Genomic DNA, 144,179 nt, shown 5'->3' with positions numbered 1-144,179 from the left:
CTTCCCTGTCTCGCCTGAAGACCCTATATCCTGGAATATTGAGCTGCCAATCCTGCCCCTCTCTCAACCATGCCTCTGGACAGCAATGACATCATACTTCCATGTGTTAATTTGTGCCCTCAACTCATCTGCCTTATTCATCAGGCTCCTTCCATTAAAATAAATACCATCCAACCTTGCCAAACTCCCTTTTGCCTTAACTGGCCTATAATTTCTATGCCTTCCAGACTCACTTGCTCTCTCTTCTAATTTTGGCTGTGCATCTGCCCCTGCTGAACCTCTTCTCAGGATCCCATCCCCCTGCCAAGTTAATTTAAACCCTCCCCAACACCACTAGCAAACCTCCCCGCAAGAATGCTGGTCCCATTCCAGTTCTGGTGCAACCCTTCCGCCTTGTACAGGTCCCACCACCCCCAGAAACGGTCCCAATGTTCCAGGAATCTAAAGCCCTCCCTCCTGCACCATCTCTCCAGCCACGCATTCATCTGGACTAACCTCCTATTTCTATACTCACTCGCGTGGCACCAGAAATAATCCAGAGATTACTACCTTTGAGGTCCTGTTTTTTAATCTGCTTCCTAGCTCCCTAAATTCTGCTTGCAGGACCTCATCCCTCTTTCTACCTATGTCGTTGGTACCAATATATACCACGATCTCTGTTTGCTTTCCCCCTTTAGAATGCCCTGCAGCCGTTCAGTGACATCCTTGATCCTGGCACCAGGGAGGCAACATACCATCCTGGAGTCACGTCTACGGCCGCAGAAATGCCTGTCTGTTCCCCTTACTATCGAGTTTCCTACCACTATTGCTCTTCCCCTCTTTTTCCTCTCCCCCGTGCAGCTGAGCCACTCACAGTGCCATGAGCGTGACTGCACTCCCCAGGGGAACCATCACCCTCACTGTTTTCCAACACAGGGAAATGGTTCTCGAGCGAGATGCACCCTGGGGATTTCCTGACTACCTGCCTGACACCTTTCTTCTGAACGATGGCCACCCATTCCCTCTCTGTCTGCACTTCTGTAAGCTGTGAGTGACCACATCTAAAAACATGCTATCCACAAAACTCTCAGCCTCGCGGATGCACCTCAGTGCCTCCAGCTGCCGGTCAAGCTCCAAAACTCGGAGCTCAAGTAGCTGCAGCTGGTGGAAATTCCTGCACACGTGGTGTGCAAGCAGCGTCTAGGACTTCCCACATATTGCAGGCGGTACATAACATGGGACTGAGCTGCCATGCCATGCTCTAGTTGAAAAAAAAACCCCTACTCTATGTTAAGTACAGTAAAAAAAAGTTGAACTATTTATGTACTTTAAATAAAAACTAGAACCCTTACCTTTCCTTAGCTTGATCTATTTTAAACCGGAGAAAAAAAATGGAGAAAAACACTTACCCACTACTCACCAATCAGCTCACACCTTTTACTGATATCACTTTTTGAAGCTTCCCCGCACTCCCGCTGGTTCTGATCTCTCTGCCGCTCTCTTGAGCTGGTTTATGATGTCACCCTTATTATTTTCAACAAGAACTGACTGCAGGACATTCTTCCCAGACTGCTTCACCGCAATGCTGACTGCAGGACACTCTTCCCAGACTGCTTTACCACGATGCTGGCTGCAGGACACTCTTCCCAGGCTGCTTCACAGCAATGCTGACTGCTGGATACTCTTCAGATACTGCTCATTTCAGTAACCTCATCACTAATCTAACAGCAATCTCTATGCATCAGGATGCATACCTGACATTCATATGGTACACTGCATAATCACACACTAAGCACTGCTGGAAGCCCCACTCACGCCTGAGCTTGTGCACTCTGTCAGCTATTCAACCATGACAGTCAAACATCTTGCACCACACTCATGCAGGACAAAGTGAAGCATTATCAGAGACAGAAGGAGCTAACTGGAGAGGAGGAGCACCTGCTTGTGCTAACCTCCAAAAGGGGTTCACAGTGGCCATCGTTGGAGTGACCATGTTTCAGGCCAGGGTCAGCAGTGGGCCTGAAACCATCAAAGATGATGGTACCCTCATAACTGACCCCCATTTTCAAATCCTAATTCTCCCTCATCCTACACTCATTCCAATGTCCAAGCTGCAGGCGGTGTAAGCATGCACCCCTTACCCTCCCTTCTCTCCCCACTCTCATGTCGCAACCTTACCCTTATGCATTTTCTATTCAGATAGCCAAGAAATGCAGCCTGGCCTGGCAGTGGAGGAATGGTGCCACTTGATTTTGCACTCGCAGCCATTATCTCAGACGCTGACGCTGGGCAGAACTTTGCCCTTGACGGGCGGGCTCGGCGGGGGCGGGCGGGGATGGTCAGGAAGCCAACCTCCGCCTGCGATCGAGGCCGGACCAACTAAGGCCCACCTAGCGTGAAACGCGAGCGGCAGGGGGGGAGGAGGGCGAACGGGGCAAGTACAAACTTCGCACATGCGTGCAAATGTGCGCTTCAGAATCTCCCTGAAGCACAGAAGCTGCCTCATGGAAATGAAGAGTTGTAAACAAAAATAAAGAATTGAAAAATGTAATCAAACATGTTCCCTCATGTGACTCACATGAGCAGGGACATGTTATTAATTATATTTTAAAACTTATATTTTAATTTTTATTTGCTTGAGGGAACCTCATCCCGCCCTTGGGTAAAGTTTCCTAAAAAATGAAAAGGCCGCTTGGTCTTTTTGCCTGCCCGCCAACCGTAAGGCTGGACGGGCAGTGAAAAATTTATTTTAATAACTTTGTTATTGGCCTTAACAGGCCTTTCAATTGTCGGCGGGCGCGCTGCTGACTCCAGCACGTGCCCGCTGACCAAAATATCGCACAACTGTGCATTGACATCGGGACGCTCGCCTGACGTCAACGCGCATCATCTTACGCTCGAGCGGGTCATGTGTGCGCCCGCCCGCCAAGCTAAAAGTTTTGCCCACTGTGTGTAATTTAGAAAATAGCATAAAGAAAGGGCCAGCTCATGGTGAGACCCCAGGCACGAGTGGCCTGCAGCCAGAATAAGGGCAGACCTAGTGTGGGTGCCAGCTCACCAGAGATCAAGGTCACACACCAGTTCTGTTGCCGAGGACTCAGATGGTCATTTCAATGGGGCAGTGCGGAGATGCTTACGCACAGTGAAATGCATGGGGCACTGGGAAACCTGCCAGAAAACCTGCTGTCAATTTCAAAGAGCATGGAGAAGTCTGACATCAACTGGGCAAGGACTTTACGCAGAGCTTGGAGCCAAAACTTTCAAACATGGAAATGGTGGCCGACTCCATCAGCACATTTCTGCACCCAACCATGTTGCAGTATCTGATGGTTGAAGTTCAGCTTTTATTGCAGCACAAGCAGCCTGCATCAGAAGTCTGGGTTCTGCAATGGAAGTTCAGCTTGCTGGCATGCAGGCTCTGGTGGCTGCCATCATGGCTGTGGATACCAGTGTTCAAAGGGGCCCGCTGGACCTCAGAACAATCCAGCAATCTGTTCTTTTACAGATTACAAGGATTGTGGAGATGTTGCCCCAGGGGACTGGCAGTGGCCCCATGGCATACAAACATTCTGTCCTTGCTCAGGAAGACAACCACTCACAGGAGCTTTTGCTGATGTCTCTCAGTCAGCCAGCCCAGATGACTGCCACCCATGGCAAGATGGTGCAATGCGCAGTGGGGCCTTCTAAGCCCAGAGCTGCTGAAGGTTGTCCAGGAAGTCCATCTGCAGTCTCCTTCACATTTAAAAGAGTGCTTAAAGAGCGCAGGGAAAGTAGATTCTACTAAAAGGAAAGAACAACTAAACACTAATGAAACTCCATTGATGAATAAATACCTAAGGGAACAATTGAGAGTTGAGAAAAAGGCATTCATTAAGTGCATAGACAGCAGAGGAGTGCAAGATGAGAGAGTATATGAAGACATGAGGAGAGAAATCAAAACAAAATTAGGAAGGCAAAGGGGAACTCTGAAATTAAATTATTAAGGAATCTGAAACAAAATAGCAAAATATTTTACAGGCACATTAATAAAGAAAGGAAGGCTATGATGGGAATAAATTTATTAAGGGATAGACAGGATAATACTGCAGCGACCCATAGAGTTGGCAACAATATTAAATAATTTTGCTTCCAATCTCCACCCCTCCATCATTTTCACATGGTCCATCTCTGACACTTCCCTTCCCTTCCTTGACCTCTCTGTCTCAATTTCTGGTGATAGACTGTCCACCAATATCCATTACAAGCCTACTGACTCCCACAGCTACCTCGACTTCAGCTCCTCACACCCCGCTTCCAGTAAGGACTCCATCCCATTCTCTCAGTTCTGATGATGCTACCTTCAAAAACAGTTCCGCTGACATGTCCTCCTTCTTCCTTAACCAAGGCTTTCCACTCATGGTCGTTGACAGGGCCCTCAACCGTGTCCGGCCCATCTCCCGCGCATCCACCCTCACACCTTCCTCTCCCTCCCAGAAACATGATAGGGTCCCCCTTGTCCTCACTTATCACCCCACCAGCCTCCGCATTCAAAGGATCATCCTCCGCCATTTCCGCCAACTCCAGCATGATGCCACCACCAAACACATCTTCCCTTCACCCCCCCGGTGGCATTCCGTAGGGATCGTTCCCTCCAGGACACCCTGGTCCACTCCTCCATCACCCCCTACTCCTCAACCCCCACCTATGGCACCTCCCCATGCCCACACAGAAGATGCAACAACTGCCCCTTCACTTCCTCTCTCCTCACCGTCCAAGGGCCCAAACACTCCTTTAAAGTGAAGCAGCATTTCACTTGCATTTCCCCTAACTTAGTCTACTGCATTCGTTGCTCCCAATGCGGTCTCCTCTACATTGGAGAGACCAAACATAAACTGGGCGACTGCTTTGCAGAACACCTGCGGTCTGTCCGCAAGTAAGACCCAAACCTCCCTGTCGCTTGCCATTTTAACACTCCACCCTGCTCTCTTGTCCACATGTCTGTCCTTGGCTTGCTGCATTGTTCCAGTGAAGCCCATCGCAAACCGGAGGAACAGCACCTCATCTTCCGACTAGGCACTTTACAGCCTTCTGGACTGAATATTGAATTCAACAACTTCAATCTTGAACTCCCTCCTCCATCCCCACCCCCTTTCCGTTACTTCCCCCTCCCTTTTGTTTTTTCCAATAATTTATATAGATTTCTCTTTTCCCACCTATTTCCATTATTTTTAAATCTATACCTGTAATGCCCTGTCACTCTTTCCACCCCACCCCCACTAGAGCTGTACCTTGAGTGTCCTGCCATCCATTCTTAATTAGCACATTCGTTTAGATAATATCACCACCTTCAACACCTCTTTGTTCCTTTGTCTGTGACATCTTTTGATTATCTGCTCCTATCACTGCTTGCTTGTCCCTACAACCACCACCCCCCCCAACTTATCTCCCCCCACCTTAAACCAGCTTATATTTCACCCCTCTCCTAATATCACTCAGTTCTGTTGAAGGGTCATGAGGACTCGAAATGTCAACTCTTTTCTTCTCCACCGATGCTGCCAGACCTGCTGAGTTTTTCCAGGTAATTCTGTTTTTGTTTTGGATTTCCAGCATCCGCAGTAGTTTTTTGTTAATATTAAATAATTATTTGGCTTTGGAGTACACCAGGGAGACAGAATAAGGAACACGACATTGAATGTTGAAATGAGAAGTGAGATTAGTGTTTTTAAAATAAAAGAGGCAATGTATTAGTGGCTTTCAGCTTCATTTACAGGCTTTGCCAGTCCTCCACCTGCATCCCCACCACACATCAGCCCCCCAACCCCTCCCTTCCCCCCCCCCACCCAACCGGGCCACTAGCAGTTCAGCTGCACACAGCTGGACCACGAGTGATTCTGGAAGGAGAAGTGTGTGTGTGCGGAGCCTTTCGGAACCTCGCATGTGGCACCTTCCTCAATCGCGCTCATCTCTATCCTGAACAATTTGAATGCTGCCTTCTGGAGTTCGCTTTCAGTCGTCCATCTGAGCTGACCTGCGTCTCCGCCCACCCACTGATCACACTCACATGCAGCATCTATGCCTGTCCAATGTGAGGCTCCTCTCACTTTCGATTTGAAAAACATGGTTGTAGTCCAGTTTCTTCTCATCTCCCCCATGCTTTCCCTTCCCTCAGTCACCCATGTCCATTCCCCCATCACTGTTGACCCCTCCCCCACTGGCATCACCTTCCAACTCCCCACTGTCACCTACCAACCAGGACCCTTTTCCTTCCAGGATGTTCTGGTAAATGTGCACGTTCCCTACCTTCCCAAGAATCCCACACCCATCCACACTGACCTCCCCAACCTCCTTCTTCCCACCCCCAGGGACCATGTCTGCCTCCGAGTCCCCACCAACCTCACCGTCCCTTCTATTGCTACCGTCAAACCCTCACCCTCCCACCCTACTGCCTCACTCTGCCCTCAGTCTTTGTCACCATTCCCTCCTACCACATGCACCCTCAATTTTCTCCCAAGGAGGCAGTCATTGACTCCACAGACTCCTCACTTGCATATTCACCTGGACATCATTTAGCCCCACCACCCCCACCCCATTTTACTCCCTCATCCACCCTTACTCGCTCTTCCACCCTTACCCCTTCCTCCCTCCAGACTCCTTCCTTCCTCTGATCTCCTCCCTGCCCCAGACTCCTTCCCCACTCCAAATTCCTTCCTCCTTCTCGACTCCCTCCTCCTTCCGGACTCCTTCCCTTACACCTTCCTCTCCCATTGCACCTACCTCCTTAGTTGCAGCATTCTACACTGTTACATTCTGCTCCCCCGTACTCCATCCCCCACCCCCAACCTCAACCCCCCCACCAACACCTTTGTTTCCCTCCCCAACCTCACCCCTCATGACACCTTCGACCCCTCCAACCCAACCTCACTAACGCCCCTCCCCGGTACGGCTTCCTCGCCCAGTTAAATCTAGACCACCCTCTCCCGCTCCTCCCCTCAGTGATCCTTCCTCTCCTGCTCACAGCTGGACCTTCTTCTCCCCCCCACTCGACGATCATCCATAGCAGCCCATGGCCAAGACCCTGGTGTCCCGAAGCAGACCCCAGACATCAACGGAGACTTCCCACCTCTGTGAGCTGCTTTGCGCACAGCCATGTCCATGACAATCCACCCAGCATGTGATACACGTCTTCCTTCAGGGTCCAGTAGCTGTAGGGCTCCAGCATCTTATGTCCGCTATCTGATCAAGGCCTTGACGGTAAGTCCCAATTTTGGCACATCACACTTGTTGAGACATGTTCTGGGCTGGCATATTTTCCCGCTGACATGGGTGGTGAATTTGACATGCAGGGATGATTCCAGCGGGCAGGCAAGATGGTGAGATGCAAATGCATTGAAATTAGGGGAAGAATGTTCTGCCCGATGGGGGGAAGTGCAGGAGTGGGCGCGGGCAGGTGCGCCTCTGATCAGCACACCCAATTGGGAGTGCACCGCCATTTTACGTAGGCATGCCAATTAAGGCCTGCCCAGCATGACGTCCGCCAGGAAGCACTATGCGTTCCCTGTGTGGGCGGGGGGCGGAGGGGGGTTTCCCTCAGCCGAGAGTGCGCTCTTTCAAGCATGTGCGTGAAAGTGCGCACTCATCTCTCTGAGGCTAAGTGCTGCCTCAGGGAGATCGTCTCCAAATTTAAAAATGTTAAAGAGACAAAAACAAAATTTGCCTGACATGTCCCCTCAAGTGACACTGTCGCATGAGTTGGGACATGTCTATCACTTTTAGTGAAATCTTTATTAAATATTTTAAAACCCTCATGAAGCCTCATCCTGCCCGTGGATGAGGTTTCATGCTTTTTCCAATGCCCGCCAGGGCTCCCGGCCTGCCCGCCAACCTTAAGGTTGGACAGGCAGGTCCATTAATTATGTTAAGTACTTTTTAAATGGCCTCAATAGGCCATTGACAGGTCAGCGGGCACACAGCTGATTCACCTGCGCCCCCGCCAACCTGAAAATGGAAATGACGTGCGGTGATGTCGGGAGTTCCACCCGACATCATCCTGCGTCATTTTACACGTCGGCGAGCGGGCCCCGCCCCCTGCTCGCCAACCTAAAGATCCTGCCCTAGGTTTCTGACGTTGGATGGCGGCAAAGGCGTGCCACCATTGACGGGTGGAGCGGATGATCACAAACTAGTTTCACAACGGCGTAAAACCGATTTTTGGCCTTCTTGCCATATGGTCTACTCATGTCAGCCATGATGCCCGAGGCCAGCAGGGGTGGAAAATTCTGGCCAATACTGTAGATTTTTAATAATTTGTTAGGAAAAGAGTTCATGCTGGAGGCTTGGAGGATAGCTAATGTAATTCCTATGTTTAAGAAAGGCAGGCAGAACATGCCCAGGGAATTATGGATCAGTCACTTAACTTTGGTGATAGGAAAAATAATGGAATCCTTACTAAAGGAGAGAGTAGAAGAACAGCTATAAATGAAAAATATAACGAGTAGTCAGAATGGGTTTCAAAAGGAAAAATCTGGCTCAACCAACCTTATTGATTTTTTTGTGGGGGTGACAGAGAGACAATGGTAATGCAGTAAATGTAATTTATCAAAAAGCCTTTGACAGGGTGCCCCATAATAGACCAATGAATAGATCAGGGAACGTGGAGTTAGGGGACAAGTGGAAGAATGGGTTGCTAGCTGGCTTCAAGACAGAAAGCTGAGAGTGGGAGTAAAGGGCAGTAATTCAGAATGGCAGAAGGTGGGAAGTGGTGTTCCACAAGAATGCTGGAACCACTGCTGTTCACAATTTACATGAATGATTTGGACTTTGGAATCAATAGCACAATTTCTAAATTTGAGAATGACACCAAATTGGGATGGGGGGAGGGGATCGTCAATTCTGAGGAAGACTGCAACAAATTATAGGAGGACATTAATAACTGTGCAGAATGGGCAAATAATGGGTGAATGAAATTCAATACAGTTATGTGAGAGGCAGTACATTTTTGGAGGAAAAATAGGGAGGTCACTTATTACATGAAAGTTATAAGTCTCAGTAGGGTAGCGGAACAAAGGGTTCTTGGAGCACATACACCATTCACTCAAAGTTGTGCCACAGGTTAGCAAGGCCATAGAAAAAACCAAGACAAGCACTAGGCTTTATTTCTAGAGGGATGGAATTGAAAAGTAGAGAAGTTATGCAAAACCTGTATCAAGCCTTGTTTGACTGTATATAGTTCTGGGTGCCATATTATAAAAAGGATATAGAGGTATAGGAGAAGATGCAGGGAAGATTTGATGCCAGACATATGTGGATAACAGGGAAGGTCTGACAGGCTGGATCTTTTTCTCATGAAATATGAAGGAGGAAGAATGACCAAAAAGAGGTCTTTAAAATTATGAGACGTTTCAATAGAGTGAATACAGATAGAATTCTCCCACTTGTGGGGAAGAACATAACTGGCGGCCATCAATATAAGACAGTCACCACGAAATTCAGTAGGGAATTGAGAAGGAACTGCTTTACCGGAAAGAGTAAACCACAGGGAATGGTTAAAGCGACATGTATAGATGCACTTAAAGGGAAGTGAGGCAAGCATATGAGGGAAAAGGGAATAGAGGGTTAAGGTGGGAGATTTAGGAAAGTTGTCGGAGGCTCAAGCAGAGCATAAATGCTAGCATGGGCAGCTTGGGCTAAATAACTTGTTTCTGTGCTGTATATCCTATGTAAGCCCATGAAAGTTAGCAGCCATGATAACTTTCATTGATGTCGCACTGTATAGGAGAAGGCACTAAGGGTGGAATTTTCCCAGAATTGTACAAAGTGCGGTAGCTGGCAGGTAAAATGGATGCCTACCTGCCGATGAAAATGGCTGTTTCCATGGCATGTGGGCTGTCATTCGCCCACTCGCCATCACCCCGCTGTTGCATCACGTCAGCCACTATCTTTAAAAGGCAGCCACCAGCAAAGCACTCATCGACACCAGCTCACCACCCCTGCCTTGGAGACTTGGCCAACAAAGGCAAAAAGAGTGCAGCCTCCCGCTTCAACGACGGGCCCCTCGAGTGACTGCTGGATGCCGCGTAGGCCCGCCGGGATGTGTTCTACCCCCCGGTCTGGCCACAGGATGGGTAGCAATATCACCGACCTGGTTTGGAAGGTGGTAGCAGCGGTGGTCAGCGCGAACGCCCTGCAGAGGAGGACAGCCACCCAGTGACGCAAAACGACAAATAATCTCCTCCGTTCCGCCAGGGTAAGTCACTCTTTTCATCACTCCCAACTCACGCACTCACAAACACATCACACATCCACAGGGCCCTCACTCACTGTCATTGCAAGGGACATCACCATTCACTCATTCACACACACACCATCATTTTCCTCATTCTGTCAATGAGACCACTCACCACCCACACAGGCCACACATACTTATCATCTGACCCGGCAGGCGTCCTGATACACTCTCCCCATCTCTATCCATGCGGGACAAACTGGCTCACAACAGGAGGGAAAGGTCGCAGACAGGTGGAGGGATGCCGGAAATCAAAGTTCTGACAGAATTCAAAAACAGAGCCATCCAGCTGGCCGGCGATGACCGGGACCGGTCCTGTGCTGACGGTGAGGTCAGCGCTGCTCTACCAAGTGAAGATCCAGCAGTGCAACATCCATCAGACAACCGTGCCATGAGTGATGTGTCCTCTTTCACAGGCCACTGCCATGCACTAATTATCTCCCCTTGCTTTCACAGGCACATCTACCAAACAGCCGACAGAGTCCATGACCCAGGGCCTCCAATCAAGCTCCGAAGAAACGTCCGAAGAAGAATCTGAAGGTACCCTCCTTGAAGTCCCGTCACAGCGCTCACCCACACCCTCCACCAGTGCAGAGACACAGACCTCGGTGGGATGTAGCTTTAGAGTGGCCTCAGGACCACAATCTGGTGAGCACATCGCACATTCTGATCCACAGCAGGCGGAGACAGGGGCATCCCAGGTCCCTGGCACTCGGAGGACTGCTGGAGGCCAGTACGGTGCTGAGTCCAAGTCAGATGACGAGTCTCTGGACCCGGTCATGTCACAGTTTCTGGAGCTGCAAAGGCAAACTAGGGAACAGCAGGAAGGGATGTCCGTTGCACTCCTCAAATTGCAAGGTATGATGGAGGAGTCCTTCCGTCTTCAGGCTAAGGTGATAGTGCTGGCACTGCAACGCACCGAGGTCAACATTGGCAGGATAGCGGCCGCCATGGAGACCCTGGTCCAGGACGTCACTCCTGCACTGCTGTGTGGGCTTAACTCCATCGCTGATGCCATAGTTGTGCTCCAACAGTGTGTACATGAGAGGGGTGCTGAGCAGCTCGATCTCAGTCCAGCTATCCCTTCCACTCACGGAGTCAGCCAGGGGCCCTCGGGCACCCATAGGGAGGAGGATCAGTTTGTGTACACTCTGGGGCCATCCACCCAGGTGACTCTGGGAGTGACCGGCCCACCTGACTCCCCTCTTCCAGTGACCTCCGCAGCTCCAGCTTCACAGGCCGAGGAGGGTGCCAATGCCACACAGCAGGACCCTGAAAGCCTACGGGGCCCTCCAAGTCTCAGCCCTCCAGAGGACGCCTGCCAAAGTCATCACAGACAGGGCGTCACAGTCAGCAGGCTGCCTCCACCTCTACTGTGGATGTCCGGGGAGCACCAAGACGTAGCAGCAGGGTTAGGAAAGTTAGGTAAAGGTAGTTGCACAGCCTGGCCACAGGTCTTGATCACTTGTACATACTGTTCACTATTGTCAATAAACTCCTAAGAATGTCATCCTGCCTGTGGTTCCTTGTTCTGATAAGCAGTGTTCTTGTCGCTCAGATGTGAAACTTTTCTGCACAAGATAAAAAGCAGGTGTCTCAATCCAGGCCTCTTCCCTGTGCTCTGTGTGGCCTTCAGACCACAGTGATGGTCCAGCCTCACAATCCCTGGAAACATTACTGATGCCTGCACCTTGGCGGTGCTTGTCATTGCTGCTAGAATGTAGTGGGCAGGCACCACAGAGTTCCCTCATTCTCTGTGTGCTCTCAGCAACTTTAAGGTGGGGCTGGCCCCCATCACACCAGCATCTGCGACCAGTGATGCTGTGCACCAGCTCCTGAAGGGCTGAGGTGCTGAAGGCAGACACAGCATCAGACACGTCTAAAGTTTCATGGCTGCGTCTCTGAGATGGCCCTGATTATGGAGCGCAAGTGAGCTACCTTTGGCCAGACAGGAGTCAGACATTCTCAGAGGCCATGTGAAGATCAATGGAGAGTCCTCACTGCATGTTGTCATCATCCTCCTGCGAACAAGTGACTATTAGGGCCTCCATTACATCTCCATGACAGGAGCATTCTCACAATCAAACGTTCACAATTGCGATGTGAGGATCTACAGGGACACCTCACTGCATGTCGTCATCAACCTCCAGATTTCAAATCTGGCAGCTATGAGGGCCTCCCAAGTGCGCCTGCCTCGTCTAGCCAGTGAGAGAGCATCCTCCCCATCATCGTCACCACAGAGGACCCATCACCCTCATCCCTGTCAGCGTCTTCCTCAATAGAGGAGATGTGCAGCTCCTCCAACTCCTCCTCAGCCTGCCCCTCACCCCATTGCAGCGCCAGGTTGTAAAGGGAACAGCAGGCGATGGCAATGCGTGACACCCTCTGCGGACTGTATCGCAAGTCTCCACCAGACTGGTCCAGGCACTGTAACCTCATCTTCAGCATCCCGATGGTCTGCTCCACCAAGTTGTGAGCTGCTGATGAGCCTCATTACACTGTCACTCTGCTGCAGTCTGAGGCCACCGCATGGGTGTCATCGGCCACGGACTCTGCGTGTATCCCTTGCCCCCAAGGAGTCAACCCTGCAGACTCTGTGGACCCTGGAAGACTGCAGGGATCTATGAGCGACTCAGGATGTAGGTGTCGTGCACACTCCCTGAAAACCGTGCGCAGACCTGCAGGATGCGTTTCTGATGGTCGCATACCAGCTGGACGTTCACTGAGTGGAAGCCTTTGCAGTTGATGAAGTCCACCTAGTGTAGCGATGGAGACTTGAGTGTCAAATGAGTGCAGTCAATCGCACCCTGTACCTGTGGGAATCCCGAGATCAGGGCGAATCCAATGGCCCTTGCATCCTGACTGTCCCGGTTCGGGTGAAATGCACAAAGTTGTGTGCCATGGAGAAGGTACCATCCGTGACCTCATGGATGCATTTGTGGGTGGCAGATTGTGAAATCCCACAGAGGTCACCTGTGGAGCCCTGAAAGGAGCCACTGGCGTAGAAATTGAGAGCCCTGGTTACTTTCACAGCCACTGGCAGTGGATGCCCTCCGTGTCCCCTTGGTGCCAAGTCCTGCAGTAAGTGGCGGATGTGAACCACCAGGTCCCTAGACATGCGTAGTCATCAGCGACACTGGTTCTCAGTCATCTGCAGGAATGGTAGGCAGCGTCTATAGACCCTGGGTGTCGCTAGTCGCCGATCAGCCACGGCTCATTGTCGCTCCTGGGCAGTGTGTGCAGGAGCCCCTGCAGCTCCTGCCTTTGTGCGGCCAGGTGCCTCAGTCACTTTCTCCTCCATTTTCTACGGTCTCTTTAGGCCATCAGGCATACAGCTAGGTCACCAGGTTTCATGATCCTGATGTGGTCCTCCTGCAGCATGAAAGAGAGAGAGGCATGGTTATCATGGCTGTACTTAGCACCTTTCCTCGTCCTGTGTGACTGCCCCTTAATGCTTCCTGGAAAGTGCTGGTCACCCTGCGGATGGCCAGAGTTGAGTGCGCTGCATGGCTGCCCTGTCAACCTGTGACATGGGGGACACTGGTCCAAACCAGGATGCTGAGATTGCAAGGGGCTGTGAGCACCTCCAGCAGTGACTGCTACATGGCCAGCGTTGGCAAGGAGATTGTACAATGTGTGCAGCCCAACTGCTCCACGGTCCAATAAAGTGTGGCGGACTCGAAGTTTGTGCTGGGGGGTGGGGCTCAGTTCCGGGGCAAGGTGGTGTTTTGGAGGGGCGGGTAAGGTATAGAGCATTTGGTGGCCCTTTGCTGCCTCCGTGATGCTTGCATGGTGGGCAGGCTAGGAGCCTGACAACAATCATATCACTGTAGCTGCGCCTGATCTGTCTCAGTTGCAGAGGCATGGTCAGTTTATACAGGTGTCCCTAATGCGTGGCCACTTCCCTCACTTACCCTGCCCCCCACCTCATGATTTCATTGGTAAATTTGGTTAGAAATTTTTATTTGTGGTGGCTTTTATTTTTTCCTTGTGACCAAGTGAACACTGTGATGGTCTTTCAGAGGGGGAAGATAAGGTGTGGAGCCATTGCTGAATAGGCAATTGGGATTGTTCCTACACCTGGCACACTCAAATGAGTCCTTCACAGGATTTGGGTAGAACGGGACTGTCTAGGTTGCCTACTCCGCTTACTCCTGTGCCTTGTGCTCCTGCTCCTCAGCTACTCACCATCTAGCTGATGACAAGAGTTGTTCCCTCATGATGGTAAGGCTATGCAACATGCAGCAGAAAATGTTGAAGGTTTTCACCAGTTCTGTTGGGTAGTGCAGGGCACCTCCCGAGTGGTCCAGGCAGTGGAAGGGTTTCAGCACACCACTGGTCCGTTCTATCTGTTATGAGGCTGTGTCCCTTTATTTTTGAAAATGATTTTTTTCAATTTTCAACTGACTGGAAATTTTGCAATTTGAATTGAGACAGAACAAACTGCTTAAAAATGCAAGGCTACATTCTAAGGTAGAGATGAGAAACAAGCAAATCGCCCTCAGGGGCGTGTGAAGAGAGAATCATTTCCTATAATCCAGACACCCGTTGGAACTTGTAGCTGTCTAAGGAAGAGACATTAAACATGCAAAGTACTGGATATTGAAACAATAGCTGCCACAGACACAATGAAATACACAATGTGTGAAGTATGTCAAGGCAAGGCTGCCAGCCACTACAGAGAGATTGCAAATGACACAGTGGGTGTTAAGAAAGTCTTCAGCAGGGGAAACAAGCTGAGGGATTCTCTCCCCCTCTCTCTCTTTTGGGGTAAGCATGTTGACTGGTTCGAGAAGCCAACTTTACCAGAAACCAGCAAACTGAGATCTTGTAATAATTGCAACATCTTCTACATCTGACCGCTTCCAAGAAACCAACCAACCTAAATCAGCTGCAACGTTTACAACCGACGCCTCAAAGGCAAATCGAAGGACACTTAACAGTGTATTATTTTACCTTTCTTTATTTGGACTCTAACTCCCCTTCTTTCTGATACCTGTATGCATGGGCCCTAATGACTGCATGAGGGCCAAATGCTTGATGTCACATTTTTATTATTTTTATGAGTTTAATGGTCAATAAATTTGCTCTTTCTTTGACTCAAGAAAACCTTGTTTGATTGGCTCCTTATTGCTCACAGCTTAAATAGTTAAATACACTCTGATTTGGAAAATGATTATCCTCATAAAAATGAAACTTAAACATTTGTTGTGACCAACTGAGGAGGTTGAATAGAGGGGAGCCAGTTCACCCCTTCTCACCTGGTTGTAACATATCACACTTTGTGTGGCAGAATGACTTTCATTGTATATATGCTGCCCACAGGAGTTATTGGCCATGGGCCCAGGGGAGAGCCCTTGTCACCCAGTGGTCATCTTTTGGTTCACTATTGTGGCTTAAATGCAGCTGGCATAGTGGCCTGCTGCAGAATGAAGACAACATGACTGCTGTGAAGATACTGGACACTGACCTGCATAAAGTGCTGCCCGTGGTCACACACCAAACTGCGCGTTGAAAATTGAATCCCTTTCACCCTTTCAGGTACATGACAGAGCCGACATCTGCACCTTTAAAACAATGTTTGCACAGTCAACAGCACCCTGGATCATGGAAATCTTGCAATCACAGGGAAGGAGATGCTGTCAATGAATAGAGACCAACAGTAAACTTGCTCACACAGCAGGGATGGCAAACTGTGAGGTATTGCAAATATCTCCAGCTCCTGCCTGGAAGGAGCCAGTCGCATAAAACTTCATTGCTGCAGTCACCTTCACAGCCACTGACAATGCAGTCCTTCCCCTGTTCCGAGGTTACAGTTGTGGCTGCATTAGGTGTCAGATATCAGTGAAGATGTCCTTACTGAAGCACAGACTTTGTGTTACATGCATTACTGAGGCTGAGGTAGGAGAATTGCTCCCTGGACACCCTGTGTTTGGAGAAATATCTTTGTGCATGGTTGCCTGTTGTGTACTGTGGCTTTCATAGTCATGTAACCTCTACATCATGTGACTCTTGATGTCATTTCTTTGTGAATAAAGGATTGAGGGAGAAGCCATTTTACCTGTCATATGAAACACCAATATAGCCTCCTTTTGAGAGCACTCTCCTCCTCCTCCTTTATTCCTGTCTTGTTCTGCATGCCCTTTGTTCATTCGGTCATGGGAGCAACTGATTTGTGCAGAAAAGTTTTGAAGTCAGCAAAACTTCCTCGAGCACTTGTCACATCACTCTCTGTAGTCTTTTGCAACTTTAAACAACTATAGAAAACATCGAACAATTGTAGAATTGAAACAGCCAGTAAGTAGGTGATGGTCCCTTTAAATAGCACTGGCGGGAGGTCCTTCCTGCTGCTGATTGTATATTCAGCTTTGCAAGGTTAATAGCGGGCACCGAGTGGGTATTGAGCTTCAAAATGGCAGTATTGCTTTCAAATCAGGATTACACGACCTGTTTGCTTTGCACACTTCTGGCAGCCATTCACTGCACCCGTGATAAAGCTCTCACCAATGTGGCATCCAGTGTGGCTCACCTCAAAAATGTGTACAGTGTAGGCACCATTTTGGAGCTCTACGAGCACTGATAGCACCCAAAAATGGGCACTAACAACGCAATTTCCAACACATTCATTTCATTTTATTATTCATATGTATCAGTAAGCATTTATTTTTTATTCATATATAGCAGGCTCTTTTTTACCCCAAAACATGTACTCTGTATTAGTTTACTACTAAAAAAATGAGTGATTTTACCAGTGCCTTACCCATTTTTATTGTTCTCTTCTCAACTCATAAATGTGGCCCAACATGCAATTAGTTTAAAACACTTTTGGGAAGGAACAGATTTACTGGCATATCATTTTCTAATTGTTTTTCACTCCACACATCTGTAGCTAAGTGTAATTTGATACCTCCATTTTCTTTGCAGTGCAAGTTATTTCTTATCAACAGGGTTAAAATGCTTTTTGTGGTGAGTTCTGTTTGCAATAAAAATGCTTTCACAAGATGTGAACTGAATTTTAAACCTTACATTACTATGTGTGAAAAATTTTCTGGTACTCATCAAATGCATGAACCTTCCACACAAACCACATTAGGAAATGGAAAGAAAATCAAATGTCATTGCTTTAATGGTTACGTTTATTTTTCTATGCTCCCTGTCTTCCAGTTATTGCATTATTTTACAGGGCATTTTGCAAAATAGGGAAAAAAAGCAATTTTGAGTAATGAGTATTATTAAACAAGCTGAAGAAAATGTTATATAGGAGAGAGTATTTGATGCTAAATAACATTGCCTAATATCAATGGAACATTGAAGTAAACAACATTACATTTGTGTAACTCAAAGGTCTCATGTATTCTCGTTACAAATAGAACAATTTCCCAAAAGTTGTACCAACAAATGATAGTGATATGTTTTTTAAAGAAAATCAATCAGTGTTTGGGTGAGACAAGTGTAATATAGTTGAAGAAATTGTTCCAAATGCTGTTTTGCACCTGGATTTTCACCAGTTTTTATTTTATGCTATTTTACATGAGCTGCTATCTGAGCCTCCTTGTTGTCTCTTGTGCCATATTAGGCATCAGGAACATTATTACCAGCAAAAACCCTGCTTTTCCAATTATTGACCACTACAACAGATGAATAATAATTCAAATATATATTTCCCACCTGCATTTTACATTTTTAATCCAACACACTTTCTTTGCAAGTAGAGTTACCAGAAAGCTCATTCCAGCTAGAAGCCTCAATTAACCTCCATTTACAATACTGAAACATTCAAGAAGACAAATGTTTTTCAGCCTCGGCACTATTTATCAATTTATTTTTTTGTAACACAACATTTTATAATGGTTTCTGCCAATCAGAGATAACAGTAACATTTGGCTGAAGGTCATGGGCAGGATTTTGCCCTTGGCAGGGGTGCTCGGCGGGGGCAGGTGGGGATGGTTGGGAAGCCGACTGCCGCCCGCGATCGGCATCGCACTGTGATTTTACGCGGGTGGGCAAACTAAGGCCTGCCCAGCGTGGAACGTGAGTGGCAGCGCTAAGTGCTGCCTGTGCAGGCGGCGGGAGGAAGGCGAGTGGTCCTAGCGCAAACTTCGCACAAGCGTGCGAAAGAGTGCTTCAATCTCCCTGAGGCAAGGCACTACCTCAGGGAGATGAAGCGCTTGTTTAAAAAAACTTAATGAACAAAATAAAAATGTCATAAAACATGTCCCCTCATGTGACTCAGTGGCATGTTTCTAATTCAAGTGTAAAATTTTTATTTTATTTTTATTTGCTTGAGGAAACCTCATCCCGCCCGTGGATGAAGTTTCCTAAAAAGTACTAAGGCCGCTTGGCGTTTTTGCCTGCCCACCGTAAGGTTGGACGGGCAGCAAAAGTTTCAATTTAATTACCTTTTAAATGGCCTTAATAGGCCTTTTAATTATCGGCAAGCGTGCTACCGACTCTGGTGCGTGCCCACTGAACAAAATATCACAGTACTGTGCGATGATGTCGGGATGCTCACCCGATGTCATCGTGCATTATTTTACGCTTGGCTGGGTCGGGCTCGTGGCCGCCCACCGAGCTCAATATTCTGCCCCAGGAGTTCACAAGCACCTTAGACACTTCTGAAAAATATATTAAAAAATTTCCTGCACAAAACAATTATTTTCCTTTATTCCTGCTTGCACTCCAATGGGAAAACAACTCAGCCCCTATTTGTTACATCTTTCTGATGACACAACCAAAATCAGAAATCAAGATTTGGAGCAACATAAGCATGAAATTGTCTCATACCATTGCATTGCAGAATACAAATACACCACAGCATTGCAATCATATTTTAATATCTATTAAATACTGTTTTATTAAAAGTAGTGCTATGTTGCAGCAAGTTTTGGAAATCAAAAATAACCTGAAATCTTTGTATCATTGTTCAGTATTGTTACCTACAGTCGAGGTTTTATTTTGCTCTGTTATGTTTTTAGAACAGGGATGTAGAAAGAATACATCCTAGGTGACCTGTCCATCTCGAAACTATTCACTGGCAAAGACGTCAGACATAAGGTTGCAGTTACAGGAAACCTTACAATATAACTCTTAAATTGTCCTCTGAAAGGCACAAAGCATTACTGCTTGACTTATTGTCTGACCTTTGCTCTGAAGAAGTACTTTGACATTGCTGTGTGCCTAACTCAGGACAGTCCAGTTGAAAGCAGGAAGTCATGGTAAGTGTGAATCTCTGTTGCCAGCCCGTGGTGCTGCATGTTTCTTTAAAATGGGAAGCAAAATTGAAACAGTTCAAACTGAGAACTACTCAACGAAGAGATACAGAATTACTTCTCTCAGGCTGGTAGAACTGAGAGACAGCAGCTGAATGCTTCTTCCCGTCACAAAGGTATTTCAGGTATTTCCTACAGATATATCAATTCATTAAAAAAAGAACAGACTGAATATCAAGCTAACAACATAAGTTTCCATAGATGAATCACTTATTACAATGGAAACTCATCTAATTCACTGTTCAAGAGCTATGAGTGCTTACATAGAAAGCTGACATTTCATTCATTTCTTAATGTGAATAGGGATAGCATAATCAAAAATATTTTGCTTGCTTGTTTAAGTTCTGAATCTAAATTAATCTGAGCATTCTTAACCCAGTTCTGGCATTGTAAGTCACAAGACAAGCTTCCTTTATAAATCATAGATGCATGTTTAATAATAATCAATTAATCATGATTTTATTAAGTCCCTTGCTAATAAGAGTCAATCTCAAATGCAAAATGTCCCCAGAGTTATTGCGGCTCTTCAGTTTCTCACAGATATACAATATATGTATTTCTCTAACACTCCCAATCTAGATCATGTGAAACTTGAACCACCGGTCACTAAATCAGAGACTGCGTGAAGTTACTTTTACACTGGTGTTTTTTCAATGGAAAATCCATAAGAGATGTGTCTGTGAGCTGGACCCCAGCTTCCCAAACCCGATGGCAGAACCATAGACCTACAAAAATAAGTCTACATTGGGAAAAGGGAGCTGAATTTACTAATGTAAAAGACTCACAGACATTGGTCTCCCAGAATCCAACCTAAACACAGTATAAAAGGATCATAAGTCTGACAGCACTGGTAATTTTTTTTTTCTCATATGCAATGTGATACTCAAACTTGCAACTTAGCTTTTTCTCATGAAAAATTGTTCCAAGTGATTAATGTTATTCACAATACTGAGCTGTACAATACTGACCATGTCAATAAATCAGCCAAATGTGTAGCTATTGTTTATTTAAGCAGTATATTGTAAGAATATATGGCATCCTGTTCTGAATGCAGCATAAGGACAAGTTTTTGTTTGGTCTTCTAAGCAAAAAAAGGTAATGCCCTGAAAATTGGAGGGATAAACTGTTTTGCCCTGTTCCTTCTCCCATTCCTTTTATCTGTGTGGGAAGGTTGGATAGCCTGGGATTTTTTCTTTAGAACAGAGGGAGGTAGAGGGGAGATTTCATAGAGGTATACAACATTATGAGGAGCCTAGATAGAATTGATAGGAAGGACCTATTTCCCTTATCAGAGAGAGAAACTACCAGGGGGTATGCTCTACTCCTGATAGTTGGTGAAGGAAGAATCCAGAACCAATCTTCATTTGGAATAGATTTATTCAGAAAGTGAAACGTTACAGGTACAGACATCTGACTCCAGTCCTATGTAAGTAAGTATCTCTTTATCTGTGCTCAAGTAACTATCCAATCAATGCCCTCTACCTGTATGTACGGAACTTCAATTGATACAACTAAAATGGTATATATTTTAAAGTAATTGGTAGAAGGATTAGAGGGTGCTGAGAATATTTTTATTCACCAAGAGAGCTCTGGGAATTTATAACACACTGCCTGAAAGGGTAGTAGAGGCAAATGCCTTCACCACCTTTAAAATGTATCTGGATATACACTTGAAGTGTAGTAACCTCCAGGGCTACAGAGCAGGAGTTAGGAAGTGTGATTAGGGTGGATAGCTCTTTTTCATTCGGCACTGGCCTCCTTCTGCGTTGTAAATTTCTATGATTCTGAAAGAGGCCTACCTCTGGTCAGCCAGAATGATGGACCCTATTAATATGTCAATCAGAGTCATATGATGCACTTCAGATTGAGATTGTCATTTTGGGAAACAGCATACAGTACTTTTATAAAAGCAAAAAACTGCAGATGCTGGAAATCCAAAACAAAAACAAAAATACCTGGAAAAACTCAGCAGGTCTGACAGCATCTGCGGAGAGGAATACAGTTAGCGTTTCGAGTCCATATAACTCTTCACCAGAACTAAGGAAAAATAGAAAAGAGGTGAAATATAAGCTGGTTTAAGGAGGGGGGTGAGACAGGTAGAGCTGGATGGAGGGTCAGTGATAGGTGGAGACTGCCAAAAGATGTCATAGACAAAGGGACAAAGAGGTGTTGACGGCGGTGATATTGGCTAAGAAATGTGCTAATGGTGACATTAACGGTGGAAAGCAGGACGAGCAAGGTACAGATAGCCCTAGTGGGGGTGGGGTGGGGGGGAAGGGATCGAAATAGGCTAAAAGGTAGAGATAAAACAATGGATGTAAATACTTTTAAAAATAATGGAAATAGGTGGGAAAAGAAAAATCTATATAAATTATTGGAAAAAGGGGAATCGGAAAGGGGGTGGGGATGGAGGAGAGAGTTTATGATCTGAAATTGTTGAAATCAATATTCAGTCCGGAAAGCTGTAAAGTGCCTAGTCAGAAGATGAGGTGTTGTTCCTCCAGTACTTTTACCTCACAGTGCAGAAGAAACAGATAAATAATTGAAGACTTATTTCTTTCTCCTCTGGACTTCACAAGAAAAATGTGAGCTGCCGCCACCTTGAGCTCCCCGCCTTCCCAATATGGATCTACATTGCGGTCGGCTGGGTTGGTTTCAGGCCACCCTGTATTGCATTAGCCCAGAGCTGACCAGGGTGCAGCAGTATTGGTAAATCTTGTTGAGATACAGGATTTAATGATCTGAATAGAGTTAATAATGACACATTGCCTAGGGTATTAGAGATTTTTATACTGGACTCTGTTACTGATGTATGCAAAACCTCGTAGGAAATAAAATAACAATGTTCACACTGGTGACATAACAATAGGCTGCTCATACATCGCTATCTACCCAGGAGAGTATACCCAAATGTGGTTGCTGAATGTCTGGAGGTGGCCATCAAATTCCTTTTCTTAGCTTACAGAAGTTACATTTACTTTAGCTGTGCATTTCAAGCACTGCGTAAATAAATTTTGGGAGAAATTCTTGAAATTGAGCAGTATGACAATAGAGAATGAAGGAAAATGTGTACAGCGAGGTCTCCTGGAGCCTTTACCATCTGATCTTGATTGTGGGAAAAGTGTCAAGACTTTAATGGGCTGTAAAGGCAGGCTGATAAACGTCTTAAAAACGTGGTGAAGATCAAGCGTATTTAAATAGCAGTTTAATTAAAAGCAATCTACTAATCAAAAATATTTGGGTAAAAAATGAAATGATTTCGTATTTGAGTTGAAGCACTTGGACCCTAAGCCACACACCTGAGACAAGATGTCTTAATTGTTGAAATAATGATATCTACTGATGCTGGGACATGATTTCTGTGAGTGAAGTTGGCTTTTAAATCCCTTATGCACCATCGCATAATGAAGGAAGCCAATACCAAACTAAATCCTAGACAAAGTTCTTCATTTTTCTCATTCCAGTATCACCTTAATGAAAAGCTGTTTTACAACCTCTTGTTGTTTTGTTCACACACAAACAACACAATGATACAAATTGTTTCATTGTATTAACTGAGCAGCATAATTATGCCAAAGAGAATGCATGGCTCTTTCCTGCCAATCAAAGAAACACGGGCAAGATCTAATTATCAACAATACTAACGAAGTGTTTTAACAAGATAATGCATAACACATTGTAAATGTCTAATTTTTATTAAATAACTACTATTTTTAACGTGTTTAGGCAATATTGAAGGCTGACGCTCAGTCTTATGGAGTCGAGGGGAATATTAAGACAAATAACCATCCCCAGGAATTAAGGAAAAAATGTTGCCTTAATGCAGTAGCAATACTTAAAGACATCCATAACTTTTATTTCAGAAATAACTTTGTTTTCTGGGTTAAATATGCAGAAAAGATATCCTACAATCATTTTGATTTGGGTGACTAATACTCACTATATGTTGTTACGAGATACTGTTTGGTGGTGTGGTTATGTTTTTAATGTACAGCAGTGTAACGAAATTATTTAACCTGCCACGTGACCTCTACCCTCTGTGCCTCAGTCTGAGGACAGCGCATGTCCAGAAAAGACCTGTAGCTGCATATATGTAGCCAGCCCTCAACAAAAAAAAAACCCATGTTGAAGCATTAACTGATTCCTTATACATGGTCAGTACTCTGTGTGTATTTAATACTAAAACAAGGGTGAAGCAAACACACCATATGCTATACTCTTAAATTTAAATTGTTGGCAATTAAGTGCTATTTGACTTTGGTTAATATTATCACTATGACTACCTGGTTGTGCTGCAGTGTACTTGGTACTGTATATTCAAAAGAATTTTTGATGCTAGCATTTACATATTAAAGTGAGTATTCTCTGTGAATAACTTTAACCTGTGTCATACCAACTTTTGCTTCCTTACTGTGAATGGCATGTCCACCCATGGAAGTAGAATCATTGTTGTTTTTGAAAAACTGTCTAGCTGGACATGTTCCATCGTGTCATGTCATTTTCTTACCTTGAAAGAAATGAAGAGAATTCTCAAACTATTTTTCCAGGGTTTCTGGGGCACTTCCATCAAAATGAGTGACAGAAACCCTACAGAATTGAAGCCTAGAATCATCTGTTAGTGTATTGAAATGATGTTCCATTAAAATTTTTAATGAGTGGACTAGCACACCTCAAGTAAAACTATCAAAAGGGTCTAAAGCCTCTATCGACGACTGATCACATGATTTTCTGATAACCCTTTCTTAATTGAAGTTGAACTTACCATCTAAATGATACAGAGCGCACTGACAACTACTGTCAAAAGTAATCAAAATCTTAATCAAACTAATGTAATTCACAGGAAGAATTATTAAAAATAACATGTTTTAACATCTCACAGTAGTATGGTGGAATTGTACATTGGCATTTCAATAAATGGCTCATGAAGTGATACAACATAAGCTTCACTTACAATTTGATACATGCCATTCACTTGGTCTCAAATATTTCATTGTGTAAAGGGCTGATCAGAAGCTATATGATTTGCCACAAGAAGGGTGCACCTCCTTGTAGTTTGTAGCAAAGTTATGTTGGTGAAAACCAAGTGCAGGGGACTTTCTCTTGATGGACAAGGATTTACAAAAGGAAAAAGAAAGAAAATCAAATAAATAACCTTGTTCCCCTCTCAAATAAAGGCTCTGAACTAATTTGGGATCCAAATGACATTTGTGAATTACCAAAGCTTCACTCGTATTGTATTATATAATTTTAACTTCCTGATAAGCATGTGCTGTTCACTAAAGGAAATCATCATTCTCTCTCAAGGCACTATGCCAAACAGCTTGGGGCAGAGGGATTATGGTTCAGGAAGAAACCCCCTTCCGCCCCCCCACCCCCCCACCCCCCCACCCCCCAAGCCCCACAACAAGATGAATTGCTTATAAGTTCTGGATCAGCTTAACACTCAGGCTTCATTTGAATTCGACAGAACTGTTCCCTGCCCAAAACCTGTGGAAGAGATGTCTGAGCTGGCGGGCCAGAGTAGGAATTCACCGAGAGCTCCGATGTAACTGTAAGCACTTTTGCTACACCTGATCCATGAGCAATCGGCAGCAAATGTTTAAGGAAATTATTTACTTTGGTGTTTTCTAACATTTCTGCTGCCTATACTTCCAGTTTCCATTTGGCACAGTGTGGGCTTCCCATTTTCTAAGTCAGAAAGGAATTGCAATGCCAATGGCATAACCAGGCAATCACTTTATCCTGTTAAGTAGGCCCCCGTCTGTTTTAGATGGATGACCCTCCTGTGCCTGTAATGCCTCTGGTGAAAATGGTGTCAGGTGGCAACATGTCAGGAATGCATGTCGGACTGCCATGTCAATACCCAGGCCGTCTTGTTCTTAACCGCAACCTGGGTTAAAATCTGTGCTATAGTATCTACAAATTTAATTTAATAACCTAATGCTAAGAAATAAATAGGTAGAAGTTGAATGATTGCACATTCCCAAAGAGGAGCAGCACTCCAAATTGACACAAAACTGCCAATTTTCGGAACAATCCTCCCATCAAGCTCAGCTTCCCAACTGGAGAACAGGATTGTCAAATGTATGATCTGGTTCTATCTGATGAAAGAAAAAGGCCTAAAGCAGCATTGAGGTGAAATTCAACTTCAGCGAGGTGCAAAACGAACAATAACAGATTGGCTGCCCATTATTTTTTTAACTAGTAATACCTTCCACTAGTAATGCATCCACTGCCACCCAATTAAAGTGCCCACCAAAGTTGAGATTCTACATCTATGCATTTGATTAACGGGAAAGGTATTTGAAAGCCCTGATGCTGATTTTGTGACATAGGCAGGGCTGTTAAGTGAATCTGATTGTATCACCTCTGAAATAGCAAACAACTGAGTTGCCATGGCTTTAAACTCATTTCAACCCAGTGTGGAACAAAGCAAAGATACTGATCACAAGGATCAAAAACATTAACCACAAACTAAATCAAAGGGCAGTTGGAGGTTCAATAGCCCGAGTGAACTTTGAAACTACAGTATTAGGTAAAAAGTAAATTTCTCATATTTAGTACTGGATTCATGTAGGAGGTACACTTCGTTACAATTTCCTTGCAGCAACCAGACACATTCTGAATACCCACATGCACAGAGACATAACCACCCTATTCACATGCACTTATGGGCATATTGACCTTGGTGTTCTTCTCTGATGTGCCAGTGAATATAAACAATGAGCCAAAGGCAATTTGTGTATGCAGTACAAGGAGCAATTGCCCTTTTGTTTGCTTACCACAGATTTTTGTCATTTGCCTGTGGGCAAACGTTCAGTTCAAATAGATCTCCTCTATCCTCAAAGCATTTACCTTTGTAAAACCTCAATTTCCAGCTGCTAACTCCTGTTTAATTAGCTGAAGAAGTACAGAAAGTGACTGCCATTTTATCTAATAATAAAATTATCACCTATATGATAAGAATTTAAAAAATAGCCAAGCAGCTAAACCCTCAGTCAAGCATCCCTCTGGTGTGCATTACCTATAATAAACCCCATACAGTCAATGCATTCTTAAACACTTATCATGTTAATTAGCTTGTTAATTTCCAGCACCTGACTACCAAACCTTGTTTGGGCAATTGGTTTGTGTAGTATGGGGAGGTGGTGGTGTAGTGGTATTGTCACTGGACTGGTAATCCAGCCACCCAGAGTGATGCTCTGGGGACCCAGGTTTGAATCCAGATGGTGGAGTTTGAATTCAATGAAAATCTTGAATTAGAAGTTTAACGCTGACCATGAAACGATTGTTGTAAAAACCCATCTGGTTTACTAATGCCCTTTAGGGAAGGAAATCTGTTATCCTTATCTGGTCTGGCCTACGTGTGACTCCAGACCCACAGCAATGTGGTTGACTCTGAAATGGCCCTAGCAAGGCACTCAGTTGTGACAAACCACTGTGAAGTCACAAAAAAAGGTGCCATCATTTTTCAATGATCAATGGGGACTCCAGGTTTGAGGCTCCCACCAATAAAGAGACGACACTAGAATGGTTGCACAATCTGAAACTGTCACCTCTGTGCACTGCACTCTTACCTTTGTCTGGCATCCTCACCTCTCCATGCCCGGTTGCATGGGGAGTGTGCCAGCTCTCCAGCTCAAGGGCGTCCTGCTCAAACCTAGTCAGCAGCAGGAGGTTGGGCGGGCCGCTGCCGATATGTGACCTCCCTGATTGTTTATGGCTCATCTTCTCCTGAAAGTCCATTCTCTATTGATTAGTCTATTCTCTATCTGCTGCGCTATTACAGCCTGGCCAACCCCAGCTGAGGAACACCTCACAGGGCACATCCGAGTCGTGGCCCTCAAGCCGCAAGGCACTCGGTCCACCCCCTTGGCCAGCTCCGGCATCATTGACAGTTGGCACTCAGACTTTAACAACCCTGAGGCCCATGGCGGGGGGACAGCCACACCTTAATGCTTCTGCACGCTGACCCATGCCAACACGGTACTCACCTTTCCTGAGTGCGGCAGGTTATTGAATCTCTTCTAGCACTGCACCCATGTGCGCCACACACCACGTCATGACTGCTAACCAGCGCTGCAACCTTCTCCCATGCCCTCCTTGTGAGGTGCAGTGGCCTCCTCCCACCTCTGGCGGCAAGGGTGTCCCTCCTGGCAGCCACCTCCTCCAGGAGGACCGGGAGGCACTCATCCGAAAAGCTGGGGGCCAAGCGCCCTCCCACCTGCCATCTCCAGCCGCACTCAACCCCATCACTTCAGTTTGCTAACACAGAACAGACATTGTTCCATGGCAGCCTTCCAGGTTACCATTGGACCTGGTGGCCAACAGGCCCCTGTCCCCGCTTGGTCCTTCACGACCAGCGAGGAGCCGTGTTTCACGTTGGGCAGGCCTTAATTGGCCCGCCAGGTGAAATTGCGTTCCGAGGCCGATCGCGGATGGCAGCCCGTTTCCCGGCCGATCCTGGGCTGTCAACAGCGCCCCCCTGCTGAACTCAAAATTCTGCCCAATGGACTTTTGAACAGCTCGTCACATTTTACGGCTCTTCGGCTATAAGGTGGATTTATTTACCTTTGGTAAATTGGATGCCCAGGTGTATCCCAACTAATGTTATATAATCACAGTTAAATAGTAATAGCATCCTTCACTTAAAGAAAGAAAGACTTTCATGATAACTGGGCAACCCAAAATGAAGTCCTTTTGAACAGTAGTCATCGTTATAATGTAGGAAACGTGGCAGTTAATTAGCACACAACAAACTCTCACAAACAGCAATGTGAAAGTGATTGGGTAACCCATTCTTGTGAGGTTAATTTAGGAATAAGTATTAGCCAGGAGTCCGAGGATAACTCCGCTGCTTTTCTTTGAGACCTTTAAAATCCACTTGAGAGGGAAGACAGGGCCTTGTTTTAACGTCTCACTAAAGGGCAGTACATCTGACAGTGAAACATTTCCTCAGTACTAAAGTACCGTGTCATTGTGGATTTTTATGCTCAAGTGCGACTTGAACCCACAATCTTCTAACTCAGCTCTGAGAGTGTTAACAACTGAGCCAAAGCTCTCACATCAGTCAATTTTGTGGACTATGGAGATGCTGACCATGGCCAGCATAGCCTGAATCTAGAACAATTATAGAATCATATCATAGAATGGTTAAACCACAGAAGAAGGCCAGTTAGCTCATCATGTTCATTCTGGCTCTTTAAAAGTGCAACTCACCTAATCCCACACCCCTTGGAGCCCTGCAATTTTTTTCATTTCAGATAATTAACCAGTGCTCTGTTCAAGGCCTCGATTGAATCTGCATCCAGTGCACTCTCAGGCAGAATGTTCTGATCTGAGTCACTCAATGCATAAAAAAGCTTTTCCTCATGTCACTGTTGCCTCTTCTATCAATCACCTTCAATCAATATCCATCGGTTCGCAACCCTTCTGCCAAGAGGAAGAGTTTCTCCTCATCAAGACTGTTCAGACCCTTCATAACTTTGAACACCTCTATCAAATCTCCTCTTAATCTTCTTTTCTCTGAGGGGAACAGCCCCAGCTTCTCCAATCTATCCACATAGCTGAAGATCCTCAGCCTTGGAACCATTCTCGTGAATTTTTACTGGCCCTCTCTAATGTCTTCATATCCTTTCTAAAGTGTGATGCCCAGAATTGGACACGATAATCCAGTTGAGGTCATACTAGTGTTTTACATAGGTTCATTAACTTCCTTGCTTTTGTACTCTATGCCCTTATTTATAAAGCCCAAGATCCCTTATACTTTATTAACCTACCCTGTCGCCTTCAATGATTTTTACACATATACCCCCAGGTCCCTTTGGCCCTGTACTCCCTTTACAATTGTACCCTTATTTTATATTGCCTCTCTTTGTTCTTCCCACCATTTGATGCACTTCTCTGCATCAAATTTCACCTGTCACTTGTCTGCCCATGAAACCAGCCTGTCTAAGTCTTCTTAAGTTTAACGCTATCTTCCTCATAATTCACAATGCTCCACAATGTTTGAAATTTTGCCCTGTACACCAAAGTCTAGGGCATTCATTTAGATCAAGAAAAGCAATAGTCCCAACACTGGGTCCTGGGGAACCCCACTAAATGCCTTCCTCCAGTCTGAAACCAACCTTTCAACACTACTCAACCTTTTCAAGTAAAAGTTGATTGCCTGATAACATTGAATTTCTCTTTCCTCCACTTTATTTTAATTCAATCTTATTTTGTCAATGCTATTATGGTCAGTGCTCTTTTGAGCTTTTCTTACTCCTTCGAATCTCCAAGAATGCAATCATCCACATCCTGTCCGCGCTCTACATTCTCGCTGTATTGAAATCAAGAGCAGCGTTTTACCCCAGAGCGTGGGCTGGAGGACAGGGGGCCAGTAAAATATCAGGGAGCCATGTCAGGATGGCTCCAGGATGCAGCCCAGGAAATTTTCCCAGCAGCAGTACCGGATGTGGAGCAGCTGCTTCTCCATTTGCACACAAAGTCATGTGAAGGGCCATTTTACCGGGCATTTTCCTGATGGTAGGATGACTGCCTGCTGTGCGGGGAGGACCCCCAGTTTAATGGAAACGATCTCCCTGTGACATCCTGGGATCCATCAGTGCTGGTGGCTCCATAGCCAAGGAAGGGAGCTGCATAGATAGCAGCTATCCACGTCCCCAGTGATTCCTATGAAGGGGATTAACCTTGACCATCTGAATTTGTCATTTTTTTTCTACTTAACAGTCAGAGGCTGGAGGTCTCCTGCCTGCGTCAGCAACGTCCACCACTCTGGGGGGCACTGCTGAGGCTTCAGAGCTGCTGGCCCTCTGATTGGGCCAATCCAACTGCCAGTAAGTGCGGGCTCTGGACTTACACTTCACCCTGGCGTCAGGGTCTGAAAGCCCATGGTAAAACTCTGTCCCAAAATCTCATTGTTTAGCCTCCTCATTGAACTAATACTTTCACCAGGCCTCAAAACAAGGGAACCCCTTATGTTCCTTTGTCTTTCCTTCTTTTACAGTCACATCGCTTCCGCAGGTAACCCTTACACCACCTAAACATAATTAATAACAAAAACAGAATTACCTGGAGAAACTCAGCAGGTCTGGCAGCATCGGTGGAGAAGAAAAGAGTCGACATTTCGAGTCCTCACGACCCTTCAACAGAACTGAGTAAAGTTAGGAGAGGGGTGAAATATAAGCTGGTTTAAGGTGGGGGGTGCGGGAGAGAGAAGTTGATGGGGGAGGTGGTTGTAGGGACAAGCAAGCAGTGATAGGAGCAGATAGTCAAAAGATGTCACAGACACAATTGCCTGGTTTACCCAGTCTACTTTTTTCAACCTTGTTTGTGTCCTTTAATATGGACTGCTTTGTTTTCTCCATAAAAGAAGGCACTCACCACTGAAAAGTTTTTCTCTGACATCAGCTGCAGGTCTATAAAAGCTGTTCATAAAAACCTGCAAGTCTACACCAGTCATCTTTTTCCATTTGAAACCCCAAAATTAATATTTATGGATTACCAAATATTGTATTGTGAACATTATCTACTGTCAGCATTTTTTGAATGCCTTATGGCAGACATTAAATCTGTAAGTATGTAGTTTATATACAAATCATACTAAACTCCTCTCTTTTTCCCTAATTCTTGGCTCTGCTATTGGCAGGAACTGGCCTTGAACAATGGAAGACAGTGACAACTATATACAAAATCTACAAGTGAAATTTAACCGTCTTAAGTTAAATGTATTAGAAGTGTAACTTCATACTAGATTGCAAGCTTTAACACTGAACTTTCCAACTTGAAAAGCACACTGTGGGGTTTGTTTTATAAATCATTTCTCTGACTGGGGTATCCATGTAATATTTTATTAAAAGGGAAGTGTTGTTCTATGATGTTCATGTACAAGCTTAATTCCAAAATGGTGCTTCAACACTTCACTCTGTTATGACCAGGTAAGATGGGGTGAACTGGCTCCCCTCTATTCAACCTCCTCGGCTGGTCACAACAAAGGTTTAAATTTCTTTTTCATGAGGATATACCTTTTCCAAATCCAAATATATTTACCTATTTAAGCTGTGAACAATAAGGAGCCAATCAAACAAAAGGTTTTCTTGAGTTAAAGAAACAGCAAATTTATTCACCGCTAAAAGCGAGAAAAATAATAAAAATGCGACATCACGCACTCAGATATCAGAAATAAGGGAAGCTAGAGTCCAATAAAAAAGAGTTAAAAGAATATATATGGTAAAGTCCTTTGAGTGTCCTTGAGGCATAAGTTTTTAAATGTTACAGCCAATTTGGATTAGCTGCTTTTGTGGATGTAGTCAGCTGTAGCAGATGGGGAGATGGTGGTGTAATGGTAATATCACTGAACCAGTAATCCTGAGGCCCAGGCTAATGCCTGGGAACATGGGCTCCACTATGACAGCTGGTGGGATTTAAAGTTCAATTAATAGAAAGTCTGGAATATAAAACTAGTCTTATAAAAATATCATTGATTGTTAGGAAAAACTCATCTGGTTTACTAATGCCCTTTATGTAAGGAAATCCTAGTCTGGTCTACATGTGACTCCAGACCAACAGCAATGTGGCTAACTCTTAACTGCCTTCTGAAATGGCCCAGCAAGCCACTCAGTTCAAGGGCAATTAGGGGATGTGCAATAAATGCTGGCCTTGCCAATGATGCCTCCATCCATGAAAGAATAAAGAAAAAATGCTGCAATTATTACGAGATCTCGGTTCACTGGTAGATTTCTAGTAATGTTGGCTTCTGACCCAGGTAATACATTTGCTCCAAAAGAGAGGGAGAGGAGGTTCCAGCCCGTTTCTTCTGCTGAAGACGTTATTTTAATCTTGCTGCGGTCTTGCCTGAAATACTTACCCATTGCATATTTCAAGGGGTTGTAGGTGGATCTATCTGTGGCAGCCATTGTTTCAATATCCAGCACTTTGTATTTTAATGCCTCTTCCTTAAAGAGTTATGAGTTTCAATGGGTGCCTGGATTATAGGAAATGTCTCTCTCTTCACACTCCCCTGAGGGTGATTTGTTTGTTTCTCACCTCTATTGGAGTGGCCTACCTTGGAATGTGGCCTTGTATTTTTAAGCAGTTTGCTCTGTCTCAGTTCAAATTGCAAAATTTGAATTGTAAGTCCATATCAGAACCTTCCAAAAACTAGTCACTGGCGATACCAGACATCAGGTGACTTGTGGGAGTCACCTATAGTCAGTGTCTTTTCTTGTCTTTAAAAAGTCTCTTTTAAACAGTTCAGCGTATGTTTGGCCAGCTGTTGAAATTACAGATTGATAGACTCATGTACAAGTCACATCATCATGACAATTGTCAGAGCTGAAAATGGCTCTGTTGTGTCCAGTTACTCAATTGTTTGATTTTTAAAAAATATTATTTCAGGGACATAAGCATCGCTGGTTAGGCTAGCATTTTTTTTGCACATCCCTAATTGCCCTTGAGAAGGTGGTGGTGAGCCACCTCTCGAACCACTGTAGCCCACGTGGCGTAGGTATACCCGCAATGCTGTTAGGGAGGGAGTTCCAGGATTTTGACCCACTGACAGTGAAGGAAAGGTAATATAATTCCACGTCAGGATGGTGTATGACTTGGAGGGGAGCTTGGAGGGGTAGTGTTCCCATGCATCTGCTGCCCTTGTACCTCTAGGTGGTTGAGGTTGATGATTTGGAACTGGCTGTTGAAGGAGCCTTGGTGATTTGCTGCAATGCAACTTGTAGATGGTACACACTGCTGCCACAGTGGTGGAGGGAGTTGGAAGTGTTGATGGGTGCCAATCAAGCAGTGTGCTTTGCCCTGGATGGTGTCAAACTTCTTGAGTGTTAATAGAGCTGTACTCATTCAGGCAAGTGGAGAGTATGCCATCACACTCCTGACTTGTGCCTTGTAGATAGTGGACACGCTTTAGGGAGTCAGGAGGTGACTTACTCTCTGCAGAATTCCCAGCCTATGACCTGCTCTTGTAGCCCCTATGCCAATGGAGTGCCAAACTCATGCCAACCCATGACCCCCACCCACCACCCTTTTTCCCATTCACCTTCCATGCCAACTCATCCAGTATCCACCATTGGTAGACATCAGGGCCCATGCTGAGAGGAAATAAAATAAAGTTCTGAGTGCTTATTCATGAATTCAGTATAACAAAAACACTCTCATTGGTAAAATAAAATCCATTCATTACATTTAAATTTCTTTAACCACCTAATCCCATATAACAAGAAGCATTTGTAGTCCCACATCAAAGACTTTATAACCATTTGAATGGTCAATCAAACTGTGAACTGACAGGCATCCTATTGTGATAATGATAGATTATGAAATCAGTCATGCAGCACAAATCCTATAATGACAACCCTCAGATTTATCTATCATATTACAGAGTATGCAATAAGCTCATATTGTTTGATGACACTACATCACATGCAGAACTTGAGCAGTCATCCTGAAAGCACTATAGCAATGTGTATTGCATTTTACCCATGAGGGAGATCCAGGTGTCATTAAGATGAAACAATGATCCTGTGAAGCAGTCTGGTGGCCAGTAATTGATCACTGCATAGAAGGTTTCATCAGAAACTGCATAGAGAAAAATCTGTTAAACCTCATGGCCAAAAAAGTCTCATGGGGCAACATTCCCCCCCACCGTCAGGGGGGGGATGTGCAGGAGCAGGCGCAAGCGAGCGGGTTCCCAATCAGCGCCCCCATTTGGGGGCGCACCACCATTTTACCTGGGCGGGCCAATTAAGCAAAGTGGTGTCTCAGGGAGATTGGCTCAGATTTGAAACTTCAAATAAAGATGAGAAAAAAATTTTGCTGCCATGTCCCCTCATGTGACACTGTCACATGAGTTGGGACATGTCTATAACTTTTATTTTGAAATATTCTGAGAATTTTAAATCACTCATGAAACCTCATCTCACCCGTGGATGAGCTTTGTGCTTTTTCAGAAGCCTGCCAGGACTCCCAGCCTGTCCGCCAACCTTAAGGTTGGACAGGCAGGCCCATTAATGATTAGTTTTTTTAATGGCCTTAATAGGCCGTTGACAGGTCAGCGGGCTCACAGCCAACTCGGCTGCGCGCCCACCGACCTGAAAATCTAAATGACGCGGGGCGACGTCGGGACGCTCACCCGATATCACCCCACGTCATTTTATGCGTCAGCAAGCGGGCCCCACCTCCGCTTACCGAACAGAAGATTCGGCCCATGGATACAACATCAAGTAGTTATTTTTGGGGTAGCACAAACAGCCACTAGCAATTAACATTTTTGCTTCTTGTTCATGAACTACCAGCAAATGGCCAGAAATCACTACAACAAATTCCAAAACCACCACTTTGGTCATTGACATTTTAGACAAGTTGTTTATAAAGTGGGATTTGCCAGAGTTTATCATTACAAACAATGGATTGCAGTTTGTTTCAAGTCAGTTCACGGAGCTCCTTGCAAGCTATAGAATTCATCATCATCTGACATCATGATACGACTTGCAATGGAATGGTGGTGTCAAACGATTATCAGTGTGATAATGAACAGTCTGAAAGCTAGCTTGTTGGAGGGGTAAACATTTGAACAATACATTCATATCCTACTTTGCACATATTGATCCCACAGCCTAACCTGAAAGATATCAGCCAAGCTTATGACAGGCTATAACTTTTGAATGCTGCTGACAATGCTTAAACCAACACTGCCATCCAATGAGATTGTCAGAGCTTAAGCAGAAGAAATAGCCGAGTGACAAGGTAAAGCAAAAGCATACTTTGAGAAATGAACGTGTGCAAGAAAACCACAATTTGACAATGACCACAAGTTGCATTATCTCTTTCAGGACAAAACCACATCAAGTAGTCCCTTGGTACCAACGCTTATCTGTTGGATGACAACACAAAGTAGAATGCGAGATGCTTGATAGCGAGCAGGCCAGGATGTTTTGAGGACAGTGATTATCAGGATACATTTTCTTTCTTGGAAATGCGACCAAAATGTTGATCATCTACTTCAGTGAGGTGACAACATGGAACCACAACCTCAAGTTCATTGATTTCAGCGCTGTCATCAGAGACCTTCATATTTCAAAGCCTATTTCTGTATTTAGAGCGCACAGACACTCTGGACTCCTAGAAATGACTGAATGTGCTTTTTAAAAAAAATTATGATGGTTTAATTTAAAATAAGGTCTTTTAGTTTTAAAGGAAGAAAGGATGTTATGTTCAAATGTTTAATTGTTTAGAGTTTGATTTTATGTATCTGTTGACTGCTCACTGCACTGAGTGCTATGAGTCAAGCTTGTGGGGGTGGTTACAGAGAAACTGAAACTAAGCACTAAGCATGAGGATGCAGACATTTTACCAGCATTGTAGCATTCACATATAGAATCCAGTGTCATCTCTGCGTATCTCCGAGGCACAAAACACAATAAACATAATTTTTGCAGCGGACTGAATGCCACATGCCTTGCAGTTGAACTTAAATGATGTGGTTTTCATATTCATATCCTAGTTTCTCTTGACTGCCTGCAGATTTTCTCTCTATTGTGTAAAACATGGTAGGAGTGTTAGAAAATCTCAGGGACCCCAACCCACCTACATGATAAGATTAATTATTTAATCTGAGGTATGGATATAATTTTTAGTCATGTTTTGTTGTTATCTTTAATTATCTTTAGAATTAAAATGTTGCTCTGCAGTTTTTCTTAAAATTGGACAATCTAAATAAATTCATAATTTAAATACAATTCAGTTTTTAAGGTTCTAAAATTGAAACTTTGCTGAATTTGTTTTCTATTTCAGCTTACTGTTCACATTTGTTTACAGGCTTGTCATTGGTGAGCTTTATAGATCAAACTGGACACTCAATTGGAAAAGATGAGAACACAGGTTAAATCCTACATTTCTTTGTGATTACCCTTGTTGTGACTGCTGCCTCGGCAAAATTTGAAGGAACACTCTTAGCTTAGATTCGACAACATCCTTATCCTTGACTATTTGTGTTAGCAATATGCTGTAGCTTAAAGATAAGTTTTACCCTGGATAATGAATAAAATGAGTGATTTTGGCTGTTTTTATTATTCCATGGGTTATAATGTTAAATTAAGATACTGGGTTAAAATTGGGCTGTATAGCACCCATTTTTCAAGTGTTACATGGCCTTGTAAGGACCCTAATTGGCAGGCAGCCAGCACATGCATACTTCTAACTGCAATGCATTGCCTGTCATTTTGGGTAAGAACAAACAAGAAGTATCCTTTTCCCATGTCTAAAGCAGATAGGATGACCAACTCTTATGAAATGAAATAAGGGCTACTTGAACAGTGGGGCTGGGGCAATGGGTGGGGGATGTGGGATGGTGGCGGCTGAGGGGGGTTTATTTGTTATCATTGTTGTGGGTTGTAGATGAGGTTGTCCTTATTCTGGATTGATAGGTACTGCTGGAGGCTAGACTGTTGGTAAACGTTACCTTTTATTGACCACTCTACTAACAATATACATTACAAGACTTAGCATGAGGCTTCACATAGAACTATCTCTCAGCATACTGTTGTCATGTGGCCTCCTCCTGTAGTACCATATTCAGTATCATGAGGTCTGAGACTCAATATCTGGTACTTTTTAGACCTCAAAATTTGTGATGGAGAGGCTCCCAAAAACCAGGCCTCCCCAGTTTCTGCCCCATAGTGTTCCCTTTCCCATTGACAAACACACCACAGATCAAAAGCCTAACCTGGGACCTCCGTGGTCTATTTGGCTCAGTGCCAAATTATGTGTTGCATTTGCCCACTGAGCCAAGTTCACTGCAAGAATTCACACCGCTAGGCAAAGACTACCTCTGTGAAACAAAGTATGATGTTTTTTTTTTAAATCATTTACATGATGTGGGTGTCACTGGCTAGGCCAGCATTTATTGCCCACCCCTAATTGCCCTTGAGAAGGTGCTGGTGAGCTGCCTTCTTGAACCATTGCAGTCCACGTGGTGGAGGTATTGATGAATATTTAATTGCGTTAGCAGGCAATGGCAAAAACAGTAAACCATTTCTTGCCATTAAGATACACATTGCAAATGGCAGGAGTAATTCCTGATCATTCTGATGAACAAGCAATACTTTAAGAGATAGTACAGTTCAAGTTACAAATGCAAATGAAGTTTATTTATATGAAGAAACAGAAGCTAGGGCAAACACAGAATCTCTCTCTAGACTGCAGAAATTTACTTAACTCACAGGCTGTTTCAAAATGATAAGGATCTCAATGTGTTCATAATCTTGAAAATAACATTCAGTTAAAACATGTCTGTGATGTGAAGTTAATACATGAAATCAGATATGCAAGTAGTGATGTACTAATCCCTTGGTCATTAGTTGAAGGCAAAGCGAGGCTCAACCCTGAATAAGGTTTGCTGCAGCACAGCAATTATTCATCCTCTTTACTTTGAAGTCCAAGCTGGGACAAAGGACATTAGCACAGAGATAACCTTGCTAATTGTGCAAGCATGCCAATAAAAGCAGCATTCAAGCGAATTGAGACAGCCCGACAGGTTTTCCTGATTTAATATTTAGAGAACAGCATCCCTTATGCAACAGAAAGCAGCCTTCCCCCTCACTTATTGACCAGCACAAGTCAGGCGGTCATCTGTGATACTTGTCAATCAATCCATCTCATCAAGGTCAGGCTATCCTCTTTGAAGCAACAGTAATATAACATCAGTTGAGACCAGTACAGAGGAATGGACAGCCTTCAGAAAATGAGGGAAACATTTTAAACACAATCACTATGCAACCAATCTACAAATCTTCTCAAAGAAATATTTAAAATTTGATAGCTTTTATAATTCAAAGTAAGGCATGTCTGTGGTCTGTTAAATTCATATCATCACACAACTATCCTTCCTCCATCGATATAATGGAGGTACTTAAAAAGTCACAACATCATATGGCAGCTATTGTTAGTACATTTTAGTACCAAAGAAAAAGTACTCAACCTCAAAAGTAATGAGTTATTTACTGATCAGAAATTTGAAATTAAGTTCTGGAATTATTTATGCAAGGCTACTCCCACTGGAACCAAATCTAATGTGCATTTACTCAGCAATAATAAGGCAGGGCTGCTGTTCTAGTTTTTAATCAAGGTATTTGGGGTAATGTTCTTCATTGTTTTTGGCATATTTCTGGTGCATATTGGGGAAATTATATTTTTGTGGTAAAAAATTCAGGCAGACCCCATTTCTGCCAGTTTTCCTCCTCTGAGCTCCCTTGCATTTTTGTGATCCTGTGACTTACCCATCAAGTCCTGAGTGCCTTCATTTACATATATTATAATATGCATACATATTATAAGTACACAAATTATTGAAGGCAGATTGAGCAGCAGGTTAAAAAGGCGTAAGAGGAGATTTAATATAGAAGTGTCCAAAATCCTGAGGGGTCTGGATAGAGTAGAGAGACAGAAACTGTTCCCAGTGGTGGAAGAGTCGAGAACCAGAAGACGCTGGCCAGAATTCTTCCATGGGCGAGTTGGGGGCGGGGCCCGCTCGCCAATGTGAAAATGATGTGGGATGACGTCGGTGGAAACCTCCGACATCATCCCGCCCTATTTAAATATTTAGGAAGGTGGGCAGACAGCGAAATCAGCTGTCCGCCCGCCGACCTGTCAATGGCCAATTGAGGCCATTGACAGGATAGTTAAATCAATTAAAGGCCCTGCCCATCCAACCTTAAGGTTGGCGGGCAGGCCAGGAGCCCCAGCAGGCTTCTGAAAAAACATGAAACCTCATCCACTGACGGGATGAGGTTTCATGCCTGTTTTTAAAAAGCTTAATAAAGTTTCTGTGCTTTTTATTAACATGTCCCATCTCATGTGACATTGTCACTTGAGGGGGACATGTTGTTAATGTTTTTATTTTTCTATTTTTGATGTTTATAAAGCTTTCAGCGATCTCCCTGAGACAGCACTTAGTCTCAGGGAGCAGTGTGGTCTTTCGTGCACATGTGTGAAAGAGCGCACTCTAACAGTTGGGGAATCCCTCCACCCCCCCGCACAGGAAGCGCATAGCGCTTCCCATCAGGTGGCCTGCTGGGCGGGCCTTAATTGGCCCACCCACTCAAAATGGCAGCGGGGCCCGTTTCGGCGGCAGCGATCAGCTGCCTGCCCGCCGCTGAGCTGGTGGGAACCGCCCGCCCATCAAGGGCAAAATTCTGCTCACTGATTTAAGGCAATTGTCAAAAGAACCAATACAATGTATTGCTGAGACTGTGGCGGAGACAAGTAAAAGCGGGGCTTTCAAAAGGGAATTGGATAAATACCTAAAAACAGAAAATTTGCAGGTCTGTTGGGAAAGGGCCGGGAGTGGGACTGGCTGAGTTGCTTTTGCAAAGAACTAACATGGACATGATGGGCTGAATATCCTTCTTCTGTGCTGCAACCAATGTATGATTCTATGATTCTAATGATGTTACAGCACCAAATTTCCTGCTCTTACACTTGCAGTATGTAAGTAATTAGCCATAATCCACAAAGTGCGCTCAAGGTAGTTTAGAGTAGGAATTATAAGCCACAGTGGTGGCCAGTATCAGTGGAGACAGGCAGAAGTAAGAGTCTGCAGAGCTGTATTAGTTATTTCTGCCACTGAGAAAATTGTCTGAAGTGATTACTATTTCCACGCTCTCATACAAATTAAGACTGTGACATGTCAAAGCATATGGGATGATGGGATGAAATATTCTATTCTATTATTCTTTTATCCTTGATTAATTTCTTGCTTCCTAGCAAACATATTATACTCTAAACTAGCAATTCTATAATATTGTGTGTCTATTGTCATTATATATTTTTGGAGAAAGATACCAATTCAGGTAAGACAGGATTTCACTTACAGTTTTGCAGCAAGATATCAAAGTTCTTGCCTCAATTGTCATTATTGAAAAGCATAGGCAGAGCCTCACCATTTACATGGAGCCCATTTAGCCCAACAAGTGTCCATGCATATGTTTATGCTCCACACAATCCCCCTCCAATTCTTTTCTCCCTCATATGCTTATGTAGCTTCACCTTAAATGCATCAATTCACCTCAAGTTGCACATTCTAACCATTCTTTGGTTAAAGAAGTTTTTCCTGAATTCATTACTTGATTTATTAGTGACTATCTTATATTTATGCCTCTAGCTCTGGTCTTGCACATAAAGGGAAACATCTCCTGAGTCCACAGTATGAAACCGTTTCACAATCTTAAAAATATCTATCCATCCCCTCAGTCTTTCCTTTTCTGGAGGTAAGGGCTCTAGCCTCTCCAATCGTTACTAATCAGCATAATCTCTCAGTTCTGGTAATCTGGTAACATTCTAGTAACTCTTTTTTGTACCTTAGTCAATGCTTCCTTATTTTATATAATATGGAGACCAGCAGGAGGATTTTAAGGCCTTGTTGTGGTTCAGAATGGAGGTGGTTGGGCGTGGAATTTTGAGCCACTGGCTGGTTTTGCCGGTTCCTCAGCTTCATCCCACTACCGGACCAAATTCTGAGGGGCAGGATGCGGCAGTGGTTGTGTGTGGAGGGGGGGTGTGGGGTAGGGGGGGGGGGGGGGGGGGCTGCTGTTGGTTGAGTAGGGTGGGGGTGATGAAAGGGTGTGGTGCCAAGACTACCATAAGAACCAATGCAGCTAATTAATGGCCAATTAAGGTCAATTCTTGGCTGTCAGTTGGGATTTTCCAGTTAGCCTCAAGGTTTCCACAGTAGGCAGTAGGGAGGCAGTCTCCCAGCATGGCCAGAACTCCAGGCAGGTCTGGAAGCCCTCTCTCCTAGACTGCCTGGATGCAGGGGCATCAACAGGCTGCCCTGTGGAAAAGCTTCCCCCCTCACAATGGTGGCCTGGCTGGAAAAGGTAGTTTTATTTTAAATTTAATAAAGTTAGAGAGTTTGCCTCCATTTTGAAGTGCCTTATCCCTTCTTTCCATCACAGCCTGCTACTCCTTTCAAGCTGAAGGCCTCTGATTGGCCGTCCAGATTCTAGTGCCTGCCTGCCATCCTGAATTGGCTGATGACCCCGCTCTCTGAACATTAATTGGCTGCTCTGAGGAAAATCACATTGAGTGACTGTTTCCTGGGGTGGAATTTTCCCCTCCAGCCTGTGGCGGGTTTTGTGGCTGACGGGAGAGGGAAATTTAGAGAGAGGCCAAATACCAGAATCTTGCCGGCAAGAAATCAGTTTGGAATTTTCCTCTCACCACTTTCCTGGCGGGCTGATGGCGGGCCGGGTTTCCCGCTGATCCATGTTGGGAATACCATTTGCATGCATTTCCATGTCATGAATACCCATTAAAAATGGTACTTGCCGGAATCACATTCCCCCTCCCAACTACGTGCTACGCAATGGTAAACTAGGCTGGTCTAAATCACATTTGGATATAAGTGAGGTGCAGCTGTGCACCTTCACTTTGCTCGTGACTTCGAGGTAAGTGCAACATTCAAAGCCTACCTGTTCCAGTTTCTCAGCAATGCCAGTGTTACGCCACACTGATGGGTGTGGAGGGTTGGTCTGCTCACTGGGTGCCTCTGTACTCTGGGAGAGTGTGTTTTGTGGGTCTCAGGCAGGGCTGCCACAGGGACCAGCATTGGGGCCAGGGCAGGGAAGTATCACAGATACATGGGCGTCAATGGGCTACAATGGAGTTAGAGGGGGAAGAATGACAGAGATATGGGGGTCAAAATGGGTTATGCTGAGATTGGAGCGGGGGACGATGGCAGAGACATGGGGGCTCAATGGGCTATGGTGGGGGGGGAAGGGTGACAGATACATGGGGGACAAAGGCTATGGTAGGGTTGGAGGTGCAGAGGAGGAGACGATAGAAGGTAGAGGGGAGACCAAGGGTGAGGAAGTTTGAGCCCAACATAGAAGACTAGAATGCAGGCACAGAAGCGAGTGGATGGGAATTGAACTGTATGAATGGGAGGGGATGCACCCAGGCTCTGGAATAGTGTGGGGGGGTGGGTGGGGGAGTGGGGGTGTTGTGTTCGTGTGGCACAAGAGGGATGGATTGCATAAAGACTCATTGTGGTGGGGGAGAAGGGAGACCGTGTTGTGATTTTTAAAATTCATTTTACGGGTTGTGGGTTTTGCTGGCTAGGCCAGCATTTATTGCCCATCCGTAATTGCCCTTGAGAAGGTGGTGGTGAGCTGCCTTCTTGAACTGCTGCAGTCCACGTGGTATAGGTACACCCACAATGCTGTTAGGGAGGGAGTTCCAGGATTTTGACACAGCCACTGTGAAGGAACGGTGATATATTTCCAAGTCAGAATGGTGTCTTAGAGGAGAACTCCCAGGTGGTGTTCCCAAGTATCTGCTGCCCTTGCCCTTCCAGGTAGTAGCAGTTGTGTGTTTAAAAGGTGCTGTCTAAGGAGCCTTGGTGAGTTCCTGCAGTGCATCTTGTAGATGATACACACTGCTGCCACTGTTCGTCAGTGGTGGAGGGAATGAATGCTTTTGGAAAGGGTGCCAATCAAGCAGACTACTTTTTTCTTGGTGGTGTTAAGCTTCTTGAGTGTTGTTGGAGCTGCACTCATCCAGGCAAGTGGAGAGCATTCCATCACATTCCTGACTTGTGTCTTGTAGATGGTGGACAGGTTTTGGGGAGTCAGGGGATGAGTTACTTGCTGCAGGATTTCTAGCCTCTGCCTGCTCTTGTAGCCACAGTATTCATATGGCTCGTCCAGTTTAGTTTCTGGTCAATGGTAAGCCTCAGGGTGTTGATAGTGGGGGATTCAGCAATGGTAATGCCATTGAATGTCAAGGGGCGATGGCTAAATTCTCTCTTGTTGGGTATGGTCATTGTCTCGCACTTATGTGGCACAAATATGACTTGCCACTTGTCAGCCCAAGCCTGGATATTGTCCAGTCTTGCTGCATTTGGACGTGGGCTGCTTCAGTATCTGAGAAGTTGCGAATGGTGTTGAACATTGTGCAATCATCAGCGAACATCCCCACTTCTGACCTTATGATGGAAGGAAGGTCATTGATGAAGCAGCTGAAGATGGTTGGGCCGAGGACTCTACCCTGAGGAAATTCTGCAGTGATGTCATGAAACAGAGAAGATTGACCTCCAACAACCACAACCATCTTCCTTTGTGCTAGGTATGACTCCAGCCAGTGGAATGTTTTCCCCCGATTCCCATTGACTCCAGTTTTGCTAGGGTTCCTTGATGCCACACTCGGCCAAATGCTGCCTTGATGTCGAGGGCAGTCACTCTCACCTCACCTCTGGACTTCAGCTCTTTTGTCCATGTTTGAACCAAGGCTGCAATGAGGTCAGGAGCTGAGTGGCCTGGTGGAACCCAAACTGAATGTCAGTGAGTAGGTTATTGCTAAGCAAGTGCCACTTGATAGCACTGTTGATGACCCCTTCCATTACTTTACTGATGATAGAGAGTAGGTTGATGGGGCGGTAATTGGCCGGTAGGATTTGTCCTGTTTTTTGTGGATGGTACATACTTGAGCAATTTTCCACATTGCCGAGTAGATGCCAGTGTTGTAGCTGTACTGGAACAGCTTGGCTAGGGGCACGGCAAGTTTTGGGGCACAAGTATTCAATACCATTGCCAGAATATTGTCAGGACCCTAGCCTTTGCAATATTTAGTGCGTTCAGCCATTTGCTGATATCATGTGGAGTGAATTAAATTGACTGAAGACTGATATGTGATGCTGGGACCTCTGGAGGAGGCTGAGATGGATCATCCACTCAGCACTTCTGGCTGAAGATTCTTGTGAACGCTTCAGTCTTATTTTTTGCACTGATGTTGTGGGCTTCTCAGTCATTGAGGATGGCAATATTTGTGGAGTCTTCTTCTCCAGTGAGTTGTTTAATTGTCCATCACCGTTCATGACTGGATGTGACAGGGCTGCAGATCTTAGATCTAATCCATTGGTTGCGGAATCGCTTAGCTCAGTCTATTATTTGCTGCTTATGCTGTTTGGCATGCAAGTAGTCCTGTGTTATAGCTTCACCAGGCTAACACCTCATTTAGGTATGTCTGGTGCTGCTTTTGGCATGCCCTCCTGCACTCTTTATTGAACCAAGGTTGATCCCCTGTCTTGGTGGTAACGATAGAGAGGGGGATATGCCAGGCCATGAGGTTACAGATTGTGGCTGAGTACAATTCTGTTGCTGCTGATGGCCCACAGCTCTTCATGGTTGCCCAATCTTGGGTTTCTAAATCTGTTCGAAATTTACCCAATTAGCACGGTTGTAGTGCCACACAACACATTGGAGGATATCCTCCATTGTGGAGATGGGACTTCGTCTCCACAAGGACTGTGCAGTGGTCACTCCTACTGATACTGTCATGGACAGATGCATCTGCAGCAGGCAGGCTGGCAAGGATGAGGTCAAGTATGTTTTTCCCTCTTGTTGGCTCCCTCACCACCTGCTGCAGACCCAGTCTAGCAGCTATGTGCTTTAGGACTCAACTAGCTCAATCTGTGGTGGTGCTACTGAGCTATTCTTGGATGGAATGGCCTCAGATTTGCACCAACTGTGGTAGCGGGCGGATAAAACGTTTTACCCGCCAGCTGCGATGGCAGCTTTTCACACCGTATCGCCCCAAACCCGCCACATTATTTATTTCTGCATTCCCGGGAAACCCACCGTTTCCATGGCGGGCGGGCTCTCATTCGCCCGCCCGCCATCACCCCACTATTGCATCACGCCGGGCGCCATGTTTAAAGTCCAGCCGCAAGCACACATCTCAGTGCTTCCAGACCACCATTGCTGCATGGAAGACATGGCCCTGAAACTGAAGAAGACTGCAGCCTCCAGGTTCAGCGATGCAACTCTCAAGCACCTTTTGGAAGCTGTGGAGGTCCGCCGGGCTGTCCTCCAACCCTGCTTTGGCTTCAGGATGGCAGCAACATCACTAATCCAGCTTTGGAGGTGCTGGCAGTGGTGGTCAGTGCCAACGCCCTTCAAAAGAGGACAGCCACCCTGTGCCACAAGAGCATGAATGATCTCCTCCGTTCCACCAGGGGAAGTCGCTCTTCTCATCACTCTCAACTCACACACTCACAAACTCATCACACATCCACAGGACCCTCACTCACTGCCAGTTCAAGAGACATCACCATTCACTCTCTCACACACACCGTCATTGTTCTCATCACGTCCATGGGACCACTCACCACCCACACAGGTCAGGCACGTTTATCATCTGGCCCAGCAGGTGTCCCACTTACACTTTCTCCATCTCTTTTCATGCAGGACAAGCTGGCACACAAGAGGGAGAGGTTGCAGACTGGTGGAGGAATGTCCAAAATCAAGGTCCTCACGGACTTTGAAAACAGAGCCATCCAGTTGGTTGGCAATGACTGGGACCGGTCCTGTGCTGATGGTGAGGTCGGTGCTGCTCTACCAAGTGAGGATCCAGCAGTGCAACATTCATCAGATGACCATGCTGTGAGTGATGTGTCCTCTTTCACAGGCCACTGCCATGTACTAATTACCTCCCCTTACTTTCGCGGGCACGTCTGCCAAACAGCCAATAGAGTCCATGACCCAGGGCCTCCAATCAAGCCCTGAAGAAACCTCTGAAGAGGAATCTGAAGGCACCCTCCCTGAAGACCCATCACAGCGCTCACCCACACCCTCCACCATCACAGAGACACACACCTTGGTGGGACCTAGCTTTAGAATAGCCCCTGTATCACAATCTGGTAAGCACATCACACTGTCTGATCCACAGCAGGCGGAGGCAGGGACTTCCCAGGTTTCTGGCACTTGGAGGACTGCTGGAGGCCAGAACTTTGCTGTGTTGGAGTCAGATGACGAGCCCCTGGATTTGGTCATGGCACAGTTGCGGGAGCTGCAAAGGCAAGATAGGGAACAACAGGAAGGGATGTCTGCTGCACTCCTTAGATTACAAGGCACAATAGAGGAGTCTGTCTGCCTTCACTCTGAGGTGATAGCACCAGCATGCTAACACACCGAGGTCAACACTGGTAGGATGGTGGTCACCATGGAGACCTTGGTCCAGGACTTCACTCCCGCACGGCTGCGTGGGCTTAACTCCATCGCCGATGCCATAATTGGACTCCAACAGTGTGTACGCGAGAGGGATGCTGAGAAGCTCACTCTCACTCCAGCTACTCCTGCTCCTCAAGGAGTCAGCCAGGGGCCCTCAGGCATGCATAGGGAGGAGGATCAGCAGGTGCACACATCGGGGCCATCCATCCAGGTGATTCCGAGAGTTTCAGGCCCATCCGACTTCCCTCTTCCTGTGATCTCAACAGCTCCAGCTCCACAGGCCAAGGAGTGTGCTACTGCCACACAGCAAGACTCCAAAGGTAGGCCGGGGCCCTCCAAGTCTTGGGCCTCCAGAGGATGCCTGCCAAGGTCATCACAGACAGGGTGACGCAGTCAGCAGGCTGCCTCCACCTCCGCTGTGGATGTCCGGGTAGCACCAAGACATAGTGGCAGGGTTAGGAAAGTTAAGGAGAATTAGTTGCACGGCCTGGGCATGGGTGATAATCATTTGTTCATACTGATCGCTATTGTAAATAAACTTCCAAGAATGTCTCCCTGCCTATGGCTCTTTGTTCTGATGAGCAATGTTCTTGTCATTCAGATGTGAAACCTTTCTGCACAAGATAAAGGCAGGTGTCTCAGTCCAGGGCCTCTTCCCTGTGCTCTGTGCAGCCTGCAGACCACAGTGATGGTCCAGCCTCACACTCCCTGGAAACATTACTGATGCTGCACCACGGCGGTGCTTGTCATTGCTGCCAGAATGTAGTGGGCAGGCACCACAGTGTTCCCTCATTCTCTCTATGTGCTTTCAGCACCTTTAAGGTGGGGCCGGCTCCCATTTCTTCAGCACCTGTGGCCACTGATGCTGTGCTCCTGAAAGGCTCAGGTGCTGAAGGCAGACAAAGGATCAGATGCTTCTAATGTTTCATGGCTGCGACTCTATGATATGACCCTGATCACAGAGCGAAAGCGAGCTGCCCCCGGCCAGACAGGAGTCAGACATTCTCAGAGGCGATGTGACAATCTATGGCGTGTCCTCACTGCATGTTGTCATCTCCTTCTGCAATCAAGGGTGTCCACTGCGTATCCATGACAGGAGCCTCACAATACAGTCACTCCATTTGAGCTTTAACAGAGAAGTATGAGACAATGGGAAATGCAAGCAACTGTTAAGGAAGCACAGCTGCTGCTTAGATGCCAGATCATCAATGAAAGCCTCTAATGGGCTTTCTCCAGTTGAACAACCTACGAAGGGCATCCAGTCATTGCTGAAGTGCAAGATGAGCTTGATCAGCATGCCACATCAGAGATTGCAAGAGTGCCTTTGGTAAGCTGGCACATTTCATGAATGTGTCCAAACCTCTTCCAACTTCTGTGGGTTTGAGATGTCAAGTATCAGGGTTGCACTGTAATCAGTGATAAGCTAGTAGCACAGATGCAGCTCTAGAGCATGACCTTGATTTTCTGTTTGCAAGTGGGATGTCTACTATATTTGCTCAATATTCATTAATCCGTTGTATCTTTCAGTTCACAGGGAGAAGGAGGGTTGAATAATGGAGCCTGCGCTCAATGCTGTCTTCTTGATGGCAGTGATGCAATTGAGGAGGAAGAGAAGGGTCTGGCGATGTTGCACAGCTTCAAGAGGAGGCCCAGCCTGAAGTCCATGGCCCAGGGGAGCCCCAGCAGGAACAAGAGGATGAGGAGCTTAGACCCGCCCCACGGCAAGACTTGCTTGACCAAAGGTCTACCGAAGAAGACTTTTCTATCCAGAGATGAGTGAAAGATAATGATGTGCAGACCTGCACTTGTCAAGATCTGGTGAATTATATCTGCCGCATTCTGCGGGAGGATGTAACGTCCTATGGACTGGGAGGACATCCCCTGCCTGTGCGCTTGAAGGTCACCTCAATGTTTTTTGCCTGCAGATCATTCCAGGGATCCACAGGGGACCTATGCGGCATCTCACAGTGTTCAGCACATAAATGTATCAAGGAGGTGACAGATGCCCTCTACAGTAAGGCACTGTTTTAAAATTAGGGGTTGCCCTTTTAGAACAGAGATGAGGAGAATTTTTTTCTCTTAGAGGTTTCTGCGACATTGGTCTTTTGGACTTTCGAAGGTGGTGGAGTTGGGGTCATTGAATATTTTTAAGGCAGAGGTAGATAGATTCTTGTTAGGCAAGGGAATCAAAGGTTTTTGGGGGTAGATGGGAATGTGGAATTCGACACACAGAAAGCAGAAAGATCAGCTATGATCTTACTGAATGGCAGAGCAGGCTCGAGGGGCCAATGGCCTATTTTAGCTCCTATTTCATATGTTCGTATGTTCATCATTATATGAAGTCCACACTCGATGAAACTTGTCAGGTTGCTAGATTTCTGGGGTTTGCAGCTATCTCAGGCTTCCCTTGAGTACAGGGTGCAATCAATGGCACACATGTGGCCTTGAGAACCTCATGACAGCAGCTCCTGATGTTCATCAACAGGGAAGGGTTCCACTCCCTGAACATTCAACTGGTGTGCGGTCAGCAGAAGCACATCATGCATGTTTGTGCCGTGTGCCCTGGAAGTTCCCATGACTGATACATCCTGAGTCACTCCCAGGTGCCTCACATTTTAAAGGGCCTCAGCGATTACAGAGATGGCTGCTTGGGGATAAGGGGTACCCGCTCAAACAATGGCTCATGACACACATGCATCGTCCTCAGATTGCCTCAGAGGAGAGGTACAATGCAGCACATAGCTCCACTCAATCTATCATTGGCATCCTGAAGATGCACTAAATCTGCAGTATTCTCCACAGAGGGTGCCCCGCATAGTTGTGGACTATTGTGCCCTTCACAACCTGATGCTTCAAAGGGGGTATCCCATGCCAGAGAGAGACATTGAGGAGGCTGAGTGCTCCTCAGAAGATGGACAGCAGGAAGGGCAGGAACCTGAAGAAGGAGATTATGGTCAGCTACCACATAAGGATGCCCTGAAAGAAGCATGGTGTGGAAGATGCACCCATGCTGATAGCCACAAGATTCCAGGAGGAATAAGGTGCAGCCAATGGGACATGGCCACATACCTTCTTTCACTTAGTGCCATGCCAGTGAGCTGAAAGGTCTTTGAAACCCGTAGCATGCATCAAGAGCAGGTTCAACATTTGAACTTGCACCATCAACTCTCATGAATCACCAGGATTGGAAGGTCAGCGGCGAACCCTTGATCCGATCGCTCTGGGAAGTGAAAGTCGGCATAACAGCGCAAAAGCTGCATCAAAGGACTTGACGAAGTCATCATAGCAGACACTGAGATGAGCAGGTGGTTGGAGAAACCATCATGGCTGCAGGTCTTGTGCTTTGGTGCCCCTATGAAGACAGCCTTCTCATTTGAAGAGACAATGACAGTTACCCCTCCAAGGCCACTGAGCACGCCTAACTCCACAATGTCTTGTGAAGAGGAAAGGTTACTAACACATTTCGCAGACACTTCCAGTAAAGAGTTTGACACATCTCTCTCACATAACACAAGGGTCGAGTAACTATCATGACTCAGCTACACACCACATGAATGTGAGGCTCACAAAGAGAGGCAATCACTGAGTGGGAACATGGCTTACCTTCGCAATAAGAAGGCACATTGGTGCATATATATGAATGACACTTTCAAATGATGAGACCATTCTCATGAGCAGCAAATATATTTTAAATGTGCATAATATAAACATTGATTGAATACCCATGACCCAAAAGTGATGTCAAACTTTCCTACTTATTACTAATTATTCTAACCCTACCGCTACATCTAAGTACATCCCCAACATCTGCAGCAGAGGGTGAAGGCAACCTGCTGACTGCTACGCCCTGTTGTCTTTCATGGTTTTGGCGGGCATCCTCTAGATGGCCAAGACCTGGAGGGTCCCAGCCTGCTTTGGGTCTCCTGCTGTGTGGCAGGTGCATCCTCCTTGGCCTGTGCAGCTGGAGGTGATGTGGTCACAGGCAGAGGGGTTTGGGATCAGCTGAACGCTCTCTGAGTCACCTGGGTGGATGGCCCTAGGGTGTTCAGCTGCTGGTCCTCCTCTCTGTGGGTGGCCAAGGGTTCCTGCCTGGCTCCCTGCCTGAGGAAAAGGACTCCTGGGGGGAGGTCAAGCTGTCACGCCACCCCCACCCCCCCCACCACCCCTCCCCCGCTTACCTAGCCACTGATGGATCCTACCAATGCCTATAGTGATGAATTGTAGGCCTTAGCACAAATCCGACAGGATCTGCTAGGCCAAGGTCTTCAAGGCAGCTGCCACCCTTTCCATGGAGACCTCGAGGTGCTCACATGTTGGAGCCATGACATCAAACAGAACGTGGATGGACTCCTCCACCCTTCACTCTAGTCTGTTGGCTGCCTCTTGCAACTCTACTTGATTTTCCACCACATGTCGTTCCATCGCCAGCGTGTGTGAGACAGCCGCTTGCAGAAGTTCATCATCAGACTCGAACTCAGCAGATGCCTGATCTCCGAGTGCCAGAGACTTGGGATGTCACTGCCTCTGACTGTTGCAGAGACCTGTCAGTGAGGTGTTCCCCAGAATGTGACCCCGAGCCTAATCTTGGTCTATGACTCACCGGAGTGTGTGTCTCTGAGCTGGTGGAGGGTGCAAGTGAATACAGTGACAGCTCTTCCTCTGATGCATCCTCAGCATTCTCTTCTGAGATGGCCTGGGAGCTAGGGCTTTTGTTAGCTCTGGAGGTCTGTCTGGGCCTGTGGTGCCTGTAAGAGAGAAGATAGATTCAGTTCATAAGCAGACAGAAAACACATTGCAAGTCACTCACTGTGATTTTCAGGATGTGATCAACTCATGGAGGCCTTATCCGTACTGGCTTACTGGGAGAGGCCAAGCCCACCAGCTTAGCAGCATCCTCCTCAAACTGTGACAGCTCCTGGATATCTGCCATCCCTCCTTCCGTCTGGGATGTGACCCTCCAGTTGCGGGTGAACATGGCCTGCATGAAGATAAATGGAATGGAATGTGATGAGAAGAGATGGAGCAGATGTTGGGAAGCATGGGGAAGCATGCATGCCTCTGTGTGTGCTGAACCTTCCCCAGTAAGGGCTGAAGATGGAGTTCTTACAGCATGATAGGCGAGATGCTGGTGATGTTAAAGTGTCTGTGGGACAATCAATGCTGATGTCTTCCCCGCTAACATTGTGTGAGATCCCTGAGCAGTGTAACCCTTTGTGTACATGATGCCATTACAAGCGCGTGAGATTGGAAGGAGCTGAACGTTGATTTACACTGGTGGAGCGGATGATATCATTCGTCTTCTTCCTGCACTGGAATGCGTTTCCTGGGTAGTGCCCGACAAGCTGACCTCCCTTGCAACCGCCTCCCAAGCTGTCGACTTGAGGCTGGAGGGTCTCCTAGAGCCATCCGTCGGGTAGAGGACATCCCGATGCTGGCGGACTCTATGTATGAGGGCCTCATGTGAGTCATTGCTGAACCTGGGAGCAGCTTTTTACCTCGGTGCAGCCATCCCAAGATGTTTCCTGACAAACAGCTGGCCTGCTGAGAGTAATGTGTGTGTTTGGGTGGCATTTAAATATGGCGCCTGGACCTTCGACCCCGTTAGTTAATGGTGGGGCAGATGAATCAGTGTCAACCCCGCCATGTGACTTGGGGAGCTACTTACTGATGCATAATTAATGAGCTTTTGAGGATTTCCCGCCCCACCGCCCAATGGGAAACACGTCGCGAAACCAGTCCACCACCGTACTTGGGGCAGGATTTTACCATCGGCGAGTGGGGACGGGGCCCGCTCACCGACATGTAAAATAGCGCGCGGTGACGTCAGGGGGAACTCCCGACATCACCGCGCCCGATTTAAATTTTCAGGAAGGCGGGAGCGCAGCAAAATCAGCTGCGCGCCCACCGACCTGTCAATGGCCAATTGATGCCATTGACAGGATCAGTTAAGCAATTAAAGGACCTGCCCGTCCAACCTTAAGGTTGGTGGGCAGGCCAGGAGCCCCAGTGGCAACTAGAAAAAACATGAAACCTTATCCACTGGCGGGATGAGGTTTCATGTCGGGTTTTAAAATTTTTAATAAAGTTGTTATGGAAATTATGAACATGTCTCATCTCATGTGGAAATTTTTTTTTCTATTTTTAATATTGTTGAAAGTAGAGGCGATCTCCCTGATGCAGCACCTAGCCTCAGGGATATGAGTGCGCTCTTTCGTGCGCTTGCATGAAAGAGTCCACTCTTGATTCCCCCCGCCCGCAGAGGGAGTGCATAGTGCTTCCCTGTGTACGTCACGCTGGGCGGGCCTTAATTGGCCTGCCCACGTAAAATGGCACCGCACCTCCGATCGGGGGCGCCGATCGGAAGTACGCCCGCACGCGCCCGCCCATCAACTTCCCCCCCACCCCCCTAATGGGGGGAAATTTCTACCCTTAGTCTTCAGAAGGGAAAATTCCACCCATAGATGCATTTGGGGAGGTCAAATAAGGCAAAGGAAAACACAATTAATGGGAGAATACTAAGATGTAAGACAATATGGGCCAAGTGGCCTCTTTCTCTGCCGTAAACTTTCTTTAATTAAGTGATTCTATGATTCTCTCAAATTCACACACAAGTTCCAAATCTCATTCACAAGCCGCAAAATGGAGGCAAGACTCATTCATCAGTTATAAGGAGATTATAAATACTGCATTACTTGTCAATCTGATGAGTGCTTGTTGGAGTTCCAAATGGGAAGATGATACATTTTATACATTTGAAATGTTTGTTAGTTTAGAGATCATGATCCAATGTAGCAAGCATTGTCTAAGCATAACGAGACCTGCAGCAGACCACAGCAAATTGCTTTGCCAGCCTCATTATTATAGTGCTGCTCAATTGCAGGAGCCCTTTGCTGGCTGCAGGGAGGTACCAAAGTCAGTCAATTACAATATGAACCTAAGGTGAATCTGTTGGAGAGGGAGGGAAGGCAGTCAAGAGGCACAAGAGAGCAGTGGTCAACACAGTTTTAATGCTAAATCAGGAGGGGCAAACCTGCTGTATTCCTTTTCAATGTACCTTTTTAGTGTCAATCTCTAGAGTTCTCTTTAAGAACTGTTGGTTGGGCTGCATGTCGACTATGCAATCCTGGTCTCAGCAGGCTTGGTCTGGAAACACAAGTTAGGCCTCTTATTAACATATTCAAAGACCTAACATTATTCTAGGTGGTGGCTTGGGACACCACTACAGCACCTAAACCAATATGACAACAGGCATGTTTCCGATGCTGATCATGGTTCACTAAATTGGACCACTTTGCTCTTGTTTTCTATCCAGCAAATGACTCAGTCAGATTCAGTGTCACCCCTTAAATATATTGTTTTGAGTTTATCATATGAACTATGTTTCAAGCTAAGTCAATGCAGGAAAAGAATATGGGCAGAATTTTATGGCCCTGTCACACCAGGGGGCAGGGCCATAAAATGCAGTGAGCCATTCAAAAGCCCATTGAATTCGGCAGGATGAGAAAATCCCGATGGTTGGAGGGGCATAAAATTCCGCCTAATGTAATTTTTGGAGGATGCTAAGATTTGAAAGATTTTGCCAAAAGGCATAATATGGAACATATGAAAAAATACAGATGTTCTAATATTTGACATTTAATCACACAGCACTTGGCTTTACTCGGATATATTATAAATATTTATCAAATTATTGGTAGCCAATAGAAAATTCATTGTTTGTAAACTAAAATAATCCTTTAACTTTAGGGCAATTCATTTGGAATTTCTGTTATATTGGGCAAACCAATGTTGTCAGATACAAGGCTATAATTGAAAGATTGCTTAAAGTAGCATAACTTCAGGCAACAGGTTGATATTTTACCATTTCCATGGACTGCAGCAAAGAAGAGAAGATTTTCCATTTACGAAATATTCCATAATATCCTTACATAAAATTACATAGGATCTACAGCGTAAGAACAGGCCATTCGGCCCAGTAGGTCTATGCCTGTGTTTATGCTTTGCGCAAGAATCATTCTATGCTTTTCATTCAAAGAATAAGCTATTGTAAAGTAATTTGCCACATGGGTTGGAGATGTGAAGCTTCGGCAACAGCTGTTTGTTTTGCTGGAATCCAAGCTGAAGAGTTAATGGAATTTAATCTAAGTGATTCTTCCATATAAAATGCATTTCTTGACAATTTCCCAACCCTGATTCCCCAATGTAAAGGAAAATTGGGTTAAAAGCGCTGTTGATTTTGTCTGCACTAGTTTTCTGCTCCCATCCAAATCAAACATCTATACTACTGTTTTTAAAATTGCTGATATATATTAGGTTGCTTACTGTGATTGAGAGGATGGGGGTGAACAATTTTCTCCAGCAACTGAGCCCTGCTCTATCCTCCTACTTTTAGGCTTTTCAACTGGAGATGTGTAAACCACTTGATTATAGGTCTGTAGACATGTGTAATACATATCCAATGTGTTTTATGTTGCTTGTAGCATAGTTACCCCGGACATAAGGAATACCAGGGCTACAGGGTTGTTATGGTACCGGTAATGGGGAATTTAAATTTTAGTGAGACATACTGTAGAGTGATTGCATACACTGTGGCATTTAAAAAAAGCATATTCACATCTTTTATCTTCCACTCAGCACCCCCTCCACACCTGTCCACACTCCCCGCACCTCCACCACCACCTCCCTCAAGGCCACACTATATTGTAGCAGGTAACCTAGCTCAGCTGTAGCCATTTTCCAGTAATTTTTACAGGCTGATTTCCTGGAAGAGGCCAGCGACCTTGCTTTGATTATGAACAGACTCAGTTCAAGAAATAGACTGAACTCAAGGATGCATCCTTATGTTGGGTGGAACTCACAAGACGAATAAGATGTGCCAGGATTTTGTCAAAGCAAAAACTTCCCGACAATGAGTCAGCGCACTTAGTTACTGCTGAACAATGATGCTTCTCTTCTGGCATGGACAAGTACATTCTGATTCGCTAAATTCCTTCACTAAATAACAAGCAAATGTCAAATGAGTTGAGGTTATTTCAATAAACAATCAGTAATTGTGGGCTTAAAGGCAATAGGTTTTCAACTTGCCATCTGGACATAAAACTGGCATTGCCAGTTAGCTGCTCAAATCAATGGAATGGGCAAGCAATCTGTGGCATGAGTATTACACCTGGGCAGCATATTGAAAATGTATTCCATAATTTCACTGTACCAGCAGCATAATATTTTACACAACATAACATAGCCTTTGTCCTTGTAAAATAGCCTGTCATCTGCTTTATCATGAGAAACGTCACAGATCTGCTAGTAGTGTATGAAAAGTGTATGTCAGTATACACTTCCTGCCTGTCACACCTTGAGTTATCAGATTTCAGTTATCCTGCTCATGTGTTTGTATATTTCTTGCCATTAGATGGCTCTAATCTGCTAGCAATATATATGTTTAATATGATCTACTTTTGGTCTATTAAACTTCAAGCATTGTACAGCTCATGTCATACTTCACTGTCAGACTAGTATTATGCAAATTTATGTGTCAAGTATTCAGTTGATTGGCTTAACTTTCTTATACATAAAGCACAAACTGGAATGCGTAGCTGGAAGCAATGATAGAAATCCAATAAAAAAGCAAAAGAGAAACCGAACCAATTAACTCAAGAAAAACTAGAATGCAAAAAAGGTCAGAAAATATACCAAAGAAAATGCAAATTCCTAGGACTCAAGCTGATGACATCAGGTGGAATTGACACTCACCCCATGCTCCCAAAATGACAACCCTCCAGTATATTCTCAAAGTCGCCAATAATCAATGCCACGGGAATGCTATTAAATAGTAATCCTGTTGATCTACACATTTATAATCACTATACCCTTTCATGATGTAGACTAAGTCTTGACTGGCTCATTTAGCGTATAAATTGTTGAATAAAATTACAAGCTGTCTCAACAGAATTCTCTCAGTTTAGGTCGACTAACTTGTGGGGAGTCATGACCTTACAGCTGCACTAGAGCACAATGATTAATTAGAGCAAAAGTGTTTCCTCCACATGTTACAAAAGCTTGCTGGTTTTCAGCAGACCCATGGCAGCTCCTTTGACCAACAGCCCGCAAATGATTGTTAAACTCAGTTGGAAATCCTCCCCATTATTACTCAGGCCTACGGCAATTTGTTTGGTTGCTAACAACCCATGTTAATCAGGTTGATCATTCATTCCCTGAGCTGCTTAATTTAAATGGTTCATATGCTTTGTAATCACAGCATGTTGTAAAAGCAAAAGCATATTACTGGGGGTGTTTTTTTTTAAATGCCTTTTCATGACTTGGCAGGTACTGTCACACAAAAGAAAGTTGACATTCCTTGCAGATCTGTTTAGTAGCAGCGTGCCTGTAGGTTCAGAAGAGAACATATATATCTTTCCACTATTTTTGTGCAAGGTTATTTTGCATATAAATAGATGAGCCTTGTCTGTGATGGGTGGGGGTGTGGATGTGTGGGGGTGGTGGGGCGGGGCTAAGGCATCTTTTCCAATTGTGCATGGATTTGCTAAAAGCTAATATGTCTATGTGTCCATCATTTGTACGTAGAAGCTCCAGCCAATTTTCCTGGTCTTCTGTGCATCTGTACAGCTAGATAATATAAGCTTTAGAGTATGTGAAGAATTCAGGTGCCTGCAGCCATTCTGCTCAGTCATCGGTTCAAGCCCCAAATCAGAGCCTTGAGTATCTAGGCTGACACTTCAGTACAATATTGAGTTGCACTGTCAGAGGTGACAGGTGTATTTTGAACAGCTGGTCATCAGTTCCTTGCTTGAAAACGGATGACTTTGATGGGGGCCTTGCACGCCCAGTTCCCCATGTGATTCAATTTTCAGGCAGGCCATTAAATGGGTGCCCAGTACTCCCACCCAAAGCAGACAGATGCCTGTTTGAATATGCAAATCAGGCTCCTGCATTGGTTGCAATTGTCACATCGAACTTGTGCAGCCCATGCTAGTTCTGCTTTTACCAGGCATTGAGTGGCCTAACCAACTGTTGAAGGCTGGAGGCTGCTGAAAAAAGCTGTATTTTTCTTTTTGTTTTAAGATTTTATGTAGCTAGTAGGAGCATTCAGAAGTCTTCCAACTTGCTATTGCCACAATCTCCTTTCATGGAAATGATTCCCCCAACAGACCCCACTTGCTGGCCACCTTTGTGCATTTTTTCCCAAGATACCAAACTGGCGAAGTGCCAAACAGCTTATGGAAGGAACAGTTTGGCACCACAGCTTAATATGAAAAACTTAAATTAGGCACAGGACAGAAAATGGTCCTGGCCTCCTATGGCCTTGTGCAGCTGCATCACAAATATCGTAGCAACCAAAAAACTCCTCTACTGTCTTTCAGATGGGACATTAAAGCAAGGCCCCATCCATGATCCCATGGCACTAGGTGAAGAGAAGCAGAGTCCTGACCAATATTTATCCTCAACCAACACCACTAATAACAGATTACCAGGTCATTTATTGCAAAGCGATTGGTAGAATCTTGATACTGTCAAGTAGGTTGCTGCAACATGATACTGTTTCAAAAAGTATTTTATTAATTGAGAAATGCTTTGGGTTGTCCTGAGGATGAAAGGCACTATATAAGTACCAGCTCTCCCTTTCTTTCACCCTTGCTATCTACTAGTATTCACTACAACATAGGCTTTGCGGACACATAGCTACACTGTGATGAGGTAACATTTGTTGTTAGAGTTTTTGTAAAGTGAAAGCGGTTTTGTTTGTATTAAGACTGGGCTCCTCAATCCTAGATCCCAGTGGAAATTGTTTCTTTTAATTGTACAGTTGAATGGTGAACTTTTGCACGTTGGAGAATTTTTTGCATTGCACAAATGCCTACATTTCCAGTTAAACAGTACACAAATTGTTTTTATATTTTAAAACTAAGTACTAATCAGTTGCAACTTGTACAAGGCAAAAAACTATATATTTCTTGTATAGTTGCATTTTGTTTAGTTAAGTGGACATCCCTTTCATCTAGAAAGTGAAAGGAAAAGTCCTAGAGGAAAACTACCAATCATCAAGGCAATACCGTCTTTAATTTGTCCTTTAACTAAATGTTATCAATTAATCATAAAAATGAATATAATTTCCTTTAATATATTCCATGTAACTTGAGTACACGTTTTACTTTTCAATATTTTATGATGCAAATAATATTTTTTAAGAGGTAAGAGACTGTTCTAAATTACAAAATGCTATATTTTCATACAGTAAGTAGAGGTCATTTTCATATATCTCTCATTTCCTATTACAAAAACAGTACCTTGAAATCAGAACCACAGGCAGGTTATGATTTGTATTTGTAAGGAACTGATCCAAAATAATCAGCACTGTACTTCATTTTGGTGTATGCTAATTGCATAATAAATGTGGCAGTGCGTCTCAGCTGCTTGCTGTTCCATACAACTTGAGACATTATATATCTATGGACTGCATACAGAGTAAATCAATGTTATTACAAATATTTTTTTTTAAACAATCGTACATTTGCTTTTCATATGCTGCCAGTGTTTTCTTAGTTCCAGCAGTTGTGTGAATTCTGGCAAATGTTGGATAAAACATGGAATATGGCTGAAATTTTCAACAGATCAGATGGTGGAAATGGAGCAGAAAAATAACCGGTTGTTAATTATGATATTTGTTTGAATAGCAGCAAGAATATTAGAGACATACGTACAGCAAAATTCATCAGTTTTCAAAGGTGAAGGAAGCTCAGCATTATATCCTCTAAGGATTACATTTCAAAAGAAATGTATCAATATTCCCAGCAGTCCTGAAGGGGTTAAACCCAAAGATCTGTTACAATTGCTTGCCAGCATTTGGCAATGTTGTATGGAGATGTATCATACATATTCCAGTAATGTGAAAATGTCCACATTTTTCTAACATTAATTTTTGAGTAAAATACTGCACAGCTAACACATTTGTACAGTAATGCCAGTCAGTTCCATCACATTAAGCTATTACTGTTGTACTGTTGTAACAATTGGTGATAGCTGTAATGGCTGAATGTGCTGTGACTGAGTTATACCTTATTATAATGCATTGCTGCTCACATATCCTAAAGCACTCACCATACTCTGTCCTAGCTTAGATGTTTGTGATCAAATAAAAACTATGAATATTTCATTTCAAAACTGCATGGCAGCAAACCATAGAAGAGTCCTCCAGAATTCTTAATCTGTGCAGCTTTCCCACCCAGCTGAGTACGAGAGCAAACAGATGAGTGGCCTCAAAGGGGCACAAAAAAGAGATATATTTAAAAATGTCTAAAGACAATAAGATTGGAATTTCATTCTACAAAATAATGTTGATGGTACATAGTTGTTCATGAGTGCAGTGAAACATGGATTTCCAGTATTCGCTCTCTTTCTAGCACCATTCCAAAGCCAGTATAGTCTTGACACGGGACACCAGTCTTCATATAGTAACTGGCTGGAAAATGACTGGCCCAGATTTCCAGCATGACAGAGAACTTCTCTGCCAATCAGAAAAATAGCCAAAGTGGCCAAAAATCACAAGTCCTGCCTTCCGAGCATGGCGCTTCCCATTTTCGCAGGGACAGGAATGGGTGTAGGGTGCATTTCGCGCATGCACAGTTTACAGAGATAACTGGCCAGTTAAATCATCAGCTACCTCCACTGAAGTGGGATTTTGGTAGGCTAAGAGTGTGAACCCCGAAGAATGCAGATTAGACCAGGGAAGAGTAGGCCTGGGCTTTGTGAATTCACTTGGAAAGCCACGGTACATAAACTCATTCCTGTAAAGCTCATTGGAACTATCAAAATCAATCTTCAAAACTATCAGAAGCACCTGTCAAAGGGACTTGTCAAGTTGTTAAGGCATTTAAAAGCCTTACCCTTTAAATTCTGAAAAAAACTGTCTGGAATGTTTAAAAAAAACATGCACTTGCTATTTCACTCTGTCTGTTGACATAAACATAAGGATTTTCATTGCTGGATCAGTGATGCATGACAGCCACCCATTATCACAGTAGGGTGCCTGTCATTTCACATTTTGACTGACAGCTACAAGTGGTTATAGACCCTTTGATGTGGGACAATGAATTCCAATGCATGTTGTTTTCAGAGATTAAGCACTTGAATGAAATGTCTGTTGTTATATGGTTTTATTTAATTGAAGGAATGTAAATTTAGGACATTTTTTTCTGAATGTGTGCTATTTTCAATCTGCAATAGACACTTAGAACTTTATTCTATAGAGCTTTATTTTATCTCATCTCTGCATGGGTCCTGAGATTTGCCCATGATGGATGCTAGATGAGTTGGCAAGGTAGGTGTAAGTGCAAATAGTGGTGGGTGGGGGCATGGGTTGGCATGCATTGGCAGCAAGTTGGCATAGGGGCTATCAAGGGCTATGGAGTTTGGTGGGGGGCATAGGTTGGCATGGGGGTATGAGGGGTTATAGAATAGGTGGGGGCAATGAGTGGGTATGTGTTGGTATGGATGGGGCTTGAGGATGAGGGATGAGGACTGGAGGGATGCTTCATATTTTAATCTTTATTTTTAAAATTTGGACAGTGCTGGAGCCCTGAGGCAGGCCTTCCGCTCCGCCCGTCTCTGCAGATGGCATCTCCTCAGTTCTTTCCTGGTCGTCTGCCCAGGCTTCTAATCCAGCCAGCCCCCCAGACCAAAACTCTGACATCCAGGCAGTCAAAAGGTCGGGTTCGTGGAGTCAGGAATTTTCCTGCCCCTGCACACCCAACCTGAGAGCAAAAATCTAGGCCTATAGGTACCTTGTCTCCAACTGAGTAAGAATTCTCAGTGCGGTTTGCAAGTTCTCTGATATAAGTATCTAATTTATGAGTGAGAGATTATGAACATTCGAATATTTGAACATATGAATTAGGAGCAGGAATATGCTATTCCACTGCCGAATACGCCTGCCCTGCATGGGAAAGATCTACTCATGCTAAGAAGATGGATGCCGTTCTGAATGCAAGCTGCCGACTTATCACAGGTTGTTTAAAACCAACAAACACCAACAGCCTATATATCCTGGCGGGTGTAGCTCTCCCTGATATAAGAAGAACGGTAGCCAGCAAGAAAGACTGACTTCGTCAAACATCAACTGAGAGGCACCCTCTACCATCACGGTCATACACCTACACCCAGCCGTCTAAAGTCAAGGAAGAGCTTCATGAACAATGTTGTTCCATTACAATCAACCCCATCTGAAGCCCGCATCGCCTTGTGGAAAGACTGGCTCGCCAGTCTCGAACAACCCTCAGCGATGGAAATTCTACCGGATGAAAGCCTTCCCCCAGGAGTTAATTGCAACTGAGCAACCTGGAAGTGCCTTAACAGACTTAGGACTGGTGTAGGTCGTTCAAAGGTGTCACTAAGCAAATGGGGATATACAACCTGCCCGAGAACTTGTGAATGTGGAACTGAGCCACAGACTATGCAACATCTCCTGCAATGTCTTTCGCTAGAGGAACCCTGCATTGTTGCAGATCTTGCCGAATTCAACAACAAGGCAATAAGCACCAGCAGTGAACATAAATTATTACAGTAAATCCTGTGGCCCAATTTCTGGTGAGTTTTGAGCCTCTCTTTTAGGCCTTTCAGGTCTGAAATCAGGAGCACTCCTTCACATTAAATGTAGTGAAAATCTGGAACTTGTTTCGCCGAAATTCTGTGAATGCTGGATCAATTGATTGTTTTAAAAATTGAAATGGATAAGTTTTTGCTAGGTAAGGGTATAAAGCAATATGAAAGAAATGTGGGTAAATGAAATTGAGATACAGATCAACCATGATCAAACTGAATAGTGGAACAGGTTTAAGGTGCTGAATGACCTAATTTTGTTCTTATGTTCCTATATCATGTGTGAGAAGAGTTTTAGGCACAAAGCGATGTTTGGAAATATTATTAGAATATAATGAAGAAACAAGAAATAAATATCAAAATATTTAGTAGACTGGCGTGTTTGTGGATTATCTTTATGAAGGGGATTTGCTCCTGTGCTACCTCCTCTTGGTGACCTTGGCATGATCAGGGAATTGATAGCCTCCAGTATCATCTTCTTCATTTCCTGGGAATGGAAGATCCAATCTCTTTCTAACAGCACAATTATGAAACACAAAGCATGCCACCAAACTTCTTGACACTCTTTCTGAACTGTACTGTATACTCCCTCTGAACTATCAAGGCAATGCGAGAAGGACATTAGAAATTTGATAGTCTGTTCAATAACAATGAAGGTTTCACTGAATCTGTTGTCACTCTTGACCTTGGATAACAAGATGGTGCCCACAATCATGGTTGATGTAGGTAACCCTGATCTCAAAGCAATCATCCTGACACATTGCTCTGGCTGAACAATTCAGATATCATTGATTGGAGGAGAACAAAAGGATCATGGCCCCTTCCAGAGTTGTACACATCAACATACAATTCGATGTGGCTGCCATCAGCCAGATGATCAAACGATGTACATTCCAACAGAGAGCCCATTACATTCAGCTATCTTCAGCAATGTGCCCAAATTGTGGAGATACCCATCCATTCACGACACCATGTCCAGCTTGAGGGAAAAAGCATAACTCATGCTCAAAAATGAATCAATTTGCAAAGGCGTGCAGGTCATCGAGGAAGCATATTTCATCAGTTCGATATGTGGGCGAATCTCTTCCTGAATGTGAGGTATGGCATTTGTATACCATCACGGATGGCAGAGAACCATTAACAATTGCTCAGTCGAGATCAGGGGCATCCCAGTGTCACCCCTCATTGATGTTGGTGCATAAGTATATTGAGCAACCAACTCTACCATCACTATTTTCTTACAACTTTCCCTCACTCCTGAGAAAAACACTCTTCAAGCTTACGATGACAAGGCCATTGCAGTTTTGGGAACGATGACAGTTCCAGTGCCCTACAAAAATGTCAGCCTAGACAGGTTCACATTCAATGTAGCCAAAGGCAGAAGACTTATGGAGGTAAAACTGTTCGATAAGCTTGGCCTCAAACTTGAAGACCCCACCAGAGCACACTTTAGCATGATTGAAGACATAGACTATACACAATGGTAAGTTTCCTATTTACATGATTTGGGGAGATTAGGGGATATTATCATGCTCCTCATGTCAATACGTCAATTCTGCCAGCTTCGTAAAGTTTGAGACAGTTGCAATTTACAATCCATGAGAAGTATCACAGGAGCTGTAATGACTTGAAACAGACAGCATTGTTCAGTGAATCACTTCATCCCCCTGGATTTCGAACCTAGTCAATGTGCGATGCAAAAAAAGTGACGCTAAACAATGAATCAACCTTAAGGCAGTCAACAAAGCAATAACTCCAGACAAGTATTCACTTCCTATAATCCTAAAATTATCGACATAATTTCGCGACTCCACAGTCTTTATGAAGCTTGGCCTGCAATGAAGCTATCTTCAGATACCACTAGCAGAGTGTGTTTCGGTACCACAGAATGCCCTGTGGACTAAGTTCAGCACCTAGTGCATTCTTCAGTCTTATTAGATGTTGAGGGGATCGCTCAGCCTCCTTGACGACATTATTGTCCATGGAAGGGATAAAGCAGAACATGACCAGTGGTTATTAACGGTACTCATCAGACTTGCACTACACAATTTGACACTCAGTATGGACAAATGCACATTTGTGCCATTGGAGGTTTACTTTCTAGAGTACAGAGTGAAAGAAACTGGAATCAAGCCTACACATGACAACATCAAAGCCATTCATGTGCTTCTGGCCCCATCTAACATGAATGAGATGGCATTGTTACTCAGCGCTACCAACTTTTATCACAAATCTGTTCCTAAGTACACAGAGATCATGGAGCCTCTTTGAAAGCTATTGCTCAATGATGCACGATAGCAATTGACAATCACGGAGCAAACAGTGTTTGACACGTTAAAGATGAAGATAACATCTCCGTCAGTCCTTGCACATTTCAACTCACATGAGAAAATGTGTGTCACGACAGGAAATGCAACAAGAACTGTACTCTTTTAATATGTTGAAGGAAGTGAACAACCAATCGCTTGCGTGTCACACCTATTGCCGGAAACTGAATGCAAACACTCAATTGGAGTTTGGGAAGTGCTAGCCTGCATCCAAGCTTGTGAACCTTGGCACATGTATCTCTATGGTAGAAAGTTCACTCTCCACACCGACCACCATGCAAAAATTGCCACGTCAGGATTTGGTCATTGGCCTCTACACATCTAGAGATGGTCAGATCGGCTTCATCAGTACAACTTCAAGGTCAAGCATCTCACAGGTTCATGCAACTGAACAGCTGACATGCTTAGCCATACTACTAGCACAGGCAGCATTAGCGTTAGCGAAGTCACTTGCGACATTGAAGACTATGTGATCGAGGTGATTTCACAAGTGGCAGCGAATCTTGTTACGTGAGAGGATTGAAGACAGAATCGATGACAGACATCACACTGAAGAAAGTAAGCTAGTGCCTAAAAAGTGAGTGACCTCATGAAGTAGAGGAAGAACTGGTCCTATTCTACAGAGTATGCAATGAACTCACATTGTTTGTTGACAATTGTGTTGCATGTGGATCTTGAGTGGTTATCCTGAAAACGTTGCAGCAGCGTGTATTGCATCTTTCCCACAAAAGACACAAAAGGGTGTTGTTGAGATGAAACAACAATCCCGGTAAGCAGTGTGATGGCCTTCAATAGATCGCCACAAATAAGAGTTCATTAGAAACTGAGTAGCACGTACACTCAGTGAAAAATCTGTTAAAACGTGTTCTGCACCTCTATAACTGATGCCATGGCCAACATAACCATGGTAACAACTCCAAGAAAATATTTTTGGAGAATGCAACCAGCCCTATTAATTTTTTACATGTTGTTTATGATCGATACAGCAAATGTTCAGAAATCACTACAACAAATTCTATAATCATCACTTCAATCATTGACGTTCTAGACAAGTTGTTTACTAAACGGGGTGTGCCGGAAAATATCATTATGGATAATGGACCGCAGTTTATTTCCTGTCAGTTCACAAAGTTCCTAGAAAACTACAGAATTCACCACCATCTGATATTGTGATACAACACACAGTTGAATGGTGGCATTGAATGATTCAAAAGGGTGATTAAGAATAGTGTGAGAGCCAGTATGTCAGAGGGGGCAACATTGAATAATTCATTCATATCCTACTTCACACATATCGAACCATCCCACACTCTCTGACCTGAAAGATATCGGATGAGTTTATGATTAGTCATAACTTTCGCATGCCACTGACCATTCTTAAGCTGTCACAACCATCCAATGAGAATGTTAGAGTGAAAGCAGATGAAGTCACTAAGTGACAAGGTAAAGCAAGAGCGAACTTCGAAAAGTGGACACATGCGAGGAAACCGAGATTTGAAGTTGGAGACTGGGTTTGTATCAAATGCCTAAATCGTGACCACAAACTCGCATCACCTCTATCTGGACCAAAGCAGATCAAGAGATTGCTTGGTACCGACGTTTATCTGTTGGATAACAAAACAACGTAGGATGCAAGACACATGATAGTGATCAGACCAGGATATTTCAAGGGCAGTGATTGTGAGAATATATTTCCTTTTCCAATATGTGACCACAATGTTGATCATCCGCCTCATTGAGCTGATCATGCAGAACCCCAACCTCAAGTTCATAGATTTCAGCGCTGTCATCAACGACTTTCGCATCTCAAAGACTATTTCTGTACTTAGAGAAAATGAACACACTGAACTCTAACAACTGACTCAATGTACATTTGTTTGTTGTTTAGGGTAGTTTAATTTAAAATAAGGTCCTTTAGTTTTACAAGTGGGAAAAGATCCGTTCAATTGTCTGCTGATGCTTCTCTGTCCCTTGAACTGTTAATCAAGGCTGGATGTGGTTACAGAGAAAGAGAAATGAAACTGAAAGCAAGCAGTAAGCATGAGAGCAGACATTTTAATAGTGCTGTAAATAAAACTGTTACACACATAGAAACTGGTGTGTCATCTATGTATATCTCTAAGGCACGAAAAACAACAATGTGCAGAAAAAATAGTACGCAATACATTCTTGGGCAACAATTACTTCTGCATGAATTATGCCTGAAAGACTGGCAGCTGTGGAAGCTGGGGGTAAATTTCCTTCTTTGTATCTTTCTCTAGATTAAAGAGAGTAGGGAATTTTAAATTCATTCAGGCAGTTTTTTATTTCCAACTTTTTCAATGTAATAAATTCATTATATGCTCAATGAAATAATTTCATTATTTGCTCTTGGTTACACAATCAAATATGTCTATTTGATCAGTGCAAACTATATCAATTTGAGCAAAAGCTGATTTATTTCTTCCATGAAGTCCACCGCACATTTGCGACTCCTTCTGATTCTGGTTAGATGCCATTGCCATCCTGCTATATTTTCCCTCCAATAATTGCTTAAAATATAATAAATTGGAGCAGGATTACATTGTATGTCCCCTTGAACCTGGTCCACCATACAATAAGATCAAGGCTGATGTTGCACCTCGAGTCCACTTTCCTGCCTTATCTCCATATCCCTCAATTCCCTCAGTTTCTCAGTCTTAAGTATACAATGTAGTGTTTCTGGGTTGTCAGGACAGGAGATTCATTCTGTTGGATCCAAATAATATTAAATCAGTAACACACCCCTCCCTATACTTTGTTTTATACTGATCCAAACATGCCATCATTCTTTTTTGACATAAATGAATATGGTTAATGGTGACCATTTGATCTCAAAACCTTGACATTCAATAAATATCTGAAAATTTTTCCATAGCTATATATTGGCAAGAAATCTCATTAAACCTGAGAATCCCTTTATGGATGGAAAGAACTGTGGGCATTTATGGAAACCAACTGAGTGAATATTAGATCCATGAATGCATGAATGGCTGCATTCATTTTGAATGATTGTGTCTGGGATAAGAGGCAGCTACTAAGCCACAATGCTATGGGTAAGTGATTAAAAACAATGCTCCTTAAATTTTAACATACAGTGACCTCTTTGCAACATATCCATCACCCAAACAGATTTACTGATTAACCAGATCAGTGTTTTAACACTAAATATTGGTTTGCACTATGTGCTGTATATGTGCTCACATATGTGAGTATAATATGCTGAATTCTTGGAAGGCACTAAAGTGTTAGAATGGGAATTGGTTATTTTGTCATACCAATTCTATTACTATTTAAGTATGTCATTTGCATTCTGATCCAGTCAGACACAAGTAATGAAAAAATAAAGAAAGAAGAAAAGAAGGGAGTAGAGGTTTTAGGTCTCTTAGGGCATCACTAAGTCCTTCATATACAATGAGCTTTTTTGGGTTGTAGTCACTTTTGTTAGGTAAGTAAAATAGCAATGAAATGAATGAACAGTGAATCAGTTATGTGGTGATGTTGGTTGAGACAGAAATGTATGCCGTGGCATTGGGAGAGCTCCTTGCATATCATCAAATAGCAACATGAGCTTTACTAAATGGATCAGAACAGGTGGGCCTTGGTTCAAAGATAACATTTCCAACAAGTGAAGTGTGGGCAAAATTTGCTGCAGTTACCATTACGAGGTTTGATATTATCCATCCAGAAGATGTTTTATTTATATTGGATGTTCTTTTCTGAGATGAGTCAATTTGTCAAATTATTTTCACTGAAATGTCAGGTTGGTGGTGGCACCATAAATGTAATCTGTCCACTATGTTGTCATTTCTCAGTGATTCTTTAAAAAATGAGTTCAAAACTGGAACTCTTTGCTGTGACTGGTTAAAGAAAGACTTACAATGGTTATAGCGACTTTCTTGGCCTCAAGATAATGCAAAGAACTTTAAAACAAATAAATAACCAATTGCTTTTGAAGTATAGTCATTGTTATAACATAGGAAATGTGGCAGTCAACTTGTGTACAGCAAGCTCCCATAAGCAACAAAGAAATAAATTACCAAATCATCTTTTCTTAGATGTTGGCTGAGGGATAAATGTTGGCCAGGAAACATGGAGAAACTGCCCTGCCTGTCTTTGAATAGTGCCACTGTGGTGGATTGTAATCCTAGCCCCATTTTGGGACCATCTGGATCAGGCGTACTTCTCAGGTTAAGGTTGAGAAAGGCAGAGCCTAAAGACACTGAAAGCGTCAGAAGGAATGACCTAACTCTTGCCATGACTCCTTTATCCTCTGACAATCCAGCCTGCCTCAGCTCTTCACTCTGAAGTGCATGGATTGATGCTGTAGGACAAGAGAGATGCCTTGAAGAGATGGCTACCGACCCCTCTACCGGAGCCCCAGACAAACTCATCCAATGCCACGTGCTCAGTAGGACGAATATTGAGGAGGCCATTGGCCTTCTAAAGATGCGATTCCAATGCCTGGACCTGTAAGGTATTGCCGTCCAATTCTCTCCTGCATGGGTCATGATCATTGTGGTAGTCTGCTGTGCTCTCCATAACATGGCCCTCCAGTGTGGTGGACCTTGATGATGGTGAGACCCTGGAAGGAAGCAGCTTATCATAAGAGGAGCAGGAGCAGGAGTTGAGGAGGGGGAATCGGAGGCAGAGGAAGATGATGCTGAACAGAGAGGTGCCACTGCTGTACAACAAGGTGACTTCTTCTTGTCACCCTCCAGGAAGAGGACTTCCCTCCTCTCCCTCGTTGTCTCCAGCCTTAGACCCAGGTCGGCATCATTGAAGTGAGGGACCAGCTCCCCTGTGACATTTCACTTCCCTTGGTAAAGTAGAAGACGTTGGCATAATCAGCAGATTTTTTCCTTAGGACAGCCAGTAGCCTCAGTGATAGCTGCCAGGGGAGCTTGAGTCCCACGCTTCATCCGACCCACCTCCATTCCCAACCCCACTCATCCTAAGTGACACAAGAAACCCTTCTTCACATCAATTAAGGGCTCACCTCTGTGATATTCTGAATTTTAATCAGTTTCCCACTGGAGGGAGTTTTCTGACTCAGAAACAGATCTGTTTTCTGTTTCCTCTGTTTGTGGTGAAAATTGAGCCCCCACTTTATCACGGATTCTCCTGAGCTGCAACCAGTACTACAGCATGGTCATTGACTTTATAACTTAAGCTGGTTTGATGCTACAACATGCTGACATCAAAAGCACTATAATACCAGCATGCTGACACACTGGATTGATGACTGCCAGATTTCCGTGCAATTTGCATGTTCAGTGAAGGACATATCACAATGTATAAAACAAAGGTAGCACTGCTGCGTAATAGTCAGTTTTCACTTCTATTATTTAGTTCTGCATGAACATTGCATACATGTGAAAGTGCAACACACCCTTGGGAACCTAGTCCACAACACCAACACAAGTTAAAACCTCTTTAGTGTGCCTTGTCCATGACCTGGAAGCAATTATTACTAGATAAAACCATGCAGAGTATAACTTACTGTTCACATGAAAACATTTTCCATAGGTAGCTAGTAATTTTTTACAACACAAATCCTTTAATCACATAATGACTTGTCTTCAGAATAACTTCAAACTGTAGTATTATCTTGTTTTTAAAATGTCCAATTTTAATTAACTTGGCCTTTGAGACCCATTTTCCTTTGAATCCCTTAGAACAATTACTTTAACAACATCAAATTGCTTATAGTGTTTTTAAATGAAGACCTGCCTAAATTAATGGTCATTATTTATTCTTAGTTTCAATATCAACATTATGAAACTTTATAGTTTTATATCATTTTATTGTGTGCCTGTCTCTTGCTTTGCACTATATATTGGCCTGGATTTTGCTGTCAACAGTGAAGGTAAGTGCTTACAATTTTCTACACTAGCAGTTGCCAGCAGAGTTTTTGAGAAGAAACTTACTTCAATCTGGTGCCTTGTCCAACACGGCACATTCTACTGGGCATTGGTGGCACCTGTGGGCAACACAAACAACAGTGAGGCATGTCAGCCAATCATACCGAAGAAACCCCACTGAGGCACATTGGGAACCAAATCGGATAGTACCCAAAAAGGAATTATGATGCTACCTTGGTGCTGCCCAGTCACGAGAATAATTTCTGCACGCAAACTGTGCTAAACACAATGTTCATTAGCTGCACACATCAACAGGGCAACAAAAATCACAATTTTCTCGCACTTCTTAAAGCTAGCCTATCTTGGTTAAAGTTAACCTGCACCTCTTATAAGGGAGGTTCTTTGTGGATGGAACAGGAGCCGGTGGTTGTACAGGAATCTGCGTTGGGAAGCAATGAAGAATGACGCAACATGGGAAAGATTTGGCTCCATGGTTTTCTGCCACTTCACTAGAGGTCTTGGTGGAAGAGGTGAAGAGGAAGAGAAATATCCTGTATCCTCGGAGGCTAGGGGGCTCCTCTAGACACATAGGCCAGGGTTTTTAGGATAGCAGGCTTTCACTTCTTGCCATCTGAGGTGTTGGCAGAGAACACATCCCCGCCGATGCTGCCTGCTCTGCAGCCATTTAACACCCCAACATGGATTAATTGGTTGGAGACTTGCCTCCCACCCCTCACTCGGAAGGAAGCTCCACCTTAGAGGGCTACCAGCCAATCAGATTGGCCAGCAGCTCTCTAGCTCCCACAGTGCCAGAAGCGGTAATGGAAGGACTAGGACTGAAACCAGTCCCCACAGTCTTAAGTCCCATGAGTCCAGGACCAGGTAGGTGTGACAGTCTCGGGGTGGCGGGGGGAAGGGTGGATGGTGAGGGCTTGATGCCCAGGGGGATGGGCAGAGGGCAGACCAATTTGGGGAGGGGGGGGTGCCCAATGTTAAAAGGAGGCTGCTGAGGGAGGCGCTCCTCCCCTTCCTGCATGAGGCCTGAAAACTGAGTCTTGGCAGGAAACAGACCCTAACTGGTCAATAATTGGCCACTCAGTGGCCTCAATTGGGGAAAGGGCGGGCGGGCCAGCCTAGACCTCACCCGTCCAAGTGTAAGATCACAGGGATGTCGGGGTGGGAGGGAGCCCGGTGGGAAGGCTGTCTGAGAAATTTTACGGTCTCCCACCTGCCTACAAACCTGCTGGCAAGGGAATGTAAAATTCTACCTATAATGGCAAGGCACCAGGAGCAGGTAGCCATGGGGGTCAATGCCAGGAATCAAAACCTATGGGTCTGGATGCAGTGCTGCAAATTGTCAGTCGTTAAGGTCAGTGAATGCATCTTCAAATGTCATATCCTATCAATTGCACCACTAGCCTCAACCATTCCCCAATTCACCGCATTCCATCTGTCACTGACCAACAATCTATATCAACCAGGACTCATATTGAACAGTCATATGAACCACTGCACCCTCATACAAATAGCACGTGCTGCAGCAAGTTTCACACCCGCATCTTACAGCTTGCACACACCTCCTGCAATATATTAATGACATAGATGAAGAGACTGAGAGTAAGTTATTCAATAATACTTTATGATGAAACATCATTGCTGATAAGACAAAGCTTGGTGGGAATGTACGCTGTGAGAGGGACAGAAAGAGGTTGCAAATAGATATATATAGATTAAATGAATGGGAAACATGAATGGCAGATGGAGTATCATGTGAGGAAGTGTAAAATTATTTACTTTGGCAGTAAGAATAGAAAAGCGGTGCAGAGTTTTACAGCCCCTCCTGCTGGTGGGATTTTCCAGTCCCACCAAAGTCAATGGACTTTTGAACGGCTCACCACATTTTACAGCCCCACCCCCACCACGATGGAGCTGTGAAATTCTGCTCGTAGAATATTTTTAACAGACTTTAAACTTTTAAATGTTGATGTTCAGAGGGCTTGATCCTTTTTCTTGTGTTCTTATAAAAGCAAAATAATTGGATGTTAGAAATCTGAAATAAAAACCGAAAATGGTGGAAGTGCTGAGAAGCTCTGGCAACATCTGTGGAGGGAAAAAAAGAGTTAATGTTTCAGGTAAATGACCTCTCAATAGAGCTTTCGCTGTTAGTGATAACAGATTTTCTCTCAGAGGCCTTCAAACTCCATTGAATTCCTTTCAAATGTCCAGCACTATTCCCATCTGATTTTTTGGAACTCCTCCAACATAGTACTTCCACAAACTCTGTAAAAGGAAAAGGAAGTCAAAAGCTCATGTTCATCTGTGAATGTTTACAAGAGAGCATTGAGGGACCTGCAAGATCCAGGTGCCAAATCAACATTAGACATTGACTGACCACAATTTGTCCATTCTCCATGCCTCTGGTACCCCACACTAATCACCTTGCAAACATGGCAATCCTTAGGTCATCTCAGAAGTGGCTGAAAGCGGATCCTCTGTCATTTTCCTCCTTTTGCATATGTGACCATGTCAGGTTGTTGCTTGATGTTAAAAACAAAAAGCTAAAAGCTACTGCGGACGCTGGAAATCCAAAACAAAAACAGAATTACCTGGAAAAACTCAGCAGGTCTGGCAGCATCGATGGAGAAGAAATCAGTTGACGTTTCGAGTCCGCACGACCCTTCGGCAGAACTCAATGCTTGATGTTGTTTGAGTCTTATGTTTGTTCTGAAACACAATCATTACCGCATGTCCTATCTAACTTGCCGTAGAGTGTGGCATCTGCTATGAGGCACAGGGCTGGGGGGAGCCATTTTATATTCAGTTCAATAAAGACATTACACTATAAACACAATAGTCTTTGAATTTGCAACATGGGGGCAGGATCTTCCGGTCCTGCCTGCCGCAGGAATTGTTGCGGGAGGGACAGAAAATTTGACAGATCTGCAAAAGGTCCATTGATTTTGGTCAGGAAATTCCAGCCCTATAATGTGTGGTAAAGGAAAATCTCACCAATGCTATCAGAAGTGGAACTGCGATTGAGCTTTAAAAGCTGGAAAAGTTGCAGCGAAACCACAGTTACTAAAAAAAAAAACGCAGAAATGTTCAGAGCTGCTAAGACCTGCTGAAAAAAACCACTATCAAGGAAAAGCAAACACAAGGTGAAGGCTGCAAGAAAATCACTGGGTGAGTTCAAAAAAGGCTGTAAATTTTCCTCTCCCTGTTCCTGTTGAAATGAAGGGAGATATGCGCCTGAACTGGCAGTTTTTCCACTTGCAATGGTAAAACTGTGAGTTTGCAACAGATTTAATTAACAAGCTGACCTGATATGGGGAGCAATACTTTTAACACTGCTGGGAGAGACAGCTACGGATTGTATTCCACCCTAAATCTCTCCGAAGAACAGAAAAAAAAGACGACAGAGATGTTGAAAGTCTTGAAGAAATGCATTGAACACCAAGTGAACCTAACTTATGAACGCTATGTATTTAATGCTAGGAGCAGAATTTTGCCCAATTTAGGCCCACCCAGTGTGAATCACATGCTGCAGCGCTCAGCGCTGCTTGTGTGTGGGGGGGGGAGGAGGGCGAGCGGAACTTCACACATTCGCGTGGGTGCGCGCTGGCACAGAGCTGCCTCAGGGAGAAGATCAGTTTTCAATATAAAACATAAAGAGCTTTAACATGTAAAAGAAAATGTCTGCTCATGAGCAAGGACATGTTAGAAATTAGGATTATATATTTTTTTTATTTCTTAGTGACGGATTGAAACCACATCCCGCTCGTGGGTGAGGTTTCGCAAAAAATGCAAGGGCTGTCTGGCCTTTTTGCCTGCCCACCAACAATAAGGTTGGATGGGCAGTGAAAAATTTAAATCAATTGGATTGTTAGTGACTTTAATAGGCCTCTTGATTGTCGGTGGGAGCGCTGCCAACTCCCACGCGCACCAGCCAACCGAAATATCGCACGAGTGCGCGATGACATCGGGACGCTCGCCCGACATTATCGTGCATCATTTTACACTCGAGCGGGCTGGGCGCGCACCTACTCACTCAGCAAAAAATCCTGGCCTAGGGCTCAAGGTGAGAGAGTCCATTGATCAGTTTGTGACTGCAGTAACACAGCTCGCAGTCATATGAATTTGGCCAACTAAAACATGATCTCATTAAAAGAGAGTATTGTCTTAGGCATGAGATCCTGCAGTGAGCAAGTCTACTGAGAGGAGAAACTTACTCTCAAGAAAGCGATAGACATCTGCAGAAGTGCGGAGGTTGTAAAAGATCAGCTAGAGCCCATGTGTAGCAGAACAAGCCAGGAGTTACATTATGCTGATAAACGTTCTAGGCCAAAAGAGAAGAACAATCATGGATAAAGGGCAGAATGCAAATACTGCACAGGAACATCATACAAGGGAAAAGAAGGATTGTTTACTGTGGGGAAAGCAGTGTTTTAACTGCAAGAAGCTGAATCATTTCGCACACAAGTGTTTGACTAGAAAGAAGCATAACAAGCCTATACAGGTGGCCACTGGAGGGATATCAGCCGAAAATTCTAAAGAATCACTATGCACCTTTCAACCGGTTTGCTCTGTCAAGTCTATAAGTGACAAGTGGCTGTTACAATGATGACCACAGAAGGAGAGTATCAAGTGAACAAGAAGTGTCAGATAGACACTGCAGCATCATTCAACGTCATGACCTTGACAGACTTGTGCGAAGTGGCTCAACATGCCGATTCAAAAATGTAGTCCTCGAAAGCAGGGTTGAGGCTACATGATGGCATAATATTCATACCAAGAGGACAAATTAATCTGAGAGCCTAATGCAATGGAAAGAATGAAGATCTGGAGTTCCAAATCATAGACGGTACACAACAACCACTCATCGCAGCTAGAGCAAGTGCAGAGCTTGGACTGGTAACTTAAACATGCCAAAAGAGATTCACAATTTGTCACAGCATACTAAACCAGTGACCACTGAACAGATCCTAGAGGAATGCAAAGATATGTTTACAAAGTTTGAATGTCTACCTGGTGAATATCATCTCGAAATAGATCAGAGTGTAAGACCAGTTCAGCATCTGCCAAGAAGAGTTCCAGCTGCCCTCAAGTCAAGCCTAAAAAACAAGATAGTAGGGCTGGAAAAGAAGGGAGTAATCAAGAAAGTGACAATTCCTACAGACAAGATTAGCGGCATGGTAGCAGTGAAACAACCTGGAAAGCTGTGAGTATACTTAGACCCAGAGGATCCAAATAAAGTACTGAAGTGATCTCACTATCCCATGTCAACCATCAAAGGAATTTTGCCACAACTTGCCAAGGCAAAGATCTTTACTACCCTAGATGTGAAGGATGGCTATTGGCAAGTGAAGCTGAATGAAAGCAGCAGTTTTCTAACTACATACTGGGCACCATTTGGGAGGTACAGATAGTTGGCATTTCCACAGCTCCAGAAGAGTATCAACATAGACAGCATGAGATAGTCAGTCAGTGATCTTCCTGCCTTCGTGGATGATATGCTGGTCTACGGATGTGGAGATATGATGGAAGAAACCACAGCCGACCACAATCAGAATCTAGTGTGAATTCTAGAGAGCCCACCAAATAAACCTGAAGCTGAAAGAGAAAAAATTGCAACTGAAAATTTCTGAAGTGCATTAGTCATGTACTGATAGCAAAAGGTCTTTGCCCAGATCCTAACAAAGTGAGAGATGTAACAGTGATGCTGTGACCAATAGATGTGAAAGAAATGCAATGCTTTGTAGAATTCATGAACTACCTAGTAAAATTTTGCTTTGTTTGTCTTCGGAGTGTGAACCATTATGTAAGCTCATTGCCAAGGATGTGCAGTGGTATTAGGGCACAGAACAAGAAGCAGCATTCACCAAAATCAAACAACTAGCGACAACAACACCAGTGCTGAAGTGTGATGTTAATGATGAGTTCATCTTGCCATGTGACACCAGTGAGACAGGTCTCAGGGCAACCATAATACAGCAAGGACAACCAGTCATATTTGCATTTAGGCTGTTAATGCAAACTGAATGAAGCTACGCTCAGATCAAGAAAGAGTGCCTGGCTATTGTATTTGCTTGTGAGCATTTTCATCATACTTGCTTGGGAGAGACAATGTACCAGTGAAGTCTGCCCACAAGCCACTGCAAAGCATTTTTCTCAAACCATGACTCCGCTCCAAGGTGACAGCAAAGAATGTTATTTTGTTTACAGAGATATCATCTGGTTGTGACATACAAGCAAGGGAAACAGATGCACATTGCTGACATGCTGTTGAGAGCAGCACTCCCCATGAAGAAAGTTGAGGATGCTACAACAGAATGTGAAATCTTCCAGATTCAGTGTGAAGCAGCAGTTCAACATGCTCTGGAAGTCATCAGCCCAGCAGAGACATCGGCCAGAATTTTCCAGCCTCACACCAGAGGGATCTTCCAATCCCACCGATGTGAATGGAGATTTCAATGGCTCGCCAGCCCTGCCATGGGGGAACCCACCACGGCAATGCTGGAAAATTCCAGCCATTGAACCTGACAGACAAACGTCTTGCTAAAATCAAGTGGATTAACCAACAAGATGCAACTCTCCAAGTGTTGCAGGAAGTAGTGATGAAAGGATGGCCTGAGAGCCATCTTGTGGTTACAAGAGCATATCGGGCATACCAAGATAGATTGTCAGCCCAAGGTGGCAACTTGTACAAAGGAAATAGAGTGATTATCCCAAAGGAGATGAGAGGAGAGTTGCTGAAGTGCATCTTTGCAAGCCATTAAGGAATTGAATCAAGCCTAAGGAAGGTAAGAGAAGTGCTCTACTAGCCAAACATGAGCAATGACATTAAAGACCACATCAGCCAGTGCGGTACTTGCAATGAGTTCCAAGCTAAACAAATTAGAGAGCTGCTGATGACGCATGACATCCCAGACAGACCATGGATGAAGTTGGGAGTAGACCTCTTCACTATAGCAGGAAATGATTATCTTGTCACTGTAAACTGCTATTCTGACTACTGGGAATTAGACCAGTTGACTTCAATGACGAATGGTGAGAAAGTAGAATGCCTGAAAGCACACCTGAATTGTGACAGCATTCCAAACATTGTAATGAGTGACAATGGCCCTCAGTTCATGAGTGAAGAATTCAGCTGCTTCACAAAGGATTGGGAAATTCAACACTATACGAACATCCCCTTTTCCTAATGGACATCTCATAATATGTTAACTTTGGCACAGGTTCCCAGATGTTCGTGAGGAGAACTTTGCCGGGTTAACTGATCTGGGTGTGCCTTTGTTGTGTCTGCTGGCTAGGAGTCTCCCAACAGTTGGCCCAAGAAGTAAAAATTGAGATTAGAGGCCACTATTGGGGAACCCTGTCCTGATCTCACCTGAAGTTCATTTAGGTGTAAGCTACTGAACAGTGGTCAGGATATAATCTTTTGGCATATTTTCATATTCCTCACTTGGGTGTGCTAAGGCCAGTTTTAGTAATTCAATTTTGGAGGTCTGTCCAATTTTATTTCCTTTAGACTTCTTTATAACAGTTAACTGGCAAATGGAATTCAACCCAGAGAAGTGTGAGGTGATGTATTTGAGGAGGTCAAACAAAGCAAGGGAATACACAATAAATGGGAGGAAACTGAGAGGTGAAGAAGAAGTGAGGGACCGTGGAATGAATGTCCAAAGATCCCTGAAGATAGCAGGACAGGTCAACAAGGTGGTTAAGAAGACACATGGAATACTTTCCTTTATTAACTTATGCATAGAATATAAGAGCATGGCGGTTATGCTGGAACTATATAAAACATTAGTTAGGCCACAACTTGTGCACTGTGTGCAGTTCCAGTCACCTCATTACAGAAAGGATGTAATTGCACTAGAGAGGGTACTGAGGAGACTTACGAAGTTGTTGCCAGGACTGGAAAATTGCAGCTATGAGTAAAGATTGGATCGGCTGGGGTTGTTCTCCTTGGAACAGAGGAGGCTGAGGGGAAATTTGATTGAAATGTACAAAATTGTGAGAGGCCTGGATAGAGTGGATGGAAAGGGCCTATTTACTTTAGTAGAGAGGTCAGTGACTAGGAGGGCATAGATTTAAAATGATTGGTAGAGGATTAGAGGGGAGACGAGGAAACATTTTTTTCACCCAGAGGGTTGTAAGGGTCTGGAACTCACTGCCTGAAAACGTAGTCGAGGCAGAAACCTTCAACTCATTTAAAAGGTGTCTGGATATGCACCTCAAGTGCCATAACCTGCATGGCTATGGTCTAAATGCTGGAAAGTGGGATTAAACTGGGTAGTTTGTTTCTCAGTCGGCCCACACACAATGAACCAAGCGGCCTCTTTCTGTACCGTAAACTTTCTATGATTCTATGATTCTAAATACAACTGAGTGACTTACAAGAGCATTATAGAAGGCAGTTAAGAGTCACCTACAGTGTTGCATAGCCCAGACCAGGTCAGAATGACAGATTCCATTCCTTAAAGTACATTCGTGAAACAGATGGTGTTTTGTGAAAATCTGGCAGATTCACGGTCACCATTATTGATGGTAGCTTTTTATTTCAGATTTATTTAATTAACTTGAGTTTAAATTCCCAGTGGCATAACCACTATACTACCGCTCCCATGCTAGTATTATCACTCATACGCTCTGTTTCAGTTTGTAACAGTATGGTGGCCAGACCAAAGCCCTGAGGAATAAATAACAAGATTGTTCTCATTAGTTTTGGGAGTTCCATATATTTAATGTATGAGGTATGCTTATCAGATATAGGAAACAAAAAACATCCACATTTCTACACAGAAAAAAGTAAGAATCTTGTTCAAGAGTGAACCACCACCATCTCCAGAACCAATATTCTTTAAATTTTATTAGAAAGTCTTCTTCATATATTCTTTAAGGAGCAGATGGCATGCTGCAAAAAACCTGGACTCTGTTGTCCTGATTACTCAATAAAAGATAAAAGAGAATTCTCAATAAAAGTAACATGATATATTGAGCTCAGGTTAATTTCAGTTACTATTACTTTTCTTCAGGGGCATCCAATTGGTCAGGGGACTTGTCAAATAGCAATTACCTTGTAAAGCTGCTGGAATCTTTTGGTGTTGACTGGTATAGACTTTGCAATAAAGCAAGTTTGAAGCAATCATTGCCCGAGAATGTAATTCTTCACAAAACCAAACATACAATGCAGTCATTTAAAAATGAATTTTATTGATTTTTTCTCACTGAGATAAATGATTCTGGTAAAATATTGATACTAACTTACAAGCTCAATTTTCAAAGGACATTGGTATAAATAATAACTTTTGTATGGACCTATCTTGAGCCCTGCACTTTTCAAAAATATCAAATCTCTGGAAATAAAAAGGATCAAGATATTATGTTAACCTTTCCATAATTACACATTATAAGGATGGATGACAGTGCAGAGAGCTTTATTAATTCCAGGTCTGCTCAAATATACACTATTTTAACCAGTCAATGTGGTGTAAATTGTTTTGGCTTATTCATTAAATACTCATAATGTAGATACCACACATAACTTTATCACTAATATTCTTAATATTGTTCACTACTATAATAATCAATGATCCTAATAGATAGAAAATTAGAAGGGAGAAAGAATTTGCATCTATATAGCACTTTTCAGGACTGAGAATCCTAAATGCTTTACAGCCAATGATGTACTTTTGAATTGTGATTACTGTAGTAATGTAAGGCAGTTAATTTACAGACCGCCAAGTTCCAATAAAAATATTGAGAAAAATTACTAGATAATCTATTTAGGCGAAATTAGTTGAGTGATAAATAGATTAAGAAAGAAAACACAAATATTTCAACAAGATATGTAACAGTCACAGGGTTAACTCCTGTTGGACAATGGTAAGTGTATTTTACAGTGTTCATGGGTTGTAAGAGGAGATGGAAAAAGATTCGCAGAATGAAAATTACATTGTGGACATTTCAAAGTAAGTGTACCTTGGCAAATAAACCTAAGCTTAAATGTCAGAAATGTTGGCATTTGTGGGACTTCGTAACCTGTACCTGCTTCCCTCAAGGCATTCTGTCAAGATAATTTTGATTAATTCAAAAGCTTTGAAGAAGTATCACACGGGGATATAAATCAGACATTGGTATTCTGATGGGGCCACAAGTTGTGTCTAGGTTGTGTTAAGGAGCAACTGTGTAAACATCTGTTGGAATTCTGGCAATTGGCTAACAATAAACTGATAACCAGACAAAATCTTGCATCTTAATGTAAGATGCAGAAACACAATTCACAAAATTTGTAGTGTAGTGAAGCAACATTATTAAGTTTTGCACTATATCTACCTTATTTCGTGAAGTGTCTTTATCTGCAGCACCAGTTTGCATACTGCAGAGATCTCTGTTAATTAGAAAGTATCTTATTTGTACTATGGTGTCAAAGTATCCACAGGGGCAAGACTGCATAGAATTCAACTGAAAGCCTTTACTTTATGGGATTGATTTGGTTTTCGGTCAGTTGCCTGGCGGAGTGCACTGGTTCACCACCAATTTCAACAGCGAAGAGGTTGCTATGATTTTAAGGTCCCAGCCATGTTTGAATTTGGCAAGGGAGCTGTGGAAGCCAAACAAATGTTCTGATGCAACTGTATCTTTGTGGAACTGGGATCAACACTCCTGCTCCTTCTAAGAAATCAGGGCCCTAACCATGTCATTAGGCGCCTATTTGTTTCGGAAAGAGGCCACTGCTTGTTTCAGATAGGTTTTTAAGCTGTCCAATGGTATGCCTCTGTAAAACCTGTCAAGGTTAACAGGCCAAATTTTGGTTCTTCCTGACCTATTAACACTGATTTTCCCAAGTGAAAATCACCCTGTATGAATGAGATTTAGGCCAGCCTTAAAGGTAGAGTAGGCCCATACAGTGTATTGTTATTTATAGATTTCTTCTTAAAATTCAAGTTGTAAATTCTGATCAGTTATTAATGACAATGTTTTAAAATTTCTAATGATTTTGTGAAAGGCAATTACATTAGGGGTGTCTGGTGAATTAATATCCCAAAGTTCTGATGCTGCCATTGCGATGGTTTATAGCTGAAGCTTAAAGTGTTAGTTCAGTAGTTCCAACTGACAATCTTTTGATACTTGCATCAACAATTGGTGGTTAGTAATGGGTGAATGTGTGCCTGACGTTGTGTGGGCCAGTGGTGGACATTCTTTTTTAACTCATCTAACAGGGCAGTTTATTGATTTTGTTTAAGAGGCTAAATTGTGTCAGGTAGTACAACCAATGCAGAACATGACTTATCAGAAACAAGCAGGTATGGAGTTTATTCATTCTAATCCGTATTGTGTGAGACTCTTTGCTGGCAGCACAACCTTTGTTCCTTATTTGTCTGGAATAGCACCAGAGATGTTTTTGTAAAATATTTAATAATAATAAATGGGTGAAAACATGTGTATAATATCAGGCTATGAATATTTAATATACTTGTTAGAAAAGTTTATTTCTGAAATTCTAACTGGCTTGTTCAGATCTGTTTATATTAAATAGCTTTACGCCTCTGTTAAACTGAAAAACAAAGGAATTTCATTAAATGTTTTCCTTTTTCATTGCACTTATGATTTTTATTTAGTAAACTGATGGAAGTGTTTTCTGAATTTTTGGAAAAGGAGATGGAATACATCCTTAATAATATTAGCTTAGTGCAGTAAAACTGATCTCACCTTTCTGTTAGGCACTTTACAGCCTTCTAGACTCAACATCAAGTTCAATAATTTCAGGTCTATGGAACCAAGGAATACCTAACTCCTTCAGTCTTTCTTTCCTTTAACAGTCTTCAGGGTTTTAAATTTCAAGCTCCACACTAACTAAAAAGACTTTCTGTTATATACCAACTTTCATGGCTATCAGCCATTCCAAAGTGCTTTACAGCCGCCAAGAAATTTTGACGTGAAGTCACTGTTGTAATGTAGGAAACCATTTTACCCAGTTTTTTTTTTACTTTCTTCAGTGGTATTGTGCACTCTTGGCCTTATACCTTAATTTTTCAATTTAAAACTATCTTTACATGGCAGCATTTTGGCATTACTGACTGTAATTATTGGAAATCCTATTATTCAGTGCATGCAGATGGGTGAAATCTGACTCCACATTTTTCATATGATAAAATCCAGAAGTCAAATCATTAAACATGAAACAATTCTAAAAGGTTCTTACTATTTTAAGGTAATGGAATTTAAAGTACACAGTTCCTCAGTAAGGGCGTTTGTTGCACAAGTATGCACACTGTAAGATAGGATTTCTATTAGACATTGTGTTAATGGTAGATACAGGAATAGGTTAAGATCACATACTATTGAGTGTAATAACATGGATGGCAACAAAAAAACAATTGTTTACTGTCAAATCAATTCTGGAGCATTTGCTGGTGCAATTTAATTAGAGGCTAACATATATATAAAATTCTAACTTCTGCAACATTTCCTGTTTGTCCCGCTTAATTTCCTATTGTCACATTTTCAGTCATACTTTTGTGTTAGCATTTTCAATTATTAACTTCTGTGTTCACATTAACAATGGAAATCACGTATCTAAACTTGCCAGGATTATTTTGTACTGATATTGATGTGAAGCTTTCAGCACTTTTTTCCCACCTTTGTTGCTATTCTTTTCACAATGATTTTTCTGTTTAGATCTTTATACATTTGTGTGGAACTTTTAAATGTAAGGCTTTAACATTTTTTGTTTTAATTTCCTCTAAGTTAATATTTAACTTTGTCCCTGAAGGGTTTCTTCCACTGAAACCGTGTTCAATGTCAGTACTGTGACTGCCAAATAGATAAGAACATAAAAGTAGGATTAGGCCTTGTAGCTCCTCGAACCTGCTCCCCCATTCAATAAGATCATGGCTGATCGTGGATTCCACTTTCCCACCTGATTCCCCATAACCCTTGGTTCCTATGGTATCCAAAGATTTATTGATCTCAGTCATGAGCATAACCAATAATCGAGCATCCACCGACACCTGGGATAGAGAATTCCAAAGATTAACATCCATCTGTGTGAAGCAAATTCCTCCTCAACTCAGTCCTAAGTGGCCAACCCTTTATCCTGAGATGATGATTCCTAGTTCGGGAGTTGCCAGTCAGGAGAAACAGCAGCTCCACATCTACCCTACAAGCTAAGGATTTTATATGTTTCAATGAGGTTACCTCTCATTCTGCTAAAAGACAGAAAATATAAGTCTCTTCTACTGAATCTCTCCTCATAGGATGGCCCTCTCATTCCAGGATTTAATCTAGTGAGTCATCTTCGCATTGCTTCTGGAGGGCCAAGGCCTGGAGGGCCCCGGCTTATGTTGGCTGTACTGCTGTGGAGCAGCTCTCTGTTATCGCCACAACATCATATTTCCACATGACAATCTGCGCCTGTAACTCCCCAATCTTATTTACTATGCTCCATGCATTCACATACAAGCATAGTAACCCGGATTTAGATTTTGTTACTTTCTCCCTTGCCCTGATTTTACCTATTAGCTTACTATTCCCTATACTTGTGCTATCTGTCCCTCCAAGTATTTTGTGCACCCTGATATTCCTTGCTAGTATTCTCTCTTGGTTCCCACACCCCTGCCGAGTTAGTTTAAAGCCCTCCCAACAGCACTAGCAAAACGCCTCTCAAGGAATTTAGTCCCAGTTCTGTTCAGGTGCAACCCGTCCGGCTTGTACAGGTGCCATCTTCCCCAGAGCCAGTCCCAGTGTCCCAGGAATCTAAAGCCATCCCTCCTGCACCATCTTTCCAGCCACGCATTCATCTGCCTTATCTTCCTATTTCTGTACTCACTGGCATGTGGCACTGGGAGATTATTACATTTGAGGTCTTGCTTGCTAATTTTCTACTTAGCTTCCTTAATTCTGATTGCAGGACTACATCCCCCTTTCTACCTAAGTCATTGGTACCAATGTGGACCACGACCTCTGGCTGATTGCCCTCCCTCAGAAGAATGTCCAGCAGCCGCTCTGTGACATCCTTGACCCTGGCACCAGGGAGGCAATATACCATCCTGGAGTCACGTCTACAGCCACAGAAACACCTGTCTGTTGCCCTAGCCAATGAATCCCCTATCACTATAGTGCTTCCGTTCCCCTCCTGTATAGCCGAGCCACTCGTAATGCCACAAACTTGGCTCTGATGGCGCTCCTCTGAGGAACCAGCACCCTCACCCACTTCCAAAATGGAAAACTGATTTGTGAGCAGGACCCCAGAGGACTCCTGCACTACCTGCCTACTTATCTTGGACTGCCTGGTGGTCACCCATTCCCTCTCTGTCTCCAGGCCTTTAAGCTGCGGTGTAACCACCTCTCTTAACGTGCTATCCACATAGCTCTCAGTCTCGCGGATGTGCCACTGTGGCTCCAGTGCTGCTCAGGCTCTGAAACCCAGAGTTCAAGTTTCTGCAGCTGACAGCACTTCCTGCATATGTGGTCAGCTAGGATACTGGTAGTATCCATGACTTCGCACATTTACAGGACACGCATTCCACTCGACTGAGCTGCCCTGCCATGTCATAACTCTACTTCCGTTATGTTAACTTTATTCTACTTTGGATTATTTATATTACTTTATTGTATTGGCCCTAAATATTGGCCCTAAATTTCCCTTATTCCTGGCGCTTCACAGTTAAATCCAAGTATAGCAGCTTGCTTAAAAATATTACACTTTTCTAATTTACTCACCAGTTCCTACTTACCAATGTCACCACTTTTCTTTCTGAGGAAAGGTAGGAAAAGAAAGAAGCACCTCCTCCCTTCTCACCGAACTCCCTCAGTCACCAAACTCCAACTGAAGCACTTGACTGCAGCCAAAAACAGCACTCCAGTGCAGACTCTCTCTCCTGTTGTGCATCAACTTTTCCTGCTCAAAGAGGGAAGATAGGGTTGAGAGAAATTAGGTTTCATGCATCTTTCTCATTCTTCCACTCTTACGAATAACCCACTGGGTTGTATTGGATTGATGCATTGCAGGTTGTCCACAAGGGTTCTGGGGCAGTACCTTCCATAGCGGTGAGCCCATGTAGATAGAAGGATGAGGTTCACAGAGGCATGGAATTAGCGATGCTTGCTGGTGCCCTCAATGCCTAACCACCTCCCAGTCAACACCTGAGCTCTTTGTGTAGAAAGGTCAGGAATTCACAGTGGTCTCCCCACCTGCAGACTAGGTTGACTGCAGTGGGCTATGAGGCATCACCTTATCACATTGAGTAGCCCTTTATGCATGGGCCACGCAGATGGTGCCCATGCTACTGAAGCTCATGTCTCCATTACCATTCATTGAAGTGAGTGTGAGTAGTTTTGGATTCACTTACCCTGGCAGTGTGGGTGAGGTTATTTATCCATTTCCGACACTGCAGGGCAGTCCTCCGGTGGAGGTTGTGGGCACTGACCACTCTACAGGCTTCCTCCCACGCAGAGTTGGTCACACAGCTCGGCATCCTCCTTTCATCCTTGGGGCACAGAATGCCCCCCCTGGCCTCCATTGCATTGAGCAGAATGTCGAGGGAAGTGTCAGTGAATCTGAAGGCCGGGGCTCCCTGGGATCGGTGGGCCAACTTCTCCTTCAACAATGGGTAAATTGACAATGGGGCACCTTTTAAATATGGCGCCCGGATATGATGGCGGGGTGTGCACCATCCAGCTGGCCTTGCTGCAGGAAACGTCGGGAAACCCCCGACTGCAGAATTAATTAGGCCAGCATCACAGGATGCAGCAGGAAACATTCCCAGTTCCCGCCCCCGCCACATGACTTAGGCCTAGAATAGAAAATTCTGATCTCTGTTTTCTATCCATTAACCAATCCTCAACCCATGCCAATATATTATCCAAATCCCCGCAGGCCCCGCTCCCGCTCGCCGAGTCAAAAATTCTCCCCCTTTTTGAACCTGAAGATGCAGGTCATCAGGATCAGGGAATTCGTTGATTTTTAGCCCCATTAATTTCTACAGTACGCTTTCTTTACTAATATTAATTACAATCAGTTCCTCACTCATCCTGAACCCTCATCTCCCCACAATTTTGAAATGTTCTTTGTGTTTTCCACCATGAAGAATGATACAAAATGTCTCTTTAATATCTCTGCCACTTCCTTATTCCCCATTAGAGTTTCTCCTGTCTCTAAAGCATGTTTACTTTCAATAATCTCTTCCTTTTTATACTTGTAGAAGCTCTTACAATATGATTTTAGCCTTTTAAATCTGGCTCCCAGATATGATGGTGGGGTGTGCACCATCCAGCCACCCCTGCTGCACGAAATGTCGGGAAACCCCCGATTGCATAATTAATTAGGCTAGCATCGCGTGATGTGACTCCTGTGGAGGGGTTTCTGAATATTCTTAAAGTTAAGTGCTATAGCTTCTACCAGAGGCCCATTCTGCCCGCTCTGTCACATATCTCAGATACTGGCTGCTCTCCTGTTGTCCGTCTTGCCACTGTTTTGCATCCAACAAATAGGGTCTCTTCTCAGTTCTCAGTAGTGTTCTTACCAACCAGTCAGCCCCTTTCTCAGCAAGGCATGCTGGTCCTAGTTGCTAGTCTGCCTTTTATCAGTCTGGGGTTGCTCCTCCATTATTGGCCCTGCGTTTCTCTGCCTCCAGTTGATTCTCAGCCGCTTTCCCCCTTGAAGGTCCAAGAAATTTCAGGCCCTGTCCAGTTTGTTCACTGACATTAATCAGGACTGCCCTTACTTGTCCATTGACCCATACCTGGTCTGTGACCAGTTCCTTGCTGTAAGCCACTACAATTATTTCAGGATGCCTGCTCAGCCATTAAGAATACCCTTTCAAATAAGACCATGGCAACTCAACCCCATCTAGAAGACAGAAAACCCTAAGGTGCTGGAATAAAATCAATTATTAATTCAACCATTTTGGTGAACTCAAGCTTTGCAACTTACTGTGGATGGAATTCCAATAGAACTCATCACCACCACCATTTCTGATAAGCGGTCAGTCCAGTATCCCCAAGCAGTCAGTTCCCGTTTGCTTTATTCCCACATGTTGCCCATGACCAATGGCAGTCACTGACCCTATGAGCATCTTTCCCTACTCCTTACTGAACAGCTAGTCCAGCATTGGCTTTTTGTTCACTGAGAAACCTCCCTCAATTATCCTCCCTGGTGGTGTAGTGGCCATGTCACTGGACTAGTCACCCAGAAGTCCAGCTTAATGCTCCAGGAACATGGATGCAAAACCACCACAGCAGCTGGTGTAATTTTTTTTAAAATCTGCAATTGAAAGCTAGTCTCAGCAATGGTGACCATAAAACAATCAGCAATTGTTGAAAAAACCCATCTGGTTCACATGATATTAGGGAAAGAAATCTGCTGCCCTTACCCGGTCTGACCTACATGTGACTCCAGACCCACAGCAATGTGGTCGACTCTTGCTGATGGCCTAGCCAGTGATGTCCACATCCCATGAATGGATAAAAAAAAGGGACAGAAGGGGGGGAAAAGGAGGAATATCAAAATTATTCCACTCTTCATCTTTCCCTTTAAACTCCCTGCTCAGCCTATGTCCTCTGTTCCTGTTGTCCTCTTCTTCTGCTTCTATCCTTCTTCTCTTCTTCTATGCCACAACCGTCACTCCACTCTCCTCCTCCTCATTCTCCTGATTCTGCCTTCACTCTCCCTCCTTCCTCCATTTCTCCCTTCCTTCTCCCACCTGTAATGCTATCACTGGTAACACCGCCATTGGTGGGAGGGTATAATTACAGCAAGACAAGTTTACAAGTTTTACTAGTTTTGATTTTAACCATGGACATAGGAAGTCATAACAGAAAAGGAAAAATAAGGACAGACTATATGACTAAGAAAGTGGGGACCAAATTATACCTCTGAGCTTTGGTCCAATTCTTACCTACCCTCTTACTCCCCTTAACCTGATGTTAACAAGTGATCTTGACAACCCACGTGCAGTGTTATGAGTGACTGACTAACAATATTATAAAAAGTTTTGGCACAATTTTCTCGCAGGCTTTGTGATCCCGTTGTTGGGGCTTAATGGGGTACCCAACCTCCTCTTGCCAGGAGTGAGACTAGAGGAGCTATTTTCCTGGAGACAGCCTCTGAACTGGTCATTTCTGAGATTGCTGTCTTACTAAGAATAGGGGGCAGGCTCCTGGTGCTTCTGGCCTACTGAGAGAGGTGGGCACTGCTGAAGCAGGTAGGAGATTGCAATAGCGCCTCAAAATGGAGGTGCCCTCAGAGAGTGATAATTCAATTTTTTAGAGGGGCCAAACAGGCAGATCTTCTGATTGCAGAGGAAACCCTTCTGGTGGCAGTGTTTGGGCCGCAGGTGCAACCTTTGCTGCTGAGGACCCCCTTTGGGAAATGGAACCTCCAGCATTGAAGGCAACCATAGGGAGGCTGCCTCCAATTAGCTGGTGGCCTATGCAAATGACAGAGATCTGCTCCGCTTGCCAGAGAGCACACCAAATGGTCTCTAGTGGCTGCCTGGTTATGGGAATGTGCCAAGGAGCCACCCTGATGCAACTCCCTGCTATTTTCTTCATCACCTGGAGCAGGGAAAACTCTGCCCTTTATGTCTGAGTCCACATCTCATTAGCCAACTCCATTATGAATTCCTATATCCATCTTGATAATGGAAACCTGTTACTACACCTTCCTGCCAGTTAGTGCACATACAATGGCTGGAATTTTCCAGACTTATAAAACTTTTGGGGGTCGAGACTATTTGCAGGTCCTGACCCTGTCTATGATAGTCCTCTGCCCACCTGCACATTCTTACGGTATGTGATCAATTAACAGGCCACCTCTCCATTTGCTATTCAGTTAGGGACTGTGTATGGCTCACAAGCATGGGACAGCCAATTGGAGAGTCCAATGGGAGTGCAACCCATAAACCCCACTGGGAGAGATGAACACTGCTCAGGCAGAGGGAGAGTGAGAAAGCGCCTCAAAACGGAGGCACTTACAAAAAGACTCAAATGGCATACGAGAAACAAAGGTGCAGAACTGTCATAGGCATAAGTCTGGAGATGGAATCCCTCTAGATGAATGCATTTGGCCGTGGATGTATTACATAAAGCCTTTCTGATGCTTTATATTGACATGTGCAACAGGTTATGATAATGCTATGACGTCCCAACCTGAAATCACCTTCAAAGTATTGCCAAGCTTCAGACACAGTAGGGGCCCATGTGATGCCAGCAAACCTGCCTCCTTTTCTGAAAATCACCATTATTTGAGGCCTGAAGTATATTAATTGCCTTCCCACCTCTGGCAAATGGGTTTCTGATTCTAGTGAAAGCCCAACTCTGGGAAGTTCACCTGGAGGCAAGGAGCCACCCTGATGGGGTTTTCCCCTATTTTTCCAGATCTAAAGGGACAGCAAGACTCTGGCCTAAACTGCCACCACTAACAGGGGAGTGTAATTACAACATTCGATGTTATGGACATAGGCATTTCTTAGAGAAATTTTAAGATAAGGAGAAAAGTTTTGGGGGGAGAAATGAGTGGGTTAGAAGTGGATGGGAGTTAAATATTTTAAAATACTGAAAACCCAACCCATCTGCCTCTAACCTGCTTCTGTGTTTTCCAGAAGCAGGCCAAGGTCTTGGCAGCCAAACCAGGGGGTGGATTGGCAACATAGATATATTAATGAGACTTGCAGCCTCTGGTTGAACCTCTGATCTACAATTGTCAGGCAGGTTTCCTAGGCTTCGGGAAACCCAGCAGGTGAAACATGGTGAAGAGCTTTTCCACAAAGCTAAGTGCCTTCACAGCACTTCTTGTGGGCCAAAAGGAGCTCCTTTGCCCCCCCCCCCAGCTCCCCCCATGCCCCCTCACCCATCAGACCCCAGCGTGGCACACAATGGTTCTTCGGATGGGGATTCGTCACCCCACCGAAGTTTGGGGATGCACTCCCTCCTAGGATCAGACTCCCACCAGGGTCATATAAGGGACCTTCCTCCCCACCCAGGCCTACTTGGCCCTGTGGCCTGCTCCAGAGTACTCTCTGCTAAAGACAAAAGACCAAGCCTGTCAATTTGGCAGACTTGTGGGCAGCAAACCTGTCAGGGCCAGGAGAAACTCTTCGTGGAGTTATAACTCCACAGGTTATGGAGAGGTTACGCCCTCTCTGCCTGTGTGATCTAGGCCTATGACTTTAAAATATAGACGTATGACCAGAAATAGTTTTGAATTATGCCTATGCATCCAGGCCCAATTATCCTCAGCCCTCTAACCTTCATTTCACCTGAGGACCACAGTCAATCCATTTATATTTGGCTGGTGTTCTATCTATATATATCTATATCAGTGCATCTATATCCATATCTATATCTATACACATTTCATTAGTATGCACCATAGAGTGTTTTAAAAGGCAAAACCATTCCTTTATATATCTGTCTAGTAAATAAAAAAAAGATGAATAATGGTTTTATGTATTTTTGGTTATCACGTTCGCTTTGTCCAGAGAGCATGAGTTGTGCCCTTGATATTATCACATTAGTTGGTGCTTGATCCAATGTCGGCAGAGAGACTGATTGACTGAACAAAACATTGATGGTTTATTGGAACTAAGAACAGAGCACTAACACCATGGGCTGAATTTTCCCTTTGGCGTGCAGGAGGTGGGGGGGCCCCACACGTCCGTGCATAAAATGACGCGTGGTGACGTTGGGCGAGCGTACCGATGTCACCACGTGCCATCGCGATATTTCACTGGGTGGGCGCATGATGATGTCTAACACGCGCCCGCCATTAATTATTAGGCCAGTTAAGGCTCTTTAGGCGCCAATCGATGCTGGTTTTTCGGCATCCGTGCGATCTTTGGCTTGGCGCAATGGGCAGGCAGGTAGGACACATTTGTATTAACCACGGGCGGGATAAAAGCGCTCACTGGGGTTGCGAGTGTGCACAGTTCAAGCATTTATTTCTGGAAGTTTTTGAAACTTGCCTGTGTGATCTGTAGTACTTCAAAACGCATATCAGCTGCTTTTTCTTGACTCTTAACCTTCAGATCAGCACACTGCAGTGAGTAATTTTTTCTGGGCCTGCAGGATTCAGGAAGCCTTCACTTAGCCTGGGAATGGGGGCTGAACTGTCCTTTGAGGAGGATGGGAGGACTAGAAGGAGGAGGAGGCCAGGAATGCACAATCAGTCTCCAGGGGAGCCACCTTTGGGAGGACAGGCGCAGGCACAAGGGGCGCAGGGCCAAGAGGTAGGGGCCGCAGAAGATGCCACTATCCTGCTGCCAAGGTATGCAGACAGTGAAGCAGCTACCTCAATATGACTGAGGTGCAGTGCCGAAAGAGATTCTGTCTCTCAAGGGAAACAGCCACCTCCATCTGTCAGGTGATAGGCCCTGAGATCTCCGCTAACTGTGTGGGTGGACATCCCATGCCAGTGGCTCTGAAGGTCACAGCTGCCCTCAACCTCTATGTATCTGGCTCCTTCCAGGGCTCGGTGGGTGATCTTTGAGGTGTCTCCCAATCAGCTGTCCACACTTGTGTCAAGCAGGTTACAGACGCTCTGTTCAGGCGTGCATTGGCCTTCATCCACTTCCACTGGGACCAGGCAAGCCAGACACAGTGATCCAGAGGCTTCGCGGCCATTGCTGGCTTCCCCTGCGTCCAGGGTGCAATAGACTGTACACATGTGGCCATCAAGGCGCCAGCAGGTAAGCCCGGTGCCTTCGTCAACAGGAAGGGCTTCCACTCCATGAACGTGCAGATAGTGTGTGATCACAGGGTGCAGATTCTGCAAGTCTGTGCAAGGTACCCAGGCAACTCCCACGATGCCTACATCCTCAGACACTCCCAGGTGCCGGGGCTCTTCAGTACTCCAGCCCGGCTTGAGGGATGGCTGCTGGGTGACAAGGGCTATCCCCTCAGAATGTGGCTTATGACACCTCTCCGCCATCCAAGAACAGAAGCTGAGCAGCCGTACAACAGGAGTCACGGCTCCACAAGGGCTGTGGTGGAGAGAGCCATCGGTCTTCTCAAGATGCGCTTCCGTTGCCTGGACCGCTCAGGAAGTGCACTCCAGTACCCCCCAGATCGTGTCTCGGTGATAGTGGTTGCATGCTGCGCTCTCCACAATCTTGCGCTGGAAAGTGGGGGACGCTGTGGATGGAGAAGATGTAGATGCAGTGGCTGCGGCTGCACACGATGAGTCCAGCAGTGAGTCCGAGGATGAGCATGCACAGGGAAATGCTGAGGGGTTAGACGCTGGCCCGGGCATACTCCAGGGAGGCAGGAACACCCAGGAGGCTTTAGCCCAACGGACCTTCCGCTAGCACACCACAGATGGACGTCCAGGACAAGCCTGGGCTGCAGGCTCGATACTCGACACCAAAGTGCAAAATCTGCCAGGTTAGCAACAGTAACTAAGGGCCTTGTTATAAAGCTGAATGTCCAACCAAGCACTCATTACAGTTTTGGAAACCATCCACATGCAGAAGAAAAGAGGCACCCTCAGCCATGGTGACATATCTGGATTTAATGTATCAAACAAAGCAATATATTACAAAAAAAAGACAATAGTGTTACAAATCAAACAAGGTCATAAGGGCCTCATCTCAGGACAACACAAAAGCACCGGTGATGTGCCTAAGGTGCTTTATGTTTCTGTTTCCGGGTGCTACGTCTTGGTGCCGCCCCATCGCTCGGAGTGGCATCTGAGCCAGCCTGCTGACTCTGCTGTCCTGTTGGCCTTGGTGACCTTGGCAATCATCCTCTGGCCCATGGAGCCAGTGCTGGCTCCGCCTGGGAGGGAGCTGCCAGTTCCACAGCTGGCATCTCCCCAGTCGTCGCAGCCTCACCGGATGCTATGGTCACTGGGAGAGGGGTGGAGGAGCTGCCGCCCTCATCAGGAGTTCCCTGAGAGGTGCCCACAGAGACACCAGGCAGCTGCTGCGCTGATGTGCGGTGGCTTTGGACCTTTCTGCTCACCGTGGATGGATGGGCACTGAGCTGGGAAAGTTGATGCCCAAACCATCTCCCATACTGGCAGTGACCAGCTGAGGTCAATGCCGATGTGAGGGCTTGCTAGTCAGAACGGATCCCCAGGAAGTCCTGACGAGTCTCCTGGAGAAGGCTCACCACAAGAGTTGCCACCGTCTCCACGGAGGACACATGGCACTCGGCCATGTGGCTCATTACTTCGGCAATCATCAGCGTAGACTCCTCCACCATGGAGACCAAGCCAAGCATAGCCTCATGTATCTCCCCCAGATGCTCCCGCACACCCGGCCGCATTTCCTGCACCTGCTGCGTTGCGAATGACTCCAGAGGCACATCATCAGGCATTGACTGAGCATGTGCCTGGTCCCCTGCAGTCCTCCAACTGCTGGCGCCATGGGCACTCTCTGTCTCTGCCAGCTCCTCCAGCAACTGTGAAATGCCCTCACCACTGTGCCCTGGGACACTAGCCAATGTTCTAATTCCCACCGAGGTGCTAGTATCTGCGCTGTTGCCTGCCTGGCAGAGATGGTGTGACGCTGGTGAGACTTCAGGGTCCTCAGGTGTGAGAGGGGGCCTCTGCTGCTCCTCCTCCCGGCCCTGCTCCGTTGATGCTGAAAGGAAGAACAAGGACAGTGGATCAGTTAACGTGGAGACAATGACAAAGTGCACCCCTGTCCCCCGGATCATTTTGCGCTCATCCTCCCATAACCAATGGTCAAGCCGTGTTGTAAAATTAAATCAATTAACATTCAGCACGGTATAGCTGTTGAAAGAACAATGCTGACCGCACTGTTGGGCATAAATACCTGGCCGTGGCACCCCAGCCTCACCAACACCAGTGGACCTTGGTGCATGGCGCCTCTCCAAATCCAGGGCATCCTGCTCGAGGTGGCTGAGAACGGTGATCTGTGTCTGGCCGCTGCCAGTCCTCACGCTCTGCTGTGTTATGAACATTCTTATCCTGAAAGTGAGACGAGCATTGATTAGTGAGAATTGCACATGGATTCTCTTTGCGCATGGCCCACCCCAACCAGAGTGGGACGTATCAGGACTCCAGAACCTCCTCACCCCACTGCTGCCGAACACTCACACAAAGATGCTGGGCCTGCTCCACACCCCTCCCCACCCCACCCCTTGGCCACATGCTGCCTACATCACATTAGGCACCACGCGGTATATCCTTCCATAGCAAGGAAGCACAAGCACGTGGAGCGCAGAGCACAGCAGATGGTTCGTTGCCACGCCACCTTGAAGCTCCCCTCCCAGCATGTCATCACCCTGACTAGGACATGTCCTGGAGTTCAAGCACAGCGCCTAGGTGCAGTTCCTCCAGGTTGCCCCTAAACCAGTCCTGTGGGTCTCAGTGTAACACATGCTGCGGGGGCAAAACACATCTCTTCACCACCCTCTCAGGCTGACCTCAGCATGGGCAATATCTGCTGGCCCACCCAGCAAAGGACAAATGCCGTCAATGATTCAATGCAGTCACTACACTCAGACATGGTGGAGGGGGAGCGAGGGAGCGGGGGTGGGGGTGGGGGGGGTGGGGGGGTAAGCCGACCTGCTGGGTTAAATGCCCAATGCTGACATGGTACTCATCCTGCCAGAGTGCAACAAGTCGTTGAAGTGCTTGAGACACTGGATCCAGGTGCGCCGCACCACGTCACGGGAGCTCACCACCTCCGCCACCTCCTCCCAGGCTCATTTTGTCATGTGGGGGGGCCTCCTCCTCCCGTCCTGGGGAACCAGCACCTTCCGCCGTGCTGCTACCTCCTCAAGGAGGGCAGTCATCCCAAAAATGAGGGGCTCACTGGCCCTACCCTCCGACCTGGCCTGTCTGCCTTACCCTCCAGCCTCGCCTGCTCCGCCCCCCTACCCACCGGACTGGCTGCTCACTAGAAGCCCTCTGGCGAGCCCTTCCACTTGCCATTGTGAGCAGCCTTGCAAAGGTTGCCAGTGCTTCAGATAAACAGGCCACCTAGTCACCAATGGACCTGGTGGACAATGCACTCCCGCTGCTGCCCGCCCACTCCCGCTATCCTCGGGAGTCAGGCATTACACTGGGCGGGCCTTAATTAGCCCGCCCATGTAATATGGCAGCGTGGACCCGATCGTGGTCGGCGATCGGGTCTGCGCCTGCCGGCATCCACTCCCGCTGTGCACCCCCCCCACCGGCCAAACAGATAATTCAGCCCTGTGTGTGCTTCTTCAATCACCTCCAGTTCTCAACTTACAGTTACCAAAGTAGCTCGTGCTGTATAGCGATTGATCAATATAGTCACATGGTCAAGCAACTACATTTTCTTAAAGGTACATAGCGCTCCACTTTACCACATCCCCCCTTCACTTGAAAGTACAATTGACAAGCTTCACAACATCCCAATTATTTACATGAATAACCATTTACAAGTCAAGTCTCTCAGGAGGTTTCCTCGGATATATCGAGCATCGTAGCTCAATGATCTCGGCTGGTTTTTCAGGGGTCAACTGTCCACCAGGTTCTTCAACTCTCTCGGGTCCAACAGGCCCCACCGGTACTTCCAAATCGTGTGACATTTCTTCCACTTGCGGTGCAGCCTCAAATGCAAACTATGTCAGCATTCCTTCCGGTGGGACCATCTCTCTTCTCCGGAGATGATCCACGTGTCGTCTAATTATTCAGCCATTTACTGACACCTTATAGGAGAGAGGTCCTGTCATTGCTCTCACAGCCTAATAGCCAGTTGGGCCCATCTCCAAAGTCCTTTGTGAGAACTGTGTCTCCCACTGTGAAATTTCTTTCATGATTATGGCCATCATGCCTAGCCTTCTGGGCCTTTTGGCTTCTCTCCACCCTCCCCCCTAAATTCGGCCTGATAAGAGTTAGACGGATGAGGAGACGTCTCTTCATCAGTAATTCAGCGGGGGCAATACTGGTGGTCGTGTGTGGCATCATTCGGTATGTGAACAGGAACCGTGACAATCTGGTGCTGATGGAATCCCTGTCCAGCTTTTTCAACCCAGAATTAAAAATTTGGACTGCCTATTCAGTCAAACCATTAGTCTGGGTGGTAAGGTGAGGTTTTGATATGAGTTATTCCATTGAGGGTTGTAAACCTGTGAAACTCCCCGCTGGTAAAAGCAGTCCTGTTGTCTGACATGAGCACCTCTGGTAACCAATGCAAAACTCTGTCGCAAACAGTCTATGGTGGCAGCAGACGTGGGTGACCGGACTTCGTAGACGCCCATCCACTTGGAATTGGCATCTATTAGTAAAAGGAACATCGTGCCCAAGAAGGGCCCCACGTAGTCGAGGTGGAGGTGCACCCATGGCCGCTAAGGGGGGTAGCTTTTTTACCTGCTGGCGTTGAAGACATCTTTTGATTACGGTTTTGATGTCCGTGTCCATCCCTGGCCATCACAAGTAGCTGCGCGTGAGCATCTTCATCCTACTAATGCCAGGGTGAGTGCTATGTAATTCGGCGAGTAATGGCCTTCATCCTCTTGAGGGCATGATAACCCTTGCTCCCCAAAGCAATATGCCATCCTGGCAGGTGAGCTCATATCTGCGAATGAAATAGGGCTTCATGTCATCAGACTTTGGCTCGCCTGACCATCCATTCAAGACCCGCTCCCGGATGTGAGACAAAAGTAGATCTTAGCTTGCCCACTCACTGATTTGTTAGGCGTGGACAGGGGAGGATCCAAAAAATTTAGCGCTAAGACAAGTTCCTGGGGAATTGGGACCTTCACGTTGTTATCTGGTAGGGGGAGGCGGCTCAGTGTGATCTGGCTTCCCGATCAGTGAATAAAAGTGTATTCATAAGCAGTCAATATCAGTGCCCACCTCTGGATGTGAGCAGATGCGATGGGGGGGTATCACCTTATCGTCCCCAAAAAATCCCAGCAGAGGCTTGTGGTTGGATCTAATGTGAAAATGGCGACTGTGGAGGTATTGATGGAATTTCCTTCTCAATTTGAGAATATCATTGCTCTGCAGCACTGAGAGTGTGAGATGCATAACCAATGAGTCGCTTGGAGCCATCCGCCATCCAATGTGAAAGTACGGCCCCCACTCCATAAGGGGATGCGTTGCAAGTTAAAATTAATTCTTTCTTTGGGTCAAAGTGGACCAGTAGGGCCGATGATCTTAACTATTGCTTTACCTTAAAAATGCATCCTGGTGTGGAGTTTGCCAAATCCATTTATGGTTTTTCTTAAGCAATGCACACATTGGAGCCAGTACGGTTGATAGATTTGGGAGAAATCATCCAGAGTAGTTTATCATGCCTAAGAAGGCCTAAGAAGTTCTGTAGTGTTTCTCAGTGCAGGTGCCTTGCGAATAGCCTTGACCTTCTCTTCCACAGGATACAAGCCCTGCACGTTGACCTTATGGCCCAAGTAAACTACCTCTTTGGCTTGGAAAATACATTTTTCTCGCTTCAAGTGCACCCCCTTATGAGAAGCGTTTCAGCACCTTCTCCAAATTAGCTAATTGTTCTTCATCAGTGACTAAGACATCACCCAGATAAACAATAACATGGGGCAGTCCCTGAAGAGACCTTCCATAGTACACTGGAAAATAGCACACACTGATGAGACACCAAAGGGTAGTCGAGTACATTGATGAAATCCTCAATGTGCATTGATGGTCACAAAATTCCCTAGAGCCTCCTCCAACTCTACCTGCTGGAAGGCGTGGCTCATGTCGAGTTTTGAATATGCGATGCTCCCTGCCAGTTTTGAATGTGGCTCGTCAATCTTCGGTATCGTGTGTCTATTAAGTTTGGCCACTCTGTTTACAGTTAACTTTTCGTCACCGCATTAGTGAACTCTTTGGTCTGGCTTCAGTACGGGTACTATGGGTGTCGCCCACTTGGAAAACTGCACCAGTTGTAAGATAACCAACTTTTCCAGCCTGTTTATCTCAGCCTCAACCTTGTCCTGTAGATCACAAGGGACTGGACTGGCTCTGATAAACCTGCAGGGTTGAGTTAGGGTCTATGTAGATTTTGGCTTGTAGCCCACAAATCCTTCCTAGCTCGTCACTGAAAATGGAAGTGTACTTTTGTAACAATTTTTGCAAGTTTCTCATTCTGATTTGAAAAATCTCGGCCCATTGCAATTTAATCTTTTTGAGCCAGTTGCAACTATTTAAACTGGGACCTGCCCCAGATACTACTACTATGGGTAAATTTGCAGACTAATTCCAGGACTTGACATATCCCTTTCACTCTTATTTCTTTGCCCATATATGTTTTTAATTTAGTGTCTGATTGTTCCAAACTTAAAGGATGGACTCCTTTATTCAAGTGCCTGGGCGTGTGTTCTCCAACGACGGACATTGATGAACCAATATCGACCTTCATCTTTATGATTTGTTCATTGACTCTAATGACGACCTGGATTGGCTCCGTTCCTCCCACTCAGGTTGTATAATGATTAGATGTCAGATTCTACCTTTGTTTTTAAAATGCTGTCTCAGCCTATCTTGAGAGTGCTGCATCTCGTGACCGTTGTGGTGGCAGAGAAAGCATTTGATATTTCTGAATTGTCGATTTCCTGCAGGTTGCCTGGATGCATTTCTCTCATTAATGTTGTGGGTTTTCACTGTAGCACTGTTGTTCTTCAATGGTCGGTACATGGTGGGCGTTTCCTGCCTATCTGCGAAGTCCGACGTTTTTGTGCCTTTTGTTACCGGTCCTTCCCTCCCTACACGATGAACGGTGCCATTTTGTTATCTTTTATTGCCTCTGAGTCTCTAACAGCACTCTCCATGGCTGTTGCCAATTCTAATGCTTTATTGAAGTATAGATTTGTTGTAGATAGCAATCGCTTTTGAATAGCATCGTCCCCAATTCCGCACATCAATCGATCTCTCAACATGTCATTAATTGAACTTACGAACTCACAATATTCCGTCAATTCCCTTAAAGCAGCTACATAGCCAGCAACTGTCTTTCCTGGAAGCCTATTCCTCAAATTGAATTTAAAACGTTGCATAGTGACTGAGAGCTTTGGCTTCAGGTGGTTTTTTACAACGTTTACTAACTTGTCGAAAGCCTTTGTATTGGGGGTGTAGGGTGATGTGAGGCTGCGGATCAGCCCATACATTTTGCTCCCGCATGTGGACAAAAGAATTGCCCTCTTCTTTTCCTCCCCCATGATGTCATTAGCAGTAAAGAAGAACACTCGGTGTTCGATGTAATGAGACCAGTCATCGGAAATGGGGTCGAATGGTTCAAGATGCCCAAGCCATGGCATACTCAATGACTAAGGAGACTGTGCTTTCAAACAGCTTTTAAGGTAGTGGTGAAATAGAGTGGCTGGCTTACCGCGGCTTTCTTGATTGCCATCAATTGATCCGATTTATCCTCGTCGCCAGTTTTATGTTTGTGGTTTTATCAGGCTTTCTTTGTCTGGCGAATGCTAGCTGTACCCTTGATATTAACACATTAGTTGGTGCTTGAAACAATAGAGGCAGAAAGACCGATTAACTGAACAAACACTGGGCTTTTATTGGGACTAAGGACAGAGCACTAACACCATGGGGAGAATTTTCTCCCCGTCGGGGAGGCGGGGGGCGTTTGGGCGGGAGCGGACACGGGCAGGCGCGCAGCCGATCGCCGCCCGTGATCAGCTGGGGACCGCCATTTTGTGTGGGTGGGCCAATTAAGGCACACCCGGCATGACGCGCACCCAGAAGCGCTGAACGCTCCCTGTGCGCGGGGGAAGTAGGCTGAGTTGGGGCCTGCGCTCTTTCGCGCATGCTCGTGAAAGAGCGCAGCAATCTCCCTGATGCACAGAGCTGCCTCAGGGAGATTAGTTGCATTTTTAAAAATTTTAATGGAGAAAAATATTTTAAGACATGTCCCCTCATGTAACAGTGTCACATGAGCTGGGACATATCAATGAATTTTAATAAAAAAAACCTTTTTAATTTATAAACCCTTCATGAAACCTCATCCCGCCCATGGATGAGGTTTCATGATAAATGCAAAGGCTGCCTGGGCTCTTCGCCTGCCCGCCAACCTTAAGGTTGGACGGGCAGCTTAGTTAATGATCTTAATTGGAATCTAAATGGCCTTAATAGGCCTTTGACAGTTCGGCGGGTGCGCAGCCGACTCCACTGCACGCCTGCCGAACTGAGGGTCTGAATGATGTGTGGTGAGGTTGGGACGCACGCCCGAAGTCACCATGCGTCATTTTACACATCGGCAAGCGGGGCCCATCCCCACTCACTGAACAGAAGATTCCGGCCCATGTGTGCTTCTTCAATCACCTCCAGCTCCAGACTTCCAATTAGCCAAGTAGCCCCTGCTGTGTAGTGATTGGTCAATACATTCACAAGGTCAATTAACTATGTTCTCTTAAAGGTACATAGCACTCCACTTTACCACAAATGGATTGTGACCTCACTTTTCTGTTTAATTTCTGGGAAGAATATACTGTCAGCATGTTGAATTTGCCGACACAGTAATATTTCTATGCTGCAGTTTACAGACATTGGTGCACTCATTCCACAGAATTTAAAATATTTTCATATTGTTTCTTCCAAATTGTAAGATGGTGTTAAGCTATACATTATCTGTATTTGCTGGACTACCTGAGTAGCTTGAAATATTTAATTTTCAATGCGTACTGATGCTAGATTTCACTGAGATACATTCCATGGTCAGGTCAAATAAACAGCTGATGTCCTTCAGTTTCAATGTGCTGCTCATAAGGTATTGTGAACTGTATTTGTAAAGGCATTCTTTGGTATGTTTCTATGAATACAGATTTACAGTTTTGTATTACATTTCGTAAAAGGCAGTAGCTCGAGTGCGCATGTGTAAAGGATCTAAAAATTGCAGAAACATTAACTAGTTCACCAGTCAAACAAGAAGCGTGTTATTTTGAAATGCGCACTTTTCACTGCTACTAATCAGGCATTAATCATAAATACCTGGCTCAGTGATTTATGCAAAACAAAGTCCACAATATAGGAATGAAAAAACTGGCATTCATTTATATAGTGCCTTTCATGACCTTAGGATGTCCCAAAACACTTTACAACCAATGAAGTCACCAATTTCTGCACAAAAAGTTCCCCAAAACAAGCAATATGATGACAGGATAATCTAGGTTTTTTTTTTAGTGATGTCGACTGAGCGATAAATCTTGGCCAGGCACGAGGGAGAACTCCCCTGCTGTTCTCCAAAATGGTACCATTTTAGTGCTCAAGTCTCGTAGTGGGACTTACACCTACAACTTTCTGACTAAGCCACAGTTAACACAGTTGAGGTGAGGCATGTGGCCCTCCCTGAGGATGGACTGTGGGCCAGCCAAGGAACACAAAACAAACAAGGCAAAGGAATTCTTCCCTAAAGAAGACTCCATTCTAGTTATATTTGATATGTTTTTTTTAATAAGAGGTGCGATGATAATTACCCTGAAATTCCTCAGGGGTGGCATCATGACTGCTATTTCCGTGATTTTCCTAGTTCTACTATCCATCTTTTTTATGGAAAATCAGACAGAAGGCAGAGCCGGGCCAGGTTTCCTATATCGGGAACCCTTGATCGAGAAGCTGGATTTGGACCAAGCGTAACAGTGGAGTGGATGCACTGCATGGAGTGAGTTATCCTGGCCTTTGCAAGCTTGGATTGTGGGCCCTGCAAGCACCAAGAACATTTTGTTTAAAGAATCTGAGAAATCAACTCCATTATGTGATGGCTGAGGTGAAGATGATGAAAGTCAAGGTGGTCTGAGCCTGCACAACTCTTCCCCAAGTGTGTGGACACATGGAGTAGGTAAATGCCAGAGATGTAGGCCCAAGGAAAACTTAAACCTTTCCTGAAATGGATTCGCCCACCTTCTCGATCTCAGGGGCCGCCGCAGGATGACCTGAGCAGTTCACCATACCTGGCCTCAACGCATGGTCTCTAGGCCATGCCAGATTTCTTCACTTCTCGATGAACCCTTGGTCAGGATTGTTGGGAAGTAGGCTGGTGGGGTTTAAATCACTCTTGAGAGTTAAAATGCCTTCGGTCTTATTTCTGGCCCAAAGCAGTGAGTTTTTAGTTCATACACTTCCCTGCCGAAAACTGGCTTTGGCAAGAAAACGGGCAAATATTACATTCTGTGACTTCACATATGTACCTAAACTGTTTGAAAAGACATAAATCTTGGCTATTCTTGCAATTAAGCATGACCATGAGCTTAAGTGCAGAATAGCTCCAGGAGTGGCATTCAGTTAAAACTAAGGTGAGATAGTTTTAGTCATAATCAATGATACTATCGTACTGTGCAGATGTTGCCTGGGCAGCAATCCAGCCAAAATGCAATATCTAATTCAGTTAGCATTCAGTTTCACTGGTCAACATAGAAACAGTGTAATTAGTTTTCATTTTCTACTTGTAATAATGAAAACAAATGTTCTGGAGGGAATACTGAATCAATGGCAGCACTAGCAGTAACTTGTATTTTGTAATAACTTGTGCTGATTTCTTCATTTGTTTTAAAAATGAAGACATTTCTACAAGAATCTCCTATATATGTTCATTTATAAATTATGGGGTTTCCTGGGAAAAAGTTTCAAATTGCAGAAAAGATTAGCAATGGCCTGACAACATGAAATGTCTTTACCAGTCCCACAGTATATAAAAATGGCAAGGGACACAAAACTAAGCTACATAAAACTTAACTGAAATGAACAGTGTCTTGCAATAAATTATGGAGCAATTCTATGGTTAACTGAACAAAAAGAATTCATGACATTTCTACACCAGCTATGTGAAGAAGTCTCTGCTTTAAGGTTACCGGGGATGCAGACATTTTACTAACAAAGTGGTTTATTCAATGAATCAACACACCAATCAGTTCAGGTATCCTGAAAACAAACTCTATTTCCCAGAGACCAGAGTCAGCTGAGGTCAAGATGACCCAACACTGAACATGGCCTCCCAGGGTTTATATTAAACATTGCCCAGAGATAATCAATTCTTCCCTGACCTATGTGCTGATTTTGGATTTACAAGTTAATTCTGGAGGAAAGGCGTAACAACCATTTATCATAGTCTGATGTAAATCTCCTGTTCTGTAACCTTTTAATGAGGAAGAGTAGGTTTTATTTTAACTCTCAAATAACAATTGGTGAAAGAAAAACATCACCATTTGTACTTCAAATTTCTCCAAAACAAACATTTGCCTCATGAATAAAATCACAGCAAAAATTGAAATAACCAGTCAGTTTCAGCTTCCAAATTATGGAAATAGTTTCAAATTGCTCTAGATGTGTTGCAGACTAATTTTATTGCAAACCTTTAGCAAAAATTTTAGTTTGTTTCATTTAATAAATCATAAAATGGCTCATACAAGAACACAAGAATTGGTAGCAGGAGTAGGCCATTCGGCCCCTTAGCCTGCTCCGCCATTCGATAAGATCGTGGCTGATCTGATTGTGGCCTCAACTCCACTTTCCTATCTGCCCCCCACACCCCATAACCCTTGACTTCCTCATCGATCAAAAATCAATCTAACTCAGCCTTGAATATATTCAATGATCCAGTCTCCACTGCTCTCTGGGGAAGAAAATTCCACAGACTAACAAATCTCTGGAGAAAAAAATCCTCCTCAGCTCTGTCTTAAATGGGAATTTTAAAATTGTGTCCCTTAGTTCTAGGCTCCTCCACAAGGGGAAGCATCATCTCAGCATCCACCCTACCAAGTTCCCTCAGGATCTTATAAGTTTGAAGACGATTGTCTCTCATTCTTCTAAATTCCAATGGGTATAGGCCCAAGCTGTTCAACCTTATTTTGTAAGGTAACCCCTTCCTACAGGAATCAGTCAAATGAACCTTCTCTAAATTTCTTCTAATGCTATTATATCCTTTCTTAAGTAAGGAGGCCAAAACTGTAAACAGTACTTGAGGCATGGTTTAACTAAGAGCCTGTACAGCTGCAGCAATATGCCCCTACATTTATACTTCATTCCCTTTGCAATAAATGACAACATTCCATTTGCCTTCCTAATCACTTGCTGTACATATATACCAACCTTTTGTGATTCATGTACCAGGACACCCAGATCTCTCTGTACTGTCTCTACAGTCTCTCTGCATTCAAATAATATATTGCTTTTCTATTCTTTCTGCCAAAGTGGATAAGTTTGCATTTTCCCACATTGTACTTAATCTGCCAATTTTTTTGCAAACTCACTTAATCTATCTAAATCTCTTTATATCTTCTGACAACTTACTTCTCTACCTTGCTTTGTGTCATCAGCAAATTTAGCCACCATACATTCGGTCCCTTCACCCAAGTCATTGATATAGATTGCAAATAGTTGAGGCCCCCACACTGATCTCTGTGGCACTCCACCAATAACACCCTGCCAACCCGTAAAGAACAATTTATCCCTACTCTCTGCTTCCTGTTAGCTAACCAATCCCCTATCCATGCTAACATGTTATCCCATAGCATGAGCTTTTATTTTGAGTAGTAACATTTGATGTGGCACCTTTTGGAAATCCAAGCACACCACACATATAGGTTCCTCTTTGACGTGTTAATTCTTCAAAGAGCTCTAATAAATTAGCCAAACATGATTTCCCTACCACAAAACCATGTCGATTCTGCCTGATTGTATTGTGATTTTTGAAATGTTCTCCTATCATTTCCTTAATAATCAAAATATGCAAGGGGTAGGAGGTTAGATGTCATTCCACTGAAGATGTGTTTCTTATAGAAACCAACAAAAATGTATGTGAGAGCTGGGCCTAGAGGCCTAGAATTCAAACAAAAGCTTGGCAGTTAAGTGTTCCCTGGTGCATTATCCAAGGCAATACCTTTACCAATCAGAGTTCTCTTGCCAGCCGATTAGAATTCTCTTCTCATGCAGTATAAATTGTTGTTCCCTTTACAATTTGTATTCTTGTGAATCTGTCCTGATGAGTGCAAGACGAAAATTTTTGACATTCTAGATATTTTAAATGCCATTTTAGATCACTATTTGAGTAAATCCCAGTTCTCCGTACCTTCATGAGCTACAAAGATGGAAGTTTTAGAAAGGTATAATAAAAGTTTGTGACCAATATAAATGAAGGTTGTGCCTCGAAGGTGAATTGAGGAGAAGGAGAGGATCATGCCCAGTACAGGCATGAAGATATTACAAATTTTTAACTGTATTTTTATTTGAATGGACGTAATAGTTTTAAGATGGTTGATAGCAATCATGTAACTTTGGCAACATAGCCTCCAGACAAGACCTGAAACTCAAGAAAACAACTAATTAAAATATGAACAATCCAAGCCACTTCTAGAACGCACAAGTCCTTTGGTTAAGGATGAACTATAGGCAACCAGGAATATGATACCAGCTAATTTGTCTTCCTACCTCACTACAGACAATAGAGATGTCAAAACTCAATGGATGTCAGACAAATATGAAATGAGTCTCATTGACCTTACATTGTATTGTCATGGTCCCTCATCTCAAAAACTTTCAAAGTGTGAAAGGCCACAACACAGGATGTGTATCGGCCCAATGCACTACCTTATTTCAAAAGGTCTTTGGACTTGTATAGGCCACATGGTTAAGTTTCACTTCAGGGTGAAATAGGATTGCACTCATTTGGGTTGAGTCTGAGCAAGCGACAGGCAGCATGCAGTGGGATGTGATTAAAAACTTGGATTGAAATCTTTGTCAAAAGGTAAACCAGATATCTTCAGGCATGTCAGTATTAAATTGGAGAAAGTTACAATTTATCCACAAGTTGCCATTGTAGGAGCACAGCTGTGATTGACAAGTTGAGCAAAACAATTGTTTCCGTGAGTCAGCAGGTATATTGTAGAATATTTGTAGAGTTGAAAGAGGGGGCAGAATCTTCCGGTTGGGACAGGCCCAACACCCCGACGCATAAAATGACTCCATCGCGATGTTTTGTTTGGCGGGCACGCACCAGAGTCAGCTGCGTGCCCGCCGAAATGTTAAGGGTCTATTAAGGCTATTAAGAAATTAATTAATGTACTTAAGAATGCTGCCTGTCCGACCTTAAGGTTGGTGGGCAGGTGAAAAGCCCAAGCGGCCTTTGCGCTTTTCGGGAAGCCTCACCCATGGGTGGGATGAGGTTTCCTGAAGCTTTTATAAAATAAATAAATGAAATTTCCCACCTTTACAAACATGTCCTAACTCATGTGACACAGTCACATGAGGGGACATGTTTGAATAAATTTTTTAATCCATTCCTTAATTTTTTTCATGTCCATTCAATCTCCCTGAGGCAACTCCGCACCTCAGGGAGATTGCTGTGCTCTTTCGTGCACATGTAATACGCTGGGCGGGTCTTAATTGGCCCGCCTGTGTAAAATGGCAGCTCGCAGCTGATCGCAGGCAGTGATTGGCTCAGCGCCCGCCCCCACTCACTCCTGCCCAGCTCGCCCGCCATAGGAAAAATCCAGGCCAGGAAGATTTCCTCAGTGTGCTATGTGTAATAAAATTCTAAGCCTGTTTATAAAGAACATAGTTTTGCTTCCCATTAAGTCCAGCAGTTTCACAATGATGCTTTTTACAAGTTGAAACTGCTTTCATTAATTTCACATGCAACCTTTCCTGACCCTCCCACATAAAGTTAATCAAACTGCTTGATTACTATTTCTTGCTAGATTGTCACAAGTGTTCTTGCCTTCACAATACCCAGCAATTTTTGCAGTGTTTGATATCTAATAAGCTTATTAGTTATGATTTAAAGAGACTGACCTGACATATGCAGCCTGAAAAATCTTCACCAAGAGTTCTATGAGTTGCAGACACCCATCCACCATTAAGCGCCATGCCTTGTCTTAATGCATTTTTTTTTGTTTCTGTGAAATTTCTACATGTCATCAGTGCAAGGATGTACTCCGTCAAGAAATCATTTCATTTGCTTTTGCATTGTCTTGTTAGCTAAACACACAAAATATAAAGGTTTCTGGTGAAAAGGCAGACTCTAGGGACTTAACCTTCAAGGATGTCTATGTGAATAACTGGGGGGAATATTGATAGGCAAGGGGAGCTGGGTTTGTTTGCATAAATACCCTAAAAGTGACTTGAGTCATGAACATCATTCTACCCACTTCCAGATTTCACACAAGCAGGTTTGAAGGTAAACAGGGAACCCCCGTGCATCTGTTGGGTACAATCATTTAAATGTTCTCTCAGGTAATTAAGTGTTTTGTTTTAACCAAAAATTCTAGCTCTGACAGCCAGAGAATCTATTTCCTGACCTGTCAACAACTCACCAGGGGCAACCAGATGAGCGCACAGCAGGGAATAGTTCTTTTGTGAAAATGACAGGCTTGGAAGCCTTTGATTGGTGAAACCTAAGCAGCCATGGCCAGGTGAGAGGCTGATGCTCAGAGCACTCCTTCTCAGAAGGTGTTTTGAGTGCTTGACAGGTAACTGTCAACATCTTTGAAGTCAGTCCATCTGTCTCACACTGCACTCATCTTCAGCTGTACTTCCCTGTTGTCAGCCTTCACCAGGGCATGGGAACAGCCTACGCAGCTCTACCTTGCACCCCTGTTGAGGAACAAGAAGAGCAGCAACACCAAAAGCAGCAGCAGGAGCAACGCCAGTGGCAGCACCAGCTGCCTTCTCCTCAGCCACATGTCCCTCCACAGGGGAAAGGGGATGGACACAGAGATCCAGCTCCAAGGAGGCAAGCCTACACCCCCTCACCCCCCGACACAAGGTTGAGTGGCAGAGAACCACCTCTCTCAAGATATCTGAGCACCAATATCTCAGGAGACTCAGACTCTCACAGCAGGTTGTTGCTGACATCTGCAGTCTCCTGGAACAAGTCCTCCTTCCCAGTGAACCAGTTAGGCAGGCATTGCCAGTAGCCATCAAGGCGGCTGTCACTGCAAGCCTGCACAGGAGAGGTTGGTCTCTTTCTCCCACCTTTGGTAGAACTCATGTCACTGCAGCCTCTCACATCCTGGCAAGGCCTCCAGGTAAGAATGAAAGACTAAGGGAACAGCCTTTCCAGGTCTCCTCTGCATTCCTGTGGGTGCTGCAGCCTCAGGAATCCCAGTGCAGTTGAGCCTTTCTGATTCATGCCTGGATCCCTTTAGGTAGAAATCCTTTTTTTTTTGGTCAGGATTGATGTGCCCTCTCAGCCACCGCCACTGATTAGTTAGGGAGCCTGTTGACAGGATGCTAATGTTGTGTCTCAGTTAAAGAGCCTCAGCAAAGCCGGCTACAGCTGCCAGCAGCTTCCCAAGCTGCTACAGGTCCTGCTGTTGGGCAGGCATCATCAGTTGAAAATTCTATCCATTCAGTTTGCTCTTGATGTTATTCAATAGTTTTAATAACTTTGTCTCCTTCAGCTGCCTTTAATAAATCTCTGAGAAAAGAAGAAGAATTCAAGTGGAAATTGACCTTCTTTTGTGCACATAAGATGCCCCAGAGCCTTTCTTCATAATTCCTGTTGTCGAAAAATACAAATTTCAAACATTCCACACGCTTTCACATCATATCGTATTTGCTGGAATATCTACATCCATCTTGTTTGGACATTTATTTGCAGATATCTAGTCCCTTTGAAACTATGTTATAGTAGCTATTTGTGCAGCTGGATTTTAGCATCCTTTTTTTAAACATCATAGCATCTTGGAATTAACCCCTGCATGCAGGTGCAAGTAGCAATATTTCAAAGGTTTAACCACATTAATTCAAGGTTGCTTTGTTCATTAAAGGAACTAGATGGAGCCTGTATTCCGTGCCCCCCATTCCCCCTCCAACCTCCACTCTCAATCCAACCCCCACCACCACATTCTATTGGTTCTCATTTTATCTGTTTGCCACAAATTTTCCTGGATCAACTGGAGATTCTCTCTGTTTCCTTCTGTCCCTCCCACTCCCCCTCCTCTATTTCCTTACCTGTTCCCTGCCCCTTTCGTCTCTTACCTTATTTTCCTACATCCATGCCTCCAACCTTACTTGACATTAGTACAATTATCCTCTTGCCCTGTAACCCTGTTTGAGTGAAGATAGTATTTTATTTAACTAATGGTGTGTAATACCACACAAGATTGACAAGCTAGAGTAGTAAAGCTATATATGATATTTGGATAATTTTATTATTCTAATATTAGTGTTTGTTTTAACACGGCAATACATAAGTGGAAGACTTTCACATCAAATGTCTGATTTATGGAGCCTGGAACTTCACAGAGCTTACTGGCAGTCCAAGCGATACAAATTCTGTAGCATTTTAGGAAATACTTGCTTTTTTCCCCTTCTTTTATCCTTAAACCACTGTACAAATGCATTTCTCAGAAGATAAGAAACAGGAACAGAAGTAGGCCATTTGGTTCTTCGAGTCTGCTCCATCGTTCAGTAAGATTATGACTGATCTTCTACCTCAATGCCATTTTTCTGCCCGATCCCTATATCCCTTGGTTCCCTTATTCTTTAAACCACTCTGTGCCTGTAGTAATGCTCCAAAGCCTCAAATGAAAGTTAGTTATTTTTTATTCTTCCTTAGTTATAAATTTATTCCAAATGTTGAATTGCTTTCACTGAGCGTTACATTTCATTTTTCTTATTCCTTCCATTTTATGTGCTCTCCAGTTTCATATTCTGTGCTAGTTCAATCTCCTTAATTATTTAATAGGTTCAGATTTTCTATGAAAATTTACTTTGATTTAATTTTAGCTCTTTTCTGGAAATGTTTCCCTTTGCCTGTGCTCATGGTTGTCCCCTCTTTATTCAAGGGGATTCATGGGCCACCATTTTTTTCTATTTGTTCCCTTCTCTCCCTATGAAATAATGAGTCATGATGGTGTGTAGCCCTATGGTGTACCCATAGTTCTGAGGGGTACAGCCCTTAAGATTACAGTCCTGCGTGGCATTGACAACCCTCTGCCATTTTGCCCCTGTCCATTCTTTATGTGGGCTTACCTCAGTAACACCACATTTGCCTCTGAGTCTGAAGATGATCCTAACTCCAGAATTTGCCTATATTTTCTAGGCTGATATTTCAGTACAGTTCTGAGACATCTTTGCAGTGATGGAATCTATTCTAACCCAATTTGCCTGGAGAAATGGAAAAAAAAAGATAATTTCAGCTCACTGCTCCATCCTGCAACAATCAACCTGCCTTTGGGTGCCTGAGGAGCTTGTCAGAAGCAGTGAGGTACCTCATGAATCCATGCAAATCAGCCCTGTTACATTGTTAGGACCCCAGAATTATTTTACTGAGTGGAAAGGATACTCTGCCCAGTGTCCAAACCACTGTGTAACACCTCGCAAAATTGGCTTTAGGCACAGACTAACTCATTGACTGAAAGGACTACTTAAAGTGTTACTCAGCTGCAGGCATTCAGATCATAGTTCAAGTGCAATCACAGCCATTGAACTACCAGGAACCTCATTGCGTGTACTGCTGTATAACTAAAGCAAAGGGCAGGTGCATGGAAAGGTCTCGGAGCTCCCTCTGATATGCCTCACAACAAGTCTGTCACATCATTGTAGTCTGCTCAATATTGTACAACATGGCAATTCAGAAAGAACAGCAGTTTAAGGAGATAGAGAAAAGGAAGAGTCATCAATTTATAAGGAAAAATTGAATGTAGGCAAGGGAAAAACAGAAGAATGAGGTCTAACACTACACATTGCATCCAGTGAGGCTAAATATCATTTGGTAGAACATTGCTCTGATGTTCTGCTTACTCATAGGAACATAGGAGCAGGAGTAGGCCATTCAACCACTCAAGCCTGGTCCACCATCCAATAAGAGCATGGCAGATCATCTACCTCAACAACAAGTCCCTGCACTATCCCCATATCCCTTGATGTCAGTAGTATTTAGAAATCTATCAATCTCTGTCTTGAACATGGTCAATGACTGAGCTTTCACAGTTCTCTGGAGTAGAGAATTCCAAAGATTCACTACCCTCTGAGAGAAAAAATTCCTCCTCATCTCAGTCCTAAATGGCTTTCCCCTTATTCTGAAACTGTGCCCCATGGTTCTACATCCCCCACCAGGGGAAACATCGTTTTTGCATTTACCCAGTTCAGCCCCTTAAGAATTTTGGTAGCTTCAAAGAGATCACCTCTCATTCTTCTAAATTCTATAGAAATCAAGGCCCAGTTTCCTCAATCTCTCCTCATAGGACAGTCCCACGTCCCAGGAATAAGTCTGGTGAACCTCCGTTGCACTCCCTCTATAGGAAGTATCTCCAGGTAAGGATACCAAAACTGTACACAATACTCCAGGTGCGTCCTAACAATTGTTTCTATATAATTGAAGCAAGGCATCTTTACTCCTTCACTCAAATCCTCTTGTGATTTCCTTACTTAGAAACATACATAGAAAATAGGAGCAAGAGTAGGCCATTCGGCCCTTCGAGCGTGCTCCGCCATTCATTATGGTCATGGCTGATCATCCAACTCAATAGCCTGCTCCCCATATCCTTTGATCCCTTTCGCCCCAAGAGCTATATCTAACTCCTTCTTGAAAACATACAATGTTTTGGCCTCACCTACTTTCTGTGGTAGCGAATTCCATAGGCTCACTACTCTCTGGGTGAAGAAATTTCTCCTCATCTCAGTCCTAAATGGTCTACCCTGTATCCTCAGACTGTGACCCCTGGTTCTGGACTTCCCCGCATCGGGAACATCCTTCCTGCATCTGCCCTGTCTAGTCCTGTTAGAATTTTATAGGTTTCTATGAGATCCCCCCTCATTCTTCTGAACTCCAGCAAATATAATCCTAACCGACTCAATCTCTCCCCATATGTCAGTCCCGCCATCCCATGAATCAGTCTGGTAAAACTTCGCTGCAGTCCCTCTGTAAGAAGACTCCTTCCTCAGATAAGGAGACCAAAACTGCACACAATATTCCAGGTGCGGCCTCACCAAGGCTCTGTATAATTGCAGCAAGACATCCCTGTTCCTGTGCTCGAATCCTCTCACTATGAAGGCCAGCATACCATTTGCCTTCTTTACCGCCTGCTGCACCTGCATGCTTACCTTCAGCGACTGGTGTACAAGGACACCCAGGTCTCGTTGCACATTTCCCTCTCTCAATTTAAAGCCATTCAGATAATAACCTGCCTCCCTGTTTTTGCTACCAAAGTGGATAACCCCACATTTATCCACATTATACTGCATCGGCCATGCATTTGCCCACTCACTCAGCTTCCCTGTAAAGGTACACATACACATATCCCTTCCACATTAACAGTCCTTGTTATCCCTTTCATCAGAACCTTAGTTCTGCATTAAAGAACATTGAAATTATTGAGACAAATTCTGTATTAATAACATAGTAGCAATGTAGAGCCTGGGACCAACTAATTTTTAATTTTTTGAAACAATCCCACAGAAGTAATTGTATTTCTGCTTGAAATGGGCCTCCACAGACCTACTGGAAATTGCATCATTAAATTGGAGTGACTCCCATTCTCATTGCGATCGAATGGGAAGCTAACCAAACAAATGCTAATGAGATCCAGGAGTTCAAATACTCTCGGCGTGAAACCTGGCCTGCAAGTACCTCATACACTCTCGCCTAGCTCCCACCCATCCAAAACACAATCGGTTAAAATCTACCCCAATATATTAAACATAGGTCTGTATGTTCATGTAGATGCAAGAGATCCCATGGCACTAAGGGAAGAACAGTGAGTTCCTATTGCTAACCTTTCTCCCTCATACATCGCCAGTAAAAAAACTGATCAACTGATCATTTATTTAATTTGCTCTTTGTAAGATTTTTCTGCATGCTATTTGGCTGCTGTATTTCTCCACACAGCAGTGCCATTCATTGGCTGTGAAGTACTTTGGGATATCATTAAGGGCATAAAAGGGATTACAAAAAAGAGTGTTTTTTTTTGAGTCAGTAGGGTAGGAGTTCAAGCTGCAGCCCAGAGACTTTGAATGGGACAATCCTGTCTGTCTTCTTGAGTGTAAAAGATCTCATGGCACTATTCAGAGAAGAGTTGTCCAAATATCCTTACTAATATTTATCCAGAATCCAATATCACTGAAACAGATTATCTGCTCATTAATCTCATTACTGTTTGTGGGGCCTTGTGGTGGTTAAATTGACTGCTGCGTTTGCCTACATTACAATAACAACCACACTTCAAAAGTATCTTGTTCACTCTGAAACACTATGGGATGTCCTGAGGTCATGAAAGGCACTATATAAATGCAAGTTCCTTTCTTCTAAAACCAAGTACTTTTCTTTGCTAAAATAAAAGCAAAATACTGAAGATGTTGGAGGTCTGAAATAAAATCAAAAAGTGCTAGAAAATCTCTAGGATTTGGAAGCACTTGTGGAGAGAGAAACAGAGTTAACGTTTCGAGACCAATATGACTGTTTTTCAGAACTGAAGATGCTTCTTCAGTTGTCTTTTCTGACTACTTCTGTTTAAATTTCCATTCTTTGCTGTTTCCAGCAAGGTTTCCTTTACTTTACTGTTAGTTGAGTTTGCCTTTCTTATAATGTTACTTCAGCTTCTGATTTCCTGGATTCATTTTGCACTTCATTAATTGAGGCAGTCAAGCCTCTTCCCACAGCTAGGCCAATGGGATCTGGTAAGTCTCCCTCACACTTTCCCACCAGACACTATTTTCAGTTTCCTTGAGACTCTAAGAATGAAGCAGTCACATTGTGGAAGAATCCCTTCAAAGTTCCAGCAAAGACCAGAGGATAGAAAAAGGCAATGATGACAAAGCTAGGCCTCACCTCATGCCCATCCTTGCTGTTGACCAAAAGTCCAGTGACCGCTAATTTGTTACTTTAGGAGGGTTTTTAAAGTTTGTTACAAATATATTGCTTTGAAAGTTTGCCGTTAAATATTACCAAATATGTCCATTTATTTCTTGCAAAAATGTGTCCGACAATCAAGCTCAAATGAATCTAATTTACTGCTGTTGATTATCTTACTTGTTTCTCAAACACTTTCCCCACTCACACCATCAGAGCAAAATTGCGGATAGTTCACAATGTCACTATTTAAACTATTTGTATTTCTTGTTGGAGTCATTTTGACTTACAGAAACATTGAGCTGGATATGACCAAATGAGTCAACAACCCAATGGCAGGGTCATTAGTGGGTCGCATGGCTGAACGTGGGGAGCGTCAGGACTTCATCGGTGATCTTCCAAAATGTAGCCAATTAGAATTGGACTGGCGGGAGCTGGTGCCAGCAGGTAGTTTGGAGACACATGCTTAAAGGCCAGTCTGCAACCTTCATACAGGCAGCACACATAGGGCTGAATTTTGTCGGGGCAGCAGGTGGACCAGAAATCTGGAAGCGAACCCGCCTTTGCTGCTTCGGGGAGCCCTGACCAGATTCTGTGGCAATCAGGCAGCTAATTGGCCACCAGCAGGGTTCCCGTCCATCCCTTTAAGGAGCGAGACCCTGTCTCTAAGAGCTGCATTCAGTCATAGGGCTGACAACTCTTCAGTCCTGGAAGCACCACCAGGAATGGTGGCCAATTCTGGGACAGCAACCGGTATGGAGAAGCAGTGTGAATGCTGCCCTTGGAACAAGAAAAGTGGGGTTGGGGTTGCCAGATCCTGCCTGGCAGGCCCCGGTGAGGGGGGGGAGGGGTGGTTTGTGAGGGCGAGGGTGCTGTTGCTGTGGGAAGCCATAGCTATCAGAGGCCCCCTCCATGTGCCACAGGGTGTCCGATTAAGAGGAAACCCTGAACCCACAGTAAGGGCACCAGGGTTTACCAGCCAGTCTTCCCATACACCACTGCACTTGCTGCTGGTAAAATGCTAGCGATGGTGTAAAGAGGCCCTTAATTGGCCGTTGAAGTGATACAATTGTCTGTTGGGTGGAAGGACCATCCACCACATTCTCTGCCATCAGGAGATTGTGTTGGCGGTAGGAAGCTGATGGACATGCCACCCCCATCTTAACTCCTGATTTTTGGATGCCCTCACCTTGCGTTCCAGCCCCATAAAATTTGCCCCATTGAAAGCAGAGGAGAGGGTGCAGCACAAGTGAGCCTGTGGAAGAATGATGGCTGCATTGAGAGGTAGTGTGGCTCCATATTTCAGTGATGCCTCCTTGGAGGGGCTCCTGAAAGCTGTGAGGGAACAGAGAGAAGATCCGCCCAGTGAACAGGAGGATCAGGCCAGCAAGCCTAACAAAGAAGGCATGAGCAGAGGTCACTGAGGATTACAGTAGCATGAGCATGGCCGCAGAGCTAGAAATGTTTCAATTACATTGAGAGGTTTGACAAGATGAGTGGCATGCATGATGGCAAGATGGCAGCCCTGCATGTCTTATATGGTACCCCTGAGATGTGAGGCAAGTTAGCCAACCTCTGCATGGGGAATGCGCAAGGATCATCATGTACAATGAACCGCAGAGTTGCCTCAAAGTGGAGGACCATGGTCAATCAGAGGTGCTCGCTGTGGGGACCAGAGTGAATGGCCACTTGCAGCTGGCCTCTGAGTGGCGTGATGATGGACATTTAAAGTGGCACAGTCTGAAAAGCAGAGCTGGATCATGACACATGTGTGACACAGTGTACATCCATCGTTGCAGGAGAAGCATTATCATAATGCAAGGAAGCGGAGACACATGGGATGTAAATTGCCCTTCATTGCTCTAATCATACAGATGGAGGAGGAAGCAATGTAGATTTGATAGGTTAAAGCATACTAGCCTTTCACCAAGGAAGATGTGGGTGGATGCGGAAGTTGTTACAGCACTTCTGTCTTTCCAAACAGCTGATGTGGCAAATCCAACAACATCTGAATAACATAGACATCAGAGGAGGAGCTACCATCTGAGGAGACAGCATAACATCAGTCCAGCACACCCTCCACCAGCTCAGATCCTCTTGATCTGGTGGGCATTGATGCACATTTAAAGTGTGTGGATACAGCACACATGCACAGGAGCAGGTGATGGAGGCACTGACAGCTCCGATCAGTTCCCTTTGGAAGACTAGTCCAGCAATGGTCAGCTTCCCGCTGATGCCGAGCCTTGGGAGTCATCATCAAAGCAGCTGGTATTGGAGAAACATATATGGTCATTTGTCAGAATTCGCAGAGGCTGCTCACATCCACACGCCTATGATGGCGGAATTCATCAGGGTGTGAGGGGCTACATGTTTCTGATGCATGAACACAAAGCCTCCTCCATTGAGAGAGTGGATGTTGGAGGTACACAGCCTCATAGTATGGCATCAACATTGACAGTGTTGAACACTGGGCAGGTGAGATGGCCCTGGGATGCATGGATCCATTGCCGGGTGTTGCCTCACTCCAGGTAAGCAGGGAGGTCTAGGTTGGTCTTGAAAGTGTTGAGGAATGTATGTCTGAAGGCTATGGGGGTTCTTCTCAAGGCACTCTTTGTGTTGCTGGCAGATCATCAGCCCCTTTGACGGTGACACAAACATTGCATACAGCCCCAAGGACAGAGGCTGCACCTGCACAGACAGTCCCTCTAGGGCTTTGCCACCTAGAGGCTGTTTGCTATCCCCACATCAGTGGTGGCCGCCGGGAGAGCACAACATATGAGCACCCAAAAGATTTTGTTTAAAGTCACCGAGTAGCACTTGGGATGTCAGTAAATGATACGTATTTTGCTGAATGCTTCTATCCCATTGGGACTAAAATCAAAAGTTCCTCCCTCTCCTGCCCCATCCTACTCAACATCCCGTCCTGTATTGTAAAGTAAATATTAAAGTGTATAGTTGTGTATGGAGGCCAACTCCAAAGCTCCAGCCAAGTGAGAACTGATGCTAAGGAACTGGCAACAGTAATTTAAATTTCAGCAAATTTAAGCCGTTGACCTTTATCCATAGCCAGCAGATGCAGCTTAAGGTTTGTACATCAGTTAAGAAATATTGAACCTTCATCTTAAATCCAATCGAACAGTGAGGGAATCTGCATCTAAATTAAGATAAAAGAGCTGATAAACAGGAGTTGGATTCCAGCCTCAACTTTGAATCAGGTCCAGCTGATCATTTTTTTTTTTGCCATTGTGTTTTGAAATAATCCAAAAAATATTTGGTATTCAAAAGGGTTAACTGCAAAATATTTATGCAGCAAATGATTTGGTAACCACAAATTCTCTGAATGGCTTTTATTTCCTCTCAATTTGTTTTTAATACATGCATAGCTGACCCTTGCTAAACATTTTCAGAGTTTCTTATTTTATCTTTCAGGAGCTCCCATTCATTCCAGTAGGAATCTCACCTGGCTTTGATTTTGTAAAACTTTGACCGTCTCCGCAGTGCCAGTCAAACAAAGAGAACACAGAAAGGATTGTATATTTCTTTCTCAATTTAAATTCTATTTTAAGATTGTTTCTTAATTGAACACACATTTAAAGATATCAAACCCCATCAAAAGATATTTGAGCCAGCTAGCATTTTATCAAATTAACAGATCACTTTGTAGATTTGATGTATTCAGCCACAGGGGTTATGTTTGTTTTCCCTGTGTTGATTTTGAAGATAGTTGAGACCAAGCTCTTCAATGAATAGACAATACCATTGCAGTTAAAGCTACGGCTAGCTTTCCTCTCCTCTCCTCCCCTCCCCTCCCTCCAACAATCTTGTGGAGAATGTTCAACCCCAGCTGTCATTCTCCAGGTTAGAGTTGTGCCTCAATGGTGAAACTGGCAAAGGACATGAATGTGAACTCTGTGCATATTTTAAGCTGTTTTTACAAACTTTCAAGCCATGTGTAGTGCGTGCCGACAACAGCGACCTCACTCAGTTAAGAAATCCTTCCGCAAACGTAATACAAGGATAAAAGCTTACTGAAATTAGAATAAACAGTTTGGAGTGAAATCAGTGTTGCTGCTGCATATAGTTATTGGAGAAAAAAAAGTACTGTTTATGCACCTAGCTTCTGATCGAGCACTGCAGTTAACTTCTTTACTGCATTCAAATTTTTTTTGGTGGCAGAGATTTACATTTAAAATGAACTGGAAGACCATATATTATCAATAAGTGAACAATCATGAATGTATTTCCTAGAAGCGATTGTCTGTGACCACCCCAAGCACAATTCCTGATGCATTTGCTCTGTCGTTTCTTGAGCTGCTGAGAGTTTCAAATGTGTGTTACTTATGAACGGTAATTTCAAGAAAAACTGTTTTGACTGTTCACAACTTGAAAACTGCCAATAGATGGTGAATTGGCAGGGCTGAGTTATTAGGGCACCTGATTTCAAAATAAACAGAGACAATTGGGGAAGACAGGGATTACCTGATTATTGTGAAGATGCCGTCTTTGTTAATATGGTTTAGCAAAATTATGCTGTACTTGAAAATGATGCCTCCCACTGAACTTAAATATTGTCACCAATTTGTTAAAAGTTCATTGCAATACAAATTGGTTGACATGCAATACTGTTGTCATTAGTGTCTACCCAACTAAGAGTTTTGCAGCACTTTATGGAGTGAAACATGAATAAACATGATTTAATTTTCCAAATCTATTGCTAGGCCTGGATTTTTGCTAAGTCAGGATGACTCAGAAGCCCTTTAAAAATGGCAGACAAGTCCCGATTCTGGGATTCCCGACCTCATTCCTGGGCTTTCCGATTTTCACTAAGGCCTTTTAAGGGTATGGGCTGGTTCGGGTCACAAGCCCACACCCTGCAGTCCCATCTGGCTGGTTCTGTTGCAGAGATAGGCATGTCCTAGCCCTTTGCAATTTTCATGGCGCTAAGCCAATTTTTTTAATGGGTCAAGGTTCACAGTGACTTGGAGATGTTGTGAATCACAGTCTGCATGAAGGAACCTTTTGGGAGGTAAATTCAAAAGATTCTCCTCATGCCCTCCTATGCCAAGCTATGCCTCTCCACATCCAGCTAAGCTGTGGCACTTCCATGCCCATTGACCCACTATACACTGTATAGAACCAATGAGCCCTCTAGTGACAATAGGATATGCATAAGAAGCTTTAAAAAAACACAGTAATTAATTCATAACTTTCCACTTTGTTTAAAAAAAAGCCTTTTAAGTACAGGGCAATATATATGTCAATTATCCAGACCATTTAAAGTATAGCAGAAACTGCAAGCACTTGAAACCTCTTAACCTTGTGTAAATAAACATTGGGCAGAATTTTTCTCTCATCAGACATCTGTGTGCCCAACCCGAGCGAGAGTAAAATAGTGCCCAATGGTGTTGGGGGACTGTCTCAATGTCATTGCGCACTCTCATGATATTTCGCTTGGCGGGCGCGTTGCTGTCTCTCATGCCTATTAAGGCCCATAATCAGTTAATTAAATCTAATTTTTCCCTGCCTGTCCAACTGTTTGATTCGTGGGCAGGCAAAAAGGCCAAGCAGCCTTTGGATTTTTTAAAAGCCTCATCCACAGGTGGGATGAGGTTTCCAACAGGAATTAAAAATAAAATAAAAATGTTGGAACCTCATTTACAACATGTTCCTGACAGAGTCACATGAGGGGACATGTTTACAACATTTTCAAATTCTTTATATATTCAAAAATCTTAAGCTCCCTGAGGCAGCTCTGTACCTTCAGGGAGCTTTCAGTGCGCACATACGTGCACATGCGCAAATGTCTGCGCTTACCCTCCTCCTACTCCCGCCCCGGTGGTGCTCAGTGTTGCAGTGCATAAATCACACTGGCTGGCCGTTAATTGGCCAGCTAGCATGAAATCACGGCTTGGGTCCAATCGTGGGTGGCAGTCGGTTTTGCAATCGCTCTCAGGCCCACCCGATGAGGTAAAATTCCTACCCATTGTGAAATTGACAGCAGAGATCAGACAGACAGGGCAGTCAATTAAACAATGTTTTCTCTGGGGCTCAGATATTTCAACAGACTAATGGGGGAGAATTTTCTCCCCGTTGGGCAGGCTGGTCGGGAACAGGAGTGGGCCGGCGCGGAGCCAATTGCCGCCTGCAATCGGCTGCGCGCCACCATTTTACGTTGGTGGGCCAGTTAAGGCCTGCCCAGCGTGATGTGCACCTGGAAGCGCTCAGTGCTACCAGTGAGGGCGGGGACGGGGGGAGAGTCGGGGCCTACGCTGTTTCATGCACACACACAAAAGAGCACAGAAATCTCCCGGAGACACAGAGCTGCCTCAGGGAAATTCAGTTTAGTTTCAAAGTTCAAAATAAAGAAAGTGAAAAATCATTTAAACATGTCCCCTCATGTGACACATGAGCTGGGACATGTTTATCAAATGTTTGAAAACTGTTTATTAATTTAATAAACCCTTCATGAAACCTCATTCCTTAAGGTTGGACGAGCAGTGTTCAGAATTAGTTTAATTAGTTTGTTAATGGCCTTAACAGGCCTTTAACAGTTCTGACCACCTCTGGCGCATGCCAACCGAACTAAAGATCGGAATGACAGTGACGCCGGGACATGGCCGACGTCACTGCGCGTCATTTTACACATTGGCGTGCAAGATCCGCCCCTGCATGTCAAACAGAAGATTCGGCCCATGGATTTCTGGACTCTCTGCCAAGCCTCATTATGTATTCTTGGCTGAGAGCCCAGGAATCCATTAGTCCGTTGAAACACCTGAGCCCCGCGGAAATATTGCTTAATTGACAGCTCTGGCTCTCTGATTTTTGCTGTCAATTGCACAGTGGTATTTTACACAAGATAAAAAGGTTTCAAATGCTTGCTGTTTCTGCTATTGATACTTTAATGGGCCTGGATGATTGACACTTTCATTGCCCTGCAGTAAAATGACTATTTTTTTAACATAGTGGAAAGTTATGAATTAATGACTGTTTATTAAAGCTTTTTTTTACATATCCTATTGTCATTATAGCATTCATTGGTTCTATACAGTGTATAGTGAGTCAAAGGGCATGGAAGTACCACAGCTTGACATGGGGACATGAGGGGCCATGAGAGATTGGTGGAGGGGCATGGGCTGGCATGGTTGGCTGGGGCATGGAGAGTGTGTGGAGGTGAGGGAGGTGTGAGGGCCAGAGGGCCTTACCTTTTTCATTATAACTGCAATGATGCCCCACAGCACTGAGGTGGCCTTTTAAACCGCCTACTTTGGCACCTGGCAGCCCCTGTGGCTGTGTCTGACCTCTTTCTCAGGTTGGCTGGCTTGACTGCAGCCTGCACCCACCCCCGTCTTTGTGGGCACTTCCTCCCAAAGTGGGCACACAAAACTAGGAGTTTCCCCGACTGCCGGTAGCAGCCTCAAAGATGAAAATCCAGGTCTCTAATTTTAGTTAAAGTTGAAACTTTAGGTTAAACTATGAAAGGATATTTAGGTTCGCCTCTGTTAATCAGTGGTAAAGGATCCAGAGGAAAGAAGTTTAGCAAATGAACCCTAAATGGAAAGGTGCCTCAATGCCTGCCCAATCATTTTGACTGGGTAGCTGTTGGAGTGTGACAACAACCACAACAACTTGCATTTGTATAGCACCTTTAACTTAGTAAAATATCCATGACATCTCACAGGAGCATTATAAAAAATTGATAGAAATGGGGGTACTGTGTTTTCTTATTTATCTTCTAACCTGAACGTATTTTGTCTAAATGCCTGCCACATGCGTTTTAATATCCCTGAGGATCTGTTTTTCTAAATGGCCAGAAATCCTATTATGTAATGTAACAACCTTTGGACAAGGTTAGCGCTACCAGCAGAAACTAAGACGTCTACCACAGTCATGTGAGCATCAGGAGATAGAAGAGTCACCTTGTTCATGCACACAGGAGGGTGACAGCCATGCTTTTCAGAAACAAGAATTAAACAAGATCTGTTTCAAATATCATGCTGGCCATTTCTCATTTTATTTGTAATAAAGCACAGTAAGTAGTGAGGGGTTAAGAGATTATTTTATTGATTCCATGAGGTAGAATTAATAAATTACAGGTGCCATGGCTCACCTGCAAAGCAAGGAACAGCAATGACGATGATATTCTAAGCAAGGTCATTTGAGCTCCCTTTTGGGACCCAGGCTATCATAGTCTTTGCCTATTTGTACTTTCTTTTAGTGTTAATTGGCTGTAACCTGTACAATTGAAAAACTAAAATAATGGGCAGAATTTTCTGGTTGACATGCAGGTGGCGGAGCCCGCACGTCAGCACTTAAAATGTCGCGCGCTGACATTGCACGAGCGTCCCGATGTCAGCGCGCGGCATCGCGATATTTCGGTCGGCGGGCGCGCAAGCAGCGGGACGCGCACCCGCCATTAATTAAAGGCCTCGTTAGGGCCCTTAACTTGCCAATTGTCGACGATTTTGAGGGGCCCGTGTGAACTTCGGCTCAGCGCACGGGCCCAACGGGAGGATATTTTTTATGAAAACTCATGCACTGGCGGGATATGTGGACTCAGAGGGGTTGTTCATGTTTTCCATGAAGTATTAATTGCAGAAAGTGTTTTAAAGTTGCCTGTTTGATTGTTAGCAGTTCACATCGATCTCCAAGAGCTTTTTGTGTTCTTTAAAACCAGTCTGCAGACAGTAATCTTTCCCGGGCTTGCAGCTTTCCGGAGGCCTCCATTTAGCCTGGGGGTATGGGTTCTAACATCTCCACTGGAGGCAGCTCCTCTGAGGAGGAAGGGAGGGATAGAATAAGGAGGAGGTCAGGAGCGGACAATCAGCCTCCAGGGGAGCCACCTTTGGGAGGCCAGGTGTAGGCACAATGGGCGCAGGGCCAAGAGGTTGCCCAAGGTGGAAGGGGCCATAGAAGACGCCACTATCCTGCTGCCAGGATATACAGGCGGTGAAGCAGCTATCTCAATCTGACTGAGGTGCAGTGCCGAAGGAGGCTCCAACTGTCAAGGGAGACAGTCAACTATATCTGTCAGATGATTGGCCCTGAGATATCTCCTAACTGTGTGGGCGGACACCCCATGCCAGTGGTTCTGAAGCTCACAGTTGCCCTCTACTTCTATGCCTCTGGCTCCTTCCTGGGCTCGGTGGGTGATCTTTGAGGTGTCTCCCAATCAGCTGTCCACATTTGTGTCAAGCAGGTTACAAATGCTCTGTTCAGATGGGTATTGACCATCATCCACTTCCGCTGTGACCAGGCAAGTCAGACAGAGTGAGCCAGAGGCTTTGCGGCCATTGCTGGCTTCCCCCGCGTCCAGGGTGCTATAGACTGTACACATGTGGCCATCAAGGCGCCAGCAGGTGAGCCCAGTGCCTTTGTCAACAGGAAGGGCTTCCACTCCATGAACGTGCAGATAGTGTGTGATCACAGGATGCTGATTCTGCAAGTCTGTGCAAGGCACCCAGGCAGCTCCCACGATGCCTACATCCTCAGGCACTCCCAGGTACCGGTGCTCTTCAGTGCTTCGGCTCGGCTGGATGGTTGGCTGCTGGGTGATAAAGGCTATCCCCTCAAAAGGTGGCTCAGGATGCCTCTCCGCCATCCAAGAACAGAAGCTGAGGAGAGCTACAATAGGAGCCACGCCTCCACAAGGGCTGTGGTAGAGAGAGCCATCGGTCTTCTCACGTTGCGCTTCCATTGCCGGGACTGCTCAGGGGGCGCACTCCAGTACCCTCCAGCTCGCGTCTCTCTGATAGTGGTAGCATGCTGCACTCTGCACAATCTTGCGCTGGAAAGGGGGGATGCAGTTGACGATGAAGACCTTGACGCAGTGGATGAGGCTGCACATGATGAATCCAGCAGTGGCTCAGAGGATGAGGAAGCACAGGGCGATGATGAGGAGCAGCACGCCGACCCGCTATTACACCAAGGAGGCAGGGACACCCGGGACAATTTAATCCAACGAACCTTCAGCTAGCACCACACACATGGATCAGCAGGACCGGCATTGCCTGGCACTTCCACACGTGGCACTTAGGTGCTACATCTTCCACCTTATCAGCTCTAAGGGCTTAGTACAGAAACATCAATGTCCACTCAAACACTCATGATATGTCTGTGAAACATACAAATGCAGCACAAAGGAAACACCCTCAGCCATGGTCAGAAAACTGGACTTTATTCAGTCCAACATAAAACAGAATTGTCTCTATGGCAAACATTAGTATATTTTTCCCGAATCTAAGGCCAACACAAAATCACCAGTGACATACCCATTGAGTGCCTAATGCGCCTTATGCTTACGTTTGCGGGTGCTACGTCTAGGTGCCGCCCCATCGCTCGGAGTGGCTTGTGAGACTCTGCTGTCCTGTTGGCCTCGATGACCTTGGCGGGCATCCTCTGACCTGTGGAGCCTGTGATGGCCCCACATGGGAGGGAGTGGCCAGTTCCAGAACTGGCACCTCCCCAGTTGTCACAGCCTCAATGGATGCAACGGTCACTGGCAGAGGGGCGGAAGAGCTGCTGCCCTCATCCAGAGCGCCCTGAGAGGAGCTCGCAGCAACAACAGGCAGCTGCTGCGCTGACGTGAGGTCACATTGGACCTCCCTGCTCACCGCAGATGCATGGGCACCAAGTGCTTGGTGGCCATTACCACTGTGAGGGCTTGCAGGTCAGAGTGTAACCCAATCAGACTCCATCCGATCGAACCCCCTCTCCATGAGAGTCGCCGATCTCTCAGTGGAGGAAGTTTGAAGCTCTGTCCTGAGGTTCATGCGGGCCCTGCCCTCCCCCACACCAACCCCCGCCCCCCCACTCGCTGACTGGAAAATCCTGCCCATGAAGATTTTGTGTAAAAAAATTCTTTTGTATGAGATTAGCTGAACAGAGTGAGAAGTAAGATTACTTTTTTGCAAATGTAAACCAAGCATGACTAAGAGAATTTTGTGAAAAGTTATAACATATATAATATCGGGAATATAACCATAGTGTTCAGTAATCTCATTGGTGTTTTGGATCACAGTTATCTTATTTTCCTATACAGAATCACAGAATCAGCACAGGAGGAGGCCAGTTGGCCATGTCCATGTCAGCTTTCCGCCAAGTAACTCAACTGGTCCCACTCCCCTGTCCTTTCCCACAAACTCTGCAAACATTTCCTTTTCAGGTGCTAATAGAGATCCTTTTTGAATGTCCCAATTGTATCAGCCTCCATTACATTATCAGGCAATGCATTCCAAATCCTAACTCGCTGTGTAAGAGAAATGTTTCCTCATGCTGCCGTTGATTCTCTTGCCAATCACTATAAATAGGTGTCCTCTGTTCTTGGCCCTTCCATCAATGGGAACAGTTTCTCTCTATCTACTCACTCATGATTTGGAACAGCTCTATCAAATCTCCCCTTAGCCTACTCTCCTCTAAGGAGAACAACCCCAGTTTGTCTTTTCTATCCATGTAACTGAAGTTCCTCATCCCTGCAACCATTCTCATAGAGCTTCTCTCCAAGCCTTCACAATCTTCCTAAAGTGTAGTGACCCGAGTTGGACACAATACTCCATTTGAGGCCGAAGCAGAGTTTTTGTAAAGGTTTATCATAACTTGGTTGCTTTTGTATCTATGCCTCTATTTTTAAAGCCCATTATCCTGTATGCCTTTTTTAACCACTTTCTCAACCTTCAATAATTTGTACACACATATCCCAATGTCTCTCTGTTCCTGCACACCCCTAGAATTGTTCTTTTAAATTTATATTGGCTCTCCTCATTCTTCCTATCAAAATGTACCACTTTACACTTCTCTGCATTAAATTCCATCTTCCATCTATCTGTCCATTCCATTAGTTTGTCTATGTTCTCTTGAAATTTATCACGATCCTCCTCACTGTTTGCAATACTTCCAAGTATTGTGTGGAGGTAGTGGTATTGGCACTGGACTTATACTCCAGAGGCCCAGGGTAATTCTCTGGGGACCTGGGTTCAAATCCCATCATGACAGATGGTGAAATTTGAATTCAATTTAAAAAAATCTGGAATTAAAAGTCTAATGATGACCATGAATCGATTGTTGTAAAAACCCACCTGGTTCACTAATGTCCTTTAGGGAAAAAATCTGCTGTCCTTACCTGGTCTGGCCTACATGTGACTTCAGACCCTCAGCAATTTGGTTGACTCTTAAATGCCATCTGAAATGGCCTAGCAACCCGCTCAGTTCTCAAGGGCAATTAGGGATGGGCAATAAATGCTGGCCCAGCCAGTGATGCCCACATCCCATGAGTGAATAAAAAAAAATGGTAAGTTTTGAAATTGTGCCCTGTACACACAAGTCTAATTCATTGACATATAACAAGAAAATTAGTGGTCCTAGTACCAATCCCTGGGGAATCCCACTGTGTGCCTTTCTCCAGTCTGTAAAACCATTCACCATTACTCTCTGCTTCCTGTCACTCAGCCAGCTTTGCATCCGTATTGCCACTGTCCCTTTTATTCCATGGAATTCAATTTTGCTGGCAAGCCTGTTATATGACACTTTACCAAACATCTTTTGGAAGTCCACATAGACCACGTTGACCCCATAACATAACAGCAGTCACTGTACTTCTAAATAGTTAATTGCATGTATCATGTCTGAGACATTTCTCATGATCATGAAAAGGCTTTATCCGAATGCAATTATTTTCCAGTCTTATTATGAGACTCAATTCATAAATTCATGAATTAAAAACTCTTTTACCCCCTCTGTTACTCAGGTGGCGTGCGCTATGCGTTAGTGGCATTTGCTAGTAAGCTTGACCAAAGAAAGAAATGCTTTATTCCCTAAGGATTAGATTTTGGGCAGAATCTGCGGGTGGTGGAGTCCGCACGCCAGCGCTTCAAATGTTGCACGCTAATGTTGTGTGAGCGTCCTGACGTCAGTGCGCGGCATTGCAATATTTTGGTTGGCAGGCACGCTAGGCAGTGGGACGTGCGCCCGCCATTAATTAAAGGCCTTGCTAAGGCTATTAACTCTTGAATGGACCAGGATTTTGAGGGGCCCGTGCGAACTTCGGCTCGGCACATGGGCCCAACTGGCAGGCAGGTAGCTGGTTTTTTTACAAACCTCATCCAGTGGCGGGATGAGGTTTAGCAGTTTTAAAAATGTTTAATAAAGTTTATGTTTATTTCATTAACATGCCTCATCTTGTGTGACATTTTCACCTGAGGGGGACATGTTAATGAATTTTTTATTGTTCTATTTTTTTATATTTGCCAGCCTTTCAGCGATCTCCCTGAGGCAGCACCTAGCCTCAGGGAGATGTGCGCTCTTTCACGTGCATGCGCGAAAGAGTGCACTCTCGCAGTTGGGGAATCCACCCCCCGCCCGTCGGGTGGCACGCTGGGCCGCCGACTTAAAATGGCGATGGGGCCCATTTCGGCGGCGGTGATCGGCTGCCCGCCCACCATCAAGTCGGTTGGGCCCTCCTGCCCATCAAGGGCAAAATTCTGCCCTTTCTGTTGTTGCAAGATTTGGCTTTGGAAATGCTGACATTTTCACCAGGCACAAATTCAAGGCAGAAGACCCTGGACTCCCAAGAAACACAGCGAGATTATCAATGGGGTTTTCGGAATGAACCTCTTTACCCAGATAATGGTTAGAATGTGAAACTCGTTATCAAAAGCAGTCATTGAGGCAAATAGCTTAGATACATTTAAGGGGAAGTTAGAAAAACACAAGAGGGATAAAGGGTATGTTTTTAGGCTTAGATAAAGAGGGGTGTGAGGAGGTTCACACGGAGCATAAATTTTACCATGGACCTGTTTTATGGGCCATCCTGTCTCTGTGTTGTAAGTGCTATGGGCCCAATTTTAACTCTGTGCAACTGAATGGGTTTTGAATGAGTTAAAATCTCGCCCAATGTGTGTAATATTAATTATTGTGATTACTATATTTTTAGGGACAATAGATGATGTTTTTAGAAGATCAAAACGAAAAACAAAAAGAAGTTATGAAAATCCTGCATTGTTTCAATATGTCTTTTGGGAAAGTGATTAATCTTTTTAAACCCCTTTAACATTTGAGTCTAGGAACTTAGCTTTTTAAAATTTTATTGATAACTCTGGTTAAAATAACTGCAGAAAGTCAAAACAGGTCCTGTTGTTTTGGTTAATAATTAAATAGGTTTATAAAATACTGAGAACAAAAGTTACTTAAGGTACCTATGCTGCCTTACATTAAAATATGTTATTAATTACAGACTGATGTCTCAATTTCAAGACTGGAATTTCAGGCTGTGATAAAGGCCATCTTTCATGTTAACGTGTATCCTGGCAAAGAATATAATAGCGTCCAGAGACCAGTACAGAGCAAACATGTAATATTATCACACATATGCATAACACACACACACACACACACATACATGCACACACACGTGCACATGCGCACACACGCATGCACGCACATAAGTGCTTTTGTTACGCACCTTCATATTTGTTTTCTTTTTGCCTATTATCTTCCAAATGTGCTACCATGCTCATATATCTCTGCCTTGAGTTACGTATCATCAGGGTTTCACCTATACACATTTGACCATTACAGTGTATAATCAGGATGTACATACAAGAAATTACTGCATTGTACCCATCAAAAATTGGGCTTCATGATGATACCAGAACAATGCAGTAACATCAGAATATTAAATCATTCTTGTGACCTTACTGTATTTCTTGTGTAGAGGTTTACCTGCCTAATTTATGCAGACATATCAGCATGAAGAATGGAGTGCAGAATTAAGTTTCAAGCAAAGCTTTAATCAATGACCATCTGCCATATCCCCATTATACCGCACTGAATATTACAATTTGCACTTTCTTTCAACTCATTATTCATGTTCACAGCAAAGTGGCATTTTCCATGAAGTCGTTGCATCTTCTTTGATCTGAAACGTATACCCTTATTCATGCTATGAAAGGAAATAATATGTCACCAAGTTGATGATTACACTTTTACTGCAATATTTCACACGAGAGGTCCAACCTGCACCGCTTTATACTCTGAGACTGGAAATCTCCATACTGTCAAGCCATATCATTCAGGCCAAATTTTGTAGTTTGACTTAATTACATGATTTCTAATTACACAGAAACAAAAGAAGTACAGCCAGTAATTAGCAATACAATGTTGGACATTCTAATTGATTTAAAAAGAATTTAAAATGATGGCGTTCAAAACAACTCAGCCCTTTTCAGAACCCTTCAACTGAGCTTTGGCTGAATATAACAAGACCACTTTGTTACAGAATCCCAACTAAACACCGCATTGTGGAAAAACAACCTTGAAGCAGGGTAGTAGAGAATAGTGAATATGAGCAGCACTTGTACTACTCCAAGGAAGCTTTTGAAATCATGGGCAGAATTTTCTTGGCATCGGAGTGGCAGAGGTGAAAGCTGAGGGCGTGGGGGGGTGGTGGGGGGGGGTTAGTGTTGGCAGGCAAATAGTGGAGAGCTATCTCAGTATAGACTTTGTATGCATTCCTGTTGAAGGGAAAGTTTTCCAAGGGCAGGCCAGCAGGCAGATTGGTTGAATGTTGCAAGGTGGCAGGCAACCAAGCTGTATAACTAAGACCCTAATTAGGGTCAATTTAGACCGCTCGCCCGGCATTTTTCTGGAGGTGGAGTGGCCCACCGTCACATGTGTAGGCTGACAGCTTACTGAAGGAGGCTCCAGCAGTCTGGGGGACCCATCGGAGCTGGAAACTTCATTTTCCAAAGGTGCGGAGTGAGTTGGGGAACCACTGGCAAGCAAAGGCCAAAATGCTGCCACTGGAGGGGATTCCCCTCCAATGAGAGGGGCCTGCCAGCTTGGGTCCTCAGATGTAATTTTAAACGTACCTCCTGCTGAGGTAAGTCCCTGATCTGTCTCAGCAGCATCTACCTCTCCAAGCAGGGCTGCCAAAGCTCTGCAGCTATATGATTGGACAGCGAGCTCGGATGCGGCCAATTACGAGGCTACCTCTGAGAAAATAGCTCCCTCCGGTTCTGCTCCCAGCAAGTGTGGCGTGAGGATCCCTATCTAATTCTCTGACATCAAGGTACCGAAGCCCACAGGAAAACCCTGTCCCATGGAACAAAGCAGTTCTCCCACACCGGGTATTTAAATGCTCTTTTCAGCAGATGAAGTGTTATTTTCAGATTTTCAGTGTTTGATTTTTCTAACATTTGAATTATATGCAAAATAGTTTGGCACCAATATGAGACAACAAGCTTGCATGCAATAACATTCCAAAAAAAGAGAAAGTATTGTTGATGCAATCATCTTGGAAATAGCCAATCAATAACATTGTGTAACTAGCTGTCTGCCTTCCCCTCTCCCCCCTGACAGTATCATTATACCTAGACGGATGTGTAAGTTTTCTCACTTTCCCAGTTAAAAAATACAACATATTTTCTTTCAGAAGGCAATCATCACAATTCCATTATAAAATCACAATATCTTGGGCCTCTAAAGTTTCACATGAAGCCAATAAAAGCCCTTATTTTGCCATAGAGGTGCAATTGAAGGTTGTGCATGTTCATGGCACAGGCAGGCTTGGACTGGCGGTGGGGAGGACTGACATCACTTTTTACCGGCACCTTGTGCGTACACAACAAGGTCCAAGGAACCTAGCTGGGTGGGGGGTTGCAGGAGAGAGATGCCAGCAACTCTGAGAAGTAGCTCTGAAAAGGGTCCCATTAACAATTAATGGGGAGTATTTTGTCTGGTGAACATACTCTTTGCTAATCACACCCATGAGGATCTGTTCCCTTAATCGCTTGCCATTACAATTCCTAACCACCCATCCTCACTTATTCCTCTTGCCCCTGCCAATATTACTAAACTGCTATTTTCCTTCAGAACTGTCGCCAGCTCCTTAAAAATCACAATCATCACTGGCCTCCTCAAGAACCCCACCCTAAATCCCTCCAGTCTTTGCAACATTCTCTTCTTTTCAAAGTCCTGGAACATGTTATTTTATTTCAAATATACATCTACCTGCCCCTGTTCTTTGTTTGAGTCATTTTATTCTGACTTCCCTTTTGCCATAGTAAAGGGACCACTTTGGATAAGTATACAAATAACATCCTGCACAGCTGTGAATGTGGTTCATTACCTCTTCTCATCCTCCATGATCGCCCTGCCACATTACACACAGTTAACCATTCCAGTTTTTATCAAATTATTCCACCTTTCTCCAAGGCACTTTTCTTTTCTGTATCTGCTCTTACCTAACTCAAAGGAAACACTACATTGTTGTCATATATTTCTCATCCTCTGGGGCTCATATGATCACATCCAAAGTACCTCAGCGATCCATTTCTTTCCCTTCTCTTCATTATCTAAATGTACCCCTTGGCAGAATTATACGGATACATGGGGTTAGCTTTCAAATGCATGCTGACGACACCCAGTTTAGCCTTGCCCCTCCTCCATTGATACAAAATTGTTCCCACGGTCTCAAATTGCTTAGATCTGGATGTACCAATATTTATTGAAACTGATTGTTGGAAATACTTTTCAGCCTGATGCAGTCAGCCACTAATTGCATCAAAAGTGCCTAGACTTTCATCTCCAATAGGATCATGAAACGTGGAACCTTGGCACCTGGTTCTTTCCCAACTTTAGCTTAATTCCCTAAATTGCTCCATTACTAAAACTGTTTTATCTATTCCCCATGTTGGCCCTATCTTTTTCTTTTTAACCTGTAGCATCAAATCTCTCAACTATGCCTTCACAGCCTGCCATCTACACATTCACATCAACCCATCACAAACTTCTACTCATTCAAGCCATCACTGTCTGCTTCCTTACATGCTGTCAAGTGTATACTCATATTATTGGCCTCCATCTATTCTCTCTAAACGTCACTAACTCCCAGGCCATGACTTGACAAGTTCAAAGCTCTCTTTCTCAAATCTATATGCAGCAGTGTCACACCCTACCTTAGTGATTTCCTCCTGCCTTGCATTCCTCTGTGCTCCTCTACTACTTTCGCTCACCCTTTTCCTCCTTCACTCTGCCATCAGTTGCTATTCATTCAGTCTCTAGATTCCTGCTCTCTGGAATTTTGTATCTTGCTTCCTGTCATCTTGCTTTCAAAACTCTCCTCTCAAAATAGCACCCCTCTCCCACACCACCCAGCCATCTAGGTTCCTTGCTCCTCGTCTTTAACCAGGCCTTTAGTTCTCCATTATAATATTTCCACTCTTTGCCCTTTTGTCGTGCTATGTCTACCATACCCTTCTGTTTCTGATTGTCAAGTGCTCTGAAATGCCTTTCCACACAACGAGGATGATATAAATACAAGTTATATTGCAAGTTTTGCAATATACAGTAGCGCGTTACTATCCAAGTCACATTTTCTGGTGAAAGATGGTATTACAATCATCATTAATAAGCGTGGTAAGTCACAAAGTTCCTCAATTAAGAATTCTGTACACAAAGTGCGTGCAGAATGTACCATAAGAAATGAAATAAATGAATTAAAAGCACAAATTCAGCTTAAAAGATCGAATGTTTTAGCCATTACAGAGAACTGGCTGCAAGCTGGGCCTGGCTGTGAACTAAATATTCTAGACCGTGGGAAGGACAGTTTACAGTGCTGTGATATGATGTGCATAAACATTTAAGTAAACGTGTAGTAAACTACTGTCAATCAATACCACATTGACAGAATGTGATGTATTAGTCCCATGATTGTGGTCAGTTGGCAAGGAGCAGGTTGGAGATCAGATGTACTATACTTAGCTTCCTAGTAAATCTATTTGTATATAGCATCATCTGCAAGAGACAAGTCAGGAATGTGATGGAATACTCTCCACTTGCCTGGATGATTGCAGCTCCAACAACACTCAAGAAGCTCGACACCATCCAGGACAAAGCAGCCCACTTGATTGGCACCCCATTCATGAACATTCAGTCCCCCCACCACCAACGCACAGTGACAGCAGTGTACATCATCTACAAGATGCATGGTAGGAACTCACCAAGGATCCTTAGACAACACCTTCCAAACCCACAACAGTGATCAACTAGAAGGTCAAGGACAGCAAGGAACACCAAGAACTGGATGTTCCCATCCAAGCCACTCACCGTCCTGACTTGGAAATATAACTCCGTTTCTTCACTGTCGCAAGGTCAAAATCCTGGAATTCCCTCTCTAAATGCACTGTGGGTGTATCTACACCATATGGGCTGCAGCAGTTCAAGGAGGCAGCTCACCACCACCTTCTCAAAGGCAATTAAAGATAGGCAATAGGTGCTGGCCTAGCCAGCATTGCCCACATCCCATGAATGATTAAAAGAAAGTCTTATCTTCAAATAAGGAACCTACATTCTTGTTTCACTAAGCCTTGTGTATGCTTGCATGTTTACGTCGAAGACGAAGAATGTAACATGGTGGCAGGTTGGCTGCATGATCTTTGAAGACTTAACTGAACAGAATACAAGTCTCAAGCGCTTCATATCCAGCAGAAGAAAATAACTAGTGTGAAATGAAACAACTATCAAAATTCAATATATGTAAGGATTTTGCAGCTTTGTAGGGATTTTGCACACTGTATCTTTGTTCGGGGATTACACCTCACTCTATCAGCAGGTATCAGGTCTTGGTAAGGTTTTTCAAAGCTGAGAGAGCTGAATGAGTAAAAGTCTAATTGCTGTGCAAAGTTTAAACAAAAAACAGAATTAAACAGCAGACAGCAGGTGGCCTCACTTTAAGTAGAACTCCACAGTCAGGAGAATTCATTACAGCTGAAGTTAAAATACTGCAGGCCGGTTTGGGAAGAAGGCTTTATCCAGTAACAACTCCTAGTAGACATAAGAAGCCAGTAAAAAGCTTTTTTTCATGGTTTGCTTTCAATTTGGAAGCCCTGCAGCCATTTCCCTGCCAAAATCATTGTTTTGTGGGCAGAACTCAGAGCTACAACTGGGAAAAATCGGAAAGAACTCAACAGTGCCAACATTGCAGTCAAGAAATAACCTGTGACCAGCTAAGGCACTGGGCCACTAAATGTACTGCAACTCTGAGCTAAGTTAACTCTAAAAGAGCTGGAAAAAACTTGCTTTACTGTCATAAGTTCCAGATTAAAAATCCTGCAAAAAACTAAAATATGACTACAAGTTTTCTAACACTCTATTGGAAGACAATGGTTCTATCAGAATTTACTTTGTTCCAAGAATGTGTAGAGCTCTGTTTTCAGGACCTCAATATTTCTGAGCTAGATAAACAAGCCATGAAAATTAAAAGTACTACAGGGAATGAAGGCCTCCACAGGCTAAACACATCAAGTTTGTCCAATGACCATCTCATAAATCCACATAAAATATGGTCAACGCTCGAAGATCAATTATGAGTGAAGCTCAACTTTAGAATACATCATAGGAAATCATGTCCTTTAGACAACAACTTTCAGAGACCACTGACTAATTCATAAGTAGATGCAGAGACAGGGGGGTGTGATTGCAATTTCATGGCAGCAGAGCTGGCCATCAGAATAATTGAGTTTGTGATAGCATCTACTCCAAAAGAAGTCCCAAAAAGATCTCTTGGACCAACCCAAAGGTTACACCATGGAAACAGGTCTACAAAACAGGCACAAGTATGAAGCCATGCTACCAATTAGACAAAATCAACGGGCTATATGTAATGTGTCCACCATTGGCAAGATAGCCAATACCTAGTCAGCCTAGTAAGCGATGCAGGCGCTGCAGCCACATATTTGCACCCAGAAAATACCCAGCTTTTAACATTGTATGCAAGGCACGTGGCACCAGAGGACAGTGGAAGTGGTAGTGCAGAAAGCAAATGCCAAAACAAGTGGTTCGACATCATGAGAAGCCAGAACCAGAGGCCAGACAGGCACAGCATTTTAACCAACCAAGTGTACGCTCCCAAAAGTGTAAGGACAAGATCCATGAAATATCTAGCCAATCTATACAGTCTGATGATGAACATGACCGGCACATCGATTCACAAAGTGAACCAACATTTGGCATGGTGAACATCAAAGAATGTATTGGAACAGTGATACCAACATGCAGGGTCAGCATAATCTATATGCAAAACTGGACACCAGTGCAGGTGCAAACAACCTTCCACGTCACACACAGAAATGTGTGTACCCATATATGTGGCAAGTGATGATTCAACCAATGAGCACCAAACTCACCGGGTATAATAACTCAGAGATTCCATCCCTAGTATTCATTACACTCAAGTGTTGCTATAATAACTCACCACGGTCACCCCAGATGTTTTATATTGTGGACACCACAGGTCCAGTGATTGCAGGCCTACCAGCATACAAGGGCCTGTCTTTGGTCACCATCCATAGTGTTGTCAAGGCAATGACGAGGACCAGAGACCACAAGGAGCACCATCAGAAGCCCTATGCCGACACTGGAAGAAAATCACCTAACTCTAAAATGCAGATCATCAGCCAACAGGTTACATGACATTGTTTGAACCAAGTAAGTATACCCATTCCGAACTTACAAACATCATGCTGTGAAACTAATGTGGAATTTGTATTTTGGCAGACAGTGCGGACAAACCTGCCCAGTCATCACTCGCTAATGCTCCTAGGAGCATCATTATTCAAAAAACAGTGAAAGATGAAAGATGTCCACAACCGCCATGCGTAACAAATTACCCAATCTGAACATCTGACAGAAATTTTGAGTACAACATCTAACTGATGGTACATGGAATCCAGCAGAAACCACCAGCTTGTGCCCAGAACAAAATTGTACTTTTAAAAAATTCATTCATGGGATGGTTGGCATCACTAGCTAGGCAAGAATTTATTGCCCATCCCTAGTTGCCTTTGAGAAGGTGGTGGTGAGCTGTCTTCTTGAACCACTGCAGTCAATGTAGTGTAGGTGCACCCACAGTGCTACTGGGGAGGTAGTTCCAGGATTTTGACCCAGTGATAGTGAAGAAACGGTGATATATTTCCAAGTCAGGATGGTGTGTGGCTTGGAGGGGACCTTCCATGTGGTGGTGTTCCCATGTGTCTGCTGCCCTTATCCTTCTAGATGGTAGCAGTCATGGGTTTGGAAGATGCTGTCTTAGGAGGCTATGTGAGTTCCTGCAGCCCATCATGTAAATTATACACACTGCTGCCACTGTGTGTTGGTGGTGGATGGAGTGAATGCTTGTGGATGGGGTGCCATTCAAGTGGGCTGCTTTGTCCTGGATGGTGTCAAGCTTTTTGATTGTTGTTGGAGCTGCACTCATGCAGGCAAGTGGAGAGTATTCCATTATACATCTGACTTGTGCCCTATAGATCGTAGCAGGCTTTGGGGAATCAGGAGGTGAGTTACTCGCCGCAGGATTCCTAGCCTCTGACTTGCTGTTGTAGCTACAGTATTTATGTGGCTGGTCCAGTTCAGTTTCTGGTCAATGGTAAACCTCAGAATGTTGATAGTGGGGAATTTGGCGATGTTAATGCCATTGAATGTCAAAGATCAATGGTTAGATTCCATCTTGTTGGAGATGGTCATTGCCTGGCACTTGTATGGCGTTAATGTTACTTGCCACTTGTCAGCCCAAGCCTGTATATTGTCCAGGTCTTGCTGCATTTGGACATGGACTGCTTCAGTATCTGAGGAGCTGTGAATGGTGCTGAACATTGTGCAAATCATCAGTGAAAATATCCACTTCTGACCTTATGATGGAAGGAGGTCATTGATGATGCAGCTGAAGATGGTTGGGCCTAGGACACTACACTGACAAACTTCTGCAATGATGTCCTGGAACAGAGATGATTAACCTCCAACAACCACAACTTTCTTCCTTTGTGCTAGGTATGGCTTCATATAGCGGACAGTTTTCCCCCTGGCTCCCATTGACTCCAGTTTTGCTAGGGCTCCCTGATGCCCTGATATCAAGAACAAACACCAAACGGCATGACAGTGCGATGAAACTGATGTTAAATCTTAACAATACTACAACCAGCAACATTGGATAATCCTATTGCTACCAGAAAATGGTCTAAGATGCAATGCAAATAAAGCAACCTTAACCAGCATTTTGAGAACATACAGTAGCCTCCAGCAAAGATCACTATAACTAAAGCTAGATGGATAAGCAAACCACCGAAACATTTCAGAGACTTGTAAATTATTGCTCTGTGTTAAATTACAGTTAGACACAATGTTATTTGCTTTCATTTTCATGTAACTAGTTTGATTATTTAAGAGGAAACAGTTAGTCCTAAAACAAAGGGATGTTGTGATATGATGTGCATATACCTTTGAGGGTACATATCTTAAACTACTGTCAATCAATATTACATTGACAGGATGTGTTGTATTAGTCCCATGACTCAGCCCAATATCTTTAGTGGGAAGCCCATCATCAACTGACCCAAGTTAATGCTATTACATGTTTTTCAACACTGAGCTCTGTTAAGAGTACACCCTGTAGAGGAGAGGTGCATTTTTGACAGCAATTTCCAACTTCCAAATTTCACTGCAGGTGTTAGGGCACCAGAAATTGCTGTCAGATTTATTCTGTTATAATGTTGAGTGCAGTTTGCTTTCCTGTTGTTATCTATACAAAATCCAGGTCAAAGAACAGATCATGATAAATTTAGTGCCAAGTGAACAAGTCTAGGGTCTCAGCTTTCTGTCAACTATACCAATGACTTGGTTGAAAGAAGAGAGAGTGGTATTTCCAAATTTGCTGATGCCACCAATTGGAAGAGACAGTAGGTTTTCAAATGAGAATAGGGAATTTCAAATAGACAAACATGTGAGTGGCCAAAATGGTGGTAGATGGTGTTCACTGTGGAGAAACATGAGGGCCTGAATTTTCAGCTCGGCGGGCAGGAGCGATTGGCGGGCCCGGGATTGTCCCGGAAACGGACCGCCAACCGTGATCGGCCCCCGACTGTGATTTCATGCTAGCTGGCCAATTAACGGCCAGCCAGTGTGAAGCACGCACTGAAAAGCTCAGCGCTGCTGGGGTGAGGGTGGGAGGAGAGTGGGCGATGACGTCAGCACAGGCGTGGGCGAGGGCTGAGGGAAAGGTGCCTGAAGACAGAGAGCTGATTCAGGGAGCTGCAGACCTAAAAACCATGAAATAAAGTTTTGAAAATCAGAAAAAAAAGTCCAAGCATCACAGTCAGGCACCTGAACATATAGATGATAAAAATGTTGTCCACAGATTTTTATTTTTACCTTATTTAATAACGGAAACCTCATCCCGCCCTTGGATGAGGTTTGATGAAAAATGCAAAGTCCGGCTGGCCGATTTGCCCGTCCACCAGCCATAAGGTTGGATGGGCCACAAAAAATCAGAGACAGTTGTGCCATTAATGGGCTTAATTGCCCTCTTAATTGTGGACGGGCGCGCTTCCGACTTCTGTGCACACCCACCAAGCAAAACATTTCGTGATTGCACGATGGCGTTGGGATGCTTGCCTGACATGTTCCCGCATGATTTTACGTCCGATCGGATCGGGCACGTACCCATCCACGGTATGTAAAATCCTGCCCAAGTTAATCCACTTGAGCTCCAAGAACGACAGCTCGGCACTTTTATTGATGGTGACAGGCTACAAAATATGGAATAGCAACGAAATTTTGGTGGTCAGCCACATGAATCGCGATAAGTTAGTACAGGTGGAAATTAGTGCAGGTGAGGTGGTTACATAGCGGTATTGTCACTGGGCTAATATTCTACAGACCCAGGGTAATTCTCTGGGGGCAAGGGTTCAAATCCTACCACGGCAGATGGTGAAATTTGAATTTGCTAAAAACCTGGAATTAAAAGCTTGATGATGACAATGGAATCATTGCCGATTGTCAGAAAAACCTATCTTAATCACTAATGCCCTTTAGCAAGAAAATCTGCTGACCTTATCCTGGTCTCCATGTGACTCCAGGCCCACAGCAATGTGGTTGACTCTTAAACGTCCTCCGAACAATGGCTGTTAGGGATTGGTAATAAATGCTGGCCTAGCCAGCAGCACCCAAACCCCATGAATGAATAAAAAAAAGGCACAAAAATAATTAAAGCAATTAATTGATTATTATCCTTCTCACATGGTACATTAACACAACTTATATTTATATAGCACCTTTAAAGTAATAAAATATTCCAAGGCATTTCACTTCAAAATTTGACACCGAGCCACATAGGAGTGATTAGGGCAGATGACTAAAAGCTTGGTTAAAGAGGAAAGGTGTTAAGGAGTGTCTTAAAGGATGAAAATGAGGTAGAGAGTTGGAGAGATGTAGGGTGGATATTCCAGATCTTAGGGCCTTGGCAGCTAAAGACACGGCCACCACTGGTGGAGCAATTACAATCGGGGAGCTCAAGATGCTGAAATTAGAGGAGGGCAGATATCTTGGAGAGTTGTGGGGCTGGAAGAGATTACAGAGATAAGGATGGCCAGGACAGGCATTACATTAGTCAAGCCTGGATGTAACATAAGCATGGATGAGCGTTTCAGCAGCAGGTGAGCTGAGGTAGGGGTGGAGGGGCTCCAAGGCAGAGGGTGTCTGAACAGGAGGGACCCCCCTGGCCCCCACCCATCACCCAAGCCTGCAAAAAAAGGTTGCGAGGGTTCATGTGGCGTTGACACCTCCTGCCATTGGTAAAATACCAATGGAGGCAGGTAGCTGGTGGGGCATGTTGCTGCCATCAAGGCATTTGATTTGACAGACCCTGCCTGCCAGCTGGCTCCTCAGGGTAAGGGGCGGGGTGTAAAACCCTTGTTGGCAACAAAGTTCCATGAGCTCCTCTCAGGTCACTGGAGGTGAGAGCGGAGGAGACAGGGGAGAGGGTTTTAAGAAAACAGCTTGTAATAGAAAAAGGAAGTCAAGGGTTACCTTTGCATTTTAGGAGGATCCTGGAATAGTGAGCAGCTTTCGCAGATGAGAGCAGGGCCCAATAATGCTTTGTGTGTCCAATTCTGGGTACCACAGTTTAGGAAGGATGTGAAGACATTGGAGAGGGTGCCAAAAAGATTTATGAGAATGATTCTGGGGATGAAGAGATTTCAGTTAAAGGGATAGATTGGAGAAACCAGTGCTGTTCACTTTAGAGATGAGAAAGTGGAGAGGAAATTTGATAGAGGCATTGAAAATCAGGAGGCATCTAAACAGACTAAATAAAGAGAAACTGTTCTCATTGGGGGAAGGATTGAGAACCAGAGAACAGCAAATTAAAGGGCAGAATTCTCCGGTCAGTGAGCAGGGGGCAGGGCCCGCAGGCCGACACATAAAATGACGCGCGGTGACGTCAGGCGGGCATCCTGATGTCACTGCGCGACATTTAGATTTTCAGTTCGGCAGGCGTGCAGCCAACTCACATGAGGGAACATGTTTTAAAAGTTTTTATTTCCCTTTATTTAAATTTACGCATGTCAAACTCCGTGTCTCAGGGATATCTCTGCACTCTTTCGCCGGCCTGCGGGGGCGCCGATCGGATTCGCGCCTGCCTCCGCCCGCCCCATCACAACCCCCCCAACAACGGGGGGAAAATTCAGCCCAAGGCGTTTGGCAAAAGAAGCAAGGGTGACATTTAGAAAAGCCTTTTTTGTGTCGTGAGTGGTTATGATCTGGTATGAGCTGCCTGAGGGTGTGGCGGAGACAGATTCAAACATGGCTTTCAAAAGGGAATTGGATAATTACCTGAAGAGAAAAAAAGTCTTGCAGGGCTATGGGGAAAAGGCAAGGAAGTAGGTAACTGAGTAGCTCTTATAGAGAGCTGGCATGGACACCACATACTGAATGGCCTCCTTCTGTGCTGTAATCATTCTATGATTCTGTGTGGTCCAGTCAGATCTGGGAGCGAATGCCTGAACAGGTTGTTTCCCATATCCATTCAAGTCTGTATCCCTTCATCCTAAATTCAGCTCAACACCAACATTTCTGAACCAGATCCAATAAAGGAAAATTTTCATAGTATGACAGAAATTACAGCACAGAAGGTGGCCATTTAGCCCCTGCTGCTTGTAATGCTGCTAGCATTCTTTCCTGTTATCTGATTCCCTCCGGACCTTTCTGTATTCATTCTTTTTAAATACTTATCCCATTCCTTATAAATGATATTACAGTCACTGCCCCAATAACCATTTGTGGCGAAGTATCCCATAGCTTAATAGGTCAATTCAAAAACTTCCTTTCTCTCTTGTTTGGTTTTTCAAGTGTGAATCATCTATTTCTATTACCCTGTTCTCCATTTGCGCACCAGTGGAAACAATCTTTCTCTATTTACTGCCTATTTCCACCTACGTAACATTGCCTCACTTCGCCCCATCTCAGCTCATTTGCTAAACCCTCATTAATGCTTACACTATTTTTAGACCTGGCTGTCCCACATTCTACCACCCATAAACCTGAGGTCATCCAAAACTTTACTGCCTGTGTCTTAACTCGCACCAAGTCCCATTTCCCTATCACCGCTGTGCTTGCAGACCTACGTTGACTCCCAGTCAAGTAACATCTTGACTTTAAAATTCTCATCCTGTTTTCAAATCACTCCATGGCCTTGCCCTTCCTATCTCTGTAATCTCCTGCAGCCCCACAATCTCTGAGGTATCCGTGCTTCTCTAATTCTGGCCTCTTGTGCAATCCCCAATTATAATTGCTCCATCATTGGTGTCTGTGTCTACAGTTGCCTAGGCCTCAAGCTCTAGAATTCCCTTCCTAAACCTCGCTCCCTTTCTACCTCAATTTCCTCATTTATGTCACTCCTTAAAGCCCACCTCTTTGACCAAGCCTTTGGTCACCTGACCCAATTCCGCCCCATTTTGCTTGGTGTCATAAATTGTTTTACAATGCTCCTGTGAAGCAGCTCATGATGTTTCATTACATTCAAGGCTCGAGATAAATATTAGTTGTTGTTGCAAAATCTCAAGGGGAAGAACTTTTGGGTCGGCGAGCAGGGGTGGGGCCCACTCGCCGACGCATAAAATGACGTGTGGTGACGTTGGGTGGGTGTCCCGACGTTACCGCGCGTCATTTAGATTTTCAGTTTGGCGGGCGCGCAGGCGAGTAGGCTGTGCGCCCGTCGAACTGTCAATGGACATTTAAAGCCTGTTAAAAAGTAATTGAACTAATTAAATGAGCTGCCCGTCCAACCTTAAGATTGGTGGGCAGGCAAAGAGCCCAGGCGGCCTTTGCATTTTTCATGGAACCTCATCCACAGGCAGGATGAGGTTTCATGAAGGTTTTAAAAATTCAATAAAATTTTTAAAAGAAATCCTTAACATGGCCCAGCTCATATGACACTGTCACATGAGGGGACATGTTTTAAAAGTTTTTAATTTCTTTATTTAGATGTTTAAAACTTAAACTAATCTCCCTGAGGCATCTCTGTGCCTCAGGAAGATTTCTGTGCCCTTTTGCGCGTATGCGCAGGCCCCGACTCAGGAAATCCCCACCCACCCACATGGGGAGTGTTCAGCTTTAATTGGCCCACCCATGTAAAATAGCGGCGTGGCCCCGATTGGGGGCGCCGATCGGGTTCACGCCTGCCCCCACACGACCCCTCCAATAGGGGGAAATTTCTGCCCAAGGTTTCATATATCCCTTCATGATTTGTTGCTCTCACAGCATTGTTGCTGCTTCTCTGTATAATACAGCAAAGCACTGGGGCTGCTGTTGGGGCACACTGCCTTTAAGAGGTTCAGGCTGTACCTGGAACACGTGCAAACCATGCATCATGCTGGGCCCCCTTTTGAGCATTCAGCCAGCCAGCAACAAGGTTGTGCTCGACTGAATGCTACAATCTTTCAAATGAAGAGACAGAACAAAAGCAGCCCCCATACCTGAAAATAGGAGCTTTCCGATTTTTAGCCTGCAGAGTTTGAAAACCATATTCCCCAGTATTCTGAAGGCCTCCCGCTTCCTCCAACATAAAGTGCAACTTCATCTCAGATCCACCGCTTAAGCATGAGGAATGGGCCCACAGAGTTTTTTTTTAATTTGGCCATTCTGACAGCAAGGCAATCTGGAGAAGCTGGACTGATAAGAATAATAAATAATTCAATAAAAAAGCGATCTATAAAGTTTTGTCTATTTGATTAATTTTGTTGTCATACTTGTTCTGACAAAACAACATAGAACATTTAATGAAAAAGCTTTCTAGCTTCAACACTGGCCCAGTACTGGGAAAAGAGAAAATAGCAGAAGACAAATACAGGATCATGTGCAGGTTTAAAGCATTGAGTTCAATACCTTTTTGTTCTGGTTTAAACTTAATTATAAATGGTGACATCATCTAGAGCTGATATTCAGAAATCACTTCTTCCTTTCTTTTGTCAATACAAACCAGAGACATTGCGCAATGGAATTATTAAGATATGTGCTGCAAATCTGATTCTATTATAAATACAATTTACGCTCTTACTCCTTGAGTTTGATAAGAGCAGCATTATGGTCCAACTTTGGCTAGAACAAAAAAAGAGATCAGTGACTTGCACCCTCAGCTTTTCAGCCTTCAGAATTGGTTTGCAAAGAAGATAGGTTTATTGCCAGTCAAAAATATAATTTCATATTTAAACATCTTACTATAAATTGAGTACAGTTATTTATGAAAACTGTGCTCTTAAAAATTAACCACACATTTGTGTTTTGTAGCACATTACCCAAATAAATAACTTGATGAGAGCTAATTGTTATCAAAAGTCTTATATGATTCAAATAGGACATTTTACCACACAAGAGCATCATTGTAAATTTGTGAGGCATTAGTTAATAGCAACTCTTAAATAAAAACTCATTTATTCTGGAGGCTGAATTATCCGGAGCCTGGTGTATCTGCACATTAAGCATCAGTCTGTGATACATGCTGACCTGGGAAGTCAATGCAGGGCATAATGTGTCCTTAATAAAATGCAATGAGACGAATAATTCACTGGTGATAGGAAATAGATTCAAAAAATGCAATTCACAAATCAATCTGAAGTAAATGTGCTTCACTATAGCTTTAGAATCTGGAAACAATTCATTGGATGTTGAAAATGCCATTTTCACACAAAAGAAAGCAGAGATTCAATTTACCACATATAAGAAAGACAATGCCTAATGAAATAGAGTTCTACAAGAGGACTCACACCACCAATGTGCTGACAGCAGAACTATTTCTTGAACTGACAGTTTCACAACCTGTTA

Source organism: Cetorhinus maximus, chromosome 19, assembly GCF_964194155.1.
Source record: "Cetorhinus maximus chromosome 19, sCetMax3.hap1.1, whole genome shotgun sequence".
Taxonomy (NCBI): Eukaryota; Metazoa; Chordata; class Chondrichthyes; order Lamniformes; family Cetorhinidae; genus Cetorhinus; species Cetorhinus maximus.
The sequence above is the reverse complement of the archived record's forward strand: the minus strand, read 5'-3'. Positions refer to the sequence as shown.